The sequence below is a fragment of the Lepidochelys olivacea genome, assembly GCF_965140295.1.
Source record: "Lepidochelys olivacea isolate rLepOli2 genome assembly, chromosome: 23".
Classification (NCBI taxonomy): domain Eukaryota; kingdom Metazoa; phylum Chordata; order Testudines; family Cheloniidae; genus Lepidochelys; species Lepidochelys olivacea.
Genome location: NC_140433.1, coordinates 6728142 through 6869895, shown reverse-complemented (window position 1 = coordinate 6869895; position 141754 = coordinate 6728142). Strand labels below are relative to the sequence as shown.

Genomic DNA, 141754 nt, shown 5'->3' with positions numbered 1-141754 from the left:
CTGCACCCAGCCTCCAGCACTGAGCCCCGCCCTCACTGCACCGAGCCCCGCCCTGCACTGTACCCAGCCTCCGGCACAGAGCCCCGCCCGCACTGCACCCGGCCTCTAGCACCGAGCCCCGCCTCCACTGCACCCAGCCCCGCCCGCACTGCACCCAGCCTCCGGCACCGAGCCCCGCCCGCACTGCACCGAGCCCCGCCCCTCGGGAGCGCACCCGCCCGCAGCGCAGCGGCTCGCGCCCGACACGGAGCCACGTCCCCAGCGCCGTTCCCTCTCACCCCCCTCCCCCTCACCCCACACAGCGCATGCGCCATCTCCATGTGCAGCATCTGGAACAGCAGCGAGTCAGCCATAGCCGCAGTCGCGACTTCCGGGATTGGACACCACGTGACTGATCATGTGACCTGGACTCCGTCCGCGCCGTTCCTGTTCCGCCTCCGCGACGGCGCGTAGCGAAGAGAAGCGGGTGGGGGCTGGGCAGGTGGCTCGGAGTGTGGGGGCTGTTTGAGGGACTTTGGGGGGAGTGTGGGGTGAGCACGGGCGCTCTAGCGGGATGGGTGGGATGAGCCCTGGGGGGAGGGTTGGGGTGAGTGGGGGCGCTCTGGGGAGGGGAGTGGGGGGCGCTCTGGGGGGAGGGTTGGGGTGAGTGGGGGGAGAGTTGGGGTGAGTGGGGGGCGCTCTGGGGAGGGGAGTGGGGGGCGCTCTGAGGGGGTGAGTGGGGGGAGAGTTGGGGTGAGTGGGGGGCGCTCTGGGGAGGGGAGTGGGGGGCGCTCTGGGGGGAGGGTTGGGGGTAGTGGGGGTGCTCGGGGGAGGGGAGTGAGGGGCGCTCTGGGGGGAGGGTTGGGGTGAGTGGGGGGCGCTCTGGGGGGAGGGTTGGGGTGAGTGGGGGGTGCTCTGGGGAGGGGAGTGGGGGGCGCTCTGAGGGGGTGAGTGGGGGGAGAGTTGGGGTGAGTGGGGGGAGCTCTGGGGAGGGGAGTGGGGGGCGCTCTGGGGGGAGGGTTGGGGGTAGTGGGGGTGCTCGGGGGAGGGGAGTGAGGGGCGCTCTGGGGGGAGGGTTGGGGTGAGTGGGGGCGCTCTGGGGAGGGGAGTGGGGGGCGCTCTGGGGGGAGGGTTGGGGGTAGTGGGGGTGCTCGGGGGGAGGGGGAGTGAGGGGCGCTCTGGGGGGAGGGTTGGGGTGAGTGGGGGCGCTCTGGGGAGGGGTGGGGGAGTGGGGATGCTCTTGTGGGAGGGGTGCTCTGGATGTGGAGAGAAGTGTGGGGGTGCTCTAAGAGTAGGGGTGGAGGAGTAGGGGGGTGGGTTGGAGGGTTGGGGTAGGGCACTGTAGGGGGAGCAGGGTGCTTTCTGGGAGAGGGGCTGGGGAAGAGGCTTTGGGGGAGAGGTGGAAGGGATGTCTATGGGAAGTGAGGGGGGGTGTCTCCCTGAGAAATGAATGACGGGCTTCCGGGACTTTGCCCATGGCCATATTCTGTCCTGTAGTGATGTCCGTCATGCCATGGACTGGTGGTCTCTATTTTGTTACTGTGTTGCCCCCCACTTGGGGTCATTCACCTCCTCTCTCCTGGCTGGGTACCTGCCATCCAGCGGTTGTTGGGCTGGTTGTTGCTGGCATGTAGCACTTCAGCTAACGGCCCACATAGCTGCTCCCTCCTGGAACTTCACAACCACTTGCCAGCTTCTTCCGGGCTCCTGGGACCCATCCACCTTCTGAGCTGTCCCAGGCTCTTCTCCATTGTCACAGTTTCCCCTCTGTTGCTGTGACTGAGCTGCTTTTGTTTCTTTAGGTGGCTGAAGCCCAAGGATGGCAGCGCCCCAGTACAAAGCAGTGGTTCAAGGGGAAGCATCTGAGACTGATTCAGATGAAGAAGTTTATCTGTCGTCCGTTCCTCAGGCCTCCTTCCCCAGCCTCTCTGGTGTGAAAGTCCTCGGGGAAGCATCTGAGACAGATGACGAAGAAGAAGGGAGCCCAAGTGAGCACAAAGTCAAGTCTAAGCTAGTTGACCTGGACCTGCCTCCCCTGATTGTCATCAGGAAGGAGGAGCCAAGGTCTTCTATGGGAATAGAAGAGAAACCTGCCCTTCGTCTCCAGCACGAGGGGCGCTATAGCACCTTGCTGCAGCAGAAGCTGATTGAGAGCAATGCCCGCTTGTACTACGACGTCAGCAGCACCATCAAGCACGTGTATCAAATGGCCACCAAGGAACTCAGCACCATCACTGCACAGCTTAGCAACTCACAGAGCGCCATCATCAATGCCTCGCACAATATCCGCCTCGTTCTGGATGACTTGCAAGCTGTGGCTGACAAAATGGACATTGTCACCAGCTGCAACCTGCTGCCTGATATCCAGATGGAGCTGCCTCCTGCATAACCTATCCCTTCTCTTGGAACTAGGGGACCTGAGCTACTCTGTTCTGTTGGCAGCTTGGAGTGATGGGCTGGTTGGTTACTGATGGGCACTGGCTTGTCAGAATGAGGGGATGTGGAATATCAAATGGAGCTGCTTTAGCCCTGAAGGGTCTTTGTAGTTTTGATGATGACAATACTACCCAGCTAGTCCCAAGCGAATTAATGACCAAGATCTCAGGAAACACTGCTCCCAACATTCACAAAGGTCTCATGCAACTGCTGCTTAATAGAACTGCTGTTAACATTATCATGTGGCTGGAGCTAATCCCAAGAAATAAGTGCAGTGGATGCTCTGTAAGGTTTGTGCTTTAGGGTAACACTTTCAGAGTTGTATGTCCAGCACGTGTCTGAAGGCCAAGGACAGTGCCTGTCCTGTAGCTGATGTAAGTAAAAAGCTCTAAAAATGGAATCTGTGGGTTCTTTTTTCTGGTCAGCAAAACTACTAAGGGGACTAACTGTCATGTGGATATGTCCCCTAACATAGAGCAGTTGTCAGATGGTCATTTCTAGTCATCCTTCCCCAGTACGGAATTTAAAGCCGTGATTTCTCAATGAAAGGTTTCTCAGCCTGTTCCCTGGTGTTTTATCATTTGGGAAACTAATACAGACCCAGATGTGCTGACAAATACCCTGTCAGCTCGAGTTCTGCCATTTTCTTCTCTCTCGCCTACTTCTAGGAGGGGTCACACAGGGCGGTGTCCTTGGCCTTCTCGTCTTTTCCCTCTACACTGTTTCTTTGTCATCTCCTCCACTCACCTGGCTTCAATGACCATCTTTACGCTGATGACTCAGCCCTACTTGTCCAGTCCTACATCACCATCTGTCTCTGTATCCTCCTTGGTCATGCCTTCCTTTAGCATAGTGGTGAGTCTCCCTGCCTGTTATCCGGGAGACAGGGTTCAATTTCCTGACAGAGAGGCTTCACTTGATTATGTGACGTGGTAGCCTGCAATACCAGAGGACTGGATGTGATGACCCAGGAGGTGCCTTACAGTCCTGTGTATCTTCCTCCTGGATGTCTTGCTGCTCTCCTAGGCCTAGATCCCCAGTGGTATTCAGACTCCTTAACTTCCATTGATTGCAATGGAAATTAGGACCCTAATTTCCCTTTGAGGGTTTGGGCCCTAGCAACCAAAGTCTCCTCTTTCCCTTTGTCTGTCACTGTTCAGAACACCACCATCAGGCCTGCTACCTGGGTGTCCTCTGTAACTTTTCCCACACCTCACACACCCAGGTAGTGACTAAATCATGCTGCAGCTTCCTCTGTAACAGCTTGACTTTAATCTCTGTCCATCCTGTTCACTCTTTCCTCTGGGCCCTCACCATCTCCTAACTTGGCTCCTATGGCATCCCTGAAACCCACATTGTTCTCCTGGCTGTTCATTCATCGATTATAAGGCAAGATGTGACCATTATGATCATCTAGTCTGGCCTGTGTCATGCAGATCAGAGAACTGCATCCACTGATTTCTGCATCCAGACCACAAACCTTAATCTTAGCAGCGGAGTTTTGAATTATTAGTTCCTTGTATTAGTGTAGTGTGATGCCTGTGTGCCTTAGTCATCCTGGCCTATTACTTTAACCATCTCGAACCCGCTTGAATCCCTCTGCTGGCTCTCACCACTTTTCTGCATGAAATTCAAGCTTCTTGTGCTCACCTTTAGCCTCCCTCTTCCCCCCACTTAGTCCTTGCCTGTTCCTCTGCTTTTGTAACTTACTGATTTTGGTCCCCGTCTCCTCAGGAGTCTCAGCCTCAAATCTCCTTCCCCTTCTGTTCACCTCTCCTCCTTTGCCCTATCTTCCACACCACTCCTTATGCAGGGAACACTTTCCCTTAACTAGTCTGTTTAAAAACAACCCCCGTCCCAGCTTGTCCTTTAGATCCCTTCTTAAGATTCCCTTTTCTTCTGCCTACATAAGAGCTAATTGGCTTAGTAAAGGGAGCCCTTGCACTCAGCTTGGCTGCAGCATGATAACTTTTGAAGACGGCCTCCAGTTCCCTCTGGAATTTCAGAGAATGTTCTAAGTATCCATGGCAGAATCCAGTTGATTTTGATGAAAATCAGAAAACTGGAAAAGCCTGATTTCTGCCAATCTAAACTGTTTGATTCTGTAGGCTCTGGACACATGGGTGAGGCAGTTACTTCCCCCAGGCTTGTGGCAGGGGAGCATCACTCAATACAGGGATGAGGCAGTGACATCAAGGTGAGGTTAGATTTAGGGAACCATAGGGATTCCTCTGCTTGCAGCACCAAATGAGCACACTGTGGGCCTGGTTTTAGTGGAAATCAAGCTGCCAGAAGCCTCTTGCCCCTGCAGTCTGGCCAGCACCCTACCCAGCAGACCCTTGCCCCCAACTCCAGCCAGCTGCGCCCCTGACTTCAGTTGACACCTTTGCACTGGGGAGACGAGTTTCTGGGGCCAAGGGGCCCAGCTGGGTGTACACGTCTGCCTATGTAAGTAACAAGGTGTGACCCTCCAGTTGTTGCAGTTAATGTGTCACCAGGGTTAAGTAGGTGGCAAGTACTGAGGTAAAATGTATCTTTTGTGTCTATGATTACATACAAAAACTACATTAAAAGAATGTTCAGCTGACAAAGTCAAGCACTCAAAAGTTAGGATATACCAGAATTAAGGTTGTTTCTGTCTCCTTGTACATATGTATTTTGATTCCCATCTTTAACTATGTACTCACATAGTATTTTTCCACAGTACTTCTCCCTCCATCAGGGGACTGGCTGGGTGGTACTAGTTGAATGGGTAATCGTTCAGTATTTTATGCAGGCATATGGTTCAGTGAGTGGTCTTTTCTGTATTTACTGCTCATTAGCCAAACACTAAACATCGACTTACTCATTTCCTCATGGGCTCTTCTCTGGTACCCATCATTGAGCATTTGAGTGCTGCTTTAAATTATTTCTCTTCACAAGACCCTGGGAGATATTTACTGTGCCTGACTCACAAGTGAGGAACTGACACACAGAGAATTGCGAAGGGTTTGCTCATTTTGTTTGGGCGCTGAACTTGGGACACTTTCAGTCAGATTTTTTTCAAAATGCTGCTGTTGTCTTGTCCGGGATAATAATCTCAGGCCATGACGTTTGAGAAACAAATTAGCGCCTCTCCGAGGGTCCTCTCTAAGGACTTGGTCCAAGGTGTCAAATCCGAAGAGCATCACTTGCCTTACAATATGGCATTCAGAAGTGTGGGCAGTGTTAAAGCCTGCTCTTGACTGTGACAGAGGAGGCAATTACCTGCAATATGCTGGACAAACCTTGTTGAATTAAGTTTAAGTATTTTAGGAATTCCTTGTATTAAAAATGCAAATATTTGTGTTCATAGAATATCAGGGTTAGAAGGGACCTCAGGAGGTCATCTAGTCCAATCCCCCTGTTCAAAGCAGGACCAATCTCCAATTTTTGCCCAAGATCCCTAAATGACCCCCTCAAGGTTTGAACTCACAAGGCTGGGTTTAGCAAGCCAATGCTCAAACCACTGAGCGTTGTGTGTAACTTCTGTGAGGGGGAGGCAGGTCTAAAGAAAACTGTGGGAAGCGTTATGAGCCTCAGGGGACACATTTAAAACAATGGGCCAGACAAGATTAAACTTCTAGTGAGTGGCTTTCCTCAGAAATATGTGGGAGAATGGGAATGCAAATTACCCACCTCTGGTTCCATCCTTCTGAAACTGCACCCCGAGGAGAAACGCATTGTCTGCTGATCACACGTTACATGAGGACAAGTTCAGCAGCCCAAACTGGATAAAAGAGTGACTCAAGTTCCTGGGGTTGCTTGTTCTGAGCTAACAGCTGTTATGAACTTGTTACCACAGAAAAACCCCAGGCTGGTGGAGGGTGGGGGTTGGGTTTGAAACACTGTTTACTGGCTGGAGCCCTTAGTGGAGTTCAGATTTTAATATTTTCTCTGTAACACTTTTACCTTAAGAAGAGGTATACTTGCTTAGAAAGGACTGTGTTGTAGCATAACTCTGGCAATTGCATCATTTATAGCTCCGAGGGGAAAAGCAGACCAGAGGTGCTTAGGCGGTCTGACTTTGCTGGGGAATTCACAGTGTAGGCAGGGAACACTGCAGCCTGGAAATAGCCAAGTCAGGAGGGAGAGAGCATTAGGAGTCTTAGTGACAATGTAGAATTCAGGCCTGTAACTTTGCCTGAGATATAATTTTGGGTCTTGTTTGCCCGGTTGATTTTTGATATTCTTATATCTTATACTAATGTGTGCAAACAAAGGACAAAGACTCTGTGTATGTTGCTTCTGCCTAGCCAGTTGGGTTTGTTAGTATAATGGGAACAGGTTAGAACAGTTAAAGTGTTACTGGGCCCTGAACACCTTCCTGATCCCCTGCATCTCATTCGTCCTAAGGGGATCCGCCATGGCAAAGGTACCCCTCAACAAGGCAGACAAGATCATCCAGCAGCTGGTGAAGAAGTGGTTATTCCTTCCCCAGAGAGCCAGCAATGAGCTGATCTATATCACCCACAGGCATGGCGGTGCCAATGTCCCCTGCATGGATGTCCTGTGTGACATCGCGGTGATCACCCACGCCTTCCGCCTGCTGATGTGTCCTGACGCCATGGTAAGGAGCATCACAGCAAAAGCCTTCCATGACGCAACACAAAAGCGGATCGGTAGAGCCCTCTCCAACCAAGACACCGCCAGCTTCGTGAGTGGTTCCCTGGATAGCGAATTTGGCCGAGACGGGGGCGACATCGCTTCACTGTGGTCCCGCGCCCGCAATGCCACGCGCCGCCTGGGGAAGCGCATCGGCCCCTGCTGGGAGTGGTGTGAGGAGCGCCAGGAGCTGGGAGTCCTGGTGCCGCAGATCAGGTCTGAGGACAACACCATCGTCACCCCGAGCGCCAGGGGCCTGCTGGAGAGGACCCTGAAGGCAGCCATCCACTCGCTGTACATAGAAGCCCTGAAGCGTAAGCCGGACCAGGGAAAAGCCTTCGACCTGACCAGTAAGTGGGATACCAGCAACCACTTCCTCGCCGGGGGTGGCTTCACCCGTTTCGCCGACTGGCGGTTCATCCACCGCGCCCGGCTCAACTGCGTCCCGCTCAACGGAGCCGTCCGCCACGGGAACCGAGACAAGTGTCGCAGGAAGTGCGGCTACTCCAACGAGACCCTGCCCCACGTCCTGTGCAGCTGCAAGCCCCACTCCAGAGCCTGGCAGCTGCTCCACAACGCCATCCAGAATCACCTGGTGAAAGCCATCGCACCGCGCCTGGGGGAGGTCGCTGTGGACTGTGACATCCCCGGTACTGACAGCCCGCTGCGACCCGACGTGGTTGTCACTGACGAGGCCCAGAAAAAGATCATCCTCGTCGACATCACGGTCCCCTTCGAGAACAGGACCCTGGCCTTCCGAGAAGCCCGAGCTCGGAAACTGGAAAAATACGCCCCTCTGGCCAACACCCTCAGAGCGAAGGGCTACGAGGTGCAGCTGGACGCCCTGATTGTCGGAGCCCTGGGCGCTTGGGACCCCTGCAACGAGCGTGTGCTGCGGACCTGCGGGATCGGTAGACGCTACGCACGGCTCATGCGGTGCCTCATGGTCTCGGACACCATCCGATGGTCCAGGGACATCTACATCGAGCACATCACCGGCCACCGACGGTACCAGGAGGAGTGAGGCGGTACGACATTGTGCACCTTTTGTGGGAAAGAGACTGAGAGGCTTTCCCCATTGGACCGTATGAACTGGAACCATAAACCCACTGAACATTAAATCCCACCAAATGAGGGGAGACCCATCCCCACCATCGAATGCACTCACTATACTCCGCACCTGAACATAGCCGTTATGTAGATAACTTACCCCCATATCTCAGTGTCTGTACTCTGACCAGTTAAACTTTTACCCCTAGTTGGGGAGATTGCAGATTATTATGTAATCCTTACTCCACCAGCTCCTAAATCGAATTTCGCACCCCTTGATAATCTGTACCTTATCCCCTGACAACCAGAAACTTCGATGCTTGAACTCTGTACCGTTTCTTATTTCAACATTATCTTAATAAAAGCGCACACTTTAAGATTGCCTCAACTCTTATCTCAAGGCAAGGTCAAGCACCTAGTCGGGAGGGGCAAGGGAGGATTGGGGGGAAGGTATAAAACACGAAAAGGCCAAAGAAATGCCTGTCCCTGACCATAGCACAACCTCACCCCTCCCATGGGATATAAAAGAGGTGGGACAAAAACCCCAGACTCACAACCCCCAAAATGGAACATGACCATAAATTGTAAGTGGTGGGACTGGGGGTGTGCATTTCAGGTATAACTATGCCCTCTAAGGAGTGGGAAGAAGGGGACACTGGGAAACAAGGCTCTGCGGCATCAGAGTTATAGTCATGCTTGCTGGAAACTATCCCCAGTACACATTGCTTTGCCTGCACTTCAGACTTCTGGCCTTTTGCTTTCCGTCTATGTGACAAGAACCAGGGGAGCGGGGGTGAAGGGAAAGCCCCAAACAATATTCCAAGGCACCTCTCTCCCTCTGTGGAGCCTGGGTGCCTAACTCAAGCTTTGTGGATCACAGTATGTTCCTTTGATGCTCAGCATTGCAAAACCTAAATGCTCTTGCAGATCTAGGCCAAGATCCCTGCCAGATTAAATGCACAGGCTGCACAAAGCTCAGGGAAAGAATCAGAATAGCACAGTGAATGAGAATGACAAGCTTCATTTGTTGTAGAATTTGTGTACAGAATGAGGCTGGGGATTGCAGGAGGAGAAGGGATGGTCCGCTGGCTAAAGCAATCAAATGCAACGCTGGAGAACTGGCTTCTACCTTTGTGTCAGCCACAGAGTGAAGTCACTCAAAGCCAACTTTTTCACGTATGGCCACTAATTAGTATGTTCATTTTGAGGGTGCTCCTCTTGAGACACTTGGGGATTGAGTTCCAGAAGTGCTGAGAACTCAGCTGCAACTCAAGTCAGTTACAAGTCAACCTTCAAAAAATCAATGCAATTTATAGGAGGCTCAAAGGATCAGAGAGCGAGGCAATGAATTGACTTTTTGATGGATGTAATCACATGTTGGTGATGGGTTTCAGGTAACTGATGATCACACCAAAGCTGGAAGATTGGAGTCACAGGTAGGGACAATATATGAGGAAAATATTCTCTATCAAGGAAAATATCTGAAATAGGTGGTAGAAAGATAAAAGATCCTCTGATCAATATCAAAGGATGTCGGTGCATGCCCCTAGTCCCACCCCTTACAATTTATGGTCATGTTGCCGTTTCGGAGGGTCCTGAATCTGGGGACTTTGGTACCATCCCTTTTGTATCCCATGGGAAGGGTAGGGACTGAGGTTGTGCTTCAGTCAGGGACAGGCATTTCTTTGGCTTTTAGTGTTTCTTTTGCCTCCCCCCTTGCCCCTCCTAACTGGTTGCTTGACCTTGGCTTGAGAGAGGAGCCAGGTAGCCTTTCAGGGTATGCTCATATGTTAAAAAAATTATATAATACATAGGTTGGGAAAAGAATGTCTGTACATCTGGGTGTAGTGCTTAGTCAATACAAAGTTAAGTTTTTTTTTTAAAGTAATGTGATACATAGAGTACATAATCAGCAATAACCCAAATTTAGGTGAATAGATTTAACAATGCAGTTTAGATATTAGAATCTGAATACATGGGTACATCACTCATGAAAAGTTGTACAGAGATTTGGTTGTGGAAAGCAAAATATATTAATGAGGGGAGATTGTTCCTCAGTAATTGAGAATTAGGTTGGTTGTCCATTTAGAAAATACAATCAATGAGGAAAGTATTTGTTACTTTCCTGACTACGCTTCTCATTGGCACTCCAGCTCATCCCACCTGGTATTGCCGATGTCCAGTGATGTGTTCTATGCAGATGTCTCTTGATCACCTGATGGCATCCAACCCCAGGAGTTGCTGCATCAGCCGAGTGTAGCATTGAGCGATTCTGCATTCTCTCAGCACTCACTCATTACTGGGGACCCATGAACCCAAGGCTCCGATGATCAGCAAGTGTGTCTGGACTTGGTAACCGTTAGCTCTCAAGGTTTTGACCCGAGGGGCATATTTCTCTACCTTTCGAGCTCAGGCATCGTGGAAGGCCGGGGTCCTATTCTCGAATGGCACTGTGACATGAACCATGATGATCTTATTCTGGTCCTCGTTGGTGATGACAATGTCTGGTCGCAGTTGGCTGTCAGTTCCAGGGATGGCAGAGTTTATGGCAACCTTCCCCATGGGTGGCAGGATGGCTCTGGCCAGGCGATCTTGGATGGCGTTGTGTTGCAGCTGCCAAGCTCTCGAATGGGGCTTGCAGCTACACAGGAGGTGGGGTAGTGTCTCGTTGGCATAGCCGCACTTCCTGTGTCGCTTGTCCCGATTCCCGTGGCGGATGGCTCCATTCAGTGGGATGCAGTTGATCCGGGCCCTGTGGATGAACCTCTAGTTGGCAAATCGGGTGAAGCTGCCCCCAGGGAGGAAGCGGTTGCTGACATCCCACTTGCACGTCACCTCGAATGCCTTGTCCTGGTCTGGTTTCTGTTTTTGGTTTTCCACATATTGGCAGTGGATGGCATCCTTCAGGGTCTTCTTTAGCATGGTTCTAGCTCTCAGACTGATGATAGTGTGATTTGTATTCTTCACCTGCGGCACCAGGACTCCCAGCTCCTGGCGTTCCTTGTACCATGTCCAGTGGCAGCTGATATGCTTCTCCAGTCGTCACGTAGCGTTGCGGGCACAAGTCCAGAGTGAAGCAAAGTCTCCCCTCTCTCTTCCAAATTCGCCTTCCAGTGAGCTGCTTAGGTAGGTGGTGACATCTTGGTTGGAGGGGGTCCTGGCGATTTGCTTCTTCACAGAGAGTGCTCTGCAGGATGCCGTCATGTTCCTCACCGTGGTATCCGGTGGAAAGCGTGAGTGGTCACGGCAATGTCACACAGATCACCCCTTTGAGGGATGTTGGCACCGCCCTGCCTGTGCGAGATGTACACCGGTTCATTGCTGGCCCTCTGGGGAAGAAATGTCCACTGGTGTTACTCCCATTCTGTCCAGGAACACTTTAGCTCCATTCCTTATCTTTTCTTATTATACTAACAAACCCATCTGGCTGGGCAGAAGCAACACACCGGTGTCTTTGTTCACACACAGATTAGTAAGGATATGAGAGAATCAAAAGTCAAACCCAAAATTCTATCCCAGGTTAACAAACAGGCCTATATACAAACAACAAAAGCCACCCAAGCTAGCCAATGGGAGATGCTGATGACAAGTGTATGCTCAGCCCCTCCTCTCTGAGAGGTAGGGGCCTCTGTCTGGTCTGCAGGGAGACTCCTATCTCTGCTTAGCCATCCATGAATGGGAACCTGCCACCTTGGCCAGGCAGCTTAGGTACCCAGGGCATTTCTTGTGGCAATGAGTTAGGGACTGGCTTGCTCCACACAAAAACAGCCAGAGGAAGAGCTACCTCTATTAGCCCAGGGGTTAGTGCCTGCCCCTGGGATGTGGGAGACTCAGGTTTGAGCCCCCTTTCTGCCCTGTTCAAATCTTCCCTCTCAGGAGACAGCTCTAACCACTGATCTGTGAGATAGTTTGATGGGGGTTTGCCTCAGTCTCTCCTGTTCCACTGTGGCTCAGTAAATGAAAGAGTGACTGGAGTAAAGGGACAGAATCCTGGCTCCCCCCAGGTGAATGCCCTAACCCCTGGGCTACAGAGAACAGTCTCTTGGGCCCAATGTTTAAGTTTTGATTACTGTGGGAACAGTTATTGAGCCAAAAAAAGAGAGACTGAGGCAGCTTCCCATCAGAATACCCTAGTGGTTAGAAAATTCACCTGAGAGGTGGCAGACCACTGTTCAAATCCTCTCTCCCCCTGATACCAGTCAGCTCTGTGTTCTTGGGGAACCAGCGTGCAGTATCCAGCCTGTCTGACTCATGAAAGACACACCTCCACCAGCCTCTGCTTAAACCATAACCTATCAGAGAAAAAAAAACTTGCGAAGAGCAGTGAAGGGCAGATGGGAGACATACTTAGACCCCTCCTGACAAGGGTGACAAGATTAAGACATCCCCATTAGCATACAGAATGAAGAACAGAGACAACTCCCTTAGCCTCATCTGCATGAAAGATGGGACAGGGATTAGCATAAAGAATGAAGAACAGAGAACCACACTGAACTCTGGGACCAGAAAAGCAGGGATGCACTGCATCATGGGAATCTACTCCAGATGTCAATGAACCTATGCTTGCACACACCCAGCTCAGCAATTATCAGACCAATTTAGTAATAAATCCTTGATTGATATCCAAAATACTGAAGCAGCCTAGTTGCATTGTGAGCTCCCTGAAAGAAATCACCACCCATAGCTAAGAGTGATCAGCTCCTATTGTCTAGCCTAAAGAAAACCCTTGAATCATCAGTTTACCCATAAACAAATCCCTTGAACCATTGTATTTTCTCTACAAAACCCCCTACCTATGCCCAAATAAGGGTTCTGATGCTTAGATCCAAACTATGCATCAGTTCCACTGGGACTCCATCATCTCCTGACTGATCGTGCTGGGGGCTCTGCCCGTCTCCTGCCCTCAGGACCCTGAGCTACCACCATCACCTGGGAGCCCTGACCAGTTTAAGCTTCAGGGAGTGGTGACATCCCCTTCTTTCTCTCTCTGTTTTCTTTTCTACCTCAGGTATTCACCTTTGATAATGTATGTTATGTTGGTTTAGGCTGTCCTTGGGTAGATATCACTATTGGTCAATAAATAACTTTTATGGTTAAGCTGGTTGCTTCTCTCTCCCTCTGAACTTTACTCTTTTGTGTTTTTGGCTTCCCACATTTACTCTGCAGCTTCTTTTACCTCCGCTAAAGATCCCTGTAGTGCCCAAAAATACCGTGGGGTTTGCTCATCAAGTGGGTTACGACCCGTACAAGTGTGAGGTGAAAGTGGGACAGGGACGTGTTAAACCTCTGGCACATAAGGGGGGGGCAGCTGAAAGTGCTGCTCAGCCCAATCTATTGAGACCAGGGCCACATAAGGGTGACAGCTTGAAGGTGCTGCTTAACCCAGCCCATTGAGGACAGGGACAGATAAGGGGATCAGCTTGAGAGTGCTGATTGACCTGGTCCGCTCAGACGTGGGTGTGCATGTGTGCTCCTCTAGTTCTAGGGCTGGAGAAACCCAGTCCTGGGGAACCGAGGTCCGGCAGGCGAGCTCCATGGGGAGGGGACTTGCAGAAGGAAGGAGTAGAGCTCCATATGAACACACAAGTGACATAAGCAGCACATTAATAGAATTACAGAACCCCCACCCCCAGAACAGTAACCCTAATAAATGAGCATACCCCAAAGTAGTGGGCATATCTGGTAACACCCCTCTGGCGGAGAGGGGAATTGAACCCTACCCACAGCCCAGGTGAGGGCTCTAACCACTGGGATAAAAATTATAAGGTGGGCACTGGCATCATCACCACCACCACCTTATCCTCCGGACAGGCTCAGGCCCTGTGTGTGACTTAGGCAACCAAACACTGGTCTTCCCCTGGTTTGTGACTCACTCTGGGGCTTAGGGCAGAGGTAGGCGTCGGGATGCCTAGAGTGAGGCAGCAGTATGCATGCCATGGGGCAGAAATAGAGGGCTCTTTGACCCTGAAAACTTAGACCCTGAGTGAGTTCAGGTGCCTACAGGATTCAGCAGGAGTTGTGGATTGCAGGGGAGCCAAAACTGGGACATGGTAGATTCCAAGGCCAAGGAGTGACCATTGTGATCATCTAGTCCAACCTCCTGTATCCCATAGGATGTCCCCCAAACAATTCCTAGAGCAGATCTTTTAGAAAAACTGCCAATCTTCACTTAAAAGTGTTCAGTGATGGATAATCCACCACAGCCCTTGGTAAATTGTTCCAATGGTGAATTACTCTCACCATTTAAAAATGTAGCCTTGTGTCCTGTTTGGGGCTCAGGTACCTAAGTACCTTTGTGGCTTTGGGCCTTGTGGGAAATATAGTATGTGATCCTCCAATTAAAGATTGTATCTCACACACACGGCATTTACTAAAATTTGAGTGCTTGACTTTGTAAGTCTAGTGTTCATTTTAAATGTAACATCCTGAAATTTAAAAAAAGCCAATTGAAAAAAAAATTCCATCATGTGGAACCACATTGACCTTCTGCATGGAGCATCAGCAGGGTTGTGTCCTTTTGGACCCACTGCAGACCTCTACTACCTTAGCTAACAGAGTAACTAGTGGCAGCAGGAGGCCATTATCCTTTAGGTAAGGGATAAAACATGCTTTCAGAGTAACAGCCATGTTAGTCTGTATTCGCAAAAAGAAAAGGAGTACTTGTGGCACCTTAGAGACTAACCAATTTATTTGAGCATGAGCTTTCGTGAGCTACAGCTCACTTCATCGGATGAAGTGAGCTGTAGCTCACAAAAGCTCATGCTCAAATAAAAGTGAGCTGTAGCTCACGAAAGCTCATGCTCAAATAAATTGGTTAGTCTCTAAGGTGCCACAAGTACTCCTTTGCTTTTTGCGAAAACATGCTTTAGCGGCAAGTTTCCCAGCTATTTGCTGAATGCAGAAGAATATCGCGACTCAGGAATGATGGGCACATAAGTGAGTCACAAACCAGGGGAAGACCAGTGTTTGGTTGCCTAAGTCACACACAGGTTCTGGAGGAGGGCGATATGATTGCATGGGGAAGCGGGGAAGAAGGACACTCCACTATGGATCCAGCCTTTGGAAAGACACAGGAAAGGGTGAGCTAAAGGAGTTGTGAACCATGCAGCAGCTCCCAGGTGATACAAGGTATGATTGTTCCCAGGACTGTGAGTCACCTTGTTACTCCCTGCCTCCAGTGGTCGCTTGGTGTCAGCTCCCTGACACTACAGCCCTTTGGCTACTCAAGCACTCTCACTGGGCTATGCCAGCCCCTCCTTCGCCTTGTATGTTAATAATCAGTGTGCCTCAAACCCTTTGAATTGTTCTCTCTGATATCCAGCCCCAACACTGGCTACTCACAGAAATTCCAGATCCTCTGACCTCAGAGGAGCATTGTGCCCCCATGTACCAGTTTTATCTTAAACCACCACTCCCGTAAACCACACAGCACTTATGATAAACTTTGTTTTATTAAGTAAGAATAAAGATTTAACTAGAAACAAGAGCGAGTGATGGAAACAAATTGTTACAGTACAAAAAGTCATAAGTGTAAACCCACGTTTGTGTTTTATCAGTGGTTAACTTTCCTACATAATACAGTAGATTTCCCCCCAAATTCAGTCTTTTGCAGAGCTGGCTGGTTTCAGACAAATCAGGATCTGAGCATTTATGAAAGCCTCTGGCTCCTCAAGGGGTTTCCTCAGTGAATGGATACAGAATGTCTTTCCCTGCACTCTATTATACTGAAAAAGAGTCTTTTGTTTCTATTCAAAGCCAGGGCAAAGCTCTGTTTTAATGTTCTTTTACCTCTAAGAGGTTTCAATTGTTTGTCTTTGCCTCTGATGGTTTCCCATTCAAGGTCATAGTCATGGGCCCTAAGTATCATAGGCCAGGGGAGGCTAAGCCTCTCCAAACAGCCCAGCGTGGCCCTGCCTGGGGCTAGGGTGGCCTGTGGCTGGGATTTAGGCTGGCTGAGACCACTGCTTGCACCACCCACCTGGTGCTCTGGGGTCGTGCTGCCTGCCCAGTGCTCCAGAGTTGGGACAGGGGAGCTGGTGGCCGCAGTGGGAGGGCTCTGAGGGGGAGGGGGAAGGCCTCAGGCAGAAGAGACAGGGCCAGGGGCTAGCCTCCCTGTAGCCAGACAGCCAGCCCCCCCTCTCAGACCAGCATTGCTGGGAACACAAGGGAGCCAAAACAACAGGGCACTTAACATCAATTCCAGCACAGCCTTTGAAGCTGTGAGAAGCACAGGTGTGCTGCTACAATGTGCCTCTGGGAACATATACAAAGATTAGGCTCCCAGCAGACAGAGAGGCTGTGACAGACATGGCTCTTAGCCCCTACTAAATAGCGTGATGCACACACCCCAACATCCTAGGTGGGAAAATATTTACCCTAATAAAAGGAATGTCCAGTAGTCGAAACTTATTGTTTCTCTCCCTTGCAAGTGTAAACTACTCTTGCGAGAGCTGGCGTCACCCAGACAGACCAGCCTCAATTTGGCATAAGAAAGAAGAAAGAGAATAAAGGAGTACAGAGGTATAAGTAAGGGACCTACAGCACCATGATTTTTGAGTGCTTTTCACTATCTATCTGCTGGTCAGATAAGTGACAGCCTCCCAAGGCTTCTGCAGCTAAGAGGGTCCCTACGCCTTGTCCCTTATTCGTCTTTCCGCGGAATTGAGTGACCGATCCTGGCTTGGCACCGCTGGAATCGAGAGATGCAAGGAGGGTAAGAAGCACCCACACCTGATCTCCTATCTTTAGTGTACACATATTTTGAAATAGAGCTCTATACTTTGTTTTCTTTCTTTGGGATTGTGGCTTCAGTTTTGTAACTTCTTTGTGTGTGTAACATCTCTACATTTAAATAAGTAGGCACTAGCAATTTTGTAACCACATGATTAGAATCTAGTTTAATAAATTTTGGTAACCATTTGTGCATAAGCCTGACTTGTTTTCTCTGGTTTACTGTAAAGCAGCCAACACAATTAAAGAACCTCAGCCGTTTTGGCTCTAAAGCCTGGCCATTAGGTGAGAGTACTAAGAGCCTAGCGTTGAGTTGTGCCGCCTCCACGGGGCAAACTCTTGGGGCACCTGTCAGTCAATCCTGGCTGCCCACTGCGAAGGAGCTCTGAGCTCTAGCAGTTAAAGTCACGGGTGTTTAGGACCTTGGGGCATCTGGGCTGCCCGCCACAAAGGGACAGTGCGTCCTAGCGGTTAAAGTCACGGATGGTATAAAACGGGCATAGTTGGCACCTCACCAAACATCCTTGGCCATCAGCTAACACTCCCCCAATGGGTTCACACGCTGCCCATGGTCATAGTATTGTGCAAGGCTAAATGGTTGAACTTTGCATTGCATCATCCGCCAGACAGGCCAAGTGACAACTGCCCATTGCCTGACTGGCCCATTACTTAGACATCCTGGTGACTAATCTTTACTTTTTACTCTAAGCCCACAAAGCACACATCCAGTATAAATACATTATCCCTTAAATATTACTGTGATGTTGCACTCTATATGATTTTATGATGAGTGTAAATATAATGTAATTAAAATATGTTTCATGCAAAAAGTCCCTTGTAAGGTATCATTACAAAGCTTATAATCTACTGAGTGTGGTCATCCTATTTGTATAAATGTATCACTCTTGTATCTGAAACTAGAAATATGAAATATAACTCTGAGGGCCTATTGTAATTGTGCAAAGTGTGGGCCATTAATGGTGGTTTGGAATCTTGATGGCTCCCATCAGCCAGGACAATTGACTGTGGATGGCTCTGTTTGCACGCAGACCTTCCTGTGAGTCAGGCTGGAAGGAATGAAGGCTTGGTCTTACAGCGACATATGACCATGTCACCTGGTACTGAAATCCATCTTAAACCTGGTGCTTTTCCATTGGAGGGGGTGGGGGGGACCCAGAGAGACAAAAGAATTCCCACCTTGTGCCAAAGCTATATAAGGGGGTGGAACAGAACAAAGGGAGGAGCCATCATGAGAAATCCCCTACCTACCACCTGAGCTGGAACAAGGGCTTTACCGGGGAAAGGACTGTGCCCAGACTAGGAAGGCATCCAGTCTGTGAAAGAAACTTATTGAAACATCTCTAAGGCTGAGATTTTATCTGTATTCAGTTTTTATTACTATACTAGACTTAGACTTGCCTGTTTTATTTTTTCTTGGTAATTCACTTTGTTCTGTCTGTTACTACTTGGAACCACTTAAATCCTACTTTCTGCATTTAATAAAATCACTTTTTACTTATTAATTAACCTAGAGTATGTATTAATACTTGGGAGGGCAAACAGCTGTGCATCTCTCTCTATCAGTGTTATAGAGGGTGAAGAATTTATGAGTTTACCCCGTATAAGCTTTATACAGGATAAAACTGATTTATTTAGGGTTTGGACCCCATTGGGAGTTGGGCATCTTAGTGTTAAAGACAGGAATACTTCTGTAAGTTGCTTTCAATTAAGCCTACAGCTGTTAGGGGACATGGTTCAGACCTGGGTCTGGGTTTGCAGCAGGCTAGCAGGTCTGGTTCAAACCAGGCACGGCACTGAAGACCTATGCTGCCAGGGCAGGAAAGCAGGAGGAGAAGGAGTCTTGGCACATCAGGTGGCAGCTCCCAGGGAGTTTCTGTTATCCAAACCGTCACAATTACTTATACATACAACTCCCAATTATTATGAATCTTGACAAGTAAAGAGTACTTTGTAGGTCACCCTACACGTTACACTTTATGGATAAATATCCTGCAAGATATAGGGAGGAGGGATAGCTCAGTGGTTTGAGCATTGGCCTGCTAAACCCAGGGTTGTGAGTTCAATCCTTGAGGGGGCCATTTAGGGATCTAGGGCAAAAATTGGGGATTGGTCCTGCTTTGAGCAGGGGGTTGGATTAGATGACCTCCTGAGGTCCCTTCCAACCCTGATCTTCTATGATTCTATATGATTCCATGAAGATGTGTTTGGTGTGTAAGTTCCCCCCACACACACCCACCAGGGATGTGAGTCACATCAGCTCAGGTGTAAAATCCCTGAAACCTGGTGCTGTGACCAAGGGTGCAAGCTCATGGCCTGCCCTCAGTGGGAAAGCAGAGGCAGAGCTGACCCTGCAGCCAAATGTGGGGAAACACAGGAAGGAAAGCAGGACTCCCAAACATCTTTGTCCAGCCCAGGGGTGAGAGAAGCCCCAGTGAAGGATAAAGCAGCCAGAAAGCTGGTGCTGGTAACAGACACCTTGTCAGAAGGGTCCTGCCAATGTGCGGGAGCATCCTGCCTCACCAGAGCCCCAGAAATATGACCAACCTTGGAGGGGGACAAACCTCCACTGATTACCCTTTGGTTGGGGTAGGGAGTGACACCCCAGGCTGCAACCAAGATGGCTGACACATGGAAGAATGTGGATTCACTGCCTGGCAGATGAGCAGGAGAAGGTAGTGGCCAGACCCCAACCCAGTTTCAAACCTGAAGGTGCTGAGGTGACAGGAAAGCCCGGAGGTACATGAAAACTCCAAAGCTGCTCCCTGCTAGTGTCATCTAACAGCCAAGACCTTAGGGAGGAGCAGCAGCAGAGAAGCCAGCAAACAGAGCTGAAAACAGGGGAGTTTGAGTGGAAGTTTGTAAGGAGACTTTGGGGGAGGGTGTGGGGGGTGTTCTGGTTTTGTGTGATTTCTTTTCCCCTGGACAGGAGCTGAGGTGGGAAGTCTATGTCAGATATAGAGGCTCCAGAGGTAGTGACCCAAGGAACGGAAGAGACCATGAAGATGACTGGATGTAGAAGCTGTGGGATGTACGTTATCTGGGTGTGGGTACCTGAAAAGAGTTTCGTTTGTCTGAAGTGCTGGAGCTGACGGAAGAGAAGATGAAAAGTTTGGAGTTGCAGGGTGCAACTCCAGACTTTACTTGCAGGTAGAAACTATGGTTGAGTTTCAAAGGGGATTTGAGCAAACGATGGAGGGAAAGCAAGAGGAGGCCGAAGGGAAAACTCAAAACTCGCAGGTGCAAGTGAGACTGGAAAACTGTGAGGGTAGACTGCTGGATGAGGAAAGTCGCCAGCGGAAGCATGTGACTACGAGAACCAGGCAGAGGAAAAAAGACTGGCTAGTGAAGGAGAAATTGAGCTCAGAAATAGGGCTGCTGAGTTAGAAAATGAAGAAGGGGCACAGCAGGCAGTAATAGAAGGTGGGAGGGCAAGGAAGAAGAGTAGACGGGCTAGTCCTACAAGAAGAGGGGAAGAGTCAGTGAAGATTGCCAGAGTTCAGAGCCCCAAGAGGATAGAGAATGACTCACAGAAGATAGGAAGGGGGAACAAAAGAGAAGGACAAACAAGAAGAGGAATAATCAGAGTATCAAACCAACACCAGAAAGAGGCAGGACTACATGACTGGGGAGAGGACTCTCTACCAAGAAGAGCACACAGACCAGTCAGAGCTGATCTGGAGAACACCAGGGTATGCTGTCCGCTGGGAGCTAATATATGGGATGCAAACATAAGGCTGAAGAAGATCCTAATGGGAGCAGCAAATAATCCACTGATTGTCCTTCATCTAGGAACAAATGATACGGCTCGATTTTTGTTGGAATGCACCAAGGGAGACTGTGCCAGGCTGGGGAAGATGATTAAATAAATGGAGGCTCTGGTGACTTTCAGAGGGATTCTATCTGTCCCTGGAGGAGGAGAGTGAAGGCCAGACAAGATTATGACAATCAACAGATGGCTCAGGCAGTGGTGCTATAAGGAGGGCTTTGGGATGTTCGACCACTGGCAGCCATTCACGGACAGAGAACTGTTCTCATGGGAGAGACTCCATCTGAGTAGGGAGGGAAATAGACTTCTTCTGGGATGGAAGTTGGCACAACTGATTAAAAGAGTTTTAAACTAGGAATTCGGGAGAGATACTCATAATCTCCAAGGTTGAGTCTAATATCATGTGTCTCCCTTAACATGGAGTCACAGACAGTCCCCTTGGGCATGCCACTCTATCTTGAAACCCAGGAAGCTTGACACTGTGATAGATGTTTCAGATGGTCACTTTACATAAAAAAAACCCTCAACAATATGCAGGTTACTCCAAGTCCCAAAGGACCAGTCTCTTAGCCCAGGTCAATAGCACTTCAGATCTCATACCAAAGACAAGGCCTGTAGCCAATCCTGTTATAAACGAATTAAAGATTTATTACTATGAAAAGAAATTAGAGTTATTTATAAGGTTAAAACTGGAAACACACACACAAATGAGTTACCGTCTTAGATTTTAAAAGGTAATATAAGCTTCTACAATAAGCAGTTCTATGTCTTTTAGGGCTGACCCATGTGAAGCAGCAGGGGGATTTGTGACATACCAGGGCACAATCCAGACTAGTAGGGGACTGTGACACCCCTACCCTGCAACCTTGGGTGCCTTAGTTACAATGCCTCACTGAAGTAGCTCCCACCTGGGCCCCGCACAAACAGGTGCAAGCCACACCCTCATTGTGTGTGTGTGTGTGTGTGTGTGTAACTGCAGCCTGCCAGCTACACCCTGGCTCTCATCAGCCTTGATTATACTGCAGGGTGAATCCAACACACCCCCAATCCCAGATCTTCCCCAGAAATGTAGGTCCCATACTGCCCAGCGCTCTCCTAGACAATACAAATATATTAAGTCCTTTAAGATAATAGTATGCCATCTTAAACCCTCAAATAGTTACACAGACACTTCAATTTAAATATACCAAATTAGATAAAACAGTAAAACAAAATTATTAATTACAAACAGATTTTTAGTAAGAATAAATAATGAGGCATAAAAGTCAGAAATGATTACAAGAAAAATAAAGACAAAATGTTTACTAGTGCCTTACTTAAACTATATTATATTCCAGCAAATTTCTCACCACATGCTTCCAGCAAGATTACTGACCAAACTCTTCAGGTCAGGACCCCACCCATATGATGGACAGGGAGAGAGAGGGGTGTCTGCCCATTCTTTTATAGTCCTGTCCCCCCTTTGAGAAGCATTTCCAGCTGGGAGCAAGGCAACAGGCAGTTTGATGAAAAAAGGAAACTCCATTTGTATCTTCCTAAAAAGTGGATTTTGTCCCTGCCAAAGAAAGGCTACTTAGCAGGTAAAGGCTGAGGCATCAGCTTGCCCTTTGTCTCAGAGGAACTGTTTAGGAAACATAGGTCAGTCATGATTTCAGCTTATGTTTATAATTTTACATATAATGTTGCTATGGGCATTTTACCATAATATTATTGGTCTGCAAGTTTTCATGTATCTCTATCCTGATATAATGTAGTAGCAAACATTTACATTGTGTATACGCTTGTAACTAAATAACCCATCAAAGGAGAAAGAAGGCTTGTAGAATGTAAATGAAAAACTCTAAGAGAAAAGACCTAATTTCAAAGTGAGTGGTCATTGTATGTGATGATTTGATGTCTAAGACTCTAATGCATTCCTCACTCTGTCATCAAAGGAAAAGCTCATGTGGGTAATGACCTTGTCAGCTTGTTTTCTGTGAGAAGAAGCTACATGTATGGATTCAGGGGAAAATCCTTCACCTCTACACTGTTTGAACTCTTACAGGGAAGTGTACCAAATGCAAAGCAGAGATCCCCAGAACAATCTGGGAAGCCTGAAAAGACTTTTGGGAAACTGACAGTTTATTACATCACTGCCACCATTTGTAATTACAAACTGTGAGTCACCTGGACATATATTTTACCTGCTTTAATCTGTCAGTAACTCACTTCCTTGTCTTAGCTAATAAACCTTTAGTTAGTTAACTTTAGAATTGGCTACCAGCATTGTCTTTGGTACAAGATCTAGAGTACTAACTGACCTGGGATAAGTGACTGGTCTCTTGGGACTTGGAGCAACCTAATGTGGTGTGATTTTTGGTTTAAGTGACCTTTTATCACAAAGTCCAGTTTGTCTGGGTAGCAAGATAGACTGGAGATTCTAAGGGGACTGTCTGTGACTCCATGGTAAGGCTGGCTAGCAAGGTGTCTGCTCTGTTTTCTGACAGTCTGCCCTGACATAGGCACTCACAGTTGTGAGTCACTCCAGACAGCTCCCACTGTGGATCAGATGAGTCTGAGCCCATGAAATTACAATGGGACATGTACATCAGTGCCTGGGGTTACAGGGGGTTCTCGGGGAAAAATTTCCTAATGGCGGACAGAACTGTCCCTAGGGACCCTGGGCAGCCCGGGGCCAGCAGCCCGGAGCCCCTGGACTTCCAAGAGCTAAGCAGATCAAAGCAAGCATCTCTATCACACTGAGATTTAAACTTCAAGACTCCTTATACGAAATAGAAAAGGAGGTGGATATTTTTTTGCTGTTTTTAAAATGAAATAGGCAGCTAGTATTGGTTTTAAATTATTATGAAGAACAAGTCTGAGCTTTGTTGTAATGTGCGTTGTTTGCCTGGACTGCTCAGGACCTGAATGCGTGTGTTGGAGGAACCCTTTGAGTTGGCTTCTTAAATCCCTTCCTGCTGTTTCACATCTGATACTCCCTGATGACACGTAGGAGCCAGAGGCGCCAGTACGGGGGGGCGACGAGGGTCGCGTGTCGCCCCTGCGTCGGCATGCCCCCCCGGGGGTCCCTCCCCCTTTTTTTCTGGCAGTCCCCATGCCCCCCCCCCAGTTTTCCAGCGGTGCCCCCCCCCCAGACCCCAGGGTGTGCAGGGGCTTCGCCCTGCACCCTTTTTTTCTACTGGCGCCTCTGATAGGAGCCTTGTCTTATAACAGGCTTAATCAAAAGTGATACAAGCCACAAAAGTGAGGTCTTGGAAGATCTTAGCTGTTTTCATAATGTAATAAAAATACTGTCATGATAAATAATAATTAATAAATAGTGTGCAATAAGCATCTCATAAAAACACATTTTATATTTCCAAGATCACTGCTTTTATAATTTATGCTGAAGTATGAGGGAGAAAATCCCTGGGAATATTCATTTTTAGGAAGGGGTTCATGAGACTTCACATTTTAGTGAAAGGGGTTCGTGGGTTGTTAAAGTTTGGGAACCACTGTGCTCGGGCACGCTGTGCCCCAGAGGAGCTGACCGTGTGATCATTTTCCTCTGAAAATTCAATCACGCAGTTCACTCTTTGAGTGAGCTACAGGCTGCTTTCCAGGCTGGGCAGGTGATGGCTGAGCCGCTCAGTCCCAGACAAACTCCAAGTCCTCCACCCTTGGGTAGTATACTCATTTATGCCTGGTCTGCCTACAAATGTTGCATCTCAGGTCTTTGGGCTCCCTTGGTGGGGGTCTACCAGGACTGGCTGCCTTCCACCCCACTCACTTTGGGTTTACCCAAATCTCACTGCTCCAGAGCCTCCACTAATTTTCCTTCCCAGGACCTAAGCCTGGACCAGTCGCCTTGAGTCTCTGTTCATAGCCGGACCCACTGTCCACAAGCTGAAGGCCGGTGTACGTGAATCCTTACATGCTCGCTCCGCTGACCACGGTTTACGCTCAGGAAACCTATTCCACAGAATTGCTCTGAGTCTAAACCCATCAGGTCATACAAAGATTCCAGGATAGTGACACTGGCCCATTTCACCACTTGTGCGACAACTTCTCCACCATGGTGCCAACCTCCCATCTACCTCGCCCCTCCCTTAGTTTGCACCCCAGGACACCCTTTCTTCTGGGCCTCAGGTAACACGAGGAACCAGTCTCTTTTGACCTGTTCCCAGCACCAACCCGTCCCATCCAGTGGGCTACGAACCGCAGGTGCGTGGGCCCCCAGTTAAGGGAGCCAGACTACACCGCCCGTGTGCAGGGGAGATTTTAGTTCCCCTCACAGACCTTCCCAAAGGGGCTGAGGGAGGCACCTGTGTCTCCAGGATCAGGGAGGCCGATTTTTGGGTGCACTTGCCCCGCGCCCCCGCGGGAGGCAGGGCCCAGGAACAAACTGTAACGCCTGGATAGGAGAGAAACTCCTTGTAGCCAGCGGCTGCAGCGGTGGGGCTGGAAGGTGCAGGGAGCGGCCGCGGCCCGCCCCGGGGAAGGCTTAGCCAATGGCCCGGGAGCCGAGGCGGCTGGGCGGGGAGCCCGGAGCGCGCTGGCTCCCGTAGCAGCCGCGGGACGATGGACGGCGGCGCTGCGGGGCTGCCGGCCGGGGGGCTGCCCGCGCTGGGCGCCCTGGTCGCGCTCGGGCTGCTGCTGCGGGCCGCCTGGGCGCTGGGCCAAGCGGTGTGGACCCCCCTGCTGGCGGCGCGCGGGAGGGGCGCGGAGCTCGCCAGCTTCGGAGCCTGGGCGGGTGAGCTGGGCCCGCGGGGCCTGGGGAGGGTCTGGCCGGCCCGCCCCCCCAGTGATGGCGGGCGGGGGGCGGCGGGGCTGGGCTGACGGCTCGGAGGGGGGAGGCTGCGCGGGCCGTTCCCCCCCCCCCGCCCGGGGGCTTGGCAGGGCTGGGCTGATGGCTCCCCCCCCCCCCGGGGGCTGCCTGGGGTAGGGGTGGGACTGAGGGGGCTTGTACACACTGGCATTTATGGCGACATAATTTGAAGACGCCGCCCCCTGGGCGAGCTACGTTACCCCGACCCCAGCGCCTGTGTGGCCAGAGCTGTGCCGCGGGAGGTGGTTTTAATATGCCGGGGGGGGGGAGCTCTCTCCATCTTCACCAGCTGCGCCATTAGCTTCTCATGTACTCTGGCCTTGAGTTTCCCGGCTCTGGAGCTGGGGGAGGTGCTGATTGCTGCTGGCCGGGCAGGTTCCTGCTCGCAGGGCTTCAGGCATGAGGCAAACAGGTGCCCCGTCAGTTCTTGTTGAACCCCAGGACCGATGCCACCAGGCACACGAACCAGCTGGAAGCCCCAGCGGGCTGGGGGGATGGCCAAGGTCAGGGGCTCCATGACCCAGCCAAACGGCCTGGGGGATGCTGGCCCAGTGGAGAGGCCAGTGTCCGGGGCATGGGGTAGAAAATATCCGGAGGAAACATTTCCCATCTTGCTGAGGTCAGAAACTAGACTCCTGCAGCCTCCAGTTAACGGAGCTCTTTGTCCTTCTGGGGGCTATAAAACGAGGTCCAGGCCCTTTACTAGACCTTAAGGCAACAGACTGGGAGCCAGGGTCTCAGGTTTCCCCCACAGCTGTATTGCCAAACCATCCTACTGCAGCTGATAACTGGGAAAAAAAAGAGCATTTTTGCTTCCTCAGCAAAATAAGCTGTAGCCAAAAAGCACATTTATGTTGATATAACTGCATCTAACGTAAGGCTTTTGCTGGTATATCAAGGTCACTCTACATTCTCAGCCCTAGCCGACATTTCTTTGCTGCAAAAGTTTCTAGTGTAGCCCTAGCCTCAGTGTTGCCAAAACTTCTCATGTGGGGTGTTTTTCTCAGAGTCTCAGCTCCTGGAATCCTGTAATCACAGGAGAATCTCCACTCTCCTCAAATTCAAAAGTAGTTTCTAGCCCTTGTGGTTACAGAGAAAAGCTTGGAAAAATAGCCTAAAGCCTGGAGACCAGAAGTCAAAGTGAGAGAGAACCCAAAATTCATCATGGCTGATAAATCACCAGCTTTTTTTATAAAATGCTTTATTTTTTTGGGGGGGGGGGCCTTACTCATGATCTTTGAGGGCCTCGGGCTGGTGGTATTGCAGACTTGCTGTAGAACTTGGCCCTGCCTGTAGCCTCCGAGGTATGTTGCTGCTGTTGTCCGCATTGTGGGTACCGCCAGTTCAAGGACTGGAGCCCCATTGCGCTCGGCACTATACACAGAGCTGATCCCCAAGAGCTTCCAATCAATAGTTCTTCTGTTGCCCAGAGAAACTATGTAGACTAGACCTGGATTTCCTGTGTCATAACAAGCAGGAGAGTGTCTACCTGTGTGGAGTCCCTTTCTGATTGTCTCTACACATCGGGAAGGGGCACAGAGCCTCTGCACCCTGGTCAGGCTCCCTGGGAGGCTCTTTATCTCATTGGCCCAATGAGGCATGTTCGGGTTGTTCATTCACTTCATTCCTGGAAGCCCCTGGGAAGGGAGTGAGACTGGCAGCCAACTTGCCAAGCAACATTCCTTAGGGGCAGGGGGCTAGAACCAGCACCTCAGGCTGCCAGACATGCTGCTCAGCAGGGCACAGGGGCTCCCCGCTGTCTGCTGTACTCTGAATGCTGGGCTCTAGACACAGAACCTGAGGTGTGGAGCCTCATTCTCCATGGCCCCTTGGGTCACCAGTAACACTGTGCAAAGTGGGTGAGTGGGGTGGAGAACGGAGACCAGTAGAACCAGGGAGAGTCCCCACCAGACCACACTAGGCTCCCTGCCAAGGGGGAGAGGGACACCGCCACTGATATCCTCTCTGGGGGGTTTGGGGGAAGGAAGGCTCATACTGGGGGGACCCACACATGGAGTGCTCTGCTGGGGTGGACAGGGGCTGAGTGTTCCTGCCTCATGGAAGCAACCTAGCCTGCCAGAAGGCAGGAAGTAGTGGGCCAGGAAGGGGGAGGTTCCAGTCTGCCCCCTACCAACATTAGGTGGGTAGGCCTGACACTGTCTGCCCAGGTAGGTATGGGACTGTAGTTCAGGGATTATAGGGCTGTAGGGGGCTCACATGGGGGTGAGCTAGAGCTCCAGATTGCCTAGTTGGGCCCTGTCTGAATGCTCCACTGGGCTGTCGCTCAGTAGAGCTTGGGCCTATTCTCCCCAAACTGGGCTCTGCTCCTCCCTTCTGGCCGGTGGGCTCCACAGGTCAGATGGGTGGAGGAGCTGGGGCAGGGGCAAATCAGTGGCGGTGACTCTGTGAAGTACCACCGGTTTGTGGCAGCAGAGTGAAAAGTCACTGCAGCTCTATGTCGTTAGGGTTGAAAGACACTTACCGTTTAAAACCAGTGGGGTGTTGCCAATGACCTCAGCAAGGGTTGTCCTAGGGATTGGAACTCCCCCAGGTTCTCAGTATTTTGGGGTGATCATGAAGTACCCCAGACGCTGTCTCACCAGAACCTATAGAGAGGGACTCTCCCTCCCTGCTCTGGGATTGAGGGGCCTAGTATTGATCCAGACCCTAGATAGGGTGTCCCCCTCCCTGCCCCATGGAGCTTGCACCAAACCATGCTGGGGAGTGTGTGCAAGGCATGCAAATTCCCCAAGGGAGCAGTTCTCAGCTACTGGCCTAAGGAGGCATTTACAGCCTGTACCTCTCTCCTCTTGCAGTGGTGACTGGAGCTACATCTGGGATTGGAAGAGCCTATGCCCACGAGGTAATAACCAGTGCTACTTTGGATCAGCTTGGCACAAGGGTGAAGCTGACCCAGGAATAGCTGTGAGGCAAACTGAGTAGATTTAGGGCTTCCCAGATTCTCCTGAGTTCCCACCTTAATTGTTTTCCAGCTCGCCAAGAGAGGCCTCAATGTGGTCCTGATCAGCCGCTCTCTGCAGAAACTGAAGCAGGTGGCAGCTGAGATAGGTGAGTAAGACAGGCTGGGCAGGCTCCTGCTTGTGAGTGGGGTCTCTGCGAACACCTGTGTGGATGCCAGGGGAGTTGGGCACCTAGGCAGTTAGAGTGGGACTCTTATTTGGTGTCACCTTGTAGCTGCATTGTTACCAATGCACAGTATTAGAGCTTGGGGTGAGTGAAGGGGTGGAAGGTGGGGTCTGGCTTGTGCCGTTAACCCAGACCCTGCTGCCTTCCCTCCTACCACTCCCAGGGGTTCTATTGCCACTAGACCAGGCCTTATGCTCCCGCCCGCAGCTCAATTGGTGCAAGCCCAGGCTCCCTCCCTTTCCCTCTCTCAGGGACCTGTTGCAGCTAGCCTAGATCCACACACACACACCCCATTTCCTCTCTGCCCAGAGGCTCTGTCACCCTGAACTCAGAGCCTACCTGCTCCCCAGCCCTGCCTTCTCCTCTGTTTTCTCCCCAGCCCCTCCCCAGGGTTCTAATCTTGCTCTGACTTTGCTTTCCAGAAGAGCAGCATGGCCAAAGCACCAGAGTTATTGAAGCTGATTTCACCCAGGGGCCAGAGATCTATGACTCAATCCAAACCGCCCTGCAGGGCCTGGAGATTGGCATTCTAGGTAAATTGGCTCTTGGGTTTTGTTCTGTTTGTCTTTGCAGCTGCCCTGGCCTGAAACATACCTTGGCCAGAAGCAGTGGGCCTGTGGCTGGAGCTTTCCCAGGGAGATGGCAGATGTCATGCTCTCCGTTCCAGTGTCTGTGCAGTTCCCAGTGGACTGCGCCCAAGTTGGGCTCAGAAATAACCTGGCCAAACACTTGATTTCCATTGAGCTAATGGGTCTGATGTAAACCTAACAGATGAACAAATTTTCCTGTAGTGTCTTCTGGGACTGGAGGCTGCCTTGGACACACGTGCACCTAACAGTGTCTTCTAGCTACACTCCAGGCAGGCACCCCTAACTAGTCTAGAGCCATGTGCTTGCTGCAGTAGGCTGTCTTCTTCATCCACTCCCACTTGCATTTCCTTCAGTCTCCAGCGTCTTCTGTCTCCCCCATCACATGCACTAAAATCCAAATGGACGCCACTGGTGGCTGCTTCTCCTCACGCCCTTTACTCTCTGAGGGGATGTCTGTGCTTCGAACTGGAGGTGTAAGTCTCAGCTCGAGGAGCTATGCCCATGCTGGCTCTGAGCTAGTGCGCTGAAGATAGTGTGTAGCTGTGGTAGTGTGAGCGGCGGGAGGGGCAAGCTACCCTAACACCTATGGTTTTGTGTGGTGTATGGTTTTGTAGGGCGGCTAGCTTCTACCACCGTGGCTACACCCTATTTTTAGCATGGTAGCTCAATCAGAGCTAGTGCTGGTATGTCTCCCTCAGCTGGGAATTATACCCCCAGCTCCAAGTGCAGATGTACACTATAGCAAAGATCCCAAACATGCCCCCCCATTTTTGGGAATAGTTGGATCCAAACCTCCCTGCTTGGGCCTGTCTGAACCTGGTTCTTTGGGTCCTAGCGACAGACTTGTATTGTTTCTAAAGTGCCAAGTGTTTCTACTATATGATGCTCATAATTCAGAACAGCTGGGCCTGATGCGTTATTCTTTTAACAGTGAACAACGTTGGCATGACCTATGCAGCAGAACCAGTGAATTTCCTGGATATCCCCAACATTGAGAAGGTTTGTCTTCTTCAAAAATTCTTGCTAGGCTGGTTTCCTGTCTTGCCGATGATCTGGTCTCCCTGGGAACCAGGGAGTAAAGCTGGGTCTGTGCTAAGTGGTACCAATGTTTTTTTAGTGCAATCATAGAATCATAGAATATCAAGGTTGGAAGGGACCTCAGGAGGTCATCTAGTCCAACCCCCTGCTGAAAGCAGGACCAATCCCCAACTAAATCATCCCATCCTTTGTCAAGCTTGACCTTAAAAATATCGAAGGAAGGAGATTCCACCACCTCCCTAGGTAATGCATTCCAGTGTTTCACCACCCTCCTAGTGAAAAAGTTTTTCCTAATATCCAACCTAAATCTCTCCCACTGCAACTTGAGACCATTACTCCTTGTTCTGTTATCTGCTACCACTGAGAACAGTCTAGAGCCATCCTCTTTGGAACCCCCTTTCAGGTAGTTGAAAGCAGCTATCAAATCCCCTCTCGTTCTTCTCTTCCACAGACTAAACAATCCCAGTTCCCTCAGTCTCTCCTCATAAGTCATATGTTCCAGTCCCCTAATCATTTTTGTTGCCCTCCGCTGGACTCTTTCCAATTTTTCCACATCCTTCTTGTAGTGTGGGGCCCAAAACTGGACACAGTACTCCAGATGAGGCCTCACCAATGTCGAATAGAGGGGAACGATCACGTCCCTCGATCTGCTGGCAATGCCCCTACATATACATCCCAAAATGCCATTGGCCTTCTTGGTAACAACGGCACACTGTTGACTCATATCCAGCTTGTCATCCACCGTAACCCCTAGGTCCTTTTCTGCAGAACTGCTGCCAAGCCATTCTGTCCCTAGTCTGTAGCGGTGCATGGGATTCTTCCATCCTAAGTGCAGGACTCTGCACTTGTCCTTGTTGAACCTCATCAGATTTCTTTTGGCCCAATCCTCCAATTTGTCTAGGTCCCTCTGTATCCTATCCCTACCCTCCAGCATATTTACTACTCCTACCAGTTTAGTGTCATCTGCAAACTTGCTGAGGGTGCAATCCACACCATCCTCCAGATCATTTATGAAGATATTGAACAAAACCGGCCCCAGGACTGACCCTTGGGGCACTCCACTTGATACCAGCTGCTAACTAGACATGGAGCCATTGATCACTACCCGTTGAGCCCGACAATCTAGCCAACTTTCTATCTACCTTATAGTCCATTCATCCAGCCCATACTTCTTTAACTTGCTGGCAAGAATACTGTGGGAGACCGTGTCAAAAGCTTTGCTAAAGTCAAGGAACAACACGTCCACCGCTTTCCCCTCATCCACAGAGCCAGCTATCTTGTCATAGAAGGCAATTAGATTAGTCAGGCATGACTTGCCCTTGGTGAATCCATGCTGACTGTTCCTGATCACTTTCCTCTCCTCTAAGTGCCTCAGAATTGATTCCTTGAGGACCTGCTCCATGATTTTTCCAGGGACTGAGGTGAGACTGACTGGCCTGTAGTTCCCAGGATCCTCCTTCTTCCCTTTTTTAAAGATGGGCAATACATTAGCCTTTTTCCAGTCGTCCGGGACTTTCCCGGATCGCCATGACTTTTCAAAGAGAATGGCCAATGGCTCTGCAATCACATCCGCCAACTCCTTTAGCACTCTCGGATGCAGTGCATCCAGCCCCATGGACTTGTGCTCGTCTAGCTTTTCTAAATAGTCCCAAACCACTTCTTTCTCCACAGAGGGCTGGTCACCTCCTCCCCGTGCTGTGCTGCCCAGTGCAGTAGTCTGGGAGCTGACCTTATTCGTGAAGACAGAGGCAAAAAAAGCATTGAGTACATTAGCTTTTTCCACATCCTCTGTCACTCGGTTGCCTCCCTCATTCAGTAAGGGGCCCACACTTTCCTTGACTTTCTTCTTGTTGCTAACATACCTGAAGAAACCGTTCTTGTTACTTATAACATCTCTTGCTAGCTGCACCTCCAGGTGTGATTTGGCCTTCCTGATTTCACTCCTGCATGCCCTAGCAATATTTTTATACTCTTCCCTGGTCATTTGTCCAATCTTCCACTTCTTGTAAGCTTTTTTTTTGTGTTTAAGATCAGCAAGGATTTCACTGTTAAGCCAAGCTGGTCGCCTGCCATATTTACTATTCTTTCTGCACATCGGGATGGTTTGTCTCTGTAACCTCAATAAGGATTCTTTAAAATACAGCCAGCTCTCCTGGACTCCTTTCCCCCTCATGTTATTCTCCCAGGGGATCCTGCCCATCAGTTCTCTGAGGGAGTCAAAGTCTGCTTTTCTGAAGTCCAGGGTCTGTATTCTGCTGCTCTCCTTTCTTCCTTGTGTCAGGATCCTGAACTTGACCATCTCATGGTCACTGCCTCCCAGGTACCCATCCACTTTAGCTTCCCCTACTAATTCTTCCCGGTTTGTGAGCAGCAGGTCAAGAAGAGCTCTGCCCCTACTTGGTTCCTCCAGCACTTGCACCATGAAGTTGTCCCCTACACTTTCCAAAAACTTCCTGGATTGTCAGTGCACCGCTGTATTGCTCTCCCAGCAGATATCAGGGTGATTGAAGTCTCCCACGAGAATCAGGGCCTGCAATCTAGTAACTTCTGTGAGTTGCTGGAAGAAAGCCTCGTCCACCTCATCCCCCTGGTCCAGTGGTCTATAGCAGACTCCCACCACGACATCACCCTTGTTGTTCTCACTTCTGAACTTAATCCAGAGACACTCAGGTTTTTCTGCAGTTTCATATCTATCGAGGATGTAGAAGTGTGGTGTTCACAAATGTGCTAAAAGTCTAGTACAGCCAAGGGAATGTCGACTTTGAAAACATGTTAAGCGAGTTGAGTTAAAAGACTGGCCTACGGAATTGGGGGAGCTGTCACCCACTCCCTGACATCTCCCTCTTCCCACTTGCCTGGCTCAGGTGGATCTCAGTGCAGGGGAAAGAGAGTGCCCAGGGAATGGGCAGAGTTATTGTGACTGGGCTTTTCTTATGTGAAGAATTAGGTGACAGGTAAACATAGGGCATGTCTCCCTGGGGCATGCTGCTCAGCCTCTATTTCACATCATCTTTGGAGCCCAGTGTAACAAAGTCTCAAAGGCAATACTGAATTTCACCACAGAGTCCCCTTGTGGCTTTCATGTTATTTGACAATAAAATCTCTTTATCCCTTCACCTCTGTATCAAGGTGAGTCCCTTTGGACCCTTACCGTGGCTCACACTGTCCGTGCTGGTCCCACTCCACACCCTTAGCGACTGTCCTTTTGCCACTCTGTACAGAGAGACCCACCTCAGATCTACCCCGGTTCTTGGCCTCACACAGGAAGTACATAGAGCGCTGCTTATATAGTCCCCACGGGCAATCACCTATCTGTCTCTCCAGAGCTTAAACTCTCAGAGATTATTTCCCAGAGTTCCCCACGCATCTCTCCCCCCCACACTTTGGGGCTCTGGGCTTCAGTGACAGGATGGGGGTCTCAGGACTTGGGGGGCTGCAGGGGCTCTGGGCTTCGGGGGAGGGGGGACACCAGGGCTTCTGCAGGTTTAAAAAATATTTACCAGAGCTTCCCTCCAGACGGCTCCAGCTGAATTTAAGCCCTATGTCTCTCTTAGGGTTTTGTACTGCTGTCCATCACCATAGTATCTGAGTGTCTTCCACTTAAAAGCAATAGCAAAGTCCCTAGTGGATTTCATGGAGTCTCTGGCGCTTCTGCAGAACTGCCAATCTGAAGAGACCAATGGTCATGAGGATAGGGCATGCAAATCATGAGAATTTAAAGACCTCATCAAACCATAGTTTTTTAGTCTGCACTTTGACTTCATAACTTCCTCTGCTATTCTGCCCGTGTGTGTGTGAGAATTTCAGTTGACTTGACTGCACACAGAAGTGCATCCCTCTCCTTGGCTCCTCAGATGGAGCTGCACTCATGCTCTCCCCACCTCTGAGACAGGCGAACTGCCAGCCGTTTCTTATTAGATCTTGACTCCCCCCCACCCTTGGCTCACTGACCTGGGGGTTGTCTCCTTCCCTGGACCCGGCAACACCACTTCCCCAACTACCCTCTCCACTGCCTCGTTGCCCCCTGAGGGCTTCTCCTCTCCCAAGTAGAAGTGTCCTGGAGTTGGCTCCCAATTAGAGAAGTCTCAAGGCAGTGGGAGGCAGGGCCCTGTACTACCCGCCCCGGATCCTCTCTGTGCTCTCGGACCATACGTGAAGGCAGGGCTAAGTAGCAGGGCAGGTCTGTGTGCTCCCCACTAAGGCTGTCACCCACAGCTCTGCCCAGCCCTGAAAACTCTATGGGACTGGAGACAGGTTTCATTGTTAGTCTCTAAGGTGCCACAAGTACTCCTCATGTGTTTTTTATGGGACTGGAGGAGCTTCTTGCATCTTCACAACAGCTTCTCCTGCAGACACAAAATCCTGTGACTTTCAATTGGTTTGTGAGAATAGGCAACACTGGCCTTCCCCTGGATGCTTGGCGGGGAATCCTCTCCCTACTGCACCACTGCCATTTGATTCCCTCCATCTCCCATCTCTGTCCTCTGTACCCCCTTCAGCCTTTCGCCTGCCTCCACATCCTCTTGCGCCCCAACCAACTAAACCTGCCTCCTGCTCCCGTCAGTGCCCTGCTCTCCCTCATTCTCCCCAACCCTCGACAGTGCCCTGTCTAGCTCCCTGGGCCATAGAGTGGCAGCAATTTTGTCTGTGGGCCTGGCTTCAATCTCCTTGAGAACAGTGGGAGACGGCTTTTGAAAATGCCCCTAGGTGCTTATCTGCGTCTTCAGGTGCCAAAATACCTAACTGCCTAAGTAACTGTCGGATCTGATCACCCTTCCCCGTTTCCCGCCTAAGCTGTGTTAAACCTGCTGCTGTCTCTTTCTCTCTTTAGAGGGTGAGCTCTGTGGGACAGGGGCTGTCTCGATGTGTCGGTATAGTGGCTGGGGCTCTGAGTGCAACCCACCACAATAACCACGAGCATGTATATTGACAGAGATGTGTGCGCTAACCCATCCATGAGGGGTGGCATTCTCAGTGCTGTCCGTGACAATGGGGAAGGAGAGGTCATTATGTCTTTTCCTTTCACTCCCTCTCTCTTTAGACTCTGTCGGATATTGTGAATTGCAACATGCTCTCAGTGGCAAAGGTAAGTGAAATAGAGCTGGCAACCCTAGGCAGCTTCGGTGGCTTTCTCCTGTTTCTTTTACATGGGGCATGACATGAGGAACCGATAAACTCCTGGGAAACCGCAGGGGGTTACCCATACAAAATTCTCTGTTACTCACACACTCTAGGGGCACCCACTTTTACCCAGTTCCTAGGGCTCAGGCATAACCCTGTGGGTTTGCAGGAACTTTTACCAGTGAAAGAGCCTTACACAGTAATATCCTTATCCTCTATTTATTAACAATCACCAAAAACAGACTGCACAGGCTACACATACAGTGCTCACCGCTCCCAGTAAGACACATGAACTTTTCTTGATGGTCAGTCAGGATCAGGTCTGTCATAAATATAAAGGGAAGGGTAAACACCTTTAAAATCCCTCCTGGCCAGAAGAAAAATCCTTTCACCTGTAAAGGGTTAAGAAGCTAGGATAACCTCGCTGGCACCTGACCAAAATGACCAATGAGGAGACAAGATACTTTCAAAAGCTGGCAGGAGGGAGAAAAACAAAGGGTCTGTGTCTGTCTGGGTGATGCTTTTGCTGGGGACAAAACAGGAATGGAGTCTTAGAACTTAGTAAGTAATCTAGCTAGGTATGTGTTAGATTATGATTTCTTTACATGGCTGAGAAAATAAGCTGTGCTGAATAGAATGGATATTCCTGTCTGTGTGTCTTTTTGTAACTTAAGGTTTTGCCTAGAGGGATTCTCTATGTTTTGAATCTAATTACCCTGTAAGGTATTTACCATCCTGATCTTACAGAGGTGCTTCTTTTTATTGTTACTTCTATTTAAATTCTTCTTTTCAATAACTGAATGCTTTTTTTCATTGCTCTTAAGATCCAAGAGTTTGGGTCTGTGGTCACCTATGCAAATTGGTGAGGATTTTTATCAAACCTTCCCCAGGAAGTGGGATGCAAGGGTTGGGAGGATTTTGGGGGGAAAGACGTTTCCAAACAACGCTTTCCTAATAAAATAACCCAGATAAATGTTTGGTGGTGGCCGTGGAAGTCCAAGGGCAAAGGGTAAAATAATATTGTACCTTGGGGAAGTTTTAACCTAAGCTGGTAAAAGTAAGCTTAGGAGGTTTTCATGCAGGTCCCCCCATCTGTACCCTAGAGTTCAGAGTGGGGAACGAACCTTGACAAGGTCCGTCTGGGGGACTCTAGTTTCTGCATAGTGTCATTGGTATAGTGTTGAGGTCTGGGAGCTCTGATCTTTGGGGCTGTGTCCTGGAGTTGGTTCCCCAAGAACTTCCTTTTGGACCCCAGTTCATATAGTGAAATTTGAGTCCTTTTTAGCTATACCTTAACCAATCATTATACTAAAATTTTACTAACCAATCCTAACATAGTGTAACAAAATTCTCTAACCAGTCCTACCCCACCACCTTAATTCATTTACACCTAGCAAAATTAATTATGCAATAGACAGAAACAATCAAAGAACCAGACAGAGACCATACAGACAAACAATAGGGAAGTGGGGACCATAGTGACAAAACAATAAAGAAATGAGGATTTCCCAACCACAACTATTGATAAGTGATTGCTTGCCAGACAGGATGCTGTCAAACTAAGTTTTCTTTAACCATTTTAAACTGTTTCTTTATCTGGTGATAGTGGGGGCCATTAGGATGGGGTCTCCTTATTAACAGCCTGATATTACATTAAAACAATGTAATAATTTAGATGGAACGTGAGGATGCAACTTCCTGCTTCTCAGCTAATGGCTGCTGTTCGGCTGCCCTTTTAATCTGGCTGCAGACAAAGGCCTTAGGCTTTAGGCCTTACAATGTGGCTGCAGACAAAGGCCTTATCCTTACAAGGGGAGAGAGAGCAGTTCCAGTGTTGGGTAGAGAAGGGCTGGAGGGTGAAAGGAAAGAGGAGTGTGAGAATGGGCAGTGGGAGTGCTAATGGGAGAGGGACGGGGACATAGGGACAGCACCTATTGCTGAGGGAAAGAGGGTGCCGAGGGGATGATTTGGGAGCATGAGGCTGGACATGTCAGGGGCATGTGGCTGGTGAGGGGAGGGCAGGGGTGAGGACTGTCTCTGCCTCTGTGGTCTCTGGCTGATGAGGGGAGGACAGGCCCTGCCACTGCGGGGCGTAGCTGGCAGCGGCAGGGCAGGCGGGATGAGGGTTGTCACATGTGGCTGGTGAAGGGAGGACAATCTGGGGGATGGGAGGCAGATTCTGCCATTGCAGGGCATGGCTGCTAAGGGAGGGCAGGAGCTGATGATGGCCCCTGTCATGGACAGGGCATTGCTGGCAGGCTGTGCGGCACGTCCTGTCTCATGTCTCACCGACGTCTCTTGTTGCAGATGACCAGGATTGTCCTGCCCCAGATGCTCAGCAGGTACAAGCAGCAGGAAAGCACATGGCTCCCCCGCTGTCGAGCCACAGTGAACTGGGCCTACTTGACAGTGGCTGCAGCGTGGTGCCCCCTTTGTGCCTCGGGGTGGCATCTGCCTTTAGCTGCACCTGTCCCGCACTGATCAGGAGCCTTCCTGGGCCATGAGCTCTTCCTCTCCCTCTCCCCTGCTCCAAGTGATGGGTTCTCCCTTCTCCTCCCTGTCCCCTCAGCCTGGATGGTGGGCAGGGCCTGGGCAACCTCTCCCCTGCTCCTGAGCTCTAGACGATCATTCCAGCCCTAGTCAGCCCATCCACATTCTCCTCTCCCTCAGTTCAAAAGGAACTCTCTTCTCCCCGCCAAACAGGTAGGCGGAGTCTGGCCGCAAACTCCAGCATAGAATCCTGTGCCCCCACTTTGTAATGGGGTGATGGGTTCTCCCCTCCCGCCCCCCCCCAGGGGCATGGGCTGGGCCTGGGCAATGAGCACACCTCTCTCCTTTTTCCTGGGTGCTCTCTGGGGCCATCCTCACACGGAGCTATCTCTCTTCATGGCAGGAAGAAGGGGGTCGTCATTAACTTGTCCTCTGAAGTGGGTCGTCACCCCCATCCAGTGGCCACGGTGTACAGTGCTACGAAGGTAAGGAAAGTTACATCCTGTGCCCCCTGTTCCTAGCACTCTTTCCTCTCCCATAGAATCATAGAAGATTAGGTTGGAAAAGACCTCAGGAGGTCATCTAGTCCAACCCCCTGCTCGAAGCAGCACGAGCACGGACTAAATCATCCTTAAAAACCTCTCAGGATGCACATTCCACCGCCTCCCTAGGTCACCCATTCCAGTGCTTCACCCCCCTCCCAGTGAAATAGTTTATCCTAATATCCATCCTAGACCTCCCCCACTGCAACTTGAGACCATTGCTCCTTGTTCTGTCATCTGCCACCACAGAGAACAGCCGAGCTCCATCAGCTCAACGGGTAGTGATCAATGGCTCAATGTCTAGTTGGCAGCCGGTATCAAGCGGAGTGTCCCAGGGGTCTGTCCTGGGGCCGGTTTTGTTCAACATCTTCATCAATGATCTGGATGATGGGATTAATAGCACCCTCAACAAGTTCGCAGATGACACTAGGCTGGGGGGAGAGGTAGATATGCTGGAGGGTAGGGATAGGGTCCAGAGTGACCTAGACAAATTGGAGGATTGGGCCAAAAGAAATCTGATGAGGTTCAACAAGGACAAGTGCAGAGCCCTGCACTTAGGACGGAAGAATCCCATGCACTGCTACAGGCTGGGGTCCGACTGGCTAAGCAGCAGTTCTGCAGAAAAGGACCTGGGATTACAGTGGATGAGAAGCTGGATATGAGTCAGCAGTGTGCCCTCGTTGCCAAGAAGGTCAACGGCATATTGGGATGTATTAGTAGGAGAATTGCCAGCCCTAGTACTGACTGACACTGCCGGGGACCAAGAGTTATGTAGTCCTCCTGGCACCATCGCTTTTCTTACACCAGAACTCTGATGTCAGAGAATCTCCTCCGCCATCCTCGCCAGTACTGTGCTCCCCATCTTGGCACCAGCAACTATCAGTGTCAACCTGATTGTTTGGCTGCTAGAGCTATCAAGTGATTAAAAAAATTAATCGTGATTAATCGCACTGTCAAACAGTAATAGAATACCATTTATTTAAATAGGTATGGATGTTTTCTACATTTTCAAATATACTGATTTCAATTACAACACAGAAGACAAAGGGTACAGTGCTCACTTTATAGTTATTTTTGATTACCAGTGTTTGCACTGTAAAAAAACAAAAGAAATGGTATTTTTTCAGTTCAGCTAATACAAGTACTGTAGTGCAATCACTTTATCATGAAAGTTGAACTTACAAATGTAGAATTATGCACCAAAAAACCAGCACTCAAAAATGAAAATGTAAAATTTTATGGCCTGCAAGTCCACTGAGTCCTACTTCTTGTTCAGCCAATCGCTTAGACAAACAAATGTGTTCTTCTTCCTTGCACCTGAAAATCCTGTCTAGGTATAGGGGGTGGGGTTGGAAAACACCCTCCCTTGGTCTCCATAAGCTACAAAGCAGCTCTCCTGTTACAGCCGTGTGCTTGCCCTACTAAGGGCACCCAGCGCTGTCTCACACCAGCTCCCCATGAGAGCCAGAGCAACGGCCCTTGTCCCAGCCACCCGTCCTTTCAGGATCTGCTCTTGAAGTTTCTTAGCTCCCTTGTGAGCGTTCATTGTGACGTGTCCCCCTCCCCCCGCCACGCTACCCTTTCCCCTCTCCTGCTCCATTGCAGTCCTGTGGCTTGATTTCCATTTTCTCTCCATTGCAGAGATTTGTAGATTTCTTCTCGAGAGGCTTGGAGGCCGAGTATCACTCCCAGGGTATCCTAGTGCAGGTACAGAGCAATGAGACCTTCTCCCCTGCGGACGCAAGGGCAAGGAGCACTCTGGAGTTTGGGGCCAGCAGTTGCGGGAGGTGTCTGGGGTTGCAGCTCTCTGTGCTTGCCATGATCCACTGCTCCATCTGAAGGCAGCACTTTCCACTGCCAGCTGCTGGCATTCAACAGCTCCCTGTAAGGGGAGGGGAAGGCATTCTCCATTACTCTCTGTGGGGGGAAGGAAGGAGGAGGGGAAAGAGGATTCTCTGTATGGGAGTTACTGGGTGCAGGGCACTTATGAAAATCTGGCCATGCTGTGAGGGAGACAGACAAAAGCTTATAGCCTGTTCTCTGCCCCTCTTCAGGTCAGAGGGGATTTGCTGTGTTGTGTCAGAAGCCCACTCTCTATTCCTGATCCCTTTCTCCCTCCTTGGACCATGAGTTAGCATGCTCACCCATTGGGGAAAATAGCCATCTTGCATGGCTCTAAAGTTACCCCTCCAACCGGGAGCGACCAAGCTGAGCTGTGACTAGCATCGTCCCTTCCTCTGTGGCTGCAACAGTCAGACTGAGGTGGGAAACTCTCATGACTTCATAGTGAAGGTGATTGGGCCTTCACTGCCAGCCTTGTGAGGGATCAACTCTGGTGTCCGACTAGTAGGCAGACTGAGCCTAGAGATTGTGCCAGAATGCAAGAGAACAGGCAATAACTCTCTCCACTCTGTCTCCCCCCTCTAGAGTGTCCTGCCTCTCTTTGTTTCCACAAACATGACCAACAACATCATACCCAACTGCTATATAAAGACAGCAGAAGACTTCACTCGTGAGGCCTTGAACACTGTGGGCATCAGTAGCAGGACATCTGGCTGCCTTTCCCACTCTGTGCAGGTCAGTCTGGCAGATGGGGGCATTGGAGAATGAGGGGGAGTGTCTGGTCTGGCTGCCTCTCCCACTCTGTGCAGGTCAGTCTGGCAGGTGGGACATGAAGGCGGGGAGGCAGCAGCTCAGGGAGTGAAGCTTCTGACAGCAGCCACTAAATGTTAAAAATGGATGAATAAGCCAAATAAAATTCAGCTATAAAAGCTAGAAGGGAATAGTGAGAACGAGGATTCCTCTTCCAGGCTCTGTGCTGAGGAACTAAGGCCCACCTCTCCCAGGAACCAGACCAATGTTCCCTCTAATATTTTACATCCATGTGCGGAATGAATTTTGTTATGTGCAGTACCAATATTGAGGTAATGTGTGGATGTGCGCCACCAGGACAAACAAAAAAGCAAGATATAATATATATTTTTAAACAGTTCATAGGTATGGAAGAAAGAATATTAAAACAAGGGATAATTAACAAGCTGCTTAAGATGTTTATTTAATATGAAATCAAGTAAAAAGAATATTAACACTGCCCTTGGAGTACATGTATGTAACCACTCAAGCTAGTAAACACACCAAAATGTGGCCTACTGAAAACAGCTATATAACTAAAACAAAGTCTTGGCCATTAAGTGAAAGCATAAAAAATATGGACCAGAGGCCCAGTTTAATAACCTCCTCCTACCATAGACCACTGAATCTTCAGGGAAAGCTGCCCTCGACAAAACAAAGCATCTCCCAAAACAGTAGCATGCTATGGACTTTTGCAGTTCACAAAACTATCCCTCTTGCATGCATATTATCTGCACACTGAGCTCAGCTTGAAGATGCTAAACAAATCTATGAATCAAGTAGAAATAGTCATGTTCTCATTGCAAATATTAATACAATATTTTCTGATACTGGAAAGGAGAGTAAAAGGCATTCCCTCAGGCTTCTACAATTTCTATGAAAAAAGAAAAGGAGTACTCTTTGCGAATACAGACTAACACGGCTGCTACTCTGAAACCTACAATTTCTATGGGATGTCAACTCTTAATTTAATACTTCACACACAGAACAGTAAAAATAAGTAATAAAGCAACACAGAGAGCAAACAAAACCACAAACAAACAAGTGACAGCACTGAAAATATGAAGGGAAGTAAAACATCAAGTGGTTGGTTATGGGGATTTTAAATGTGTTGTCAAAGTCAGATTCAGGACTCGCATAGTTTGTCAGACCACTCTATTAGCAAAGCGCTTTGCTAATGCACCCAGATGTGAGCCCCTCTCTGAGGTTCAAGGTAACTTATTTATACAGCTAAGCCAAAGCCAATTTAACATAAGAGGCAAAAGAAAGAGAAACTGACAAATATCTTATTTGCATACTAATGTTTACCAATCTCCTAGCTCAGTAGGAGCTCTAAGTTAATTAGTTTGAGGACCCCTTGTCTCACACTCCTTAATGTTTCTCTTCCTGACAACTATATTTCAACCAACCCTTCAAGTAGCATTTCTTTAATGAATTATAATTTCAATATAATTCATTCTACTTTCACAATGCCTCCTTTTGGTCAAGCTACGCAATGACCAACAATAACTCGGTTCCACATATCAATCGTTCTTTCTCTCTTTGTTCATCAGTGATATTTAAAATCATCAAATTAGCACTCTGGTTTGGGGCAGCTATCTGTGTAGCATGCCTGACACAATTTTGGATACAACAGGAAAGTAACTGAAAACATATAAAAATTATTAGGATTCCAAACAGGAGAGTTAGGGCTCCCTAAAACAACCAGTTTCCTATGCAAGAGAAATTGAAAAGGTTACTTAGCCACTTCCATAAAGAACTTGGCTCTTCGTGGGGAAGATATGCGATTTGTTCTAAGTGGCTAGCACGATCTATTACCTCATTGGTGTTGTCTGGTATATACACACAGCAGTCTTTTCCAATGAAAGCACAAGTCCCTCCTTTTGCCGCCAGCACTATGTCCAATGCCTGATGGTTTTGGAGGGCCATCTGTAGGATTGCCCCTGTTTCTTTGGCCAGGGTTCTTAAACTTTCTCCGGTTTCATTTGCCATTATTTCAACTACTGCTTGTAACCTTAGGAGCCTTTTTGTATGGTGTATTACTTCCCCTAATGGTATGAAGGAACTGCCAATGGCCTCTTCCCAGGTTAAGGGTCTTATGTTATTTACGTGCCGTTGGGCATCTGTTAAGCCCCTTCTTTTTCGCCTGAAATTGCGGAGGCGTTCTCGAGGGAAGGTTCCTAGCGCTCGGAATTGTGGGAAGAGTCGGGCGGGATAACAGATTCCTGACCAATTAGCTGGTAGTGCGGTATAAGCTCTGGTCCCACACACCCAGTGAAGGCCTATTAAGGCCAGAAAGGGTCGGTTGCACCCATTTGTCATATAGGTGTTTGCAAAGGAGGAGGAGTATCCCCCAAAGGGTACAGGGTAATTCTCCTTACGAGGAGTGGTGTTATTTGCATGACATTGAAAGATTGTATTGTTTTCACTAAGGTTACTGTAGGGGGAACATGAGATTGATTTCTCTGTTTGATCCCAGGTTGAGAAAAAATTCATATCTCCATACCCGGCCCGCCACTTTTTAGTTTTGTTTGAATAATCACATACACCATTGGCCACAATATGCTGAAGGCAACGGCTTTTCCCCTGATTCAGCCCTGTCCCATTACACACCCAACACCAATGACCTTTTCCCTCCACCACACTTATCCATTTAGTTGCATTTATTCCCACCGCTTCCCAAGTGTCATTGCTGATCCATATTTTGTTAAACGGACGAGGCCCTCCAGTGAGGTCTGGGGACTTGAGTGGGATAGCCAGGACAGGAACACCAGTTTGAGAGTGGGCTGGGATGTGGCTGCAGACCCAGCAATTATAAATATTAAGGGTCTGAGCTATCCACACCTGCTGCTGGATAAAAGAATTGTCATCGTGGTCTCCCCAGACTGTAAGATACCAGCAGCCGAGGAACAGGCAGAGACGCATGTTAGAGGCAAGGCTCTTCTCGTTCTGACAACCTCAACTGAGGGAACCGCAGTCACGATTTTATGCTCACTAGGCAGTAGGTGCTAGGCTCGCTACTGCTTTTTTTTGTGTTTGTTTTGTTTTGTTCGTCGTCTGCTTCTGGCAATGCTTACGAGAGCGTAGATTGTAAGGTGTTGCAGACTGTTCCTCTACGTCGTCTTTTGGAGTCAAAATTGACTCTGCGTTGTCCTGAGGTGACGATTGGTTCTCTGGGGATGGTGCCTTCTTACACTGTGAAGCATGTATCCACGCTGCGATGCCAGATAGTTTAACAGCAGTCTGTGTAGTAAGCAGTACCTGATGAGGACCCTTCCACCGGGGCTCCAAGGCGTGCTTTCGATGATGGCGCTATACGTAGACCCAATCACCTGGCTCGAGGTTGTGGCAAGCATTGGAGGTGGGTTCCGTGGGCCAGGCGGCTCGAACCTGTGAATGGAAGTGACTTACAGCTTGCATTAGTCCCTTGCAATACTGAAGGAGCGCACTGTGAGTCAAGTTCAAATCTGGAACGGGAGTAATGGTAGTCATAGCTCGCATAGGGCATCCCATAACAATTTCAAAGGGACTTAATTTATGCCTTTGGGATGGAGTGGATCTCATGTCCATAAGGGCTACTGGCCAGCTTAATCCTGTAGAGTCAAAAATTTTAGCAAGCTTATTGTTAAGTGCACCATTTCGTCTTTCAACTGCACCTGCTCTCTGTGGGTGGTAGGGACAGTGCAACAGGTGTTTGATGTGCAATATACAGTCCAGGTGTTGAACAAGTTGTCCAGTAAAATGTGTACCCCGATCACTGGACAGAGGAGCAGGAATTCCCTTGGCAGGCATAATATGATGTAACAAACATTTGGCAACAGACAGTGAGTCAGCCTTGTGACAAGGAGAGGCTTCAATCCAACCGGAGAATAAACATACCGTAACCCATATCAATTCATAGTGTTGACACTTAGGCATTTGTGCAGGAACGGTGCTTGAGGCAGGCCCCGGAACCCCTGGGCCACTTTTACAGGTTTACCTGTAAATATTATGGCTTTGGCAAATGGTACAGGCTGCACAGTGGCGGGCTGTAAAAGAGCTAAAATGGGGGGGCCCACCATCCTGTCTTTGTTACAGCAGAGACCATCCCCTCCTTTCCGACATGCGAAACACCGTGTAGCTGGGCGGCCAGAGATGGGTAAAGTGAAAAGGGGGCTACAAAGGCGCCAGTAGGCGAGTGCCAAAAGGAATCAGGATGTAGAGAGCAACCTTGGGCAACCCAGGATTCTTTCTCGGTTTCTGGGGCAGAGTCTTGGAGCAGGGTGAGGTCAGTGAGGGACCAGGAGGGTAAGAGGAGAGCGGAGAACAAGGGAATCAGACATTTCGACTAGGCGCCCTGCAGCAGTCACAGCACGCAGGCAGGGGGCTAAGCCTTGGGCAACAGGGTCTAAAGTGGCAGAGAAATAAGCCCCTGGGCAGTTCTTTTCTCCGTGTATCTGAGTGAGAACTCCAAGTGCACACCCAGATTGTTTGTTGCAGAAAAGGGTAAAAGGCTTAGAATAGTCAGGCAGCCCTAAGGCAGGGGCAGAAGCCAAACCCTGTTTGAGGGAAACAAAGGCAGAATTGGCCTCAGGGGGCCACGGCATGGGGTCAGGCACAGAGAATCGAGTGAGTTCCTGGAGAGGTTTTGCAAGGGAGGCATATTGGGGAATCCATTGTCTGCAAAATCCAGCCATGCCTAAAAACTTCTGGACCTGGCTTGGGGAGCAGGGTCGGGGAAAGCTAAGGATAGCTTGGATGCGGGTGGGAGAAAGTGCATGGGAACCCCGGGAGAGGAGAAAGCTGAGGTATGTGACAGAAGCTTGACAGAGTTGTAGTTCAGAGCGAGAAGTTTTGTGACCCTTATTTGCTAGGGCAGTAAGGAGCACTAAAGAGTCAGTTTCAGAGGCAGACAATGAAGGGGAACAGAGGAGTAGATCGTCTACATATTGGACTAGTGTGGACTTGGACAGGAAAACAAGGTCAGCAAGGTCTTGGGCTAATGCTTGGGAAAAATATGATGGGCTTTCAATATACCCCTGGGGCAGTGTGGTCCATGTGTACTGTTGCCCCTTGTAAGAAAAGGCAAACAGGAACTGGGAGTCAGGGTGAACCAGGACAAAAAAGAAAGCAGAGCACAAATCAACAACAGTAAAATGAGTTGCATCTGGTGGGATAGAAGCCAGAATCTTTGAGAGAGGCAAGTTTTGATTCTGTCCACCTATGATTTGCCTCTTCCCACCACTGCATGAAACAATCAACCTCTCCTTTTGCCAATTTAGTTTTAGGTTGGCTGAGTTTGTCTTTTAAGATGTCTACTCGGTCTTTGTCCCAAGATCCTAAGAGTGGCCACTGAATTTTGGGATTCTCCTGAGTTAGCCTTTTGCATTCCCATACACATCTTCCCCCCCCCTCTCCCTCCAAGGTCAGCCTTTTGAAGCCATCCCCCACCCACGTCATGAGGTTTTCTGTTCATTAAAATACAACAATGCTAGCAACAAGACAAACACCACAGACAAACAACACAAAACAGGTTTTCTGTTCATTAAAATACAACAATGCTAGCAACAAGACAAACACCACAGACAAACAACACAAAACATAGATCCATGGTATTCTGAAAAAAGAAAAGGAGTACTTGTGGCACCTTGGAGACTAACCAATTTATTTGAGCATGAGCTTTCGTGAGCTACAGATGAAGTGAGCTGTAGCTCATGAAAGCTTATGCTCAAATAAATTGGTTAGTCTCTAAGGTGCCACAAGTACTCCTTTTCTTTTTGCAAATACAGACTAATGCGGCTGTTACTCTGAAACATGGTATTCTGAGTTATTCTTCCACTGGTGCCAGCTTGCTTGTAGAGTCTAAAAACAAAAGAAAAAATTTCCACCCCCCTGGTGGGGACAGATTATTGCTTAATAATAATACCACTTTCTTTTACAAATTTCCTTGCTAATTGCAGGCAAAACAGAGGAATTGCCCCCACATTTTCCTGCGGGCCGGGTTTCAATGGCTTTTATCTTTTAAGGGTTATGGGGAAATTATCCCACTGTTTAGTTATTAAATCCCTGAGTTTTCCTTCTTATACAGCAGACCAAGTTTATAATGTTTTTCCTGCTGTGTTAAGCTTTAAGTTTTATTTACAGGTAATAACTGAGAAGCATCATTACCATACGACCTTAAAGGGTTTTTCCAAAAATCATACACACTATACGTTGTTACAGGGATACGTATTATCATTAAATTTATTAAAATTATCTTTTTATCCCATGCCTTTTATTTAGACAATTTGTTTGCTGACCAGGTGTGTCCTTTATCTGCAGCTCCTTTGTGCTGCTAGTTCTTTCCTTCCTTTATCATTTAGGTCATTTGCATTTTCACAGACGCTTCCTGCTTTTGGATTTAAAGCCATCAGCAGCTCAGAGACTCTGTCTTAAAAGGGACACAATCAACTTTCACCAGAGTTTTGATTACTTTTAACTTCTGCTTCCAAAACACACAGCAATCTGAAAAAGAAAACCCAACCTATTGTGGCTCCCTTTGGAGCCCTAACAGCATTTTAATTAAGTAGCATGGTATGTTTGCATTTCTTTTGCCCCTTCTACAATATACCCTGCACATGTTCTGGGGCAAATCACATTCCTTCCATAGTTTAACTTCTATAACATTATCCAGATCCATTTTTTACATAAGGTGTCACTATTTCTTTTTTTTGCTTACAGAGTTTTCATGTACCTTTATCAAAGTGACAGTCTGATTACTCAGAGCCATTTTAAGACTCAGTGTTTCTAACATTGCTTCTTTTTGTTTTAGAGTAAGGTTTCAGAGTAACAGCCGTGTTAGTCTGTATTCACAAAAAGAAAAGGAGTACTTGTGGCACCTTAGAGACTAACCAATTTATTAGAGCATAAGCTTTCGTGAGCTACAGCTCACTTCATCAGATGCATATCGTGGAAACTGCAGCAGACTTTATATATACACAGAGAATATGAAACAATACCTCCTCCCACCCCACTGTCCTGCTGGTAATAGCTTATCTAAAGTGATCATCAGGTGGGCCATTTCCAGCACAAATCCAGGTTTTCTCACCCTCCACCCCCCCACACAAATTCACTCTCCTGCTGGTGATAGCCCATCCAAAGTGACAACTCTTTACACAATGTGCATGACAATCAAGTTGGGCTATTTCCTGCACAAATGCAGGTTTTCTCACATCCCCCCCACCCCCATACACACACAAACTCACTCTCCTGCTGGTAATAGCTCATCCAAACTGACCACTCTTCAAGTTTAAATCCAAGTTAAACCAGAACATCTGGGGGGGGGGGTAGGAAAAAACAAGAGCAAACAGGCTACCTTGCATAATGACTTAGCCACTCCCAGTCTCTATTTAAGCCTAAATTAATAGTATCCAATTTGCAAATGAATTCCAATTCAGCAGTTTCTCGCTGGAGTCTGGATTTGAAGTTTTTTTGTTTTAAGATAGCGACCTTCATGTCTGTGATTGCGTGACCAGAGAGATTGAAGTGTTCTCCGACTGGTTTATGAATGTTATAATTCTTGACATCTGATTTGTGTCCATTTATTCTTTTACGTAGAGACTGTCCAGTTTGACCAATGTACATGGCAGAGGGGCATTGCTGGCACATGATGGCATATATCACATTGGTGGATGTGCAGGTGAACGAGCCTCTGATAGTGTGGCTGATGTTATTAGGCCCTGTGATGGTGTCCCCTGAATAGATATGTGGGCACAATTGGCAACGGGCTTTGTTGCAAGGATAGGTTCCTGGGTTAGTGGTTCTGTTGTGTGGTATGTGGTTGTTGGTGAGTATTTGCTTCAGGTTGCGGGGCTGTCTGTAGGCAAGGACTGGCCTGTCTCCCAAGATTTGTGAGAGTGTTGGGTCATCCTTTAGGATAGGTTGTAGATCCTTAATAATGCGTTGGAGGGGTTTTAGTTGGGGGCTGAAGGTGACGGCTAGTGGCGTTCTGTTATTTTCTTTGTTAGGCCTGTCCTGTAGTAGGTAACTTCTGGGAACTCTTCTGGCTCTATCAATCTGTTTCTTTACTTCTGCAGGTGGGTATTGTAGTTGTAAGAAAGCTTGACAGAGATCTTGTAGGTGTTTGTCTCTGTCTGAGGGGTTGGAGCAAATGCGGTTGTATCGCAGAGCTTGGCTGTAGACGATGGATCGTGTGGTGTGGTCAGGGTGAAAGCTGGAGGCATGCAGGTAGGAATAGCGGTCAGTAGGTTTCCGGTATAGGGTGGTGTTTATGTGACCATTGTTTATTAGCACTGTAGTGTCCAGGAAGTGGATCTCTTGTGTGGACTGGACCAGGCTGAGGTTGGTGGTGGGATGGAAATTGTTGAAATCATGGTGGAATTCCTCAAGGGCTTCTTTTCCATGGGTCCAGATGATGAAGATGTCATCAATATAGCGCAAGTAGAGTAGGGGCTTTAGGGGACGAGAGCTGAGGAAGCGTTGTTCTAAATCAGCTATAAAAATGTTGGCATACTGTGGGGCCATGCGGGTACCCATAGCAGTGCCGCTGATTCGAAGGTATACATTGTCCCCAAATGTGAAGTAGTTATGGGTAAGGACAAAGTCACAAAGTTCAGCCACCAGGTTAGCCGTGACATTATCGGGGATAGTGTTCTTGACGGCTTGTAGTCCATCTTTGTGTGGAATGTTGGTGTAGAGGGCTTCTACATCCATAGTGGCCAGGATGGTGTTATCAGGAAGATCACCGATGGATTGAAGTTTCCTCAGGAAGTCAGTGGTGTCTCAAAGGTAGCTGGGAGTGCTGGTAGCGTAGGGCCTGAGGAGGGAGTCTACATAGCCAGACAATCCTGCTGTCAGGGTGCCAAGGCCTGAGATGATGGGGCGCCCAGGATTTCCAGGTTTATGGATCTTGGGTAGTAGATAGAATATCCCAGGTCGGGGTTCCAGGGGTGTGTCTGTGCGGATTTGATCTTGTGCTTTTTCAGGAAGTTCCTTGAGCAAATGCTGTAGTTGCTTTTGGTAACTCTCAGTGGGATCAGAGGGTAATGGCTTGTAGAAACTCGTGTTGGAGAGCTGCCGAGCAGCCTCTTGTTCATATTCCGACCTATTCATGATGACAACAGCACCTCCTTTGTCAGCCTTTTTGATTATGATGTCAGAGTTGTTTCTGAGGCTGTAGATGGCATTGCGTTCCACATGGCTGAGGTTATGGGGCAAGTGATGCTGCTTTTCCACAATTTCAGCCCGCGCACGTCTGCGGAAGCACTCTATGTAGAAGTCCAGTTTGCTGTTTCGACCTTCAGGAGGAGTCCACCTAGAATCCCTCTTTCTGTAATGTTGGTAGGGAGACCTCTGTGGATTAGTATGCTGTTCAGAGGTATTTTGGAAATATTCCTTGAGTCGGAGTCATCGAAAATAGGATTCTAGGTCACCACAGAACTGTATCATGTTCGTGGGGGTGGAAGGGCAGAAAGAGAGGCCCCGAGATAGAACAGCTGCTTCTGTTGGGCTGAGAGTATAGTTGGATAGGTTAACAATATTGCTAGGTGGGTTGAGGGAACCATTGCTGTGGCCCCTTGTAGCATGTAGTAGTTTAGAAAGTTTAGTGTCCTTTTTCTTTTGTAGAGAAGCAAAGTGTGCGTTGTAAATGGCTTCACCCCTGCTGTTGCTTCAGAAGGGCACTGTCTTTTTTTATTTTTTTTCTACAACTCTCATCTGCTATTTTGCTACAAAAACAAACAAACAAAAAGAATCCAGAATTTTTTTTTCTATTCTCCTGATTTTGACTGCCCTGCTGCAGCCACAACTTAAAAACATTTTAAATTTTGTAAAGCATTGAGTTACCTTTTAAGGGTTAAATGCCAAATCCCAAAGCCAAACAACACTAATTACCTGTGTCTAGCAAAAAGGTCTGTCAGTTTTGCAACTTTGAATTAAAGAGTCAAATGGATTTTTAGTGGCATTATTTAAAACAAAAACAAAACCAACTGGTCCTTAGAACTTCACATATTTACACACACAGAGACAGATACATACACATTTTCTTTCCCTTAACATCCCTTCCACACTGCTCTGTTTTTTTTTTTTACATCTTACATTCCCTTTATACATTTGAGGCAGTTAAGTTCCAATAGAACACCCTTACATCCTTTAGTGATTTTGATTACATTACCCAATAGTCAAACAATTTTGATCAGATTCTCTCGCTGCCTGCTGCCTGCAGCAGTCCCTTATAGATCATTTCTGTGGGAAAAGGGCCCATTTTCCCTCAGAATAGCTGTAAAGGCTTCTGGGGACAGAAGTGTAGTGCTGGTAGTAGTCACTCTACCTGACCCCCTTAGCCTAGACCATTTTTTCAGAAATTTACAGGAGTCCGGACTCTTCCTAAAATACATAAACTGAGCCGGCGTTCCTTTAGGGAACTGTCCCGACTTAGACGTCTGGTTACCCATACAGGAGGATTTTACACACCAGTCACGCAAGAAGGAAAGTCGGGTTCGTCAGAGCGATGCCCGGTGCAACACACAAAAGGACCCCACAGGCTACTGCCTCAATCGCCCTTGCTTTCACACCAAGGGTTTTACCCAAGGCGCGGTGCAGCTGCGATTGTGCAGATTTCACTCATTCAGACCGTGGGGACAGGAACCCTTTGGTCAGCCGATCCCCAGACGGAGACGGCACCCAGACTCAAACACACCACAGGGAGGACGGATAGACACAGAGACAAGACAGTCCTCAGTCCGGACAAAACACAGAAATAATTACCTGACCAGATTCCTGATGTCAGATTCCGGGATCCCTACCAGAACAGAGTGGGAACCAACAGATTCGATGGCGTAGACTTCACTGTGGTCATGCACCCTTCCGTTCTGGCGGAGGACCGCTTGGGCCAAATGCCCAGGTGCCGGCTTGCCACGGCCGTCCTAAGAACAGTCAGGAGTCACACGGCCCCAGTGAAGATGGTTGCCATCTCGGTGGAACCTCCAAATTGTCAAAGTCAGATTCAGAACTCACATAGTTTGTCAGACCACTATGTTTATTAGCAAAGCGCTTTGCTAATGCACCCAGATGTGAGCCCCTCTCTGAGGTTCAAGGTAACTTATTTATACAGCTAAGCCAAAGCCAATTTAACATAAGAGACAAAAGAAAGAGAAACTGACAAATATACATACATATCTTATTTGCATACTAACGTTTACCAATCTCCTAGCTCAGTAGGAGCTCTAAGTTAATTAGTTTGAGGACCCCTTGTCTCACACTCCTTAATGCTTCTCTTCCTGACAACTATATTTCAACCAACCCTTCAAGTAGCATTTCTTTAATGAATTATAATTTCAATATAATTCATTCTACTTTCACAGTGTTTAGGAGGAGCCACACTGTGCAAGTGCAACAGAGCCCTGTAGAAACAGGCAAAGTTCTCCTGGTTTCACACTGTGTGTGTCATCGACTCAAAACCTTAGAGTAAACTCATTACATTTTTACAAGCTCCTTAAGTAAACAAAGCACATTAACACAGGGCTTCGGAGGTTGCAGATAGATCCCTGCTTCAGAGCCAGCAAGTAAGATCTTCATCCTACAAAGCACCTAACATCAAACCCCTAGTGCTTGCTACTTATGAGTCAATGGGAGTACTCTGAAGAGCCAGAACTATATCGGATAGCAGAGATCTGGCCTTAATGGTTTCCAGTACCTTTCCCCAAATAAATTTTAAAACTTAATGGAAATCAGTTCTCTGGAATCCAAATGATTTCCATTGTTTTAGAATTTGTTTGGGGAGAGGCATCTCTCCGGGCCACTGCAGCCCCAGAGCTGCAGCTGGGACATGACAGGTTAGAAAATACAAGAGTGATACTGCAAATCAAACTTTAAAGCTATAATACATCTTCCCAGACAAAGCTAAATCCAAACATTTTAAGCAGCTGGTGGAGGTAGCATTCATTTTAGGAACTACATTAATTAACCTCCATACCAGTTAAGCAATTCTGAAAAGCCATCCAAACCAAAAGCTAGGCATAAATAATACATTGCGTCTCTCCCTGGCTGTCACACGCAGCCCAGCTGGAGCTGGGATGCCCTAAATTTAGTCCTGACCCCACCCACCCCCTATTTCCCCCCACGTACCCCGTATTTCCCCCCATCACATCACCTTCCATGTCCTCTCCAGGGTCCAGGTCCACCTAATTAGTGGAGCCATGTGGATAAGTCCCAGAGAGATGCAGCCTTAACCGTTTTGCCACCCAGGGCAGAAAACGTTGGTCCATACACTCCTGAGGAGGAAAAGAAAATGTAGAGTGACACAGCGGTCTGGCGCCGCTGGAAGCTGGTGCCCAGGGTAACCGTCCTGCTTGTCCACCCCTAGAACTGGTCCGGGGCCCAGCTCCCTGAACCTTGTAAAAAAACCAGGAGTACTTGTGGCACCTTAGAGACTAACACATTTATTAGAGCATAAGCTTTCGTGGGCTACAGCCCACTTCATCGAATGCATTGAATGGAACATATAGTAAGAATATATATATATATATATACACACACATACATACAGAGAAGGTGGAATTTGCCATACAAACAGTTTGTATGGCAAATTCCACCTTCCCTGTATGTGTGTATATATATATCTTCTTATTATATGTTCCATTCAATGCATCCAATGAAGTGGGCTGTAGCCCACGAAAGCTTATGCTCTAATAAATGTGTTAATCTCTAAGGTGCCACAGGTACTCCTGGTTTTTTTTTGTGGATACAGACTAACACGGCTGCTACTTTGAACCCTGTAATGTTGCCAATCCCAGGAGTTCAGAAATCATGAGTCAGGACCGAAAAATCCACAACACCAACTTAAAATTCTGATACTTAGAAAAAAAAACTTTTGTTTATTTCTGACTTCTAGTTTCTGAGCCTTTAGGTCACACTTTGAACCATGTTTTCTGGCTTCTATCCACAGCCTGAAACTCGTTTGTTTTGTTTTGTTTGAGATGAAATATTGCAAGATTAATGATAAATCACAAGAGTTGTCAATGCTGGCCTGGGCCTGCACTGAGGAGCTGGGCCCTGCACCCCTGTGGAAGATGAGGGGGCCCTGTGGTGAGGACCCCGTCCCCCACCCTCTGGGGTTCATGTCTCTGAGCTGAAGAGCTAGGCCCCTTGCTGCTTGTGAGGATCATTTGCTGCAGTCATGTTACCGTCCCTGTTGTTTTCAGCACAGCTGCTGGGAAACCTGAGTCTCTCTGATGTCACGTTTGGGGAACAGGAAGAAAATGTCCGGGCCCCAGTTAGAGACACATGGTTTTTGCTGTGATCAGTACCGCTGCCTGAGCACCCTAGGGAGTTGGGCTGTGTTCTGATTCTCACACAGCTCATTTGTCCAAGGCTCCTTGCAGGATACTGAGTGACAATACACAGCCCGCTAGACAGCACACCAGCAACTGTGACGAGCGTCACCAGCAGCTTACATCTCCTCTTCAGCCTTTCCGTTTCTCCCCTCCAGTTGTCCACAACAGCGCTTGACGAGACACTTCAGTGCAAGAGGGGTAACTCTGTCCATGCCCCGTTTGACCAAGACCATGCTTGGGGTTTAGACTCTAGATTCACCTTTTGCTGATTAATCATATGTCTCTTTACAGGTGGTAGCAATTTAAATGGCTTGTCCCTTCTTTGCTCATTTCAGAGCTTCATTCATGAGCTGCTGTGTCCTGAGTGGTTTCGTCTCTCCCCCCTTGGGCTTCAATGCACTCTGGCCCTGTGGAGGAAGTTGAAGATCCGGATGCCCTCACTGAAACAAGAGTAGGCAAGAACTCACAGGCCCAAATGATGCAGCACTAACCACTGGAAGAAATTACCAAGGGAAGTGGTGGAGTCTCCATCTCTTGAAGTCTTTGAGTCTACTCTGGATGTTTTTCTGGGAGATGTTTTAGGCTCAATACAGGGGTAAAAGAGTGAAATTCTATGGCCTGTGATATGGCAGAGTCAGGCTACATGATCTAATGTTCCCTCCTGGCCTTAAAATCTGTGAATCTATCATTCTAAAGCATGACTTTGTTGGGAACACTGGGGCATGGCCACTAGGTAACTCGAGGGGATGGAAGACCACGAGTGTCGATGAAGCCCCCTCTCACTAGGCCCAAGTGTCCTTGCCCCCCCCCCCCCCGCCTGGAGGCACTCGCAGCAGCTCTGCGTACTAGGCCCAAGTGTCCTTGGCCCCCCAGCCTGGAGGCACTCCCAGCAGTTATGCTGAGGATCTGCAACAATATGTTGCAGAGTCAGACTGCCTGAAACTAAACAAGGCCAAACAGGGCAGATATGGAAAAACAATGCTGAATAAAGCAGCTTTATGTAGAGTTTAACAAATGATACAAAAAACAAGGGAACTAGCTGGTAACGGGATCGGCTGGCTATATGGATACTTAGGGCAGCTTGCTATTGGATAAGTGTGCTGAAGAAAGGATGTATAAAAGCCTGTGTAACTTCCTGCTCGGTGTGCAGGATTTGAGAGTCTATTCTCCCTGTACCTTGTTTGCAGCTGCAAATAAACTTTTCTGCTTCTCCACACCGTTGTGATTCTTGGGTGACGCACACCGGGTAACGAACCCCTGTTGTTGTTTTGCCTCTCGGCACTGGGTGCTGGCAACAACTTGAAGGGGGAGCAGGAAGCCAAGAGGATGTAGGGTGTTCAGAACAGGCCTAAAATGTCAGCCTGAGAACCAGATTCTACAGACCTTATTCTGGCCCAGAACCAACTGGCTTCAGTGGGAAATTTTGTCCTATTAAGCTCTGCAGGATTTGGCCCTGAGTCTTGTTATATATCATGTTGCATGAAATAGACAAATGCCTTTTCCTGCTGTCATGTCCAGTTTGTACCATCCCCGCCCCCATCGCCTGCGTGCCTGCCAACCGTCCCTGCCAGACAGGCAGAGAACTGCAGCTCTCTGAGATAGGAGCTAGAGGAGACATAAATAAGAAATCCCTGTTGTTCCTCTATCAAGAACCACCCAAAGTGCTTTAAAGTGAGTACATGGGACTCGCTCCATCTACCACCAGCTCCTTAGAAAGACTGTGAGGGGTAACTTATTGGGCAGAATGCGGTTCCTCAGCCTGGAATGAAAGCAATGCTACTCTCAGGAAAACAGATGGGATCACTGGTGACCAGGTGAGCTCATGATTTCTGCTTCACTTCTCATCTGAGACATGACTGTGGAGCAGGACTGCACTCCCTTGTATGACATGGAGACTCTGCTGCAGTGCTGACTAAAGGCTTGTGTATCTGGGAAGGGTTTTCAACATTCTTGGGTTACTATTATTGGCCAGGCAGGGGATGGAGCAATGACCTCATCTGAGTGGGTCGACACTGCAGCTGGGACCATGCCTCCCAATTCAAATAGACAGACTCACCCTACCAAGACTCAAGCTAGCAAGCTCAAAATAGCAGTGTGTGGACATTGTGGTTCTGGCGGAACCCACCCTTCCACTGGGCTCGAGCTCAGCTGGCTAGTCTGAGCTGCAGCATCCGCATGCAAGCCCTGCTGGCATGAGTCTGTCTACCTAGGCTGGGAGGCTTATTCCCAGTTGCAGTTTAGACATACCCTCAGAGACCTGTGTCAACAGGGTGGGACATATTAGTCTGCCCTAGGCAGCTACCTGTACTGGCCTCAGCCTTCTCCTGCATCCAAAAGAAAGGCTAGAAAAAGGACCACCAGTTTGCAAAGGTTTCTCCCTAGTCATTGCATTGAGATAGACACAGTCATCAGCACACCTCTCTGCTCAGTCTGTGCTCTGAGAGATAAACTGTTGGCAGCGTCTTGTGTCCAAGAGGAGATGTTATTGTTCCTGAGACACCTGAGATACCAGTAACAGATTTTTGACTCTAATAAAAAAAGAAAAAGAAATTCCTGCTGCAGCTGATGGAAGGGGGCATATTGTATGTAGGTCACACTACTCCTTTCTTCTGTCCAACAGTGCCGGCTATCCAATGGGATAATCTGGTCAGCTCCTCTCACTCCAGTGATGGATCTCTTCCACCCTTTCCCATAGTGTCAGAGACTCAATTAATTACAAGATGCCCTGATTTCTAAGGCTTGTAGAGTGACTTGTGCATGTTATCTTCACAGCCTCCCTGTTCCTCCCTAGCTATGGGGTTTATGTCCTCATCTATAAGATCTAGTTCCTTTGTGTCTGTTTCCCCATCTATTGTCACCTGCTTTCTTCTTCAAAGAAAAGCATTTCCACGTTCCCTGAGAGGAAAGGGTTCTTTCACTCTCAACAATTGCCATAGATTTGCCAGACTTCCTACAGACATGGCGTCTTTTCTTGAGTGGTGGGATTTTCTGTGTGAACATGCTTATCACAGCCTTCTCTAGCGAGGCCTGTTCTTGACGTCTGAGGTCAGGGTCTCATCCGCTACAACGTGGCCATGAACTTTGTAGACCTGACCCTCTCCGCACTCTCTAGAGGGAATCATGGGGGATGGGGGGTTGTCTGTAACGAACTCAAGAACAAAGATGTCTGGGTATTTTTCCGACATAGATTCTTAGGTTCCAAGTCCAGAAGCAGTGGCAGATTAATGCACAGGGCCAATGCACAGAGGCCCTGGCTAATATGGGGGCCCCCGCAGGAGTGTCGGAACCTGCATAGAAGTTGGGAGGGGACATCAATGCTGGAACAGTGGCCTTGTCACTGGCTTTTCCTTTTCCCCCTGAGACAACCTTCCCCCACTGCCCTGCAGCCAGGCCAGAAGCTGGAGCCAGGCAGAGATAAGAGCTGCCCAGGGACCCTGGGCCACTGTAGGGAGATCTGGACCCTTCATCTGCCCTGGGCAGCGTGTGGTGCCCAAGAGCAGCCCCCCAGCCCGTGTCTCCACCCCCTGGGGCATGCCACTGCTGGTGGGACACAGGGATGGGGGCTCCAGTCCTGCCTCCTGCCCTGGGTCCTACAGCCACACACGTGGGGAGAGGAGACCCTGCCCTGGCCTGGGAGGTGGCAGGTAGCCCTGGGAAGGTCGCAGTGAGGAACTGGACAGAGAGGGCTTCTCCGGCACAGCTCCCCCTGCTACTGGACCAGTCTCAGTGGCTGCTGCACTCTGCCCACACTCACTCAGTGCCTGTGCCCCGCTCCCCCTGCCAGGCTGCCCCCACCGGTCCCTCCTCCTCCTCCTTGGTAAACAGGTAGCAGAATGAGGTCTCTGCCCATGGGGACAGGATGCCTTCCGGGGAAAGGAGGCACTTCTGTCCCCTTGTGAGAGGTTTGAAGTAAAGGCAGCATTATGGAAGGCTGCTAGTCATCTTTCAAGCTTGGTGCTACTCCGGCAAAGGGAACTGGAGGATTGTCAATTAGGGTATGTCTACACTACGAAATTAGATCGAATTTATAGAAGTCGGTTTTTTAGAAATCGGTTTTATATATTCGAGTGTGTGTGTCCCCACAGAAAATGCTCTAAGTGCATTAACTCGGTGGAGCGCTTCCACAGTACCGAGGCAAGCGTCGACTTCCGGAGCGTTGCACTGTGGGTAGCTATCCCACAGTTCCCGCAGTCTCCGCTGCCCATTGGAATTCTGGGTTGAGATCCCAATGCCTGATGGGGCTAAAACATTGTTGCGGGTGGTTCTGGGTACATATCGTCAGGCCCCCGTTCCCTCCCTCCCCCCGTGAAAGCAAGGGCAGACAATCATTTCGCGCCTTTTTTCCTGAGTTACCTGTGCAGACGCCATACCACGGCAAGCATGGAGCCCGCTCAGGTAACCGTCACCCTATGTCTCCTGGGTGCTGGCAGACGCGGTACGGCATTGCTACACAGTAGCAGCAACCCTTTGCCTTGTGGCAGCAGACGGTACAGTACGACCGGTAGCCGTCATCGTCATGTCCGAGGTGCTCCTGGTCGCCTCTGTGAGGTCGATCAGGAGCGCCTGGGCAGACATGGGCGCAGGGACTAAATTTGGAGTGACTTGAGCAGGTCATTCTCTTTAGTCCTGCAGTCAGTCTTATTGAACCGTCTTATGGTGAGCGGGCAGGCGATACGGACTGCTAGCAGTCGTACTGTATCATCTTCTGCCGAGCAGCCATGAGATGTGGATGACATGCAGTCCTTCTGCACTGTCTGCTGCCAGCCAAAGATGTAAAAGATAGATGGAGTGGATCAAAACAAGAAATAGACCAGATTTGTTTTGTACTCATTTGCTTCCCCCCCTCCCCTGTCTAGCGGACTCATTCTTCTAGATCACACTGCAGTCACTCACAGAGAAGGTGCAGCGAGGTAAATCTAGCCATGTATCAATCAGAGGCCAGGCTAACCTTCTTGTTCCAATAAGGACAATAACTTAGGTGCACCATTTCTTATTGGAACCCTCCGTGAAGTCCTGCCTGAAATACTCCTTGATGTAAAGCCACCCCCTTTGTTGATTTTAGCTCCCTGAAGCCAACCCTGTAAGCCGTGTCGTCAGTCGCCCCTCCCTCCATCAGAGCAACGGCAGACAATCGTTCCGCGCCTTTTTTCTGTGCGGACGCCATACCAAGGCAAGCATGGAGGCCGCTGAGCTCATTTTGGCAATTAGTAGCACATTAACCACCACACGCATTATCCAGCAGTATATGCAGCACCAGAACATGGCAACGTGATACCGGGCGAGGAGGCGATGTCAGCGCGGTCCCGTGAGTGATCAGGACATGGACACAGATTTCTCTGAAAGCATGGGCCCTGACAATGCATGCATCATGGTGCTAATGGGGCAGGTTCATGCTGTGGAACGCCGATTCAGGGCTCGGGAAACAAGCACAGACTGGTGGGACCGCATAGTGTTGCAGGTCTGGGACGATTCACAGTGGCTGCGAAACTTTCGCATGCGTAGGGGCACTTTCATGGAACTTTGTGACTTGCTTTCCCCTGCCCTGAAGCGCATGAATACCAAGATGAGAGCAGCCCTCACAGTTGAGAAGCGAGTGGCGATAGCCCTGTGGAAGCTTGCAATGCCAGACAGCTACCGGTCAGTTGGGAATCAATTTGGAGTGGGCAAATCTACTGTGGGGGCTGCTGTGATGCAAGTAGCCCACGCAATCAAAGATCTGCTGATATCAAGGGTAGTGACCCTGGGAAATGTGCAGGTCATAGTGGATGGCTTTGCTGCAATGGGATTCCCTAACTGTGGTGGGGCTATAGACGGAACCCATATCCCTATCTTGGCACCGGAGCACCAAGCCGCCGAGTACATAAACCGCAAGGGGTACTTTTCGATAGTGCTGCAAGCTCTGGTGGATCACAAGGGACGTTTCACCAACATCAACGTGGGATGGCCGGGAAAGGTGCATGATGCTCGCATCTTCAGGAACTCTGGTCTGTTTCAAAAGCTGCAGGAAGGGACTTTATTCCCAGACCAGAAAATAACTGTTGGGGATGTTGAAATGCCTATCTGTATCCTTGGGGACCCAGCCTACCCCTTAATGCCATGGCTCATGAAGCCGTACACAGGCAGCCTGGACAGTAGTCAGGAGCTGTTCAACTACAGGCTGAGCAAGTGCAGAATGGTGGTAGAATGTGCATTTGGACGTTTAAAGGCGCGCTGGCGCAGTTTACTGACTCGCTTAGACCTCAGCGAAACCAATATTCCCACTGTTATTACTGCTTGCTGTGTGCTCCACAATATCTGTGAGAGTAAGGGGGAGATGTTTATGGCGGGGTGGGAGGTTGAGGCAAATCGCCTAGCTGCTGGTTACGCGCAGCCAGACACCAGGGCGGTTAGAAGAGCACAGGAGGGCGCGGTACGCAGCAGAGAAGCTTTGAAAACCAGTTTCATGACTGGCCAGGCTACAGTGTGAAAGTTCTGTTTGTTTCTCCTTGATGAAACCCCCCGCCCCTTGGTTCACTCTACTTCCCTGTAAGCTAACCACCCGCCCCTCCTCCCTTCAATCACCGCTTGCAGAGGCAATAAAGTCATTGTTGCTTCACATTCATGCATTCTTTATTCATTCATCACACAAATAGGGGGATGACTACCAAGGTAGCCCAGGAGGGGTGGTGGAGGAGGGAAGGAAAATGCCACACAGCACTTTAAGCACAGCACTTTAAAAGTTTACAACTTTAAAATTTATTGAATGACAGCCTTCTTTTTTTTGGGCAATCCTCTGTGGTGGAGTGGCTGGTTGGCCGGAGGCCCCCACACCACGTTCTTGGGCGTCTGGGTGTGGAGGCTATGGAACTTGGGGAGGAGGGTGGTTGGTTACAGAGGGGCAGCAGTGGCAGTCTGTGCTCCAGCTGCCTTTGCTGCAGCTCAACCATACACTGGAGCATACTGGTTTGGTCCTGCAGCAGCCTCAGCATTGAATCCTGCCTCCTCTCATCACGCTGCCGTCACATTTGAGCTTCAGCCCTGTCTTCAGCCCGCCACTTACTCTCTTCAGCCCACCACTTACTCTCTTCAGCCCTCCACCTCTCCTCCCGGTCATTTTGTGCTTTCCTGCACTCTGACATTATTTGCCTCCACGCATTCATCTGTGCTCTGTCAGTGTGGGAGGACAGCATGAGCTCGGAGAACATTTCATCGTGAGTGCGTTTTTTTTTCTTTCTAAGTTTCACTAGCCTCTGGGAAGGAGAAGATCCTGTGATCATTGAAACACATGCAGCTGGTGGAGAAAAAAAAAGGGACAGCGGTATTTAAAAAGACACATTTTATAAAACAGTGGCTACACTCTTTCAGGGTAAACCTTGCTGTTAACATTACATACATAGCACATGTGCTTTCGTTACAAGGTCGCATTTTGCCTCCTCCCACCGCGTGACTACCCCCTCAACCTTCCCCCCTCCCTGTGGCTAACAGCGGGGAATATTTCTGTTTAGCCACAGGCAAACAGCCCAGCAGGAATGGGCTCCTCTGAGTGTCCCCTGAAGAAAAGCACTCTATTTCAACCAGGTGACCATGAATTATATCTCACTCTCCTGAGGATAACACAGAGAGATAAAGAACGGATTTTGGTTGAATGCCAGCAAACATACACTGCAATGCTTTGTTCTACAATGATTCCCGAGTACGTGTTACTGGCCTGGAGTGGTAAAGTGTCCTATCATGAAGGACGAAATAAGGCTGCCCTCCCCAGAAACCTTTTGCAAAGGCTTTAGGACTACATCTAGGAGAACCGCAAATGCCAGGGCAAAGTAATCCTTTCACATGCTTGCTTTTAAACCATGTATAGCATTTTAAAAGGTACACTCACCAGAGGTCCCTTCTCTGCCTGCTGGGTCCAGGAGGCAGCCTTGGGTGGGTTCGGGGGGTACTGGCTCCAGGTCTAGGGTGAGAAACAGTTCCTGGCTGTCGGGATAACCGGTTTCTCCGCTTGCTTGCTGTGAGCTATCTACAACCTCCTCCTCATCATCCTCTTCTTCGTCCCCAAAACCTACTTCCGTATTGCCTTCATCTCCGTTGAAGGAGTCAAACAACACGGCTGGGGTAGTGGTGGCTGAACCCCCTAAAATGGCATGCAGCTCATCATAGAAGCGGCATGTTTGGGGCTCTGACCCAGAGCGGCTGTTTGCCTCTCTGGTTTTCTGGTAGGCTTGCCTCAGCTCCTTCAGTTTCACGCGGCACTGCTTCGGGTCCCTGTTATGGCCTCTGTCCTTCATGCCCTGGGAGATTTTGACAAAGGTTTTGGCATTTCGAAAACTGGAATGGAGTTCTGATAGCATGGATTCCTCTCCCCAAACAGCGATCAGATCCCGTACCTCCCGTTCGGTCCATGCTGGAGCTCTTTTGCGATTCTGGGACTCCATCATGGTCACCTGTGCTGATGAGCTCTGCATGGTCACCTGCAGCTTGCCACGCTGGCCAAACAGGAAATGAGATTCAAAAGTTCGCGGTTCTTTTCCTGTCTACCTGGCCAGTGCATCTGAGTTGAGAGTGCTGTCCAGAGCGGTCATAATGGAGCACTCTGGGATAGCTCCCGGAGGCCAATACCATCGAATTGTGTCCACAGTACCCCAAATTCGAGCCGGCAACGTCGATTTAAGCGCTAATCCACTTGTCAGGGGTGGAGTAAGGAAATCGATTTTAAGAGCCCTTTAAGTCGAAATAAAGGGCTTCATTGTGTGGACGGGTGCAGGTTTAAATCGATTTAACGCTGCTAAATTCGACCTAAAGTCCTAGTGTAGACCAGGGCTTAGAGTTAGGGGTGGTTAAAGGTAATTTGGCACAACAGGGTTTGGAGTCAGAAGCAGAGTTAACAGACCACCTTAAAAGACAGGAGCTGCGACTTGGTTGCAGGGGAGTACAGGAAAAAAGGTTTCAAAGTGAAAATGGGAGAGTGAGCAGGTTAATACATGGAGTTGCTCCAAATGGTTAACGACACCAGGTAATGGCACTTTTGCAATTCACTTGACATGCAGACAAAAGCAGCAGACACGGGGGGGGGGCAAATTCAGGGTTTGCAGGAGCCGATAACAACCCCCACTTTTCTCCCAGAGCCAGGATAAAAACCTAGGGGAAAGGGTTCCCAACTGTTTTACCCTAGGGAGCCCTATCCTTCGCTCCAAGCTAACCATAACCTTTTCTTCTCCTCCTCAGTTTGCTAAATTTGCTGCTTTTAGCCTGTACTTTCAAATAGCTTCACAGGGCTAATTGGTTGCTTTCCACCCTACCCACCCCCACCCCCCTTCGCACTTTTGTTTTTCTGAAGTTTTAATGGAGGGTACTTTGGATACTTATAGGAAATGTTTTTCTGGATAGAGCATGACGGAGCTCTGACATAGTCCACTGAAATTTTAAGAGTAAAAGATCCATAGGTGACCATGGAGACAAATGTTTTCCTGCCTTTGTGAACAATCCCACGGTAAAGACAGCACAGGGGAAGGCAGCTGTGTTGTGGGGATTGTACTTGGCAGCGAAGTTGTTACAGACAAAATGCACCACGTTAAAGAACTGAATGCATAAGTACGTGATTTAAAGAGAGTGAAGGGTTAAATGTAGCTTTGGCAGAAATTAAAACTACAGCGTTTGGAGGGAAGCAAATAGCTGGGAGTTGTGGAAGTGTTAGACGGTAACAGTTGTGGTGTGTTCCAGAGTAGCAGCCGTGTTAGTCTGTATCCACAAAAAGAACAGGAGGACTTGTGGCACCTTAGAGACTAACAAATTTATTTGCGTTGTGGTGTGGGGATTACAGTGGACAAGAAGCTGGATATAAGTCATCAGTGTGCCCTCGTTGCCAAGAAGGCCAACAGCATATGGGGCTGTACTAGTAGGAACATTGCCAGCAGATCAAGGGAAGTGATTATTCCCCTCTATTCAGCACTGGTGAGGCCACAGCTAGAGTATTGCGTCCAGTTTTGGTCCCACCACTACAGAAGGGATGTGGACAAATTGGAGAGAGTCCAGCGGAGAGCAACAAAAATGATTAGGGGGCTGGGACACATGACTTATGAGGAGAGACTGTCCCCTCTATTACCTAACTAGCCAGAAGCTGAGATGGAGATGGAGATGGAGCCCAGGGACAACTTTCTGGTCGGAATCCCAAAACCCTCCTCATTGACAGCCGCTGGCTGGGATAGGATGGGGTGTCTTCCCTGGGCCTCACTGGTGGATGCCCCTTCATATCCTACAGCAGCCTCAAGCTCCTGTACTGGAGTCTGGTATGTTTTTTCCCAGATTGGAGGGTGTTGTTTCCTGTTCAACAAATTAGGGAATTCTAACCAACAAACCCCAGGGGTCTGTTGCCTGGATCTAGGCCTCTAAGTAAACAAATCGCAGCAAGTTTGTCACACCTTGTCCCCCTCCCTTTCTGCACCCTGTGTATTACCTGCCTCCTCCCACCTCTAGACCAACCCCTCCCCCATCCAAGAAGTGCCCACACCCTGTGTACTTACTGCCCTTCTCCCTCCAACAGGAACCCACCAGCAACACCCTGATAATCCCTACTTCCACTGGCTTCACAGCAGCCATTTAACTTCCCCGGTCTCTGGAAGGATGGAATGATCTGGAGCAAACATGGATGTTATGCCGCAGCCTTTTAGGGTAAAAAGGGCAACTGGGGACATGTCAGAACAGGAAATAATTTCACATCACAATTCCCCCCAGGCTCTTTCCCTGCACACTGGTGTTCTAGACTGTCAGGCAAATAACAGAAAAATTCAAAAGACAGTTAGTAATGGGGGTGGGAGGGACGACAATATCTGTTAGAAAAGGAATTCAACCAAACACAAAGTGTCCAATAAGCTCTCGGAATGTACTGGGGACACTTGTTTCTTTCAGAAGATGGAAGAAGTAACTGGAGGATGGCCATTTTACACCTGATTCTGACTAAGAAGAAGAAACGCAGACACAGGTAACTAACCGCTTTCATGTTCTCTCCACAGGTACCATTGCGGAGAGTGGAACAGATGATATGTCTGGGGGGAGAAAGCAGAAGGAGACTCCGCTGGTTGGAAGGCATGAGATGCACTGTCCTGAGATGAGGGGTTCCATGACTACCACTCCCAAGAGAAGGAGGCGGGTGGTGGTGGTCGGGGACTCTCTCCTCCAGGGGACTGAGTTATCTATCTGCCGCCCTGACCGGGAAAACCGAGAAGTCTGCTGCTTGCCAGGAGCTAAGATTCGCGATGTGACGGAGAGACTGCCGAGACTCATCAAGCCCTCGGATCGCTACCCCTTCCTGCTTCTCCACGTGGGCACCAATGCTACTGCCAAGAATGACCTTGAGCGGATCACTGCAGACTACGTGGCTCTGGGAAGAAGGATAAAGGAGTTTGAGGCACAAGTGGTGTTCTCGTCCATCCTCCCCGTGGAAGGAAAAGGCCGGGGCAGGGACTGTCGAATCGTGGAAGTCAATGAATGGCTACGCAGGTGGTGTCGGAGAGAAGGCTTTGCATTCTTTGACCATGGGATGGTGTTCCAAGAAGGAGGAGTGCTAGGCAGAGACGAGCTCCACCTAACGAAGAAAGGGAAGAGAATCTTTGCGAGCAGGCTGGCTAATCTAGTGAGGAGGGCTTTGAACTAGGTTCACCGGGGGAAGGAGACCAAAGCCTTGAGGTAAGTGGGAAAGCGGGATACCGGGAGGAAGCACAGGCAGGAACATCTGTGAGGGGAGGGCTCCTGATTCATACTGAGAATGAGGGGCGATCAGCAGGTTATCTCAAGTGCTTATATACGAATGCACAAAGCCTTGGAAACAAGCAGGGAGAACTGGAGGTCCTGGTGAAGGCAAGGAATTATGATGTAATTGGAATAACAGAGACTTGGTGGGATAACTCACATGACTGGAGTACTGTCATGGATGGTTATAAACTGTTCAGGAAGGGCAGGCAGGGCAGAAAAGGTGGGGGAGTAGCACTGTATGTAAAGGAGCAGTATGACTGCTCAGAGCTCCGGTACGATACTGCAGAAAAACCTGAGTGTCTCTGGATTAAGTTTAGAAGTGTGAGCAACAAGAGTGATGTCGTGGTGGGAGTCTGCTATAGACCACCGGACCAGGGGGATGAGGTGGATGAGGCTTTCTTCCAGCAACTCGCAGAAGCTACTAGATCGCACACCCTGGTTCTCATGGGTGACTTTAATTTTCCTGATATCTGCTGGGAGAGCAGTACAGCGGTGCATAGACAATCCAGGAAGTTTTTGGAAAGCGTAGGGGACAATTTCCTAGTGCAAGTGCTAGACGAGCCAACTAGGGGGGGAGCTTTTCTTGACCTGCTGCTCACAAACAGGGAAGAATTAGTGGGGGAAGCAAAAGTGGATGGGAATCTGGGAGGCAGTGACCATGAGTTGGTTGAGTTCAGGATCCTGACACAGGGAAGAAAGGTAAGCAGCAGGATATGGACCCTGGACTTCAGGAAAGCAGACTTCGACTCCCTCAGGGAATGGATAGGTAGGATCCCCTGGGGGACTAACATGAAGGGGAAAGGAGTCCAGGAGAGCTGGCTGTATTTCAAGGAATCCCTGTTGAGGTTACAGGGACAAACCATCCCAATGAGTCGAAAGAATAGTAAATATAGCAGGCGACCACCTTGGCTTAACGGTGAAATCCTAGCAGACCTTAAACATAAAAAAGAAGCTTACAAAAAGTGGAAGGTTGGACATATGACCAAGGAAGAGTATAAAAATATTGCTTGGGCATGTAGGAATGAAATCAGGAGGGCCAAATCGCACCTGGAGCTGCAGCTAGCAAGAGATGTCAAGAGTAACAAGAAGGGTTTCTTCAGGTATGTTGGCAACAAGAAGAAAGCCAAGGAAAGTGTGGGCCCCTTACTGAATGAGGGAGGCAACCTAGTGACAGGATGTGGAAAAAGCTAATGTACTCAATGCTTTTTTTGCCTCTGTCTTCACTAAAAAGGACAGCTCCCAGACTGCTGCGATGGGCATCAGAACATGGGGAGTAGATGGCCAGCCCTCTGTGGAGAAAGAGGTGGTTAGGGACTATTTAGAAAAGCTGGACGTGCACAAGTTCATGGGGCCGGATGAGTTGTATGCGAGAGTGCTAAAGGAATTGGCGGCTGTGATTGCAGAGCCATTGGCTATTATCTTTGCAAACTCGTGGCGAACGGGGGAAGTCCCAGATGACTGGAAAAAGGCTAATGTAGTGCCAATCTTTAAAAAAGGGAAGAAGGAGGATCCTGGGAACTACAGGCCAGTCAGCCTCACCTCAGTCCCTGGAAAAATCATGGAGCAGGTCCTCAAAGAATCAATCCTGAAGCACTTACATGAGAAGAAAGTGATCAGGAACAGTCAGCATGGATTCACCAAGGGAGGGTCATGCCTGACTAATCTAATCGCCTTCTATGATGAGATTACTGGTTCTGTGGATGAAGGGAAAGCAGTGGATGTATTGTTTCTTGACTTTAGCAAAGCTTTTGACACGGTCTCCCACAGTATTCTTGTCAGCAAGTTAAAGAAGTATGGGCTGGATGAATGCACTATAAGGTGGGTAGAAAGTTGGCTAGATTGTCGGGCTTAACGGGTAGTGATCAATGGCTCCATGTCTAGTTGGCAGCCGGTGTCAAGTGGAGTGCCCCAGGGGTCGGTCCTGGGGCCGGTTTTGTTCAATATCTTCATAAATGATCTGGAGGATGGTGTGGATTGCACTCTCAGCAAATTTGCGGATGATACTAAACTGGGAGGAGTGGTAGATACGCTGGAGGGGAGGGATAGGATACAGAGGGACCTAGACAAATTGGAGGATTGGGCCAAAAGAAATCTGATGAGGTTCAATAAGGATAAGTGCAGGGTCCTGCACTTAGGACGGAAGAACCCAATGCACAGCTACAGACTAGGGACCGAATGGCTCGGCAGCAGTTCTGCGGAAAAGGACCTAGGGGTGACAGTGGACGAGAAGCTGGATATGAGTCAGCAGTGTGCCCTTGTTGCCAAGAAGGCCAATGGCATTTTGGGATGTATAAGTAGGGGCATAGCGAGCAGATCGAGGGACGTGATCGTTCCCCTCTATTCGACATTGGTGAGGCCTCATCTGGAGTACTGTGTCCAGTTTTGGGCCCCACACTACAAGAAGGATGTGGATAAATTGGAGAGAGTCCAGCAAAGGGCAACAAAAATGATTAGGGGTCTGGAACACATGACTTATGAGGAGAGGCTGAGGGAACTGGGATTGTTTAGTCTGCAGAAGAGAAGAATGAGGGGGGATTTGATAGCTGCTTTCAACTACCTGAAAGGGGGTTCCAAAGAGGATGGTTCTAGACTATTCTCAGTGGTAGAAGAGGAGAGGACAAGGAGTAATGGTCTCAAGTTGCAGTGGGGGAGGTTTAGGTTGGATATTAGGAAAAACTTTTTCACTAGGAGGGTGGTGAAACACTGGAATGCGTTACCTAGGGAGGTGGTAGAATCTCCTTCCTTAGATGTTTTTAAGGTCAGGCTTGACAAAGCCCTGGCTGGGATGATTTAATTGGGGATTGGTCCTGCTTTGAGCAGGGGGTTGGACCAGATGACCTTCTGAGGTCCCTTCCAACCCTGATATTCTATAATTCTATGAATTAGTTAGGAAACTGAAGGCAGAGAGCAATGTGAGCAAAAGTCATCTTGAAGTGATGATTTCATTATTCCATGAGAAGGATGAATGAGAGAAGCACAAGGAGATTAGGATAATGGACTTCAAAAAGGCAGACTTCAACAAACTCGAAAAACTGGTAGGTGAGGTCCCACGGGAATAAAATCTAAAGTGAAAATTAGAGTCCAGGAGAGCTGGCAGTTTCTTTGAGACAATATTAAAGGAGCTACACCAAACTATCACAATGTGAAGGAAAGCTAGAAAGAATAGTAAGCGGGCAATACAGCTCTACCGGGAGCTCTTTAATGACCAGAAACTAAAAAGGAATCCTAAAGAAGTGGAATCATGGACAAATTGCTACGGATGAGAACAAAAGAGTAGCACAAGCATGTGGGGACAAAATCAGAAAGATTAAGTCACAAAATGAGTTACGCCAAGCAAGTGACATAAAAGCAATAAGATAAGGATTCTATAAATATATTACAAACAGGTGAAGGAAAGTGTAGGTCTTCTACTTACCAGGGAAGGCAAGATAATAACAGAGGACATCAAGAAGACTAAGGTGTTTAATGCCTTTTTTACATTCAGCAAAAAAGTTTAATTCTGAGCAGATACTTAAAACAATGATTCTTAACCAAGAGGGGGAAGGAACAGAAACCATAACGGGGAAATAACAGGTTAAAAATATTTAGATAAGTTAGATGTATTAAAGTCAGCAGGGCCTAATGGAGTACGTGAGGAATTAGCTGAAGCAATCTTGGAACAGTTAACAATTATCTTTGACAACTCCTGGAGAATGCTGAGGTCCCAAAAGACTGGCAAACATAATACCTATCTATAAAAGGGGAACAACAAGGACCTGGAGAATAAAGACCAGTCATGACTTACTTAGATACCTGTGTGACGGGTTGGTTCACAGAAACCCGTTTTGGGACTTCCACCTGATGTGCTCAGACTACCTCTGAGCCTGTTTTCCCTGTCAGTTTGGGACTTCAGTGCCCTGCCTGGTTTGAGCCAGACATGCTAGCGTGCTACAAACACAGACCCAGGTCTGAACTACGTCCCGCAAAAGCTGCAGGCTTAACTGAAAACAGTTTAAGAAGTGTTCCTGTCTTTAACACTCAGATGCCCAACTCCCAATGGGGTCCAAACCCTAAATAAATCAGCTTTACCCTGCATAAAGCTTATACGGGGTAAACTCATAAATTCTTCGTCCTCTATAACACTGATAGAGAGATATGCACAGCTGTTTGGCCCCCCAAGTATTAATACATACTCTAGGTTAATTAATAAGTAAAAAGTGATTTTATTAAATATAAAAAGTAGGATTTACATGGTTCCAAGTAATAACAGACAGAACAAAGTGAATTACCAAGCAAAATAAAACAAAACACGCAAGTCTAAGCCTAGTACAGTAAGAAAACTAAATACAGATAAAATCTCACCCTCAGAGATGTTTCAATAAGCTTCCATCACAGACTGGACACCTTCCTAGTCTGGTTTCAGAGTAGCAGCCGTGTTAGTCTGTATTCGCAAAAAGAAAAGGAGGACTTGTGGCACCTTAGAGACTAACCAATTTATTAGAGCATAAGCTTTCGTGAGCGTCTGGGCACTATCCTTTCCCCTGGTACAGTCTTTGTTACAGCTCAGTTGTTAGTTAGGGGATTTCTCATGACTGCAGCCCCCTTTGTTCTGTTCCACCCCCTTATATAGCTTTTGCACAAGGTGGGAATCCTTTGTCCCTCTCTGGGTTCCCACCCCTCCTTCTAAATGGAAAAGCACCAGGTTAAAGATGGATTAGGGTTCAGGTGACATGAGCACATGTTACTGTAAGACTTCATTACCCACTTGCCAGCACACAGGTATACAGGAAGACTTACAAGTAAACAGAGCCATCTACAGTCAATTGTCCTAGTTGGTGAGAGCCATCAAGATTCCAAACCACCATTAATGATCCACACTTTGCATAATTACAATAGGCCCTCAGAGTTATATTTCATATTTCTAGTTTCAGATTCAAGAATGATACATGTATACAAATAGGATGACCACACTCAGTAGATTATAAACTTACAAGAGACCTTTTGTAGCAAGCATATTCCAGTTACATTATATTCACACTCATTAGCATACTTTCATAAAATCATATAGAGTGCAGCATCATAAGCTGGAGAGAAAAAAATATTAAATAATCAATTTATAAGCACCTAGGATAGTAAAGTTATAGCCAGCATGGATTATTAACTAAAAATCCTGCCAAACCAATCTAATTTCCCGCTTTCACAGGCATCTGGATTTATGGATCTGGAGGACATTGTACACATGACATATCTTGCAAAAAGAAAAGGAGTACTTGTGGCACCTTAGAGACTAACAAATTTATTTGAGCATATCTTGATTTTAGTAAGGCTTTCGACAAGTCCCTCATAAGCAAACTAGGGAAATGTGTGTATATGTGTAACCCCCAAGGAGATTACTTCGATTCCTGGGGCTCTGTCTGCCGGCCGCTCAAGGAGAGGCATGCTGTCCCTGGTAGGGAGGGGGAGCCAAGGCAGACTCAGAGTCCGCCCGGCAACCAAGAGGGAGTGAGAGGCCCTCCCAGGGGGCTCAGAAAAGGGGAGAAGCCATTTTTGAGTCTGATCTGGAGCCAACCAGGACAAAGGCAGGACTGGCTGTGTGGGGAGCTGGCGAATCCCAGGTCTGCACGGAGGGTTCCCCTTGAGAACTGGCCTCTAGGGACCTGACAGCAAGATCCCTCAGCTGGGCTTTTCCTTCTGCACTGATGACTCCCAGTTTGTAGAGTTTTGCTGGGAAAGTTCCCCAGCCAGGCTGAGTTCGCCCTCCAGCTCCCTAGGTGAGACCAGCCACCACATGATCAGCTCTGCTCTGGCTGCTAGTCCAGGGTTGCTGCCTGCTGCGAGTGTGTCTGGACGCTGGGCTAGGAGACTAGTTTGGATTTTAGTACAGTTGTGTAATCTGCACTTTGAGCCCTGCACCCCTGTGTGGTGAGGGGAAATCCTGAGACCAAAAGCAGCCTGACTCCTGACTGAAGAGGATCCCTGCCAACAGAGATCAGCCCCTCTGCAGTGACCGAGGAGTCAAGAGTCTGAACCTGAGGATCGTTCATGGAGTTTGTGAGTGCACCATCTTTTAGTTAGTCAGGGAAATTGTTTTGGGGACCCCCTACTCCCTGAACTGTGTCCTTAAGCCAGGGAGTAAGGGTTTGGGGATTTTATAACCTGCTGCATATTAAACCTGGGAGGGACTTATCACCTCCTCCCACTTGTGAGTCCTTTGGGCTGTACTGATCCCAGTCAGCCACACTGCTAAACCACTGCAGAGAAGATATCGTGGTCATAGGTCATCAAGGGCCCTAACAAAGTACGCGTACCAACGGAACACTGATCTTACATTTGTTACATCAGGTCACGTGACTGGGGAAAGTCACAGGTATTATCAGCATGGGCACTGGTGACCCTAAGAATAGTGTTTTATGTTTCTTGGGAGTCTCCAACTATCTGGCAAGTAAGTGGGGGTTACCCTGTGGTTAGAATTTTCCTCCCAAGCTGCCCTGGTGACCCTGCCAGGAAGGAGTGAGGAGGGTGGAGGCACTGCCAAATAAATTCATAGGGAAAAATAAAGAAGATACTGAGTGGGTGGCGGGATCCAGAAGAACCCAGACCTGTCCATCAAAACCGGTAAGCATATTGGCATTAAAGAAGGTAACCGGGTGGAGAGGGAGCACTACATATGTAAGGACTACAAGGGATGTACAATTTCTTGAAAGACTGTATTCAAAGAGAGGATGTATCTAGCGGGGTTCCAAAGGAGCCAGTCCTGCATCTGGTACTAGCCAATATTTTCATTCATGACTTAGATAATGGAGTGGAGAGTAAGCTTATTAAATTAGAAGATGACACCAAGCTGGGAGGAGTTGCAAGCACATAGGATAACAGAATTAGAATTCAGATTGTCCTTTATAAATTAGAGAATTGATCTGAAAGAACAAGATGAAATTCAATAGAGACAAGTGCAAAGTACTACAGTTCGGGAAGGAAAATCAAATGCACAACTACAAAATGGGGACTAACTGGCTAGGGGGCAGCCCTACTCAAAATGATCTGGGGGGTTATAGTGAGTCACAAATTGAATCTGAGTCAGTCATGTGACTTGGTTGTGAAAAAGGCTAGTTTGGTACAGGAATAGGTTACTAAGGGAGGTTGTGGAATGGCCATCACTGGAGTTTTTAAGGGCGGGATGGACAGACACCGCAGTGGTGGGGGCTGGATTAGATCATCTCTCAAGGTTCATTCCAGCCCTACAGTTCTATGACTCTGTTCTGAGGAAATGTTTGGCCACTTTATTACAGCATTGACCCAGCCCCTCCCACTAGCACTAAACCAGAGAGATATTTTAAAACCCTCCCAGTAACAAAGAAACCAAATTGAGATAGGTTTCAGAGTAACAGCCGTGTTAGTCTGTATTCGCAAAAAGAAAAGGAGGACTTGTGGCACCTTAGAGACTAACCAATTTATTTGCTCATGAAAGCTTATGCTCAAATAAATTGGTTTGTCTCTAAGGTGCCACAAGTCCTCCTTTTCTTTTTGCAAATTGAGATAAGAGTAGAACAAAAGAAGTGACTTTGGGGGATTCCCCCTGACATTGTCCCCAGGGCAGAACACTCCCACAGCAGGGGGTACAGGGAGAGTCAGAAACTGGCTTTTCCTCTCCCTGTACCTCATCTCATTCACAGGAAAGTGAATCTGCCCAGGAGTGCCGCAGAGCCTGAGCAGCCAGAGCCAGCGAGTCCCGTGGCCGAGCAATGGCAGCCATCAGAAAGAAGCTGGTGATTGTGGGAGATGGTGCCTGTGGCAAGACCTGCCTGCTGATCATGTTCAGCAAGGACCAGTTCCCTGAGGTCTACATGCCAACAGTCTGAGAACTACACTGCTGATATCGAAGTAGATGGAAAGCAGGTGGAACTAGCCCTTTGTGACACAAAAAATAAAAATGCACAATAAGTATGTGTGGGCAGGTTAGAGATCTGGGAATCTCTCCCCACAATTATTTCTCCCACTGCCTCTTTCAGTCTCTCTCTCCTTATGTCTCCCTTCCCCTGTCCCGTCCCCCCCCCGGCCAACAGACAGCCATTCCTAGGTGTTCGCTCTCCTAGGGCTGGACAGGCTCCTGCAGTTCCTAAGGGGAGGAGAGATGTGCGGGTGAGAGGGGCTGTTTGTGCAGAGTCACTTTCATGCCCATCCCCAGCACATTTCCTGAGGTCTTTATCAGTCACCTGGAGTCTCCTGATGATTGGGAGAATGGGTTGACAGCAATGGAGTGTGCCTTGCACCTGGAGAAGAATGTGAACCAGTCACTCCTTGATCTGCACAAGCTGGCAACTGACAAGAATGACCCTCATTTGTGTGACTTCATTGAAACTCAGATGGAGCCTATGGAGCTAATTACAGCTGGAGACTGGGCACAGAGGAAGCTTCACTCAAATTCAATCTCAATCCCAGAAACCACCGGGGAATGACAGAAGATCATAGAATATCAGGGTTGGAAGAGACCTCAGGAGCTAATCTAGTCCAACCCCCTGCTCAAAGCAGGACCAATCCCCAACTAAATCATCCCAGCCAGGGCTTTTTCAAGCCGGGCCTTAAAAACCTCGAAGGATGGAGATTCCACCACCTCCCTAAGTAACCCCTTCCAGTGCTTCACCACCCTCCTAGTGAAATAGTGTTTCCTAATATCCAACCTGGACCTCCCCCACTGCAACTTGAGACCATTACTCCTCGTTCTGTCATCTGCTACCACTGAGAACAGCCGAGCTCCATCCTCTTTGGAACCCACCTTCAGGTAGTTGAAGGGAGCAGCAGCTGCTCACAGATCACAATGGAGGTGGCAGCTCCCAGGAACCTCAACCCCAACATGTTAGGATTCATAAGGAATGGGATGGAGAATAACACAAAACCTGTGTGTATAAATCAAAGGGGCAGCCTCTAATATCCTGGGACCACCATGGCTACTACTGCACTGCACACAGGATATTTTATATCAATTTCTGAGAACTGGGGAGGAAAGGGGCAAAAAAGAAATATTTGATAATGTGATAGAAAACAAAGATCTGAAGGGATTTTATATCCACATTAAATATGTGAGAACATTGGGACAATTTGACAGGACTGTCCACAGAAGTTCAATAAACAGACAGTCATAGTGCACCACCAGTCAGAGGGGCAGGAAGGAGCCCTTTGGGGAGCTGCTTTAAGAGGGTACGTGAGGGTGGTATGGAGCAGGAAGGCTCCCCGGCAATGGAGAGGGGGTCACAGCAGGGGTGGACAGGTGATGATTTAGGTGGGGATTGGTCCTGCTTTGAGCAGGGGGTTGGACGAGACACCTCCCGAGGTCCCTTCCAACCCTAATCTTCTGTGACTGGCAGCTGGGGCAAGCTGCACTGGGCACCGGACGGGGGCCGTGGCCCAGACTGTGTGGCCAGGAGCTGGGCAGTCTCCACTGGGGCCACTTTCTCCTCCCGTGCCCTTCCAGGCCTGGTGGCCGGCAGAGAGCGGATCGCCCACCCCAGACGCAGACGCAGCCCGATCGCAGGGCTCTGCAAGCTGCGCCCATTGACCCCCTTCTCAGGGGGGTACCTGCTTCCCCCCGAAACAAGGAGAATCTGCGGCAGGGGAAACAGGCGGGAAAACATCCCAAATCGGAGGAGATTTTAAAGGGATATTGGAGAATTAGGGAGAAAACGGGGCAAAGAGGGAGGAGGCCAGTGACAGGGTCAATAAGTGCCCGGGTGGGCCCGTCCCCCTCCCTGCCAGGCACCTGGCTGCGCCCCCCCCCCGGGACACCGGAGTTTGCTGTTTAAATGGGGGCTCAGGGCGGGGTGAGCGGCTCCGAGAGGCGCCTGCCAGAGCGGGGGAGGGGGTCTCTACGAGGGGACTGGGGGGGGGGGAGGTTGGCGGGGGGGCGGGGCCAGGGTGGCCCCGGGGTACGCTGGGAAGTGTAGTTCCTGACGGTCGTCGGAGCGGCGGTGACGGGGCCGAGCGCGGCCCTCGCGCGCGCATGGAGCGGCTGCGCAGCGTCCGCCCGCCTCCCGGGGCACGCTGGGAAGCGTAGTTCTCGCCCTCTCTCACGCCGGCCTCCTGTGGGCGGGGTGGCCGCTGGCCGGGTGCGCGCGCGCGCTGCTGCCGGGCCCCGCGGACCGTTCGTCCCCGTGGCTGGCGCGCGCCCGGGGCTGACGGAGCCAAGAGGGGGCCCCCACCGCCCCTCCCCCTCCCCCCGGGCCCGGGGGAGTCTCTCCGGCTGGACCCGCCCCGGGCTCCGCCGCCCCCGCCCGGAGCCGCAGGCACCAGGTGCCGGAGAGACTCGGGGGGGGCCGGGCGGGCGGGACAGCGGCGCTGCACGAAGGGCCCGGGGGGGGCCGCAGGTCTCGCAGCCCCTGGGGACGCGCCGGGGCCGGAGGGGCCTGGACCGCGGTGGGGGCAGAGGTGGCGGGGCCCAGGGGGTTCCCCTGTGTGTGCGTCGGGGGGGGGGCAGGCTGGAGATGGGGGGGGTTGGAACCCCCCCGTGGCGGATGGGGGGGCGCTGTTGAGCCCCCCTTTGGTTTGGCCACGTGTCTCTCCAGCAGGGATACAATTCTCCCCGCTTGTCAGTGCGGGGTGTAAAATCCAGGCAGGTGTCTCCCCTTTCGCTCCAGGGACTGACCCTTCCTCTAGGCTCCGGCTCAGATCCCCCCCCCCCCCTTTCTCTTCAATTCTCCAGGGTCCATTTAAAATCTCCTCGGAGGTGGGATATTTCCCCACCCGTGGGCCCTGCTGCAAATTGTCCTTTGTTAGGTGGGAAACTGAGTCATTCCCCAAACGGGAAGGGGGCTAGCGGGGGCAGCTCGCAGAGTCCCGAGACGCGGCCGCCTCTGGGGTGGCCGTTCTGTACCAACAACAGGGCCTGGCAGGTTTCAGAGTAGCAGCCGTGTTAATCTGTGTTCGCAAAAAGAAAAGGAGGACCTGTGGCACCTTAGAGAAAGCTTATGCTCAAATAAATTGGTTAGTCTCTGAGGTGCCACAAGGCCTGGAAGGGCATAGGAGGAGACAGTGTCCCCAGTGGAGACTGTCCAGCTCCAGGTCACACAGCCCCAGATACTGCCCTCCCCACACCCCCCACGCACACACCCGCACTACGTGCAAAGCAGCTCCCCCCCAGCTACCAGTCACCTGCACACCCCTGCTGTGGCCCCCCTCCATTGCCTGCTCCGTACCACCCTCACGTACCCTCTTAACGCAACTCCCCAAAGGGCTCCCTGCTGCCCATGTGACTGGTGGTGCACTATGACTGTCTGTCTGTTGAACTTCTGTGGACAGTCCTGTCAAATTGTCCCAATGTTCTCACATATTTAATATGGATATAAAATCCCTTCAGATCTTCATTGTTTTTTATCATATTATCAAATATTTCTTTTTTGCCCATTTCCTCCCCAGTTCTCAGAGATTAATATAAAATATCCTGTGTGCAGTGCTGTAGTAGCCATGGTGGTCCCAGTATATTGGAGGTTGTCCCCTTGATTTGTATACAAATGTTTGGTGTTCTTCTCCATCTCGTTCCTTAGGAATCCTAACGTGGTGTTAGCTTTTTTTGGCAGCAGCTGTGCGTTGAGCAGAATTTTGTTATTGGATTAATTTTTTAAATCTCTTGACATCCCTAATATTTATAGAATCCTTATCTTATTGTCTTTTGTCACTTACTTGGCGTAACTCATTTTGTGACTTAAACATTCTGATTTTGTCCCCACGTGCTTGTGCTATACTCTTTTGTACTCATCCATAGCAATTTATCTGTGATTTCACTTGTTTAGGATTCCTTTTTATTTTCTGGTCATTAAAGAGCTCCTGGTAGAGCCATATTGCCCGCTTACTATTCTTTCTAGCTTTCCTTCACTTTGTGATAATTTGCCATTGCTCTTTTAATATTGTCTCCCAGAAACTGCCAGCTCTCCTGGACTCTAATTTTCACCTCAGATTTTATTGCCATGGGACCTCACCTACCAGTTTTCCAAGTGTGTTGGAGTCTGCCTTTTTGAAGTCTGTTGTCCTTATTTTGCTACTCATAGAATTTTTGCTACTCCTACAATCATGAAATCTATCATTTCATGATCACTTTTGCCCGTATTGCTTTCCACCTTCCATTTCCTAACTAATTCCTTCTTGTTAGTCAGAATCAGGTGTAAAATGGCCATCCTCTGGTTACTACTTCCATCTTCTGAAAGAAACAGGTGTCCCCAATACATTCCAAGAACTTATTGGACACTTAACATTTAACTGGGAATTGGTCCTGCTTTGAGCAGGGGGTTGGACTAGATGACCTTCTGGGGTCCCTTCCAACCCTGATATTCTATGATTCTATGACTTTGTGTTTGATTGAATTCTTTTTCTAACACATGCCCTCCCCTGCTCTTCCCCTGCCCCGTTACTAAGTATCCTTTCAATTTTTCTGTTATTTACCTGGGTCTAGGACATCAGTATGCAGGGAAAGAGCCTGGGGGGAATTGTGATGTGAATTTATTTCCTGTTCTGACATGTCTTCTATCGCCCTTTTTGCCGTAACAGGCTGCAGCGTAACATTCATGTTTTGCTCCCAGATCATTCCATCCTTCCAGGGAAGGGAAATGGCTGCAATGGAGCCAGTTGAGGTACGGATTATCAGAGAGTTGTTGGTGGGTTCCTGTTGGAGGGAGAAGGGCAATAAATACATAGGAAGTGGACACTTCTCGGGGGTTGATCTGGAGGTGGGAGGTTTTAGGGAAATACACAGGGTGGAGAAAGTGGGGGGACAGGGTGTGACAAACTTGCTGTGATTTGTTTACTGTGAGGCCTAGATCCGAGCAGCAGAGCCCTGGGGTTTGTGGGTGGAAATTCCGTAATTTATCAAACAGGAAACAACCCCTGGGAAGTGGGCTGGGAAAACGTACCAGCCTCCACGTGCTATAGCCTGAACCTTCGCTGCTGTGAGATAAGAAGGGGCACCCCACAGTGAGGTCCAAGGAAGACACCTCAGCCCCTCCCCTCCAGATGCTGGTAATGGAGAGGGTGTTGGGATTCCCACTAGGAAATTGTCCCTGGGCCCTGCTGCAGGCTCCATCTCCTATACCAGCTTCTAACTAGTTAGGTGAGCGATGAGAATGGGAAGACCACTGCCTCTTCTCTCTGCTAGAAGGGCTCTCTCTTTCTCCCATCACCCTGATGCTTCCTGGCTGCTCTGAGGGTGTGAGGATGGGACTCTGCTCACTGCCTGCCTCCCAGAGCTTCCATGTGATTAGACCTCCTCTCCTGTCAAGAGTGATGTTGTCACTAGGTAGCAGGTACTGAGTAGCAGGTTCTTGCTCTTTTAGGGACCAGTGACCTTCGAGGAGGTGGCTGTGTATTTCACCAAGGAAGAGTGGGCTCTGCTTTACCCCGCTCAGAGAGCCCTCTACAGAGACGTTATGCAGGAGAACTATGAGAATGTGACCTCGCTGGGTAAGGATTCCCATCCCCTTGGTTATTAGAAGGGGAAAATGAGGAATTAAGGTTCACAACACCCCACAATGCAACCTCAACTGTGCCCTGTTTCAGCAACACCTCAAGAGACCAATGATAAATACTAGCACTCTATCCTCCGCACTACAGAGCACAGGAGTATAGCATAAAGTCTAATACCTTCTCTTTGCTAAGGCAAAACTTGGAGTTTGGTCCAGTGTAGAAAGCAAAAGCTACATACCACTGGCCTGCACTCAAACACTGAGCCTACTGCACACAATCCATCTCAGACTTCCATAATGTTACCACCCCTTTGTTCTTGCACTGAGGATTCCTTCTGAGTCACTTACCCCTCACGGAGACCACTTGCATGTATGCCACCAGACTGCTGACAATTGTCGTGACAAGAACACACCCTTGTGCACCTTTATTGGCCTACCTACAATACTCCTCACTGAAGTGAGGAATACCTCTTCCTTCAAGTTTCACATGCACCTCTCTTCATATCAGAATCACAGCTCTGCCAAGTTGTTCCAACTATTCCCTAAAATGGGTGAACTTGAGTGCTTGTTTAGCACATCTGTCACCCAGTGGCCCCACTGATTGTCAGGGTTCCTGCTTCTGATGTACTTAAAAAAAAAAACAAAGCAACCTGGTGTTAGTTTGTGACTTCTAAATGAGGATATTGATATGATAGGCATCACAGAAACTTGGTGAAATGATTATAATAAATGAGACAAGATATGAACGATATAGGAATTGGAATGACATAGGATATGACAAAGTAGGTTGTGCTGGTGGCAGAGTGGCACTATATTACTCCTGGAGGAATTCTGCGAATTTTATTTGTCAAAATAACGCAATATAATCATGCTGTTTCAATTATATAGGTAATTTAAACTACAATAAAATGGATAGAGAATGGGAGTGGGGAGTATGGGAGGAACTCCCCAAGCCTCCTTGCCTAACAGTAATGTAGCTAGGTTTGACTCTATTTCTGGTTATGGCTGCATATATTTGTTGGCTAATATGCTCAGTGTTACATCGCAGGCAACTGAAGAGCAAGTGGGGCTGGGGAATCAGACTCACAATTTGTCTTGGCTACTGACCATCTCCAGAAACATCAGTGGCAAGGAGTTCATGCAGCACATTTTTTTTAGTCCAAAAATTTAGGCTCGTTCTAATCACGGAAGCCCCCTAAGCATTTATAAGGCCACACAGTCCTTTCCAGCGCTCTGGCACTGTAAAGGCACCTTCAAACTTTTACCTGTTTTATACTCCTAGGGGAATTCACAAAGACAATAGGAACAATGTACTAAGCAGGCAGGCTGCTACATTCTTCTCTGCCTGAGGGGACAGAGTCTGCCCCATACCTAACTCCTCAGAAATACCCTGAAGCCCTGCCCCTCCATGCCGAACACACCCCAATAGCAAGCAGGAGGGACAGAGTGTCTCTCACATGCACGACTGCCCAGCTCCTCCCCCTCCTGCCCCCTGGTGGTGGTTTATGTCTCTACCAGCTGCTCCGGGTGCCTGAACCAACCTGCCTGCGCTGCCGTGAGGGGTGCCTGGCCACTCTTGCGGCTTCCTTTTGCTTCCCTGTCAGAAGTAGTTTTTCTGCGGGGAAGCAAAGAAATCTGCAGGGGACATGAATTCTGCATATGCACAATGACACAAAATTCCCCCAGGAGTAACTGTGAAAGAAACCGTGTCAAATATAGAAAAAATTTTAAGTGAATCTAACTGTGCTATAGAATCTCTACTGATAGAAATTCCATGCTTGAATAATGAGAGTATAGCAGTAGGAATATGATATTGACCACCTGACCAGGATGGTGATGGTGATTATGAAATGCTCAGAAAGATTAGAGAGGCTGTTAAAATAGAAAACTCAATCATAATAATTGGGGGTTTCAACTATCCCCATATTTACTGTGTAGATGTCACCTCAGGATGGGATGCAGAGGTTAAGTTTTTAGAAACCATTAATGGCTACTTATTGGAGCAGCTAGTCCTGGAACCCACAAGGGGAGAGGGAATTCTTGATTTAGTCCTAAGTGATAGACAGGATCTGGTCCAAGAAGTGAACCACTTGGTAATAGAGACCATAATGTAATTACATTTAACATCATTGTGAGGGGGGAGAGTACCAACAACTCCACCACTATAGCATTTAACTTCAGAAAGAGAAACTACACAAAAGTGAGAAAGCTAGTTACATGGAAACATTTTTAAAATCCCATAATAGAGGCTCAAAATAAATGTGTACCCCCAAATGGGGACAAAAAGAACAGTAAGAGGACTAAGAAAATACCACCATGGCTAAAGAGTAAATAAGGCAGTTAGAGGTGAAAAAAGGCATCCTTTAAACATTGGAAGTCAAACTGAGGAAAATAAAAGGAGCAAAAATTCTGGCAAGTCAAGTGTGAAAGTATAATTAGCAGGCCAAAAACATAATTTGAGAAGCAACTACAAAAAGTCACTAAAACTAACACCAATTTTTTTTTATTTTTTTTTAAAGTACATCAGAAGCCTGACAAACAATCAGTGGGGCTATTTGGTCATTGACATACTAAACAAGCGCACAAGGAAGCCAAGGCCATTGCAGAGAAGCTAAATTAATCCTCTGCATCAGTCTTCGTTGCAGAGGATGTGAGGGACTTTCCTAAACCTGAGCCATTCTTTTTAGCTGGTGAATCTGAGGAACTGTCCCAGACTGAGGTGTCGATAGAGGAGGTTTTGGAACAAATGGATAATTTCAACATGAATAAGTCACGAGGACTAGATGGTATTCGCCCAGTAGTACTGAAATACTTTTCATACATGGAAAGTGCAGAACTACTGACTGTGATATGTAACCTACCACTTAAACCGGCCTCTATACCAGACTGGGGATAGCTAATATAATACTAATTTTTAAAAAAGGCTCCCAAGGGGATCCTGGCAGTTTGAGGCTGGGAAGGCTAACTTCGGTACCGAGCAAATTGGCTGAAAACTATGGTAAAGAACAGAATTCTCAGACACATAAATAAACACGATTTGTTGGGGAAGAGTCTACTTGGCTTTTGTAAAGAGAAATCATGCCTTATCTATTAGAATTCACTGAGGGAGTCAACATACATATGGACAAGAGTGATCCAGTGGATACAGTAGAACCTCAAACATATGAACACCAGAGTTACAGACTTACCAGTCAACCAGACACCCTGTGGAGCCAGAAGTCCTCAATCAGGCAGCAGTGCAGACAAACCCCACAGGGGTTGGGGCTGCAGTGGGAGGAGAGGGGTGTCAGGGTCCTGGATAGGGCGAGGGCTCAGGGCTTCTGACCCTCAGAGGCTCAGGGCTTTAGACTGGGAGGGAGTGTTGGGGTGCAGGAGGGGTGCGGCAGTGCACTCAGGGCAGGGGGGTGGGGTGCGGCTGCAGGAGGGGTGTGGCAGGGGACTCAGGGCAGGGGGGTTGTGTGACGCAGCAGGGAGGGGGGAGTGTTGACCTGGGAATGTGGCAGGGGAGTTTCACTGGGGATGGGAGACCTGAGAGCCTGTCACCTGAGCCAGGAGGGGGAGGGAGAGGTAACACCTCTGCCTGGGAAACTGGACAAAGGCTGTAGGAGAGAGCCTGCTGGGGGGTGTGGGGGGTTGTTTTCAGTTTGGTGCTGGGTGGTGGAACATAGGGAACCCCAGGGCTGGGGACTAAGCTCCCTGCCCCCCAGAAGGACTTGACTGAGGGGTCCTGGTTGTACCCACAAGCTCTGTTTTAGACTGTGTTCCTATTGTCCAGTAAACCTTCTGTTTTACTGGCTGGCTGAGAGTCACAGTGAATCCCAGGAAGAGGGGTGCAGGCCCCAGACTCCCCCACACTCCGTGACAGTTCGGCTGCAGGAGGGGTGTGGGGTGCAGCAGGGGGCTCAGGGCAGGGGGTTCGGCTGCAGGAGGAGTTCGGGGGGCGGGTCCAGCCCAGCGCGCACCAGGGGCAGGGCAGGCTCCCTGCCTGCCTGCCCTGCCCCCTTGCCGCTCTGGGAAGCAGCCGGGACCTACAGGGGAACGGGGAACCGCAGCCAATGGGAGCTTCGTGGGAGGTACCTGGAGGAGCGGCCAGGGCAACAAACACCCCTGTGCCCCCCTCCCCCAGGTCCTGGCTGCTTCCCAGAGCGGCACAGGGGCAGGTCAGGCAGGGAGAGAGCCTGCCCTGCCCCTGGTGCACGCCGGGCTGGAGCCATTCTAGGTAAATGCTGGAGGGGCGGGGCTGCCGCGGGGAGCTGGCGGGCCACAGAAAATAACCCATGTGTTTGAGACCCCTGTACTAATGTCTAACCTAAATCTCCCTTTATGCAATTCAAGCCCTTTACTTCTTGTCCTGTCCTCAGTGGATAAGGAGAACAATTTAGCACCCTCCTCTTTATAACAGCCTTTTATGTTGCAGCCTTGCAGACTGTTATGTCCCCCCACCCAATCTTCTCTTCTCCAAACTAAAAAAAAACCCTTGGTTTTCTCAGTCTTTTCTCATAGGTCATGTTTTCTGTACTTTTAATCATTTTTGGTTTTTGCTCTCCTCTGGACTTCGACCAATATGTCTACATCTTTCCTGAAGTGTGGTGCCCAGAACTGTATACATTATTCCAGTTGAGGCCTTATCAGTGCTGAATAGAGTGGAAGAATGACTTCTCGGATCTTGCTTACAACACTCCTGCTTATACATGCCAGAATGATATTCACATTTTTTGCAACAATATTAAATTGTTTAGTCCTATTTAGTTTGTGATCCATTACAACCCTGTGACATTCCCCTCTGGTGTTATCTGGACCGGTGATCTGCTAGGTCACTCCAATCCTCGACTCTGGGAGAGAGCCTTACCCTGCTCTGCTGTGAGAACCCCAACTCCTGGGCTGTTCACACAAAGCCTCTAGCATGTAAGCTGCTCCTTAGATTGTGCAACCGAATGACACTAGCCAACATCTCCGGTCCCAGACACAACCCTAGGAACCTCCGTCTTGCAGTGTCTAGTTATGCCCACTGCATGCTGCAAGCTATCTGAGTTTGTCAATTTAACAAAGAAATGAATATGTACCAGGCTTGTTATCCCAAGGAGAGTCTCTGACAGGCTTCAAACCAAATGCCCTGCTTCAGGTAGAATAAACAGATATATTAACTATAAATATAGATTTTAAGTGATTATAAGTCAAAACATAAGTCAGATTTGGTCAAATTGAAAAAAAAAAAAAAAAAAGCAAAACACGTTCCTGGCTGGCTGATCTTAACACTTTCAATGCCCTTACAAACTTAGATGCTTCTCACCACAGCCTGGCTGGTTGCTCTTCAGCCAGGTTCTCCCCTTTGATCAGTGCTTCAGTCACTTGGGGGTGATGGATGAAGATGGAGGTGGAAGAGAGAGGAAGAGCATGGCAAACATCTCTCCCTTTTATCGTGTCCTTTCTTCCCTCTTGGCTTTGCCCCCACCCTTCAGAGTCAGGTGACCATTACCTCATTGCAGTCCGAAACTGACCAAAGGAGGTGGGGGTGACTCACTCGAGAGTCCAGCAGATCCTTTGTTGTTGCCTAGGCCAGTGTCCTTTATTCCTATGAGGCTGGGCTGAGTTTGTCTCATACATCCCCTGATGAGGTGTGAATTGCCTCTCTGCTCTTGGAGAGTTTTTGTCTGGGCTTGCTTTAAGCCACGAGGATACATTTTCAGCCTCATAACTATATACATATGAAATTATAACCTATAACATTACTATAACATCACTATAACAAGAATGCTCAGTACCTCATGAGCCTTCCAAAGACACCTGATGTGACAAACTTTGCATTGGATACCACGCTATCATTTTACAAGGATGAACATGTGGGTGCTGGGAGTTTCCTCTGAGGTGCAGAGCATCACAACCCCCCAGATTCTTTTCTGCAGTACTCCTCCTTAAACAGTCCTTTCCCATTTTATATTTGTATAATTGATTATTCCTTCCTAAGTGTACTACTTTGAATTTGTCCTTCTAGCATTTCATGCTATTTATTTCAGGCCATTTTTCCAGTTTGTCAGGATCATTTTGAACTCTAATACTGTCTGCCAAAGCGTTTGCAGCCTCTCCCAGCTTGGGTTTGTCTGCAAACTTTATGTGTACCCTCCATGCCATTATTGGAGCCATTTATAAACATAATGAGTAGAACTGGATCCCAGACAGATTCCCTGAGGGACCCCACTTGATATGCCCTTCGACAGCTACTCTGACTATGGTTTTCCAACCAGTTGTGCACCCACCTTATTGAAGGTCTTCTAGGCTATATTTCCCTAATTTGTTTATGGAAAAAGTATTAAAAGTCAAGATATATCACATCTAGTGCTCCCTGCATCCACAAGGCTTGTTACCCTGTCAAAGACAGATGTTAGGTTGGTTTGATATGATTTATTCTTGACAAATCTATGGTGACAGGTACTTCACCTTATTTCTTCAAGATGCTTACAAATTGATTGAGTGATTATTTGGTCTAGTATCTTTCCAGTTACTAAAATTAAGCTGACTGGTGTATAATTCTGTGGGCTGTCCTTATTTCCTTTTTATAGATAAGTACTATATTTGCCCTTTTCCAGTTCTCTGGGATATCTCCCATTCTACATGAGTTCTCAAAGATAATTGCCAATGACTCAGGGTTCTCTTCAGCCAGTTCCCTAAGTATTCTTGGATGTATTTAATCAGGTCCTGCTGACCTGAAGACATCTTCCAAGATTGTTAATAATGACTCAGAGGTCTCTTCAGCCAGGTCCTTAATGAGCTTATTATGGAGCAAGGGATATTTAGGTTAGATATTAGGAAAAAGTTTCTAACTCTAAGGATAGTTTACTGTGGAATAAGCTTCTAAGGAAAGAAGTGGATTCCCTGTCATTGGAAATTTTAAAAACCAAGTTGGACAAACACCTGTGAGGGATCTAGATTCACTGGGTCCTGTCACAGCACGGGGTTGGACTTGATGACTTCTTGAGCTCCCTTCCAGCCCTACATTTCTGTTGTTTTTTGCTTTCTCCCATGCTGCTCATTGGAGGAGCACCCCATAAACATCCCCAGAGCGACCTCATTATCCTCCTTCCCATCCCTCTGTACAGCTCCTCTGTTCTAGGACACCTACAAACTCATGATGATGGTTAGGGTACTGGTGTCCAGAGACCACTGTCTATCAAGGTGACAAATGTCTTATTGTATCCTTTGCTCCCCATGTCACTATTCAGGGTCATTGTACCTGTATTCCCCCTCTGTGGTCCAGCAAGGGCACCCACTCTCAGGCTGTCTAGCAGTCACCTCTCTGGGGTAGAAACCCACATGTCTCTCCCTCCTGACTGGGGTATTTCCAGGCGGCACATCTCCCTGCCCACACTGTGAATTCCCCAACAAGGCAGATCCCCTCAGCAAGCCCGCTTTCCCTTCCTTCCTCAGGGGCTTTGAGCAGCGTACCTAAGTTACCGCACAGACCGTTCCCAGAAAACTGATAAAATCAGGGTAAAAGCATTACAGAGAGATCATATTAAAAACAATATAAGAACCTAAATGCATGATAATAAGCTTACCAGAGATCACCCCAAACCCACCAAGGGCTAAAGTAGGTGAACAGACCTTCAAACTCCACCAAGAGTTTTTTACCCTGTGGTCACAAGCTAACAGTTGTTAGCTCAGAAGAAGCTTGCCCATGCATCTGTGAGTCACTCTTCTATCCATTTTGGGCCTCTGAACTTGTCTTCATGTAACAGGTGATCAGCAGGCAATGGTTTCTCCTCATGGTGCAGCTTCCATAGGGTTTGCTGTGGAGGTGAGAAGTTGACTTCTCCTCCCCCAAGTGTTTTCTAGGAATCCCACTTAAATTTTGTCTAGCACATTTTTTTCAGAGTCCTTTGAAGTTCATAACACCTCCTAGGATTTATGTTAGCCAGATATTACATACCATCTGTAACGGGGTCAGCGCCCACTTCTCGTGAGCACCTCCTTTTCTCTGGTCGATATGCCTGCAATCACAGTCTCTTTTCAGGGTGGCACCCAGCTCTTGCAAGCGCAAGCCCACCCCAGAATGGTTCTCTCGGCAGGTCTTCAGCAACTCAGCTTTCCGGCCGAGCCACATGCACTGCCCCCCCTTCCAGGGTATACAGTCCCTGGTATGGGGCCGTAGCTCTAAAAGGCTTCTCCCAGAGGCACTGCCTTCTTCATCTACCCAGCTGGGGCCCATTTTGGTACCCGCAGCTGGTGGTGTTTCAGCAGGCCTCCCTAGACTCAGTCTTCAGCCAGACTAGCAGGGCTCATCTCGGGACCCTCGCTGGCCTGCACAGGTTCTGTGCCCAGTTTCCCTGGGCTTCAGCCTGCCCACACTGACTGGAGTCTTCCCTTTCTGGGATATGGAGGTACCTGCTCTGGGTTTTAGGAGCCCCTTTGATCATGAGTGTCTGGCAATGTGTGTTCCCAGTAGACATGGGCACAATTAAATTCCTCATAAGAAGAGTGTCCTGCACCTTTGAGCACCTGGGGAACTGGCCCCAGGATTTTACTCATTTAATATGGTCTGGAGTTAAAATAACAGAACTTTCTGAGTGGGTGACAAATGTCCTATGAATTCACCTGATCTCACTTGTCTTCTTTCCCCTGGGCAGGGTTTCCAGTTTCCAAACCTGATGTAATCTCCCAACTGGATCGAGGGGAAGAGCCATGGGCCTCAGATCTCCAGGGATCAGAGGAAAGAGAGATCCTGAGCAGCACCTGCACAGGTGAGCAATCATTAAACCAACTCAGAAACTGTCAGTACCTGAAGGAAAAGCTGGGATTCGCAACAAAGACCTTGTGAGGTCTCTGAATTCAGGATTGTCCCCACCAGGTGTCGTATTCTCAGGGCAGATATTGCTCATGGTTTCCTACCCATCCTACCTCCTGGCAGTAGCCCTGTAACGATGCTGGTTCTGGTGGGACCCAACTGAGAGTGCCGATTCAGGACAAACTGCTTAAAGCAGGGCAGTTACAACCCAAAGCAGGGCAGTTACAACCCAAGGCTTTTTCCACCTCTGAGGCAAACCAAACCAGCCAGACAAAGAGGACTTTGGTTTTAACCCACTGGCTAACCACAAGTCACACAAGCAATTCCCTTAGACACTCCAGTTTCCCAGTATCACCACCAGTGCCACTCGTTATGGGGACAAATGGTTATGAAAACCAATACCCCAGTAAAAGAAAAAAGGTTCTCTCGATCCCACAGCACCAAGCCCCAGACCCAGGTCAATATGCAAATCAGATCTTACCCACAAATCACGCTATTGCCAATCCTTTAGAATCTAAAATCTAAAGGTTTATTCATAAAAGGAAAAAGATATAGATGAGAGCTAGAATTGGTTAAATGGAATCAATGACATACAGTCATGGCAAAGTTCTTGGTTCAGGCTTGTAACAGTGATCGAATAAACTGCAGGTTCAAATCAAGTCTCTGGAGTGCATCCACAGCTGGGATGGGTCTTTCAGTCTTTGGTTCAAAGCTTCAGTGTAGCAAAGGTCCTCCAGAGGTATGAAGCAGGATTGAAGACAAGATGGAGATGAGGCATCGGCCTTTTATAGTCTTTTCCAGGTGTAAGAACATCTCTTTGTTCTTACTGTGGAAAATTACAGCAAAATGGAGTTTGGAGTCACATGGGCAAGTCCCTGCATACCTTGCTGACACAAGGTGTATCTGCCTTCTCTCAGTGGGTCAGTTGTATAGCTGATGGTCCTTAATGGGCCATCAAGCAGGCTAGGCAGAGCTGACACCAACTTGTCTGGGGTGTCACTCAGAAGCATAGCATAAGTTTGAAATACAGACAGTATAGAGCCAATATTCATAACTTTAACTACAAAAATGATACACACATATAGACAGCATAATCATAACCAGCAAACCATAACCTTGTCTTAGACACCTTATTTGACCCCCTTTATACAAGATTTGGTGCCACTACAGGACCTTGGTTGCAACAATGATCTACACGATCCCAGATTATGTCAATAACGTCACAAGCCCCTTCCCTGAACTCGCTTCTCCCTGAGTGTTTGGATGCAAACTGGATGCAGAATTGATCCCCTCTTCTCTCCTCTTTAAGGATTTTTTTTCCATCTGCAGCTGCTTTTTTAATTTGTTCTCCCCTTATCAATTCCTGTTTCTGAGGTTTTTCTTTCTCTGTCCCAGCAGGTGATGGGATGGTGAGTGAGACCATGAAGCAGAATCCTCAGCAGGAAGATGATGAGCAAGTGGAGCCAACTGGGGCGTTACTGCAAAGATGCAAAGGGAGTGTATCCAGGAGTTGTGAGCAGGGAAAAGCCTGTGAAAGTCAGCACATTCCAGAGAAGTGGCAGGGAAACCAGCCAATGCAGAAATTTGGTAAATCTGTTAATTATCACGGAACTCACAAAGGCCTCAAGGAAACCACAGCCCAGCAGAGAATATGCATGGGAGAAAAAAATAACACATGCACTGAGTGTGGGGAAAAGTTCAGTAGGCACTCACACCTTATTAGCCATCAGAGAATCCATATTCGAGAGCAACCCTATGCATACTGTGAGTGCGGGAAAACCTTCGCTCAGAGCTCAGCCCTTATTAAACATCACAAAGTCCACACAGGGGAGAAACCCTATGAATGCTTTGAGTGTGGGAAAATCTTCACTCGGAGCTCAACCCTCATTGCACATCAGAGAATCCACACAGGGGAGAAACCCTATAAATGCTGTGAATGTGGGAAAACCTTCACTCTTAGCTCAACCTTGATTGCACATGAGAGAATCCACACAAGGGAGAAACCCTATGAATGCTGTGAGTGTGGGAAAACCTTCACTCAGCGCTCAAACCTTATTACACATAAGAGGATCCATACAGGGGAGAAACCCTATGAATGTTGTGAATGCAAGAAAACCTTCACTCAAAGGGCATCCCTTATTAGCCATCAGAGAATCCATACAGGGGAAAAACCCTATGAATGCTGGGAGTGCGGGAAAACCTTCATTGTGATCTCAAATCTTATTAAACATCAGAAAAACCACACAGGGGAGAAACCCTACGAATGCAGTGAGTGTGGGAAAACCTTCGCTTGGAGCTCAAACCTTAGTTCACATCAGAGAATCCATACAGAAGAGAAACCATATAAATGTAGTGAATGCGGGAAAACCTTCACTCAGATCTCACACCTTATTACACATCAGAGAATCCATACGGGGGAGAAACCCTATGAATGCCATGAGTGCGGGAAAACCTTCACTCGGAGTTCAATCCTTATTATACATCACAGAATCCATACAGGGGAGAAACCCTACGAGTGCTATGAGTGCGGGAAAACCTTCACTCAGAGCTCAACCCTTATTACACATCAGAAAATCCACATGAGAAAGAAACCCTATGAATGATGACAGACAGGGTTCAGAGTAGCAGCCATGTTAGTCTGTATCCGCAAAAAGAACAGGAGGACTTGTGGCACCTTAGAGACTAACACATTTATTTCAGCATAAGCTTTCGTGGGCTAAACCCCACTTCATCGGATGCATGCAGTGGAAAATATAGTAGGAAGATAGATAGATATATACACACACAGAGAACATGAAACAATGGGTGTTATCATACACACTATAACGAGAGTGATCAGTTAAGCTATTACCAGCAGGAGAGAAAAAAAACCTTTTGTAGTGATAATCAAGATGGGCCATTTCCAGCAGCTGACAAGAATGTGTGAGGAATTGGGGGGGGCGGAGGGGGAATAAACATGAGGAAATAGTTTTAGTTTGTGTAATGACACATCCAGTCCCAGTCTTTATTCAAGCCTAATTTAATGGTGTCCAGTTTGCAAATTAATTCCAGTTCAGCAGTCCAACAAGAGACTGATCACTCTCGTTATAGTGTGTATAACTGTATTTTCCACTGCATGCATCCGATGAAGTGGGTTTTAGCCCATGAAAGCTTATGCTCAAATAAATGTGTTAGTCTCTAAGGTGCCACAAGTCCTCCTGTTCTTCCTATGAATGATGTGAGGCAGGAAAACCTTCACTCAAGAGCTTAAATCTTAATACACATCAGAAAATTCACAAAGGGGAGTACCCCTAGGAATGCTGTGAGTGCAGGAAAACCTTTGCTCATGGCTCACACCTTAGTGGGCATCAAAGGATCCACAAAGGAGAGATCCTATGAATTCTCTGAATGTGGGAAATTCTGTCAGAGTTCAGCCCTTATTTATTATCAGACAAGCTGCAAGGGAGATAAATACCATAAAAACCTTGATTAGGGCTGAGAAAAGATTTTATTTTCCTTTTGCTAATTCCTTCATAATGAACTTCAAGGCAGCATTTGTGTCATCGTGGTCTCTCAGCTCCACCAGCTGAGTTGTCTGCTTTTCCCTTTTGCACTCACCCTTCCTTGGGGTCAATCTCAGAATTTTTTCTTTTTCACCAACTCCTTTGTCCTATGTCATGGAAGTGTGTGTCCCTCCAACAGGACTGTCCATCAGCCCCAGGTGGGGAAGTGGGAGGCACTTCAACTAGGTGCATAGAAGTTAAATCTACCTGGGCCCTGACTGCACTGGTTAGCTATCTTGATGTAAAAACAAAACTATTTTTTCAAGAAAGAAAATAGCCCATGTATAGTGGCCAGGGAAATTTAGCAAATTTCCTCAAGACCTGACATAACTTCCGTAACTTCTCCTAGTCTAAACATATTTGGAGCATCATATTCATACTTTTCCTCCCACTCTAAACTGATTGTTAGTCACCAGGTTCCCCCACTAGGGACAAATTGTCTCATTCCCAGTTGTTCTCACAATGCACTGGCTTGTGCTGAATAGCAGTTGGGTTTTGTATCATTTTTCTTATTTTAAATATAACAAGGAGCAGGATTAGGGATAGGAAAATACGTTTTTTCAACTTCTGTGACACCTGAAGTGGTGAGTTGGAGGGATTCCCACATTCAGAATTAGCTCAACAGTATTTCCTCTGTTTGAACCATGTAGAATTTATCTTCTACACATGCTACAACTCTACCTCTCAATGTATCATTTGTGTCAGTGTTCTCAGTCCTCTGCTTGGGACTCACACTTTGTTTTCTTTGATCTTAAAACCTAGTAAATTAGGTCTTGAAATGAAGTTGGCAGAGACCTGGAAAGGGAATTTGAATGGATCTCAAACACAGTGCCATCATTTGGAGTTTAAATCCCAGTTTCCAACTGTTAGCAAAGGAGTTTTCCTACTAAGATGGGGTGGTTTACAGATGGGAAGGTTGGCTGGGTTTTTGTTTTGTTCTGTTTTTGTTTTTTCATTACAATGATTCTAGAACTTTTGTAAATAATACAACTCAACACTAATGAGTGAAGCAGGTTTGAATGGATCAGAGGAGAATCTCTTGTCTTGGTTTTGAGTCAACACATTCAACACATGCTCTGGAATTTCTAGTTCTATGAAACTGGATGTACCATATCTCTCTGTGATGTGGGTTTTTCTTCTTTTTTGAGTGCCATTTGGTCACATAACAGGATATTAATTTGATTCGTCAGACTGTGGCTCTGATTTATTGGGGACTTTGAGAAAATGACTGTTTTAGCAAGTAGCCATTTCTCAGTTTATTTTTGCTTTTTCCCTGCCCCCCCACCCCCCATGATGACATGGAGAAACTTCAAGTGCAGTTCAGTCAACAGGAGAGAATACTCCGAGTTATTGGACATATCACCAACTGTTTTTAAATCTCCAGTCTGAAATGGTGAACAACAGCGTGCCCCAAATTATACAACTAATGAAAGTAACTGAATACAGTCACAGTGCTGTTCAATTGTTTAGGTCAATATTGTCTCAGATGATCTGGGTACAGGATTCTTCAGTAAGTGATTAGGAACTAGGCAAAAGGCTCGTATATGTGTTTCCCAAGGCAATTGTGATGAAGGGTCTTGTGACAGACTTGTTCACACCCTGCACACTATTACAGGATTTTTTGTATAAGGCATGTCTTGTGAGGTACCATTTAAAAATCCATAATTTGCTGATCAATAGTATGGAAAAGTACACATAGCAGCATTGTATGTAACATAATAAACAAGCTGAAATCATGACTAAAAGTATGTTTGGCAGATAAATCTGAGGAATGGCCAAAAGCAGTTCCTCAGAGACCAAGGGCAAATGACACCTCAGCCAAGTGTAAACAAGGCTGATGGACCATTACCTGCTAAGTGGCCATTCTTTGGCAGGAAAGGGGGCCAGAGCAAAAATACCTGCATTTTAGGCCTTGTCTGCACTACAGAGTTTTGTCAACAAAATTAGGCCGCTTTAATTAAAGCGCTTTAATTAAACTGCTGTTGCGTGTTCACACTATGCTTCTTGTGTTGGCAGAGCGCATCCACACTAGTAGGTCTTGCACTGACACAGAAAGCAGTGCAGCAGGAGACAGGCTGCTTTGGGAAGGGCTTGCAATGCCTTATGGAGCAAGTATAGCGTCACATGATGCAGGTTTCTCAATCCCATTGTTCCATGGGCATCCTACTAGATTACCAGCCGCTTTTCAATGGAAGTGTGTGTTGGGGGGGGGAGAGACAAAGACAGAGTGTGTTTTGAGGGAGAGTGAGTATGTTGGCATCCTGTTTCTTTAAGTTCAGACAGCAACTAGTCCTGAGGTAGGACACCCTACCCCTGCCTCTGCACAGCAGAGCAGTCCCACCCACAGCAGCAGCCTACCTGCCGCTGTGTTCCTAGTGTGGGGGAGAGCAGGAGGATTCCACGTTAATGATTTGCTCTTTGCTGCCGGAACAGAGCAGCATGCTCAGCTGTCAGAACTTCCTAGAGCTTTGAAAGGGGAGCGGCACATGCCTGTAGGGCAGCCGAATTCAAAACAGTGAGCAGAGTGGTCACAGCGGGCATTCTGGGATACTGGGGGATGCCAGTTATGGCGACATAATGAATTGCAGTATATATACTGATGCTTTGTCACTTCAACTTTTCAGGAAGAGGCTCTGTCTCTCTCATCTAAGTGGTTTTGTTTTGCCACAAAAAGTAGCATTGTAGCGTGTGCAGTCCCGCTGTTCTGTTGGCAAAAGCAGCCTTTTGCTGACAAAACTGTGTAGTGTAGACAAGGCCTTAGCAAAGAAACAGCATGTTCTTGTCCACACAGACTGCCTGTAGGCTTGCTCCCAGCTGGAAATGCTTCTCAAAGGGGGAACAGGACTATAAAAAGAAGGGGCAGACACCCCTCAAAACACTTCCCTCTCTCTCCCTGTCCATTGCATTCTCTGCCACTGAGAAGACAAAATGACACAGCTGTCGAGCTTTGGGGGAGGGGTCCTGGCCTAAAGAGTTTGGTCAGTGAGACCGCTGAAGCATGTAGGTGAGAAAATTTTGCTTTGAAACTAAAAATTTCTTAAGTATGTGTTAGTGAGCATTTATCTTTATTTTTCTTGTAACCATTTTTGACTTTTATGCCTCATTACCTGTACTTAATAAATCTGTGTCTTTGTACTTAATAAACTTCTTTTCTGTTTAATACAAGCCAGTGCATTTAAACTGAAGTTTCTGAATAACTAAGGCTATGTTTATGTCACGGAGGTCATGGAAGTCACAGAATCCATAACTTCCAAAGACCTCCATGACATTCTCTGCTTCAGCCCCAGGGGCTGCAGCACTCTGGAGCTGGCAACCAGCGGGGCCCTGACAGGGTTCCAGCCACAGCAGTGACGGGGGGACCCTGCAAGGTTCCAGCGACAGGTGACAGACTCCTGAGGGAGCCCTCCTCAGGGTTCCAGCAAGGGGTGACAGCCTCGTGCGGGGTGAGGGGGACACCTCGGGCGAGTGGCTGGGGGTGTCCCATTTTCTCTTTGGGAAATATGGTTACCCTGCAGCTCTCAGCCGCCCTGGGCAGAGGCCATGGACGGAGGGGGATCCCCACAGCTCCCAGCAGCAAAAGTCACAGACAGGTCACGGCGTCTTTGAATTTTGTTTATTGTCCGTGACCTGTCTGTGACTCTTACTAAAAATAATCATGACAAAATCTTAGCCTTACAAATAAACCATTGAAATAAATTGGCATATTATTCTCTTAAAGGTTTATTGGACGTCAAATATGTTGTACTGTCCAGGAGAGGGCTGGGCAGTACAGGACATACATTTATGGGGGAAGATCTGGGACTGGTCATGTGTTGGGGGTCACCCTACAGTATAACCAAGGCTGAGGCAAGGCAGAGTGTAACCCAAGTGCGGCTGGCAGGCTGCAGTTACACACACACATTCAGGGTGTGTCTTGCATGCTGGAAGGCTGTTTGTGAGTGGCCCAGGTGGGAGCTACTTCAGCAAGGCATTGTAAGGCACCCAAGGTTGCAGAGCAGGGGTGAGAGAGCTACTCATTAGGCTGGATTGTACTCTGGTATGTCACAGCTCTGCAGGACGTTACTCCTGAAGTCATCTCCTAGCTAAGCCTGTGGTTTGGGAAATGCTGTCCCTAACTATGGCGACGTGGAGGAAATAGAAGTGTGTTTTTGTTGAAGTAGGAACTGCAAATGTGTGTGAAATATAATCAGTGTTGAAGTTGAGAGACCTGCCGGACATAATCAAAAAGGCTGACAAAGGAGGTGCTGATGTCATCATGAATAGGTCGGAATATGAACAAGAGGCTGCTCGGCAGCTCTCCAACACGAGTTTCTACAAGCCATTACCCTCTGATCCCACTGAGAGTTACCAAAAGCAACTACAGCATTTGCTCAAGAAACTTCCTGAAAAAGCACAAGATCAAATCCGCACAGACACACCCCTGGAACCCCGACCTGGGATATTATATCTACTACCCAAGATCCATAAACCTGGAAATCCTGGGCGCCCCATCATCTCAGGCCTTGGCACCCTGACAGCAGGATTGTCTGGCTATGTAGACTCCCTCCTCAGGCCCTACGCTACCAGCACTCCCAGCTACCTTCGAGACACCACTGACTTCCTAAGGAAACTTCAATCCATCGGTGATCTTCCTGATAACACCATCCTGGCCACTATGGATGTAGAAGCCCTCTACACCAACATTCCACACAAAGATGGACTACAAGCCGTCAGGAACACTATCCCCGATAATGTCACGGCTAACCTGGTGGCTGAACTTTGTGACTTTGTGCTTACCCATAACTATTTCACATTTGGGGACAATGTATACCTTCAGATCAGCGGCACTGCTATGGGTACCCGCATGGCCCCACAGTATGCCAACATTTTTATGGCTGATTTAGAACAACGCTTCCTCAGCTCTCGTCCCCTAAAGCCCCTACTCTACTTGCGCTATATTGATGACATCTTCATCATCTGGACCCATGGAAAAGAAGCCCTTGAGGAATTCCACCATGATTTCAACAATTTCCATCCCACCACCAACCTCAGCCTGGTCCAGTCCACACAAGAGATCCACTTCCTGGACACTACAGTGCTAATAAACAATGGTCACATAAACACCACCCTATACCGGAAACCTACTGACCACTATTCCTACCTGCATGCCTCCAGCTTTCACCCTGACCACACCACACGATCCATCGTCTACAGCCAAGCTCTGCGATACAACCGCATTTGCTCCAACCCCTCAGACAGAGACAAACACCTACAAGATCTCTGTCAAGCTTTCTTACAACTACAATACCCACCTGCTGAAGTAAAGAAACAGATTGATAGAGCCAGAAGAGTTCCCAGAAGTTACCTACTACAGGACAGGCCTAACAAAGAAAATAACAGAACGCCACTAGCCGTCACCTTCAGCCCCCAACTAAAACCCCTCCAACGCATTATTAAGGATCTACAACCTATCCTGAAGGATGACCCAACACTCTCACAAATCTTGGGAGACTGGCCAGTCCTTGCCTACAGACAGCCCTGCAACCTGAAGCAAATACTCACCAACAACCACATACCACACAACAGAACCACTAACCCAGGAACTTATCCTTGCAACAAAGCCCGTTGCCAACTGTGCCCACATATCTATTCAGGGGACACCATCACAGGGCCTAATAACATCAGCCACACTATCAGAGGCTCGTTCACCTGCACATCCACCAATGTGATATATGCCATCATGTGCCAGCAATGCCCCTCTGCCATGTACATTGGTCAAACTGGACAGTCTCTACGTAAAAGAATAAATGGACACAAATCAGATGTCAAGAATTATAACATTCATAAACCAGTCGGAGAACATTTCAATCTCTCTGGTCACGCAATCACAGACATGAAGGTCGCTATCTTACAACAAAAAAACTTCAAATCCAGACTCCAGCGAGAAACTGCTGAATTGGAATTCATTTGCGAATTGGATACTATTAATTTAGGCTTAAATAGAGACTGGGAGTGGCTAAGTCATTATGCAAGGTAGCCTATTTCCTCTTGTTTTTTCCTACCCGCCCCCCAGATGTTCTGGTTTAACTTGGATTTAAACTTGGAGAGTGGTCAGTTTCGATGAGCTATTACCAGCAGGAGAGTGAGTTTGTGTGTGTATGGGGGTGGGGGGGATGTGAGAAAACCTGGATTTGTGCTGGAAATGGCCCACCTTAATTATGCACATTGTAGGGAGAATGGTCACTTTGGATGAGCTATTACCAGCAGGATAGTGAGTTTGTGTGTGTGGTTTTTGGGAGGGGGGTGAGGGGGTGAGAGAACCTGGATTTGTGCAGGAAATGGCCCAACTTTATTATCATGCACATTATGTAAAGAGTTGTCACTTTGGATGGGCTATCACCAGCAGGAGAGTGAATTTGTGTGGGGGGGTGGAGGGTGAGAAAACCTGGATTTGTGCTGGAAATGGCCCACCTGATGATCACTTTAGATAAGCTATTACCAGCAGAACAGTGGGGTGGGAGGAGGTATTTTTTCATATTCTCTGTGTATAAATAAAGTCTGCTGCAGTTTCCACGGCATGCATCCGATGAAGTGAGCTGTAGCTCACAAAAGCTCATGCTCAAATAAATTGGTTAGTCTCTAAGGTGCCACAAGTACTCCTTTTATTTTTGTTTAGAAACCCCATCTGAGGTAGCCAACAGAGATTGTGACATAGGCTTATGTCTAGTTCTTAACTGACACCTGTGTTACCAGTTTAAAGAAATAAACTGGCCATGTTTGCAGAAGCTATTGCTGACTAGCACTGCTGAGATTTTGGGTGGTTTGTTAAAAGAATATACTCCAGGGAAGTGTACATTTAGCACGGTGAAGGGTTTGGCAAGAACTCAGATAGAAATAGCAGGCACTCACCTGTTGGTTTTCACCTCAGAGAAGGAAGCTATGGAGAGCTATGGTCCATAGAATCATAGAATATCAGGTTTGGAAGGGACCTCAGGAGGTCATCTAGTCCAACCCCCTGCTCAAAGCAGGACCAATCCCCAACTAAATCATCCCAGCCAGGGCTTTGTCAAGCCTGACCTTAAAAACCTCTAAGGAAGGAGATTCCCCCAACTCCCTAGGTAACCCATTCCAGTGCTTCACCACCCTCCTAGTGAAATAGTTTTTCCTAATATTCAACCTAAACCTTCCCCACTGCAACTTGAGACCATAGATTCTTGTTCTGTCATCTGGTATCACTGAGAATAGTCTAGATCCATCCTCTTTGGAACCCCCTTTTAGGAAGTTGAAAGCAGCTATCAAATCCCCCCCTCATTCTTCTCTTCTGCAGACTAAACAATCCCAGTTCCCTCAACCTCTCCTCGTAAGTCATGTGTTGCAGTCCCCTAATCATTTTTGTTGCCCTTCGCTGGACTCTTTCCAATTTTTTCACATCCTTCTTGTAGTGTGGGGCCCAAAACTGGACACAGTACTCCAGATGAGGCCTCACCAGTGTCGAATAGAGGGGAACGATCACGTCCCTCCATCTGCTGGCAATGCCCCTACTTATACATCCCAAAATGCCATTGGCCTTCTTGGCAACAAGGGCACGCTGTTGACTCATATCCAGCTTCTCGTTCGCTGTAACCCCAGGTCCTTTTCTGCAGAACTGCTGCCGAGCCATTCGGTCTCTAGTCTGTAAGGATTCTTCCGTCCTAAGTGCAGGACTCTGCCCTTGTCCTTGTTGAACCTCATCAGATTTCTGTTGGCCCAATCCTCCAATTTGTCTAGGTCCCTCTGTATCCTATCCCTACCTTCCACCATATCTACCACTCCTATCAGTTTAGTGTCATCTGCTAACTTGCTGAGGGTGCAATCCACGCCAACCTCCAGATCGTTTATGAAGATATTGAAGAAAATCGGCCCCAGGATCGACCCTTGGGGCACTCTGCTTGATCCGGCTGCCAACTAGAAATGGAGCCATTGATCACTACCCGTTGAGCCCGACGATCTAGCCAGCTTTCTATCCACCTTATAGTCCGTTCATCCAGCCCATACTTCTTTAACTTGCTGGCAAGAATACTGTGGGAGACTGTATTAAAAGCTTTGCTAAAGTCCAGATAAAACACGTCCACTGTTTCCCCCTGTTTTTACACTGTTTTAAAACGGGTTTTAGATTACCACTCCCTGCTTCAGTGGCATTGATTACAGCCCCAAAGGATACCAGGGTTAGATGGGAAACAATTGTTCTTTACCATTTGGCACCAAAGTGTCATGAGGAAAAGAGAGAAACAGCTGGTGCCTGTTAGGATATAGATATTCAGGCCTGTCTGTAAAGGCCTATACTCTAAGAATTTAGGTGTATTCTTATCACTTAGCTAGTTATAGAGGTATAAAAGAAAGAATCAAAATCACTGTCTGCCGGTGTAAGGTCCTTTTCTTACTGTGACAGTCTGAGGCCCTGTTCTTAGGCTAAGGCCTTTGGCTACACAGCAGAGGCAGCCATAAGCTGGGAAGCGAACGGTCACGTCCTCACATTCCAAACTAGTCACACTGAAATAAGGTGCTATTGGGCTGTTAGGAATACACTCCTGTCCTGATAATGCCTATTGCCGCCAGAGAAAGGGAAGTGCCTAGAAGATGAAAAAGGAAACTTCGTTTGATAGCATCCTGTCTGGCAAGAACTCACTTATCAATAGCTGGGATGTGAAATCCTCACTTCTGTGTTTGTTCTATCACTGTAGTCCCCATTTCCCTATTGTTTGTCTGTATAATCTCTGTCTGGTTCTGTGATTGTTTCTGTCTGCTGTATAATTAATTTTACTGGGTGTAAACTAATTAAGGTGGTGGGATATAATTGGTTAAATAATCATGTTACAATATGTTAGAATTGGTTAGTTAAATTTCAGTAAAATGATTGGTTAAGGTATAGCTAAGCAGAAGTCGAGTTTTACTATATAGTCTGCAGTCAACCAGGAAGTGAGTGGGTGGGTGGGGGAATGGGAACAGGGAATGGGGGTGGGGAAATTGGAATCATGTTTTACTAAGGGGGGGGAATGGGAACAGGGACACAGGTGTAAGGCTCTGTGGTGTCAGAGCTGGGAAGGGGGACACTAAGGAAGGAAACTGGAATCATGCTTGCTGGAAGTTCACCCCGATAAACATCGAATTGTTTGCACCTTTGGACTTCGGGTATTGTTGCTCTCTGTTCATGCGAGAAGGACCAGGGAAGTAAGTGGGTGAAGGAATAAGCCCCCTAACAGTGCCTTCACAGGACATTCCTTGCCTATGGATGCCAGTCTGGCTGCCTGGCTGGACAAAAAGGACATTTGTGGTGTGTGTGTTATGTTGGATCATATTAAAGAAGTTCTGTATTAAAATCACAAATGAGTTTGATTCCCCATAGTTTAAATTCCAGGGTATTACTAATTAAGAGGTCTTTTGGTTTTTGGTCTCTTGTTTTTACTGTTTCTCTCCCCCTCTGTGTGAAACTTGCAAGCTGCTAATTGTGTTAGTACATCCTAAGACAGAGTCTGTTCTCAAAGCAATTCTTTGTAACAACAACTACTCACACAGAGAGAGACTCAAAGCGATACTTTGTAACAACAGAAACAGCACCCAGAGACTCCCCGCCCTTTTGTTATATTTATCTTGCTTTGTTAACAATTGTGATTAAAATAGAGATAGGGGATGTATGTGATGGATGCTTGGTGTGGATAATAAATGAATGATCAGGGAGGTGCCAGCCTAAGAATCCAGTGTCGATCGGCCTAAGAAGGCGTCAAGTGGAAACAACCAGTGGACCCCCGGAGGGCAGACTGGAATCCACCCAACAGCCTCAAGGATGGGAGAACCGAAGAACTAGATAACATCTGGCAGCCCAGAGCCCTCAGGAATGTGCTATCTGCTGATTGATTCAGCAACAGCATGATGAAGCAATTCCCATAGCCTGGCATAGGAATAAATTCCTATAAAAATGGACTCTAGAAAGTGAGAACTTTGGGGTCTGATTCTGCAAACCAACTTCCAGCAGCATCGGATGAGCATCTGACAAGCCCCTGCTCCCTCCTCATGTCCAGGCCACCTGGCCAGTGCCTTGGCACGAGCAACTCTAAGGCTGGTAACTATAATAACAACCTTGCAGAACCTGTGTGTGTATGAATGAATAAATATGCGATTGAATGGAATGTTATAGCTATAACTAACTGCTTACTATGAGTCTTTCTGTATTCACAATAAATGTGCCATTTTGCCATATCCCATTTAATAAGATCCTGCTGGTTTGTATTTTATTGGTATAACATGTAAATGATGGTAACCACACTTTCACCCTTTGTCAATGGGACACTCCACATCCCAGGGGAGTGCCCTGTAGCTCCATATTCATGCGTATAAAGCAGGCCATGTGAGGTATCGTGGGGAAAGTTATGATCTGCTGAAACCCACTGTTCCATTTAAATATATTATTAATGCGCATGAAGTTATGAGAATTGTGTTGTATGAGTCACTAAAATAAACTGTGTGTTTGGGAAGCGCCTACATACTAGCTCCCCAAAAGACAGTAACCAGGGAGCTAACCAACGCCTGGGCGGGTGTCAAACAAACCATCATCCAGCAAGGGAGCTACAATGCAATGACTCACTTACACAAGGCCACACCAAGGGAATTGCTCAACCTTGCCTGGTGACTCAGCAAAGCCCACCAGACATGCCTGGACTCATGTTGTTCAAGCACATGGGACTAAGGGTATAAAAGAGAACACAAGGGCCCCATGCCTGGCCTTTCTCCTGCCCCCACCTATGCTGCAAGCAACAAGGATGCTCAGAAGACTGAAGACTCCAACAGAGGAGACAGGCCCAGGCTTCAAGGGTGAAACCTGTGGACTATGAACTGCAATATGCAGTGGGGTGAGAAAAACTGCTTAATGTAGATGTTGTCCAGTCTAGTAGGGCTGAGAGTTTAGACTGCGTGCTTATATTTTATTTTATTTTGGTAACTAACTCTGACTTTTTGCCTGTTATTTATAATCACTTAAAATCTCTCTTTTGTAGTCAATACACTTATTTTACTGTTTAACTTTACCAGTGAGGTTGCCTGACGTGTGTGGTAAACCTGCTCAGGTTCACAAAGGCTGGGGTAGATCCACTTTCCACTGATGAAGTGGGGAACCAAGTAATAAACGTGCACTGCTTGTCTTGAGTGCCTGCCACACACTGAGTGCAGCAGCTTGGAAGGGAGGGAACATCGCACCCACTGCACAGAGCAGGAATGGGTGAGTTCTATGTGACTCTGTAAGGTGGATGAGCTAATGTCTTGCATTGGACAACTGTTGGTGAGCAAGACAAGCTTTCCATAAGCCCTCCCTCTTTTAAAAATGATGGGACCCTGGCCCCCAGCCCCCCCTGTTCTGGCAGCCCTTCGCTGAGTTGCTCCAACAGCAGCACAGCAGCAGGAGCCGTCCCACAGCTGGGGCAGGTCTAGGACCCAGACATCAAGCAAAAGTGCAGAGGCAGACAAATGCCGTAGACAATGAAGTGGCACAAAGTCCAAAGAAGGAGAAAATGAACTCGGGGATGCTAGAATAAGCAAAGTTTCTCATTAAAACTCATTAAAATTGATTTCCTACTGACAGCCAGGTATGTGATGCTACATTCTAGCAATCACTGCAACAGCAAGTGACAAGTCCCTATTTGGAAATAAATCTCTTACTTCTTCTTCTATGTGTTTATTCTCCTAGCCCTTCCACACACATTCTCCCTTTCTCTGAGGCTCCATTTTCCCAGATGCCATTGAAAATGTGCCTTCAAATAATTGAAAGCAGCGGAAAAGACAAATCCCCCAGCACTGGAGAACAGACAAGCAAAAACCAGAGATATCTAATGCAGCCCCCACCCCCACCCCCCTCTCCTCCCTGGAGTTTTATCCTGCTACAGTCACTGCAGCTCTGATCATCCTCTGTCGCACAGAAGCACCAGCCAATAGAAAAGGTGTGAATGTAAGCAAAACGTGTTGTTTGACCAACAGGATTCCACAAAATGCCATCACACACTGGCTCTAAAATAAGAGGAAGAACAACAATTTGCTTAGCAATAACTGATCAGTGAAGAGTGAGAAGGTGGTGGTGGCATGAGAGAGGAGGAAATCACCAGATCATAGGTCAGGGAGAACAACGGCAGAAGCACTGTGGCGTGTAGCAAGGACGGGAGGAAGATACACACAACCACACACTCGCTACTACTGTTTCTTGTGAGGCTATAAATCAGAATTACGGGCAAAATAAATGCTGAGAGCCTGTGTCGTTTTAAGAATTGTATAATAATGTACAGTACAAAAGGTCCCCAAATCACTCAACTATACTACATGTTAACCTCTGTCAGGCAACATGGTTTAGCAGCACTATTAACATGTAAGTCTACTTTTAAACACCCCGGTAGGGTTAAAATATCTGTTAACTTTCCTACAGTACAGCACATTTCTCCACAAGCTTACACCAACCAGTTTACAGTCATTGCCTGTATTGCTTCATATGGAAACATTCAGACGCAGATACACGGTGACATTATATTTGTCCAATCAGCAGCATCCATTGTATTTTATAAAGCAGCCCAGTGCAAATAACGTATTGCTACTCACAATAATAAAAATAAAACCAGCTACCATCTTACCTTAAACATCAGCGAAGTAAACTCCGGCACCTGGACTTGGCACCATAAGCGTCAATGATCTGCTCAGGGTTAACGTCGCTGGTAAGGTCACTCTCTGTATGCAGTAAACACAAAGCTGACAGTCTCTCTTGACCCATTGTGGATCATCCCCAGCGCATGGCAGGAAACAACGTCTCACATCCAGCTGTGCCAGCAGGTCAGGGCCAATTTCAACCGTTTTGTAAAATGTGGATAAAATGTTGTTGAAGCAGTTGCCTGCAGGCTCTCCAGTGTGATCTCTGGCAAACCCATCCTGAACCAACTGCAGTTCTGCGCGAGCGAGTGTGGAGTGTGGATTGAAAGGGCCCTTGCATATTGACAGAGCAGCCCAGCAATGCCACATCTGGATCACATGTTAGCCCTGCATCTGTGCTTTCAGCTATTTCCATGGATTGGGACAAAAACCTGCGATTACGTTCACCTAACAGTGTGTCCAACACAGGAAAATACAGCTGTCGGCCCCATTTTTCTTTAGCGCTCTTGTCATAAATATAAAGGGAAGGGTAATTACCTTTAAAATCCATCCTGGCCAGAGGAAAAATCCTTTCACCTGTAAAGGGTTAAGAAGCTAAAGGTAACCTCGCTGGCACCTGACCAAAATGACCAATGAGGAGACAAGATTCAAAAGCTGGGAGGAGGGAGAAAAACAAAGGGTCTGTGCCTGTCTGGGTGATGCTTTTGCCGGGGACAGAACAGGAATGGAGTCTTAGAACTTAGTAAGTAATCTAGCTAGGTATGTGTTAGATTATGATTTCTTTAAATGGCTGAGAAAATAGCTGTGCTGAATAGAATAAATATTCCTGTCTGTATGTCTTTTTTGTAACTTAAGGTTTTGCCTAGAGGGATTCTCTATGTTTTGAATCTAATTACCCTGTAAGGTATTTACCATCCTGATTTTACAGAGGTGCTTCTTTTTTACTTCTATTAAAAGTCTTCTTGTAAGGAAACTGAATGCTTTTTCATTGTTCTAAGATCCAAGGGCTTGGGTCTGTGGTCACCTATGCAAATTGGTGAGGATTTTTACCAAACTTCCGCAGGAAGTGTGGTGCAAGGGTTGGGATGATTTTGGGGGGAAAGATGTTTCCAAACGACGTTTTCTCAGGAACCCAGATAAAGTTTGGTGGTGGCAGTGGAAGTCCAATGGCAAAGGGTAAAATAGTTTGTACCTTGGGGAAGTTTTAACCTAAGCTGGTAAAAGTAAGCTTAGGAGGTTTTCATGCACGTCCCCACATCTGTACCCTAGAGTTCAGAGTGGGGAAGGAACCTTGACAGCTCTCCTTTTCGTTTGGCTGGTAGTCTCATTGTCTGAGTGTGCTTGTAACAACTGAACAGTCAAGGAAGGCTGGTTTTTTCATGGGTCGTTTATAACCATACTTTTCATCTACATCGGGCTGACAGGGACACCATGCAGCTCACAGAACTTCTGGGCTTCCTCCCAAACATCATCCCACTTAGTGCTGGTTTGCATACTAATGCGTTGACAGTTCTCTGACGTACACTGCAGGCCTGGGAAAGTGTCATGTCTTGTGGTTGCAGGGCTTTGTGTACTGCGTGACTCATACTAAGAGCGTGCTAAAAAAGGACTAAGCTCACAAAAATCTATTTTCTGCGCATTCTTCTACAAACCTGATGCTTCAATAAATCTTCGGCAGGGAGGCACTGACAGTCCCAACAAACGGCTAAGAAGTGCTCTCATGTAGTTTTTTACAGCAGATACATTTTTCCATCTGCATGCCCATCTTGTGTTACTTAAAGTACACAATCCCAGTTTCACTCCAAGGGTCTTCTGGGCCTCCAAGTAAGCATGGTGCGTGCCACGCTGTGAAAAGAAGGTAAACAAGCCCACTAGAGTGTAAGAATATCCTGCTGCTGTTTACTTTGCAAGCCTCAACTAAAGCCACAGTTGATTTATGAGCCATGTGGTGTGTATATATAGCAGTGGGTTGATCTTGCAGGATTTTTTGTCGTACACCACTTACATGACCTGCCATAACAGCAGGACCATCGTAACACTGTGCTACGACTGGCAAGTCTGCAATCCCCGAATCTTGTAAGAACTGCTTAACGTTGCAATAGATGGCATTAGCATCCTCTTGCTTAGAGCAATCAACAGATCCTAGAAATTGTTCCTTTATTTCCAGTTTTTCTGTGTATCTCACACAGCCTGTCATTTCTCCCTGTTTAAAACTACATGCTTTTGGCAACAAGAACAGTAACTAACCCATTCTCCTGTGTTTTCGGAACGATTGTGCTTTTCACAATCTCAGTAGCAATTTGTAAAAGCTCGTTGTGAGTCCCATGGCTGATGAGACTGAAAGAACCCCTCTTTATTTTTTTTGGCAAATGTTTCATCAGACTTTGAAAACAAATTGCATAATTCCAGAAAGTTTTCATGGTTTGCTGATTCTCTCTCATCACAATGCAATTTCTTGTTTAGCCAGGTAAAGCAGTATGTCGGTGATTTTTGCAGCCTACTCTCTGTTTTCATGTAACACCGTCTTTTGAAAATTTGACAATTGTGTAACTTGAGAGACCGCTTCTTCTGACTCTTTGAAAAAAATGCCACCGTTCAGAACACAGCTTGTGTATGGCAGATCGTACTTTTCTGAAGCTTTTTTCTTATATTTTCCCATCCCTTACTCCAGTGTATGCAGGGTCTTTCAAACCACTGGAAAACTGTCTGCAAGGAAAGTAGAAAACTGCATCTGCCTGCTTACTGTATTCTAAAAATGAAAATGTCTTGCAATACTCTGATGTAAATGAATGACTCTGCTGACCAAAACCAGTTTTTGGATACTCAGGTAGAGGTTCTGATGGCCCTATTGCAGTTGTACCAAGGTCCAAAACAGGAGATTTAGCAAGGTTGTTGCTGTCAGAAACCACAGTACTCTTAGTATAGATGTAGTTTGGGGTGCAGGGAGGGGCATAGCCCCCCCAAACAGAGGCAAGGCATGGGGGAGGAGGGTCGCATGCCAATCCCCCCTGCCATTTCTGTGAGCACTGAGCTGTCCTGCAAGGCTTTCTCTGCTCGTCCTGAGGGGGAGGAGAAGGAGGCTTTGTCATTCCCATACTGCACCCCCCACATCCTCCCTGGCACGTTTCGGCTTGCAGGACGGAGCAAGATGGAGCAGCTTTTCCCCTGCTCTCAGCTGGGGAACAGCTGATTGTGGCAGGTGGGAGGCGCTGGAAGGGAGCGGGAGGAGTTGATCGGCAGAGCCACTGGTGGGGTGGGGGGGTGGGGTTGGGGGAGCTGGCTGCCAGTGAGTGATAAGCACCCACTAATTTCTTTTCTGCACCTATGCCTGCAGCATGAACCCCCTGAGCCCAAGTCAGCTGGCATGGGTCACCTGTGGGTTTTCCTTTGCTATGCAGACTGAAGGAGAGTGAGCGCTCTCTGATGTGCGTTGTTCACCCACAGGTGATAGGGGTTTTTTGTCTTTTATCACTTTTTTGCATGAGTTCATTCAAGGGTGTAGTGATTGTCTGGGTTCACCCACATAGTTGTTATAGGGCCAAAAAGCTGTGGAAAAAGTTGAAGTACTCAAATGCTTTTTTTGCCTCAGTCTTCACAGACAAAGTCAGCCCCCAAACTGCTGCACTGGGCAGCACAGTAAGAACATAAGAAAGGCCAAACTGGGTCAGATCAAAGGTCCATCCAGCCCAGTATCCTGTCTACTGACAGTGGCCAATGCCAGGTGTCCCAGAGGGAGTGAACCTAACAGGTAATGATCTAGTGATCTCTCTCCTGCCATCCATCTCCACCCTCTGACAAACAGAGGCTAGGGGCACCATTCCTTACCCATCCTGGCTAATAGCCATTAATGGACTTAGCCTCCATGAATTTATCCAGTTCTCTTTTAAACCCTGTTATAGTCCTAGCCTTCATAACCTCCTCAGGCAAGGAGTTCCACAGGTTGACTGTGCATTGAGTGAAGAAGAACTTCCTTTTATTTGTTTTAAACCAGCTCCCATTAATTTCATTTGGTGGCCCCTAGTTCTTATATTATGGGAACAAGTAAATAACTTTTCTTTATTCACTTTCTTCCCACCACTCATGATTTTATATACCTCTATCATATCCCCCCTTAGTTTCCTCTTTTCCAAGCTGACAAGTCCTAGACTCTTTAATCTCTTCTCATATGGGACCCGTTCCAAACCCCTAATCATTTTAGTTGCCCTTTTCTGAACCTTTTCTAATGCCAATATATCTTTTTTGAGATGAGGGGACCATATCTGTATGCAGTATTCAAGATGTGGGAGCACCATAGATTTTTATAAGGGCCATAAGATATTCTCCATCTTATTCTCTATCCCTTTTTTAATGATTCCTAACATCCCCTTTGCTTTTTTGACTATCCACCATGACTCCAAGATCTTTCTCCTGATTAGTTGTAGCTAAATTAGCCCCCATCATATTGTATGTACAGTTGGGGTTATTTTTTCCAATGTGCATTACTTTACATTTATCCACATTAAATTTCATTTGCCATTTTGTTGCCCAATCACTGAGTTTTGTGAGATCTTTTTGAAGTTCTTCACAGTCTGCTTTGGTCTGAACTATCTTGAGCAGTTTAGTATCATCTGCAAACTTTGCCACCTCCCTGTTTACCCCTTTCACCAGATCATTTATGCATAAGTTGAATAGGATTGCTCCTAGGACTGAGCCTTGGGGAACACCACTATGTACCCCTCTCCATTCTGAAAATTTACCATTTATTCTTACCCTTTGTTCCCTGTCTTTTAATCAATTCTCAATCCATGAAAGGATCTTCCCTCTTATCCCATGACAACTTAATTTACGTAAGAGCCTTTGGTTACCTAAGAGCCTTGTCAAAGGCTTTCGGGAAATCTAAGTACACTATGTCCACTGGATCCCCCTTGTCCACATATTTGTTGACCCCCTCAAAGAACTTTAATAAATTAGTAAGACATGATCTCCCTTTACAGAAGCCATGTTGACTTTTGCGCAACAATTTATGTTCTTCTATGTGTCTGACAATTTTATTCTTTACTATTGTTTCAACTAATTTGCCCGGTACTGACGTTAGACTGACCGGTCTGTAATTGCCGGGATCACCTCTCTAGCCCTTCTTAAATATTGGCATTACATTAGCTATCTTCCAGTCACTGGGTACAGTAGCTGATTTAAAGGACAGGTTACAAACCATAGTTCACAGTTCTGCAATTTCACATTTGAGTTCTTTCAGGACTCTTGGGTGAATGCCATCTGGTCCCAGTGACTGGTTACTGTTAAGTTTCTCAATTAATTCCAAAACCTCCTCTACTGACACGTCAATCTGTGACAATTCCTCAGATTTGTCACCTACAAAATACAGCTTAGGTTTGGGAATCTCCCTAACATCCTCAGTCATGAAGACTGAAGGAAAGAATTCATTTAGTTTCTCTGCGATGACTTTATCGTCTTTAAGTGCTCCTTTTGTATCTCGATCGTCCAGGGGCCCCACTGGTTGTTTAGCAGGCTTCCTGCTACTGATGTACTTAAAAAACATTTTGTTATTACCTTTTGAGTTTTTGGCTAGCTGTTCTTCAAACTCCTTTTTGGCTTTTCTTATTATATTTTTACATTTAATTTGGCAGTGTTTATGCTCCTTTCTATTTACCTCACTAGGATTTGACCTCCACTTCTTAAAAGATGCCTTTTTATCTCTCACTGCTTCTTTTACGTGGCTGTTACATTTTTAGTTCTTTTACTGTGTTTTTTAATTTGGGGTATACATTTAAGTTGAGCCTCTATAAGGGTGTCTTTGAAAAGTGTCCATGCAGCTTGCAGGGATTTCACTCTAGTCACTGTACCTTTTAATTTCTGTTTAACTAACCTCCTCATTTCTGCATAGTTCCCCTTTCTGAAATTAAATGCCACAGTGTTGGGCTGTTGAGGTGTCCTTCCCACCGCAGGAATATTAAATGTTATTATATTATGGTCACTATTTCCAAGTGGTCCTGTTATAGTTACTTCTTGGACCAGATCCTGCGCTCCACTCAGGACTAGATCGAGAGTTGCCTCTCCCCTTGTGGGTTTCTGTACCAGCTGCTCCAAGAAGCAGTCATTTAAAGTATGGAGAAATTTTGTCTCTGCATTTCGTCCTGAGGTGACATGTACCCAGTCAATATGGAGATAATTGAAATCCCCCACTATTATTGAGTCTTTTATGTTGATAGCCTCTCTAATCTCCCTTAGCATTTCATCATCACTATCACTGTCCTGGTCAGGTGGTCAGTAATAGATCCCTACTGTCATATTCTTATTAGAGCATGGAATTACTATCCATAGAGATTCTATGGAACATGTGGATTCATTTAAGATTTTTATTTCATTTGATTCTATATTTTCTTTCACATATAATGCCACTCCCCTCCTCCCCCTCCCCGCATGACCTGTTCTGTCCTTCCGATAGATTTTGTACTCCGGAATGATTGTGTCCCATTGATTGTCCTCACTCCACCAGGTTTCTGCGATGCCTATTATATCAATATCCTCCTTTAACACGAGGCACTCTAGTTCACCCATCTTATTATTTAGACTTCTAGCATTTGTGTACAAGCACTTTAAAAACTTGTCATGGTTTATCTGTCTGCCCTTTTCTGATGTGTCAGATTCTTTATGTGAATGTTTCTCATCTGATCTGGCCCATACTTTGTCCTCTTCCATCCTCTCCTCCTGACTAAAACCTAGAGAATCTCTATCAATTGACTCTCCTCTGAGAGAAGTCTCTGTCTGATCCACATGCACCTCTGCAGCTTCCCCCCCATCTCCAGCAGCATCGATTATCAGTATGAAAGGTTTTCTCCCCCCCCCCCCCCGCTCTCCTGCTGGTAATAGCTCATCTTAAGTGATCACTCTCCTTACAGTGTGTATGATAACACCCATTTTTTTCATGTTCTGCTTGTATATAAATCTCCTCACTGTATTTTCCACTGATTGCATGCGATGAAGTGAGCTGTAGCTCACGAAAGCTTATGCTCAAATAAATTGGTTAGTCTCTAAGGTGCCATAAGTCCTCCTTTTCCTTTTGATACAGTCTCCCACAGTATTCTTGCCAGGAAGTTAAAGAAGTATGGATTGGATGAATGGACTATAAGGTGGATAGAAAGCTGGCTAAATCGTCGGGCTCAACGGGTAGTGATCAACGGCTCCATGTCTAGTTGGCAACTGGTATCAAGCGGAGTCTGACCTGGGGCCAGTTTTGTTCACCATCTTTATTAATGATCTGGATGATGGGATGAATTGCACCCTCAGCAAGTTTGCAGAGGACTCTAAGATGTGGGGAGAGGTAGATATACTGGAGGGTAGGGATAGGGTCCAGAGTGACCTAGGCAAATCGGAGGACTGGGCCAAAAAAAAATCTGATGAGGTTCAACAAGGACAAGTGCAGAGTCCTGCACTTAGGAAGGAAGAATCCCAGGCACTGCTACAGGCTGGGGACCGACTGGCTAAGCGGCAGTTCTGCAGAAAAGGACCTTGGGATTACAGTGGACAAGTAGCTGGATATGAGTCAGCAGTGTGCCTTTGTTGCCAAAAAGACTAATGGCACATTGGGCTGCATTAGTAGGAGCATTGCCAGCAGACCAAGGAAAATGATTATTCCCCTCTATTCAGCACTGGTGAGGCCACACATGGAGTATTGTGTCCAGTTTTGGGCCCTCCACTACAGAAGGGATGTGGACAAATTGGAGAAAGTCCAGTGGAGGGCAACAAAAATTATTAGGGGGCTGGGGCACATGACTTACAAGGAGAAGCTGAGGGAACTGGGGTTATTTAACCTGCAGAAGAGAAGAGTGAGGGGGGATTTGATAGCAGCCTTCAGCTACCTGAAGGTGGGTTCCAAAGAGGCTGGAGCTCGGCTGTTCTCAGTGGTGGCAGATGACAGAACAAGGAGCAATGGTCTAAAGTTGCAGTGGGGGAGGTCTAGGTTGGACATTAGGAAAAACTATTTCACAAGGAGGGTGGTGAAGCACTGGAATGGGTTACCTAGAGAGGTGGTGGAATCTCTATCCTTAGAGGATTTTAAGGCGCAGCTTGACAAAGCCCTGGCTGGGATGATTTAGGTGGGGTCGGTCCTGCTTTGAGCAGAGGGTTGGACTAGATGACTTCCTGTGGTCTCTTCCAACCCTAATCTTCTATGATTCAATTATCTCAAAACATTTATATGTATCTAAAGTTAAGAAATGGTTTTGCGGGATCAGCATCCAGGTTTCTGGGGGGGCCCACCTTCAATATAGCTGCCGCGGAACTTAGCTGTCAGATCCTTGCCCAAAGAAAGCTTCCTCGGACTGTTCTTTCACCTAATCTTTATTAGCTAACTTCAAATAATGCACATAACCTCTAGTGACCCCTAATGGGTCACCAATTCTCCTGCTTTCAGCAAAACTACTCATTATCTCTTATCATCAAAACATTTTTATTCATAACTAAACTTACATCTTGATGGTGTCAGAGGTGCTCAAGACCAAGTTCGGTCGTCCAAACATTCCTGCTATTCTTACAATAGTCACTTCTTATCCTGTCCTCTCATTCTGATAGCAAAACAGAAAACATGCAGTTACTTGGCCTTGCCTCTCAGGGCCTAAGATTTTCCTAGCTATGTCATGTTTTTTTTGAGCTGGGAGTGGCTAATCATACAAAATTGCTGACTGCAGTTTGGTCAAATTCTGGGGTAACACACAGGAATATCAAATTCCAGGGTAACACTCCAGCTCTCTGAAGTCCCCTTGTTCTCTCCTGGGAGGGCTCATAGGGGACACTCTGAAGAGAGGAACCAGCCAGTCGGAGCAGAAGCAGCAAAATAAGAGATTTCTGGTGATTCAGACCCTTTTTTGACTGGGCTTCCTCTGCCCTGTGCTGAGGGCTTGTTTGAGCCCTCAGTCCTTCTACCTCTTTCAACTCCCTCCCAATCTCTTCACCTCCCCGTCACGTGTCTTACCCTGTTCTCCACACCCCTTCCCCCCTCATCCCATCCGTTCAATGTCCCTGTCCCTCGCCTTTAGCTGGTCACATTGTAATTCAACCCAGCAAAAAGAAAAAACAGGGACATTAACATGCCAGTTGCTGCCCTCACGTTGTTTGCTCTGCTGGTACGGTCTACCCTTCCTCTGCCCGGCCTGGCTGGCTTGTCAGCTCTTCAAGCCTAGGGCTGTTCGGCGTTTGTACCGCACTTAGAACAACAGGGACACAGTCTGTGTGACTGGGGCTGCGAGGGCTACGGTTATATAGACATTGTAGCAATTAATGAATTGCTCCCCTGCACGGTTTGCTACTTTGCCGTTACGAGCACTCCCAAGTTTAAACTCCAAAAACATGTATGAAAATTATCAATTTTTAAAGAGCGAATGTAAAAAAAAATGTCACTGCTTCCAGTCTCCTTCTGCAGCTCCGTACGTCACTTCAGATGGGGATCAGCTGCCTTGTCCGGGCCTAGGGATGCACTGTGGCTTGAGAACACAGCCCTGGAGTGGGGGTGTGGAGATGGACCATCCTGTGTGGCTCAGTAAAGCCCCTCAGCCTCTACAGTCTAGATTTGAAAACACTTTGGAAGGCTCCCCCAATTATGAGGTAACTGTTGTTCCCTGTACCCCTCCCTATCTTGGGTATCCCTTTTGCCATGATCTGGCCATGCGTCTTCCCTTTTCTTAACACCAGCTCCTACTCCCTGGCCCTGACTTTGCCCCCCGTCTCCCAGGCCTCCACCTGTTTGACACACCTGCATAGTAAGCTTGCCTCCCCTACACAAATTCTGCCCAACCCTCCCTTCTGATTTGCCCCTTTTCACAGCCCCATTTTCAGCAAGGAGCAGATTCTGCTGGCAGCAAGGGCTGAGGGAGGCCAGTGGCTTCAGCAGCTGCTATTGAGCCGGCTTCCCATCTGCAAACAATCCCAGATCAGTAGGAAGAAAACCTAGCCGAGGCTTTGCCAATAGACAGAAATGGATTTATACTCCAAACGCTCACATTGCATTTGGGATCCATTCAAATTCCCCTCCCAGATCTGTGACACTTTCATCTCCAGCCCTAAATTAGTATATTTTAAGACCAAAGAAATCAAAGTGTGCTTCCCAAGCACAGAGAGCTGAGAACGCTGCATCACATGACACTTGGGGAGGTGTAGAACGTGGAGAAGATAAACCCCAAGTAGCTCAGCAAGAAGGCAACACTGCTGGGGTGACGAGGAAGGTGGGAATCCCCATCATCTTCAGGTGTCCCAGCGGCTGAAAAAACACTTTTCCCCCTCCTTCTGCTCTTTATTACATTTAAATATATTTACATGAAAAAAAATGGTACACGAATAACTGCTCCTCAGCAGAACCCAGTGCAATGTGAGAAGACCTGAGAATGAGACAATCTGTCCGCAGTCAGGGAACTGGGTAACTAACAATCACTTTTCCCTAGAAAGAAGAGTATAAATGTGATGCTGCAAGTTTGTTTAGACTAGGAAAAGTGATGGAGGTTATGTCAAGTCACCAAGAAACATAGTGGATTAGCCCAGTGACTGTATGTGGACTATATTTTTATTGCAATAGTTGTGTTTTACATCAGAATAGCTAACGCTAGCTAGCTCACTCCATGGAAAATCGTAATGGGGACAAAGCCCAGGTAGATTTAACCTCAGTGTAGCTAGTTGAGGTCACCCCTGTTTTCCCAACCTGGAGCTGATGGATATTCCTGTTGGAGGGGGACACATTGCCATGACCTAGGAGTTGATAAAAAGGACCATGGGATTCACCTTAACGAAGGGTGAGCTGCCAAAGGGAAAAGAGGGCAATTCAATGGAGGAAGTTGAGAGACCACGGTGATACAAATGCTGCAAACAGCCTTCATGTTCACAATGTGGGAATCAGCAAAAGTACAAAAAGGTGAAAAAAACCCTTTTCTCTGTCTTAGACAATTTTAAAAAGAACAGTACTTGTGGCACCTTAGAGGCTAACAAATTTATTAGAGCATAAGCTTTCGTGAGCTACAGCTCACTTCATCAGATGCATCCACTGAATGCATCCGATGAAGTGAGCTGTAGCTCACGAAAGCTTATGCTCTAATAAATTTGTTGGTCTCTAAGGTGCCACAAGTCCTCCTTTTCTTTTTATGGATACAGACTAACAAGGCTGCTACTCTGAAATTAGAGGTTTCAGAGTAGCAGCCGTGTTAGTCTGTATCCGCAAAAAGAAAAGGAGGACTTGTGGCACCTTAGAGACTAACAAATTTATTTGAGCATAAGCTTTCGTGAGCTACAGCTCACTTCATCGGATGCATTCAGTGGATGCATCTGATGAAGTGAGCTGTAGCTCACGAAAGCTTATGCTCTAATAAATTTGTTAGTCTCTAAGGTGCCACAAGTCCTCCTTTTCTTTTTTCTGAAATTAGACAATTTTGTTATGGTGTTTCTCTCCATTGCAGCTTCTCTGCTGGTAAATAAGGGCTGAGCTCTGATGGACGCATTTCCCACACTCAGAGCATTCCTAGGGCCTCTCTCTTGTGTGGATCCTTTGATGTTTAATAAGGTGTGAGCTCTGACTGAAGGTTTTTCCACAGTCACAGCATACATAGGGTCTCTCTCCTGTGTGGATCCTCTGATGTGCAATAAGGTGTGAACTCAGAGTGAAGGTTTTCCCACACTCGCAGCACTCATAGGGTCTCTCCCCTGTGTGGATCCTCTGATGTTTAATAAGGTCTGAGCAGTAAATGAAGTTTTTCCCACAGTCACAGCATCTGTAAGGTCTTTCTCCTGTATGGATCCTTTGATGTGTAACAAGGGCTGAGCTCTGACTGAAGTTTGTCCCGCAGTCAGAGCATTCATAGGGCCTCTCTCCTGTGTGGATCCTCTGATGTGTAATAAGGGCAGAACTCTGGGTGAAGTTTTCCCCACACTTGCAGCACTCATAGGGTTTCTCCCCTGTGTGGATTCTGTGATGTTTAATAAGGTCTGACTGGGAACTGAAGTTTTTCCCACAGTCACAGCATCTGTAGGGTCTCTCTCCTGTATGGATCCTCTGATGTACAACGAGGGCTGAGCTATGATTGAAGGTTTTCCCACACTCACAGCATTCATAGGGTCTCTCCCCTGTATGGATTCTTTGATGTGTAATAAGGTTTGATCTCTCCTTGAAGCTTTTTCCGCACTGATGGCATTCATAGGGGCACTCTTCTGTGTGGATTCTCTGATGTGTAAGAAGGTGTGAGCGCTGAGTGAAGCTTTTCCGACACTGACAGCATGCATAGGGTCTCTCTCCAGTATGGATTCTCTTATGCCTAATAAGGTGTGAGTGGCTGTGGAAGTTTTTCCCACACTCAGAGCATGTGTTATTTCTCTCTCCCACAGGGATGCTCTGCTGGGCTTTGGTTTCCTTGAGCCCCTTCTGAGTTCCCTCATAATTAATAGATTTACCAACTTTCTCCCTTGACTGGTTTTCCTGCCACTTCTCTGACTTGTGCTGACACTCACAGGCTTTTCCCTGCTCATGATTCTGGGACACATTCCCTTTGGATCTGACCGCATGTGGTTGCATTTGCTCAGCCTCTTCCTGCTGAGGATTCTGCTCCTTCTTCTCACTCACCATCTTGCCACCTGCTGGGACAGAAGAAAAGAGACACCTCTGAAAAAGTGAAGGAAACATGGAGAACAAAAATAACAGCCAGAGAGATGGTGGAACATATTAGGGACTGCATTCCCACAAACTCTTCCCCACAGGGTAGCGAGGAGGGGATCAATTCTGTCTCCATATCCCACCCACACATTCCAGGGAAGAGGGGGAATGGAGGGAGCTATTGCCAGGGGTCAGTCAGGAAGGGTAGAGAGTCATGAGCAATATGTAGTGAGATGATATGATGCCTGCTAGGAACAATCCTGAACTTAGAGGGTTCACAAGGGCTTTGCAGGAAAGCCCAGCTGTTCCCTGCTGGCCCTGGCAGGTGTTCAGCTGGTTCTCCTCACTTTGGCAAGTGGCTCCCAGGATCTCTCTTTCCTCAGAGCCCTGGAGATCTAGAACCCACGGCTCTTCCCCTCGTTCCAGATGGGTGATCATATCAGGTTTGGAAGCTGCAAACCCTGCTCAATGGAAAGAGAAATGAATTCATGTGAATTCATGGGACATTTGTCACCAAAAAAAGTTCCATTATTTTAACCCCAGCCCATTTTAACGGAGTAAAATCCCAGGACACCCTACTTATGAGGGATTTAACTAACCCCACCTCCACTCACTGGAGGGGGGGGACAGGGGATGGGACGACACGACACACAGCCAGATATTCAGCATCAAAGGGGCTCCTGAAACCCAGAGAAGGTGACTCCGTTTCCCAGGAAGGGAAGACTCCAGCCAGAGGAGAAGTCCCCCTGGACCTACTTCTCACTGACACAGAGAGGCCCAGATGCACTGCAGGAGCGGGAAAGACACGAGGCCTGACACTTGAGCAGGGGCAGTCAGAGACATCAGGTAGGGGACAGAGGTGCAGTTAGCACTCTCACTTGCTACGACACCCATTCTCCAGTCCTCCCCACTGCCTTGCACCCAAGCAGCACCCACTCTTTTTCTCTTCTCCCCTCCCATTGAGCAGAGCCCTCCTCACTCCCAGGTCTCCCAAATGTTCTGCCCCCAACCATGTTCCACAACCCCCATTCCCCCGCACTGTCCCAAATGTTCCTTGCTCCTGACTCCCCAGGGCTCCTGCCAAACAAGCGTCCCTTCCCTTCCCTCCCTCCTGTTGCTGGTGCATCCACTCCTTGGCACCTACTCTCCCCGTACTCCATCCAGCACCAACCCTTCCAGCTCCTTGAGCTCCATTTCGTCCAGCCCTCCCCACATCCCAACTCCCTACAGCAGCTGCTCCATCGCATCCCCACCCCATCCCGCTGCCCCCAGCCCTCCCGACTCACAGGAGCTCTTTGCCCCAAACCTTCCCCTCCCTGGTTCTTCTATTATGCTAAGTTTCTAAGGAGTATCTTAGAAATATGAGTGGGTATGTATTACTGTGGGATTGGCTGTAACATCTTTGGGGACTTTTTGAATTTATGTGCTAGGCCCCTGGCTCCCAACCTTTCCAGACTACTGTACCCCTTTCAGGAGCCTGATTTGTCTTGTGTAGCCCAGGTTTCACCTCACTTAAAAACTACTTGCTTACAAAATCAGGCATAAAAATGCAAAGGGTCACAGCACACTATTTCTGAAAAATGGCTTACTTCTCATTTTTACCATATAATTCTAAAATACATCAACTGGAATATAAATATTGTACTCACATTTCAGTGTATAGTATATAGAGCAGTATAAACAAGTCATTGTCTGTATGAAATTTTAGTCTGTACTGACTTCGCTAGTGCTTTTTCTGTAGTCTGTTGTAAAACTAGGCAAATGTCTAGACGAGTTGATGTACCCCCTGGAAAACCTCTGTGTACCCCCAGGGGTCTGTGTATGCCTGGTTGAGAACCACTGTGCTAGGCAAGCAAAGTTAAGTGGGATTCCTAGGAAATACTTGCGGGGTGGGGAAAGCAACTTCTCACCTTCAGACTAAACCTTTTCAAGCTGTACCCTGAGGAGAAACCCATTGCCGGCTGAGCACCTGGTACATGAAGCCAAGTTCAGAGGCCCAAACTGGAGAAAAGGTGGCTCTCAGAGGCCTGGTGGTGCTTGTTCTGAGCTAAGAACTCTTATGTGACCACAGAAAAAAAACCTTTGAGGCATTTGAAGGTCTGTTCAAATGCCAGAACCTTTGATGGAGTTGGGTGAACTCTGGTAAGCTTATTGGCCTGTGTGCTAGTTCTTTTCTTGTTTTTAGTATGTTTTCTCTGTAATGCTTTACCTTAAGAATAAATGCTGGCTTGGAAAGGGCTGTGTGGTACCTTAACCGGGGGCAGTTACGCTGTTCATAGCCTCTGCGAAAGGAAGGCAAAGAAGGCCTGCTGAAGAAGTCTACTTTGCTGGGGAATTTACATTGTAGGCAGGGAGTTAAGCAGCCTGGAAGTACCCCAGTCTGGAGGGAGAGAGATGTGGGTCTCTGCCCAAGAAAGGTGATGGCAGGGGAGCCTGAGATTGGGTGTCCTTGCTGGACCATAAAGGGGGAATACAGGTGCAGTTATCCTGAATAGAGATGGGGAAGCACAAGGAACCAATGAGACAACATTGGTCATCATGAGAGGCAGCACCCCAGCACCCCAACAGTTCTCACGTGTTTGAAGGCTTCATGGAAAAGAGGAGTTGTACAGAGGGATAGGAAAGAGGATAATGAGGTAACTATGGATGTTTATGGAGTTCCTCCAAGGAGGAAGGGGCAACCTGGGAGAAAGCACAGAATCATAGAAATGTAGGGATGGAAGGAACCCCAAGAAATCATCAAGTCCAGCCCTCTGAGATGTGACAGGACCAATTCAACCTACACCATTTGGCACCGGTATTTGTCCAACCTGTTTTTAGAAATCTTCAGCGATGGGCAACCTGCAACCTCCCTTGTGTCAGAGAGAGAGAGCCTGGATCACTGGGCTTGGCGCCAAGATCTGAGACCTGAACCAGAGGCTGTGAACCAAAGTCAGGCCACGTAGTAAAGCAGATGCTTCCAAGTTCACTGTCCGATACATGCACTGGGCGACATTGTTGCTAGTGCACTAGGCACTAGATATTTACGTAAATATATTCCAGCTAGTACAGCTACATCCCAATCTAGTAAAAGAGGAGGTGGTTTGACAGAATAATGAATAGGGATGTTTTGTCCAAGATACTAGGAACAAAGGGAGGTAACAAAGCAGATGTCATGGAACATGTAAGATGGTATGTAAGTTGTTTATTCTCAGTCTATAAATGTAGGGGTACCTTGACTTAACCCTTTGTCCAGCCTTGAGAGCTGAGTCCTTGCCACTGGACACTCATGTGTTACTGTACCCATAGACGTTGATCCGAGAAGCTAATATTGTGTCTTGAGGGCAGTAGAACTGGTGGATCGCCTTCACCACCGAACCAAGTCTGTGGTCTTTCTGGGTAACATTTATCGAGATCTACTGCTTCCCTTCATCCACTAGGCCAGTAACCTTGTCAAAGAAGGAAATTAGGTTGGTTTGCTACAATTTGTTCTTGACAAATCTATGCTGGCTATAACTTACCACATTACTATCCTCTAGGTATTTACAAGTTGATTGTTTAATAATTTGTTCCAGTATCTTTCCAGGTACCAAAGTTAGGCTGCCTAATAGTTTATAATTCTCTGAGACCTTTTTGTTTCCCTTTTTAAAGAAGACAAGTGTTATGTTTGCCCTCACCCATCCTCCAGAAGTTCCCAGTGGTAACTGCTAAGGGTTCCATAATTGATTCAGCTTAAGTACCCTAGTGTGAATTTCTTCAGGCCCTGCCGACTTGAACCCATCAAACTTATCTAAGGCTATCTCTACACTGGCAACTGAACGACAAAACTTTTGTCTTTCAGAGGTGTTAAACACACATACCCACACGCTCCGAAAGACAAAAGTTTTGCCGATGACAAGCACAGTGAGAACAATGCTTTGTCGGGGGTTGAAGTTTTTTGTCGGCAGGGGAGCTGACAAACACAGCTACACTGTGTGACTTTTAGCAGTATGGCTGTAGCAACACCGCCGTGTCGCTAAAAGCTGCGTAGTGTAGACATAGCTTTAAGAATTCTTTAACCTGTTTGTTCCCTATTTTGGTTTTCATTCCTTCCCCCTTGTTGTTAGTATTAATTGTGTTGAGTATTTGGTCACCGTTAACCTTTCTAATAAAGACTGAAGTAAAATAAGCATTAAACACCTCAGCTTTCTTGATGTCATCAGTTATTAGCCCTTCTTCCCTGCAAAGTAGAGGACCTACACTTTCCTTCATCTCTCTCTTGCTCCCAAAGTTTTGAACAAATATCTTCTTATTGCCTTTTATGTCCCTTGCTAGGGTCCCCCCACAAATCCACTCTCCTCAGACGTTCTTGTTAAACCCTGGATTTGTGCTGGAAATGGCCCACCTTGATTATCATACACATTGTAAGGAGAGTGATCACTTTAGATCAGCTATTACCAACGGAAGAGTGGGTTTGTGGGGTGGGGGTGGGGAGAAAACCTGGATTTGTGCTGGAAATGGCCCAACTTGATTATCATACACATTGTAAGGAGAGTGATCACTTTAGATAAGCTATTACCAGCAGGAAAGTGGGGTGGGGGGAGAGAAAACCTTTTGTAGTGGTAAACACCCATTTTTTCATGGTTTGTGTGTATAAAAAGATCTTCTGTACTTTCCACAGTATGCATCTGATGAAGCGAGCTGTAGCTCACAAAAGCTTATGCTCAAATAAATTGGTTAGTCTCTAAGGTGCCAAGAGTACTCCTTTTCTTTTTGTGAATACAGACTAACACGGCTGTAACTCTGAAACCTATCACCCTATTATAATTTTCCATGTCCACAAAGGAGCATGTTTTAAGATTTCACAAGTGGGTGATGAAGGCTGGCACCACAGGCTAATCGGAGGAGGGAATTGACACCTCAGTACCAAATGGGAGATGATTTGCAAGGAAGGGATAGGCCATGAAGGGCTTTGACAGGGAAGATAAAAAGTTATGGTTTTACAAGGTCTTATATACAGTCTTTATACAGTCTCTGCCCCCATTATATCTACACTGCTTCAGGGAGCAAGCCAATCAGCCTGGCTTCACAGATGTTTGTTCGTGATGCTAATCTTAGCACGTTAAAAAAATCTGTGTAGACATTTCTTTGACACAGTGACTCAGGCTGAAGCTCAGGCTCTCAAGCCCCCCCTTGGCTTGAGTGACTGAGCTCCAGCCCAATCGACAACATCTACACAGTTACGTTTAGCCCACTGCTGCAAGTCTATGGACCCAGGCTGGGAGGCAGTGTAGACATACCTATAGTGTGCTACACCTTAAGCATAGCTTTGCACAAGGGTGATCCCCACAGCTCCACAACTCTGAGACAGACTCTTCTCCAGGAAGTGCAAATGATTTCAGACTCCTGCTAAACACTGTCCCTGTTGGGTGCTGCAACCACTAAGTATTTGCAGCAGTGCAATACAGGCTTTTCAGAACAAGATTAGACACTGATTAGGCAACTTGAATACAGCATTTGAAGATCCATAGGTTAGTCTGGTAAAACAAAACTGAACTCGAAGTTCATTTGCAAGAGTCACCTGCCCGGCTTTCCCAAAGCCTCCTCTATTTCATCTTTCTCTCTGTCTCCCTCTCTTGGTCTTTTTGCCCTGGCCAGCAGCAAGCTTTTTGTCTGTTTGTAACCTAGTCCTAAATTGCAATTCCATTGTGTTTCCATGTTCTGCTTCCCTTGGGTCACAGTCATTACAAGTTAATATCTAGTCTTGGGTCTTCCACTCTCTCTCCAAGGTGCTCCATTCATATGTGGACAATTATTGATAGTGTATCCATGCCAATATAAAAAAGCCCATGTTACTTCAACAGCCACTGTTTCCCTGTCCCATGAGAGGAATAAACCCATTCACACCCAGTGGGTAAAAAGGCGAAGTGGGAGGAGAAGCTGGCATATTTTTCATTAAAAAAAATACTAATTGAATCCTCACATTCTCCAGAGGGAGACAAGGATGTAGCAAAGGGATAGGATAAAGAATCATAAAATCTTGGTCTTGTAGGGGTAGAAAGCATCTCAAGCAGTCATTTAGTCCACCCTTCAGCCCTAAAGCAGGAACAAGTATACCTAGACCATCCCTGAGAGATGTTTATTTTACCTATTCTCAAAAAGAACTAATTACAAATTACAGGGACTACCTCGCTTGGTAACCCTGTGAATCCCCCTCAGACGTTGGGAAGGGAATGAGGAGAGTTCTCCTAAGGCTCCACTGGAGGAGAGATTAGAGAGGTAGGAGGAGAGTCAGGAGAGGCTAACTGAAGATCAGCTTTCAAGAACAGGACCATGGTCAGTGGCTGACAGGTAGAGGAGGATGAGGATGGAGTACTGGCTCTGAGATTTGCCTAGCTAACATTTATTAGAGACCTTGGCAAAAGCAGTCTCAGTGGGAGTGCCCCAAATCTCTCTCTCTCTCCCTGAAACCTTCCCTCCCCAGCCCCACAGGACCCTCCCTGCTCCCTAGAGCAGCCACCCCCCAATCCCTTCCCCCTCCCATGCTTCGATCCCCAGCGTTTCCCACTCCCATGTCCAATGGATCTTCTACCCAACCTTCCTCTAGAACAGCACCACTGCTGGGCCCTCCACCCCCTTTGCCCCGTTCCCACTCTCCACTCTCCCACTCGCACCGTTCCCAGAAGTGCCTCCCCCTGACTCCCTCCATCCGCCTCCTTCCACTGTACCCGACCATCCCTGATTCCCTCTCGTTACAATGTGCGGCTCTCAGCCCTCCCTGCCTTGTGGCACCTCAGCACCATCCTCCCCCCCCATCATCTTCTCTTCTCCCACTGTTCTCTGCTTTCACTTGACTCAAGGACTCCTCTGAAAGAACCTCACACAGTCTCCTGTCTACAGAGGGAAGCACCTGCCTGTAACACCAGGGCCGGCTCTAGGTTTTTTGCCGCCCCAAGCTCAGGTGGGGCGGAGGCTCGCAGGCAGTGCTGGAAGCGGAGGGAGTGATGTTACCTTCTCTCAGTGCCTGCAGGGGCTGTCCCCCCCCCCCCGCCCGGCCGCGCAGAGAAGCCCAGAGATAAGGGGTGGCCCAAGGCAGCGCAGCAGCAACCAGTGCGCAGATGAGGGGGGTGCAGCCCCGTCTTCCCGGCAGGACTCGCCCTCTCCTCCCCAGGGAGCGGCTGGGCCCTGGCTTGCTTTGCTGGTGCCGAGAGCCGGGCCTGTGTAACACCTGCCACGAATGTGCAAGTGTTCCCAGCAGAGTTAAGGTTAAGGCTCAGCATTACTTTCTGGTTAAAGGTCAGCTATTCTAATCTTTCTGAAATTTACATTCTTACTCATATTGTCTTGAAACACACTGCTCATCATTGGGGGGCAGGGCAGGGCGAGTGGTCCAAAGATGGGGTTATTTGATCAAGCAGTACCTGAGATACAGCCCCCATAAAAGCAGCTTTTTTACAAAAATCACTTTGCTCTTATAAACACCTCCTTGCAGACTTTAGGCTCAAACCACAGTTCGAACGGTCCCCTGACTAATCGCAGTCACTTGGCATTTATCTCAGCTGGTCCCTGGCCCCCACTGCCTCTTTGGGGAAGCAGCACTGAAAACGTTCAATATTGTAGAGTTTGAAACTTAAGATTGGCACAAGCCAAACTGACGAGTCAAAGAGATTGAAACGCACGTGTGCAGCAAGACTGAGGCTCTGAACAGCCAGAGCAATCGGCTCTCACACTAATGCGTGCGCTCAAGAGGACATGCTGTGGCCACTGAACCCGAACTCCACCAGTGCATTTGAATCGGAGCCCCGTCACTGACAGCTTTCAGAGAAATGCGTGTGGTGGATTTTTCTGACATTCTGCAGGAGTTTCTCTTAGAAATGTTGTCTTGATACCAAGATTTCTGGGTTAAGAGCAATATCCTTAAGGTGCTCTAAAATCCACATGGAGATTTTGGCCAGGTGACCACATACAAGTTTCACTATCCCACCCCTATCCAACATAGTTTTGCTGGCAGCTAGTGGCAGTTATCAGTGGCAAAAAAGTCCATTAAAAACTCAAGGAAATTAAATATCCATAAAGTAGATAAATGCAGAGTTCAGGTTGCCCAGTTACTGCCCCATGCCCTTCCACCATGTTGATGGTAGCTAAATTTAAAACCTCTGAAAACCAGGAACTGAAGAACTGAACTCCACGCCACCCCTGCAATGCAACCTTAACTCTGCCCATACCCCCTAACCCTGGAGCTTAGGTCAGTAAGGGTGATGCATAGGTTAACAAACTACCAAGTGACAGATTTTCCATCTCCTGAAGCCTTCATGCCCTTCTGGAAGATGTTTTAGTCAAACACAAGATATTAAGCTCAACACAACAGTAAGTGGATAAAATTCCATGGCCTGTACAACACAGGAGATCAGACTAGATGACCTAATTGTCCTTCCTGGCCTTAAAATGTATTAATTTATAATCGATATGAGGAAGGACGAAGAGAACATGCCAGTTTCTTGTGTTGTGTTCTACATTTTTGGATACCAGCATTTCTCTGCATGTACTCCAGCTGTGTGCACTGGGTCAGCTGTATGTCAATGGAATGGTGGTAGGATGAGCTGAAGCAGCTTGGCACATCGGCGACTGTGATATAAAGACAGGTGCATGTGAACCTTGACGGAACAGGTGTGCCTCGTTTAAGTGCTGAATACTGTGTAGGTTGTGTCAGTAAGGTGCACGTGGATGTGTCCTTGCCATGGAGTTTGTCAGCAGTCTGGTGGCATACATGCTAGAGGTCTCCAGGGCCTTGTGAGAGGTAAGTGAAGGCGATGACTTAGCAGAAATCCTCAGGGCCAGGGTAAAGGGGTGGTAACATTTTAGAAGTCTGAGCTGGTCTGTGTGCAGTAGGCTCAGTATTTGGGTGCAGCCCACGTGTATGAAGCTTCTGTTTGCTATGCCAGACCTAAACCCAAGTTTTGGCTTAGCAGAGAGAAGGCATTAGATTTTGTGCTATACTGCTCCTGTGCTCTGTTCCCAGAGTGCTCTGTAGCAGAGGAGGGTACAGTGCACACACATATGTCACTGGCCTGTCCAGGTGTTGCTGAACCAGGGCAGAGTTAAGGTTGTATTGTCGGTGTTGTGAACTTTAAATCTTAATTTCCCCTCCTAAGAACCGAGGGGTCAGGAATCCTTACCCAGCGAGGTCACATTCTCATAGTTTTCCTGCATGACGTGTCTGTAGAGGGTTCTCTGCGCGGGGTCCAGCAGAACCCGCTCTTCCCTGGTGACATACACAGCCACCTCCTCGAAGGTCACTGGCCCCTGAAAGAGCAAGAGCCCCCTACTCAGTGCCTGCTGCCTAGTGACAACCCCCCTGTTCATGGGAGAGGAGGGCCAACCAGATGGCAGCTCAGGGAAGCAGACAAACAACACCCACCCCGCCCTGCCAGCCAGGAGGCATCAGGGTGAGGAGAGACAGAGAGAGCCCCTCTTCTGAACAGTAGATAGAGACAACAGGAGTCTTCACATTCATCACACAAATCCTAGCCTGCGGCTAATAGAGGAGATGGGGATCCAGCACGGCCCAGGAACAGCCCCCGGTAGGAATCCCAACACCCTCCCCATTGCCAGCAGCTAGATGGGAGGGGATGGGGCATCTCCCCAATCATCGTTGGTGGGTGTTTCCTTCTTATTTCATACAAGACTCTGGCCGGTAGGTTCAGGCTCCAGCACCTGGAGTCTGGTCACTTTTCCCAGCTCAGTCTGGGCTCCCGGCCAGGGAGGTTAGCCCCCAGCCGCTCCCCTGCCGTTCCCCCTCCCCCGCAGTCTCAGCTCGCCGCATGGGCAGTGCTCTGGGCAGCACGGCAGCATGGCTGGCTCCAGCCAAGCGGCGCGGCTGCCAGTCCGGCTGCTCTGAGCGGCATGGTAAAGGTGCAGGGAGCGAGGGGGTTGGATAAGGGGCAGGGACTCCTGGGGGGCAGTCAGGGGACAGGAAGCAGGGAGGGTTGGATGGGGCGGAGGAGGTCAGGGGATGGGGAACAGGGATTGGATAGGCCTGGGAGTCCTGGGGGGCCTGTCAGGGGGCGGGGGTGTGGATGAGGTCAGGGCAGTCAGGGGACAGGGAGCAGGTGGGGTTGAATAGGGGATGGGGTTGCGGGGGGGGGCAGTTAGGGGTTCTGGGAGGGGGTGGTGAGGGGACGGGGGGGTTGGATGGGTCAGGGGTTCTGAGGGGAGCAGTAAGGGGGCAGGAAGTGGGAGGGGGCGGGGGCCAGGCTGTTTGGGGCGGCACAGTCTTCCCTACCTGGCCCTCCATACAGTTTAGCAACCCCAATGTGGCCCTCGGGCCAAAAAGTTTGCCCACCCCTGATCTCGGGCCCAAGTAAACAAATCCCTTTGTTACATCCTGTCCCCCTCCCCTTCTCCCCACTGTATATTTCCTCCACCTCCCACCTCCAGACCAACCATCCAGAAGCCCCCATCTCCTATATATTTACTGCCCCCCTCCTTCTAACAGGAACCCACCAGCAACTCCCCATAATCCCTACCTGAACTGCCTCTGCTGCAGCCATTTCCCTTCCCTGTCCCAGAGAAGGATGGGATGATCTGGAGCAAAACACGGATGTCACACTGCAGCCTGTGAAGGAAAGAAGGGCAAGTGGAGAGATTTCAGAACAGGTTTTAGTAATTTCACATTACAATTCCCTGCAGCCTCTTTCCCTGCAGACTGATGGTCTAGACGCCCTCGTGCAAATAAGAGAAATAGTCAAAACATAGTTAACTTCCCAGACATGTGCTGGAAAAATTATCCAACCACAGAGTCCCACATGTTCTTGGAATGTTTGTTTCAGAAGATGGAAGAAGCAATCGGGCGGCAGCCATTTTACACTTCGTTCTTACTCACAGAGGGGGATTGGTTATGAAACAGAAGGTGGAAAGCAATTTGGGTGAAAGTGATCATGAAACGATAGATTTCATGACTCTGAAGAAAGGAAGGAATGAGAGCAGTAAAATAAGGACAATGGAACTGGAATAAACAGACTTCAATGTTGCAATAGTAATCCTGCTTAGTGGGAGAGGAACCGCAGGGTCAGACTTTTGGCGTATGTGCTTGGCTGAGGAGCTTGTGCTTGGTGAAGCTACCTTCTGTGGGATTATGACTGAACACCTCTAAGTCACAATCCCCCCTAAACGTAATGATACGGCAGCACCGATAGCCTCCCTCCCTCTCCTCTCGGTGAGGAGAGCCATTCATGTCGGGACCGGAGTGCGGACAGAAGGGAGCTGCCTCTCACCCGTTGCACACTGCATGTTCCTGTAGAACCTGGTGCTAAATCATTCGTAGACGACTTGATGGGTCAGGGTTTTGTGCGTAGCAGGGCAACTACCTCGCTGCGATCTATTGAAAGTCAGCCTTTGACACAAGACTTTGTAAAAAACAAAACAAAAAAAAACAACCCCAAACTCAGAGAAATGGTCAGTAGAGGCCCATTAAAATAAAATCTAAGGCAGGGGAGGGCAAACTACGGCCCACGGGCTGGATCCGGCCCATCAGGGCTTTCAATCCAGCCCATGGGATTGCCAGCCCTGTGGCGCAGTGAGGCTAAGGCAGGCTCCCTGCCTGCCCTGGCCCCGTGCTGCTCCCAGAAGCGGCTGGCACCACGTCCCTGCAGCCCCTGGGGAAGGGGGACAGAGGGCTCCGCGCACTGCCCTTGCCTGCAGGCACCACCCCCTGCAGCTCCCATTGGCCAGGAATGGGGAACCGCGGCCAATGGGAGTTTCAGGGGTAGTACCCACAGGCAAGGGCAGCGTGCGGCGGAGCTGCTGGCCCCACCGACGGACATGCTGGCCACTTCCAAGAGCTGGTAACAGCTGACATCAGGAAGACTAAGGTATTTAATCCCATTTTGCTTCAATATTCACACACAAAAAAGTTTGATTGCGACGAGATACTTAAAACAGTAATTACTAACAATGTGGGGGAAGGAGCAGAAACCCACAATATGGAAAGAACAGATTCAAGAATATTTAGCTAAGTTAGATTCATTAAAGTCATCAGGGCCTGATGAATTTTGTCCTAGGATAGTTGTGAAATTAGCTGAAATGCTTTCAGAAACATTAGCAATAATCTTTGAGAACTTCTGGAGTATGCTGAGGTCCCAAAAGACAGGTAAATATAGTACCTATCGTTTAAAAGGGGGACAAAGACCACTTGCCGCATGAAAGATCAGTCAAGTCTTACTTCAATACCTGGAAAGATACTGGAACCAATTATTAAACCATTAATTTGTAAGCACCTAGAGAACAGTAAGATGAGAAGTAATAACCAGCATGAGAGGAGGAAAGTTGATCATTTAACCCTCTGCAGCAGCCAGAATGGAAAATGACTCAAAGCAACAATTCCTTCCAGCACAGGAGAAGTGGCTGCAACTAAAAAACAGGGGAAATATCCCCAAACCGAAGAGGATTTCTACATGGAAAAAGGCAAAATCTGAGAGCTGAGACCAATGTTCAGTAATTAAAGAGAAAAGTGTGGAAATCTGAAGAATTTTAGATCAATTTTTACAAACTAGAGCAGTGATTTTCAAACTGTGGGTCATGACCCAGTACTGGGTCGCAGAGCTCTGGTCAGCACTGCCGACTGGGCCATTAAAAGTCCCATCAGCAGTGCTGCCCGGCTAAGCCAGGTTAGTTCCTACCAGGTCCAGCTCCTAGGTGGGGGGGCCAGGGGGCTCCGCATGCTGCCCCTGCCCTGAGCACCGGCTCTGCACTCCCATTGGCCAGTTCCCAGCCAATGGGAGCTGGGGGAAGGGGGCTGTGCCTGTGGGCGAGAGCCATGAGGAGCCGGACCTGCTGCTGGCCACTTCCAGGGCGCAGTGCGGTCCGCAGTGCCAGGACAGGCAGGAAGTATGCCTCTGCACCCCAGCTGCACCACTGACCAGGAGCTGCCAGAGGTAAGCCCTTGCCCCAACCCCACGTCTCAATCCCCTGCCCCAGCGCTGAGCCCCCCCAAACCCGGACCCCCCTCCTGCACCCTAAACTCCTCATCCCCAGCCCCACCCCAGAGCCTGCACCCCAGCCCAGAGAGCTGACCCCCTCCCACACCCTGAACCCCTCATTCCCAGCCCCACCCTACAGCCCTCACCCCTGCACCCCAACCCTCTGCCCCAGCCCTGAGCGCTGCCCATACCCCAAACCCCTCATCCCCAGCTCGGTTGTGTCACTGGCATCAACAATTTTCTTCAACTGGGTTACCAGAAAAAAAGTTTGAAAAACTGATCTAGACTAGTGGTTTTAAAACTTGTATTGGTGACCCCTTTCACATAGCAAGCCTCTGAGTGTGACCCCCCCCTTATAAATTAAAAATGTGGGGGGATTAAATGTAATTTAGTGGGGATTGGGGCTGTCAGCCCCATGGAGCTGACAGCTTGCGACCCCCATGTAACTACCTTGCGACCCCCTGAGGGGTCTGTCACAGAGTCCCTGGGCGATGCTCTGGAACTGCTCCCCATGAAGCCAGTCAGGACTCTGGGGAAGTCTCCTCTCTGTGAGCAGGACACACAGCTCACACGGCTTCCACCTTCCTGGGTCTGACCTCGGAGCATTCAGCATCCTCTGCCCCTCCGTGCGCTTCCCACAGCGAGTCCGCCCAGGCAGGGTCCTGGGGAAGCCAGAGGGTCCTGCCCCCCAACTCTGCAGTCAGACGTGACTCTCAGACAGCCAGTAAAACAGAAGGTTTATTAGACGACAGGAACATGGTCTAACACAGAGCTTGTAGGTGCAGAAAACAGGACCCCTCAGCTGGGTCCATTTTGGGGGGCAGTGAGCCAGACAACCACATCTGCTCTTCACTCCACGTCCCAGCCAGCCCCAAACTGAAAACTCCCTCCAGCCCCTCCTCCCCTGGGCTTTGTCCCTTTCCCGGGCCAGGAGGTCACCTGATTCCTTTGTTCTCCAACCCTTTAGCTCTCACCTTGCAGGGGGGAAGGGCCCAGGCCATCAGTTGCCAGGAAACAGGGTGTTGGCCATTCTCTCTGTCCAGACCCCCACAGTGTCCAGGTCTCCCAGCTCCCCCTGCCTCCCAAGGGAATACACATAGGGGTCTCCTTCCTGCCAGGCGTGATTACAAGGAGCTGGAGGTATCACCCTTCTGTCACTTGAGGAAGACAGCAAGCCTTGGGAACATGTATCGGCGGGCTCCAGTATTACAGTGCCTGTATACTTTGGTAAGGAGAAGACTGAGATTAAGCCAGACAAGGCTGCAAAATGATGATTATAACAAAATAAAAAACCCTAAGCGTGTTGAGATCCCATTGAAATTTGCACACGACTCAAAGTCGGATGTAACCATTACCCCGCTGATGCTGTTCCTGCCCTCCCCTCGGCACGCCCGGAATGCTCTGGACTGAGTTGGGATAACCAGTTCCAGTGCAGACTTTGACTGGGATCAGGGTCTCCATTGTGCCACATGTTGCAGAAACCGCCATCAAAACGAAGGCCACAGTTTTCACTTGCACTGTAAAATGCTAACTGAGACGAGGGCCTTCTTTGCGCCAGGCACTATAGAGACCCTAACCGACACTGGGGACCCCATTGTGCCAGGGCCAGCCAATAATGGGATGTGGATTGTTGGATCATAGTAAAGAAGTTCTGTATTAAAATCACAAATGAGTTTGATTCCCCATAGTTTAAATTCCAGGGTATTACTAATTAAGAGGTCTCTTGGGTGTTGGTACTGTTTCTCTCCCTCTGTGTGTGAAACCTGCAAGCTGCTAATTGTGTTAGTACATTCTAAGACAGAGTCTGTTCTCAAAGCAATTCTTTGTAACAACAACTACTCACACAGAGAGAGACTCAAAGCGATACTCTGTAACAACAGAAACAGCACCCAGAGACTCCCCGCCCTTTTGTTGTATTCATCTCGCTTCGTTAACAATTGTGATTAAAATAGAGATAGAGGATGTATGTGGATGGATGCTTGGTGTGGATAATAAATAAAATGATCAGGGAGGTGCCAGCCTAAGAATCCAGTGTCCATCGGCTGAAGAAGGCGTCAAGTGGAAATAACCAGAGGACCCCCGGAGGGCAGACTGGAATCCACCCAACAGCCTCAAGGATGGGAGAACCGAAGAACAAGATAACATCTGGCAGCACGGAGCCGTCAGGAATGTGCTGTCTGCTGATTGATTCAGCAACAGCATGAAGAAGCAATTCCCATAGACTGGCATAGGAAGAAATTCCTATAAAAATGGACTCTAGAAAGTGAGAACTTTGGGGTCTGATTCTGCAAACCAACTTCCAGCAGCATCAGATGACCATCTGACAAGGCCCTGCTCCCTCCTCATGTCCAGGCCACCTGGCCAGTGCCTTGGCATGAGCAACTCTAAGGCTGGTAACTATGATAACAACCTTGCAGAACCTGTGTGTGTGTGAGTGTGTGTGTGTATATGAATGAATATGTGAATAAATATGAAATTGAATGGAATGTTATAGCTATAACTAACTGCTTACTATGATTCTTTCTGTATTCACAATAAATGTGGTATTTTGCCTTTTCCCCTTTAAGTAGATCCTGCTGGTTTTTACTTTATTGGTGTAACATTTTGGTGGAGAATTGTGAAAGGGGGAATACTGGTAAAATACCTCAGTTATTGTAAATATTGGTGTGCACACCGCCAGCTCTATTGAGCTAGGCATTTCTATTGGGTTAACCAGACCTGCTGGCCTCCAGGAAGGTAGCAGGGGGAAAACGCATAGATTAAGCTACGATTACTAAACCTAAGTCCTATTGCTCACTGAGGTAGCAGGGGCAGCAAGAAGGCCTAAGGGCCAGGCTAAGCTACTCGCTGGAATAAGGAGTAGCACGGCAGATGGCTAGCTTTGCTCTTTCCCTTACGTCCTTCACTTCTTTGGATGAAGCTGTGTGTCTGGCACAAATGTACGGCATATCTGAGGTTCCAGCAGCTAGTGACAAAGCTAAATTCTCATTGCCATCAGCCGGAGGTTATTCTGGGCTGCCAGGGCTGCAGGTTTTGGTCCAGGGTCAATCCAGGGGATACAGCTGTTGCACACCTAAATTGGTGAATCCTGCAGCTCATCATTAAACTGCGCTGCCATATTCTGCAAGGTGGCCTCAGGGGCAGAAAATCTGGCAGACCAGAAACCCTGCAGTAGAGAAGGAAAAATCCTCAACAGTCACCACCTACAGGAGCAGGAAACGCTGGGTTTGGTTTTAAACTTCTCACACTCGTCAACCCTTGAGTCACCCCTGTAGCTCTCCTCTCCAATTTATCACAAAACACAAATAAGCGCACAAGCCACCAACCAAACTGGATCAGGTTGTCCTGTCTGATCAAACCATCTATTGCCACCCAAGGCTTAATTTAAAGCCGATTGTTCCATTCACCCAAGAGTTCAACTTTAACCGCGGTTCTTTTTTTTCTAGTTCCAATCAAGTCCTGTGCAACATGTTCATTTTTAACTGATCACTTATTTCTTTCACAATGGCAGCTTGGAAAAGTTGTCAGATCTAAGCCTTTCCTTCCTAATCAATATGAAGAAAAAAAAATCAGAGAAAGAAAATTCCCTGAGGCACATCTTCTGTCCTGCACAACGGAATAGGGAAATACCGATTCCTCACTCTTCCTCATGGTGAGTAACAATCTGTTTGTCCTTGGGATCCTGTCACAGGCACAAGGGTTGAGGATGCAAATGACATATCAAGGCTACATTGGTTTGTACAGTCTTTTGCTCCTTCATTAGCGATCAGGACGCATGAATTACAAACAACCCAGTTTTGACTTTCACCTCATAGGCTATTTCCAGGCTGGCAATTAGAAGTGTCTGTCCTATGGCAGGTCCCACTGTATTCTCCCCTGTCTATGAACTCGTCTTCAGTTTATAGGCCACTGAACCAAGTGAGGGGGAAGGTTCCCAGAGCTCCAGCTCCAGCCCAAACTTGAACGTCTACACTGCAGTTAAACAGCCCCTTACCCTGAGCCCCACAAGCCCGAGTCAGCTGGCTTAGGCCAGCCACTGGTCTGCAACTGCAATCTAGACATACACTTCGTGTCAAAGTAACAGCTTTCCCATCAGGGAATTGTCGAGGACTCGAACCCCAGATGGGCACAGTTCGTTGTCTGACCGGAGAGAGACAGGCAACACCAGGCAACGATCCGAACTCAAAGCTCTTTACTGAAGAGTGCACACGACAATAGAGAGCATCCCGTCTCCAAGCCAGCCTCTGAGTAAAACTCGTGGGTTTTTATAGACAGTCCCGTCGGGTCACAGATTTATTCATAAAGCAGCCCACCCCTCCATGTTAGTTAAAATCCTCTTTCTCTAGTATGCATGCACTTCTACCCCCTTATTGTAGATAACTTTTAGCAAATCGTAATGCTTCACTAACTTTCTTATCGGTATGGGTGTCAACCAGAAGACAAGGAGTTAAAAACAGACATAACTCAAGAACAGGGAGTGGAAAACAGTGCCTCCGTATCTCAACAAACTGTTCCCAGAACTTCTGGTACAAAAATGCAGGCCTCCCCTTTTTTCTTACTCCCTGCAACTTAAACAAGTATTCTTTCATTCTACTTATCTCATTCAGGAACTTTCCCAGCAACCTTTATTTGCCTGACTTTGGTTCGGTTGGCATAACTGCTTCATATTTAATTTTTCTCACCTAACAGAATCAAGCTCCAGTCTCCCATGCGACAGGTGGGAATAGTCACTATGCACATGAAGTAGGAACCGATAGCTACCCCTACCGATAGCTAACCCTGCACAGGGACCGAAGGGAACAGCTTGAGACCCTGAGCAGCTGCTCAGAGACCTGTGGCTGTCAGGAGATCCAGCTAGGTGGGGGTTGTTTGGGTCCTGCCTGAGGCAGGGTTCAACTTGGAGAAGGGGCAGAGTAGGGGAGTCTGTCTCTGATTTACAGGGGGCTTTGTCAGCAGGAAGGCTGTAGGACATTATTTGGGGAGTCAGTGGGGTCTGAGCTGGAGGAGTAGCAGAGGGGGGCATGGTAGAGGTTTTGTCACTTGGTAAAAATGAAACTGCAAAACCTCTCCCTGTGCTCCAGAAAAAGCCTCTCATTTATCCCGGAACCCCTCCCGCCAGGAAAATCTCCACCCCTGCCCCGGCACTCCGAGACCCCCCCACTCCCTTGCAGAGTTTTAACTCTCCTTACTTTTCCTTGGCCTTGTGTAAACCTTTTCCCAATCAAAATGATGAGGGACATTTAAAATGAGAAAAAGAAGCCTTCACCCATAATTTAGGTCTGAATTTTGCTACTGAAATTTCAAGGCAATAATACTCAGCCTGCTATTAGCCAGAATGCAAACCTAGACCTCCCATCCTGTACCTAAAATTTCTACTACTGAACCACCAATGCTCTAGCTATTCTCGTGAGACATTTCCAGCAGCCCAGTGCTGCTGTTATTCCAGGGGAACAATTCTTGACTTCAGGAAACATTTTTCTTAGCCTGGTTCTGTGCATCACTGGTTTCTCTAACAAAGGGCAGGGCAGGGCTATATGATCCAGAAATCCTCCTGGAAAACAAGCTACATCCAGAGAATCCTTTCCCTTTCCCAGGTTGGGGGGGTGGGGGGACCTTTAAAAGTGCTTTCTGTGTTATTGCATAGGGCTAAGTAAATAGAACAAACCCCAAACTCCCCCTGGGCTTTGGGAGCCGGGTTAGCTGTTTGAATTCCGTATTTCAGATGATTTCAAGTCTGCGCATTGTGGTTCTTTACCAGTTTAGCCATGGGATTTTTACTCACACACAGCTATGATGGCTGAGTGATTAAGCCGATAGACTTAAAATCCAGTGGGGTTTCCCTGGGCAGGTTTGAGTTGTGCTCATAATGAGTGCAGTGTTTTAAACCCAGTTTCTAACCAGGGTAATAAATCTATATGAACCCGTGAGACACTCTCAATTCACTCTCCATCCCAAGTAAACCCTGCTCAGCACCGGCCCTATAGATGCCTGGGGTCCTGCCTCACACTGTGTCCCAGAAGTCTTGGGCAAAACGCCCCACAGGGGCAAACATTCTGGGCTCCCGAAGCTTCTACCACCTGCCTAGCAGCCCTGGCTCAGCCCAGACCCTGGCTCCTCTCCATAGAGTGAAAGGAGCTGAGGCAGTGCAGGAGGCTTCCCTAGGGCCACAGGCCTGAAGCTTTGGGAGAGAGAGATTCTCTGAGACATCAGAGTGCTGTAAACCATGCGGGCACCCCCTAAATCAGGGGCCTATTCCAGCCCTGAGACTGAGCTGCCGGGATCCCTCCCAGAGAGCTGGGTGCCCCAGATTCAGGGCTGGCCTTGGTGCCCTGGGCGAACCTGTGTTTCGGTGCCCCTGACCCCATGGGCATGGTGCCCCACCCCCTAACCTGGCACTGTGCCCTCTTCGCCTCTAACCCCTGCACCCCCCTCCTGTGGCCACATGGGGAAACTGACCTGGATGCCTTGAACAGCTGGCACGGCTGCTCACTCCTCCCTTGAACACCTGCTCCTCCATGCCCACCCTAGGGAGCTGGAGGGGGGGGATGAGGAGCAACATCAGGGCTCCCCGCAACCAGGCCACTTTCCCCACCTGGGCTGCGTAAGGGGCAGGCAGGGCAGGAGAGCAGTAGCTGCTGATGCTCGCCTCACAGCCCAGCCCAGGTGGGGAAAAGTGACCTGGATGCACAGAGTGCTCGGTGTTGCTCCTCACTCCCACCCTCACTCCCAGCCCCCTGGGGGGGGCATGGAGGAACATGGGGGGGGCATGGAGGAACATGGATGGAACTGTGCATCACCACTCCCCCCCATGTTCCTCTGCCAGGAGGAAGCAAGGAGAAATCTTGGTGCCCCCCATGTGGCGCTCCCCTGGCAGCTGGGAATGGCTTGATACGCTACACGGGCAGGGCGCACCTCTCCACTGCCACACGGCACCTCCTTGACCACGGCGCTGCTCCCTAAGGCCGGCCCTACCCAGATTACAGCCTGGAAACAGGCATGTGAAACTACCTCCTCTTCTCCCTGCATCACAGCTAGGGGTGGCATGACCTCTCCATGCCTGTGGGCATCATGCCATAGCACTGCGCAGGCATTCATGGCATCAGCACGTCTACCAGCAGCACTGTGCCAGCCGCAAAGCCCCCAGAAGGGCCAGGCTGGGCTGTTTACACTATCACGGCAGTTGGGCAGCCTGTCCAGTTGCAGCCGGGAAACCAGCCTTTGCTACCAGGCAGCTCAAGGCCGGTCTCCATTCTCGGTCCAGCCCAAGGTGCTGTTTCTAACAACACTGGGATTGTTACAAGTGAATCCAATCCCAGTTCATCAGCTCTAGGAACTGGTTTACACTTACGTGTGGCTCTCAGAGAGACAAACAAACCTCTCTGTGGACTGGAGAGGGTCAGGTTCCATCCCTTGACACCATCAATGGGAAGACTAGGAGAACCTGTTGCTTTTCATTGCTGATGAGCGCCATCGTGTGGCCATTTTGTGTCACTGCCTTTTATTAAAAATGGCTTTTTTCATAGAAACATTATTTTCCTCACAGAGCCACAGGAGCAGATTAATCTGCAAAGGGAAGGTGATGCTGAGGCAGTTCTGGAGGGAGAAGGGAACATTTTCAGCATTACTAAATTAATGGGTTGTGCCTTCTATACACACACAGAGAATAATCTTAATTATGGGAGCTACCAACACACTTCACAGAACGAAATAAACTCCGCTATGTGCAAGCAGAAGGGTGAACGTAACTAATTCTAAACACATGTTCTGGGCAACGCATGACAAAGTCACCGCATTGAACAAACTACTTGATATACTGAATGTCCTACATAATGTTTGAAAGGAGTTAAGAAAGATGTGATTGAAAATTAACGTGCTGCGCCTTTTACACACACACACAAACACAGAACATGTGACAGAACAAACTGAATTATTTGAGCTTCCAATATTTCTGCTTTTTCACATCATTTTCGTTATGAAGGTCATTTACATGTTCTTATTTTCTCAGGCCTAAAGATGGGGTAGGAGTAAACTGGAATTGAGGAAATAGAGCAGGGAGGAATTAGACTCATTATCTCTTCGTTGACAACAACCAAACAAAAAACAAACATTGTGAACACAGAGTTGAGGTTTCCCAGTGGTGTCTCTCATCCTTCCAGAACATCAAGTTAAGCAAAACTCAAACTCTGGGAAAGCAGTGAATACAGTATGAAGTAACCCCGTCCCCACTCCCCCGTAACCTTAAATCTGACCACTTGGAGTAATTCCCTGATAGCGCATCTGAAAACAAACAAAAGTTTGGATATAAATTATGGCTACTTTTGCAATATATCTTTAGTAAAAGATCATACCTGCCCCCATCAAGAACAGCTGATTTTATGCTCACTACTTTCAAGTTTCTATGATGCTGGTGTCTGGGGCTGGCATTTACTATTTATTTTTATCCCAGCATAGTTAAAGACCAAACTGTTGCATAAACCTCCTTTATTCCAAGTGCTATGAACAGCCCACTCCCACACCCACTTCAAGAGGGTGGGTGTTTTCCTGGCCCACAGGGAATTTAAAGTAACTTGCCCAAGTCCTTAGGAGAAAACCAAGGGAAATACAAACCCAGCCATTCCTACTCCAATGTTCAGTGTGACCAGAACGTGAGACTTGTGAAGTACATCTTTGTAATTAGCTCTCTGGTACTATATTAATCCTGCAATTAGTTAGCTGCAGATGTAACCAGCTCTACATCTGTTAAAGTTACAGAAACTCTGCAGCCAGTCCTGCAATAGGAGAAGCACATTAACTTTAAACAGCTGCTCTTTCAATGCATCCAAAAGTTACAAAAAACAATGCTCTATGTTAAAGTTGCCTTTTACTCGAACACAATTTATATTGTGTGCATAAAAGATGACAAGGTCTGAAGGTGTAACAGGCCGTTTTGAAAAGCTTTGCTATTTTAGTTTTTAAACAGGCGACTGCCCACCTCCAGTGGAGTTTTCTGCCATGTACGATGATAACTTACTCACCAAAAGTAATACAGACTTGTCCATTCATCCCCATATTCAGGCTGTGACCAGGAAGTTAGCATGAGGCAGAGTCTTGTGAAATTATTGACGTAGGAAAGAATTAAAACTGGGATTAATCCAAGATGAGATTCAGACACAGCCCATGCTGCAGCTGGTGAAGTGACAGGGACACACTCTCTGTACTGTGAGCTCCACAGTAACTGCAGAAGTAGATCCAAGAGAGCAAGCTCATGTAGGAGCTACGGGCAGCTGCCCTTTCAGGGCATCACTCACCTGGCAGGTGTTTTACACAGCACTTCCCCTCTATAAGGGGACTCCCCTGCCCCCAGCAACTTACTCCCCAGAGGGCTGTTTGTCCTGAGAGACCTGCCTTTCTCTGGGATGTCTATGGTAAAAGAGCCACTGAGGGAGGAGTTTTTCCAATAGAAATCTCTTTACTTCTTTCTCACTGCGCTGGTGTAGCCCTGGCTGCTCTGGCTTGGGGGCTGGTTTTAGCCTTGCTTTCAGGTGGGATCTTGAAAAACTTCTGGGGCTCGGAAGCTTTGATCTTTTTGGGGGGCTTTTCTCTGCCGGTTTGGTGCTTGCTCCAGCTACCTATTACTTAGTGCTGTTCCTGGTCCTGGTGGCCTTTCCGGGGCTCCTGGCAGCTCTGGCCAGCTTCTTGGTGCCAAGTTTCCTGTTCAGAGCCACAGGCTTGTTCTTGTGCTTTGTCCTGGGAGTCCAGCTGCTTCCGGCTGAGTGTGAGCCAAGGTGTCCATGACCTTGGCCTGCATCAAGCTTTCGCTCAGAACGCTCCTGAGCCCCAACTGAATGTGGTGCTTATTCTTCTGCACAGCTCAGCCCACGGAGAACAAGGATGGGCAAATGCACATTCACATCGTACCTTTCGTTCATTCAGGACAACAGATTTGATTTCAGCTGATGGACAGGATTGCTAGGTTTTTACATGTTTACACTGGAAATGATTGTGGTGTTTAAATTCATTTCAAGCACCATCATGCAGCAGAACTCCTAAGCAGACTGAAACAGGAGGATGAAACCGTGTGGCATGAATAAAAACCCAAAGGGGGCAGCTGGGAACCACAGCATCCATAGTCTGGCAACACTCTGCCATTGACCTGGACCTTCTTTGGCAATGGCAGGTGGGAGACTGTGATCTTAAGGACAATGAAGGAGAGACCTGCTTCCAGGAGTTCCTGTTCCAATCTGAGACCATGCATGGTTTTGAAACGTTTCTAATACATTGTGTAGGTGTGTGTCAACACCACAGCTTGCACAATCCCCACCCCCACTCTCTCACACCAGAGCACAATGACATTTCTGGGACCACACCCTCCTCCCCAACTGTGACCCCCCCCTTTTGCAGTTTAAGTAACTGATAAAAACCCCTCCCCCATCCTGCCCCTGCTACTGCCCCAGCTGTGCTCCGACACCCCCATCTGCTGACAAAGCTCCCTGGGAGTCCTGAGAGACAGACAGACAGACACACACACACATCCCCCCCCCCATCTGGCCTTTCTCTCAGCTGCAAAACCCCTACAGATCCCAGAGCAACCTCCCTCCCCGCAGGGTCCCCTTTCAGCCACAGGCCCTTTGAGGAACTGCCCTGGCTGATTCCCTCATGGTCTGTGCCAGGACGACCTCCCACTTCTTCCTCATTGGGGTAGCAGTGAGTATCCCTTCCTATCACCTTGGAGACCTGCATTCAATTCCCTGATGAGGAAGCTGCAATTCTGACACACACAAAACTTTGATGCTAACTCAGATCTTCCTACTGATCAGCCCTGAACCAGGTCTCAGGGCAGCAAATGAGTCCAGTGTCTCGGAATGAAATCACAGTAGCCCGTGCTCCCAGCTCTTTTCTCTTACGGGGACATGGTACAACCAAAGTCTGTCACTGTTCAGCGTGTGGGGCATCTCCGTTTCCTTTGCTACTCATGGTGACGAATTTCTCCATTTACAGAATTGCCAACCCCCAAATGTTCCAAAATCATCAGTCAGGCTCTCCAAAATCATGAGACTGGCTTTTAAATCATGAGATTTACATAAAAATAACAGCTTTGGGGTTCTTTTTATTTGCCTTCTGCTTGTTGAGCCTGTAGGGTGCATTCGGATCATAGTTTGAAGTTTTCTCCACAGGCACGAGGGCTAGAAACTTACTTTTACTTTAAGAATGAAGGCTGAAATTATCACATCTTCACTTGACTCCAGGAGCTGAGGTTTTAAGGGAAACAATAATTATCATGAGAGTTGTCAATATGGCCTTTATAAAACGTCTTGCTGGAAGGGGAAAAGGCAAGAGAATAGGTGTTTTCTCTCTATTTATTTCCTCTCAATTTTCTGTTCCTTTTTCTCTTCCAGGGTCATTCCTTCCATTTCAGATTGTCCAGTGACCCCATCCCCACTTAGGGGCAGACGGATCCCATCAACCCAGGTTGAATCCGAGGGGTGAATTGCTGGCAGCGAGGAGATCTGGCAGCTCTTCTGGGACTGCAGATGAGAAATAGCGTGCTGTTCTCTAGATTCTCTCCCAAGGGGCTCTGGGGAGCAGGGTGGGCACATGTGCTGCATTCTGTCCAATAGTCCCCTTTGATCCCAGCCCAGGGACATCTCCAACTACCCATTATCCTCATGCTTCCTTTAGCAGCAGCAAATAAGGGATGTTTCCCATTGCCCAGGAGACCCCAGCTTGGGATTAAAGGCATCTCTGGGTTTTTCCTCTCTCCCTTCCTGGGAATCAAGTTCATGTGTTTACCTCACCCCACACTTCCTTTATGTCTGAATTAATATCTCATTTCTGAGTATCAAG

At 48.0% G+C, this 141754-nt stretch overlaps 6 protein-coding genes and 1 long non-coding RNA gene across 13 annotated transcripts in view; 5 read left to right on the top strand and 2 right to left on the bottom strand.

Annotated features, from left to right (window-relative positions):
• Positions 1–381, bottom strand: part of TRAPPC6A (trafficking protein particle complex subunit 6A) — a 7329-nt gene extending 6948 nt beyond the window's left edge. The window contains exon 1 of the mRNA XM_084612780.1: positions 294–381. Within this exon, the coding sequence (XP_084468906.1) occupies positions 294–353 (60 nt within the window). The 5' untranslated portion in view covers positions 354–381. The remainder of the gene's footprint in view (positions 1–293) is intronic.
• BLOC1S3 (biogenesis of lysosomal organelles complex 1 subunit 3) lies at positions 332–2815 on the top strand. Of its 3 annotated transcripts, none has more exons than XM_084612777.1 (2): positions 332–466; positions 1782–2815. In XM_084612777.1, the coding sequence occupies exon 2, from the start codon at positions 1799–1801 to the stop codon at positions 2366–2368; it is 570 nt and encodes a 189-aa protein (XP_084468903.1). In that variant the 5' UTR covers positions 332–466; positions 1782–1798; the 3' UTR covers positions 2369–2815. The 3 variants fall into 3 exon arrangements, with proteins under 3 accessions (XP_084468903.1, XP_084468904.1, XP_084468905.1); XM_084612778.1 differs by having other exon boundaries at positions 348–481; XM_084612779.1 differs by lacking the exon at positions 332–466 and adding an exon at positions 511–530.
• Positions 2675–8465, top strand: LOC311511857 (uncharacterized protein T26G10.4-like). Its single transcript, XM_084612776.1, has 2 exons — positions 2675–2789; positions 6790–8465. Coding segments are annotated over exons 1-2 (1275 nt in total). The 5' UTR covers positions 2675–2787; the 3' UTR covers positions 8063–8465.
• A 16662-nt stretch (positions 8466–25127) lies between these two features.
• LOC311511607 (very-long-chain 3-oxoacyl-CoA reductase-like) lies at positions 25128–55495 on the top strand. The gene is made up of 11 exons (XM_084612329.1): positions 25128–25337; positions 28229–28275; positions 28406–28481; positions 28982–29092; positions 30081–30148; positions 35229–35273; positions 37616–37650; positions 38202–38283; positions 39982–40047; positions 40768–40917; positions 54617–55495. The coding sequence occupies exons 1-11, from the start codon at positions 25166–25168 to the stop codon at positions 54734–54736; spliced, it is 972 nt and encodes a 323-aa protein (XP_084468455.1). The 5' UTR covers positions 25128–25165; the 3' UTR covers positions 54737–55495.
• Positions 55496–63204: 7709 nt separating this feature from the next.
• LOC311511489 lies at positions 63205–65940 on the top strand. Its single transcript, XR_014709296.1, has 3 exons — positions 63205–63270; positions 64798–64925; positions 65267–65940. It is a non-coding gene; the product is annotated as an uncharacterized lncRNA (long non-coding RNA).
• A 10250-nt stretch (positions 65941–76190) lies between these two features.
• Positions 76191–94871, top strand: LOC311511630 (uncharacterized protein). Its single transcript, XM_084612371.1, has 5 exons — positions 76191–76265; positions 78513–78595; positions 79295–79421; positions 88045–88158; positions 89598–94871. The coding sequence occupies exons 2-5, from the start codon at positions 78530–78532 to the stop codon at positions 90803–90805; spliced, it is 1515 nt and encodes a 504-aa protein (XP_084468497.1). The 5' UTR covers positions 76191–76265; positions 78513–78529; the 3' UTR covers positions 90806–94871.
• A 20863-nt stretch (positions 94872–115734) lies between these two features.
• LOC311511510 (uncharacterized protein) lies at positions 115735–140220 on the bottom strand. Of its 5 annotated transcripts, XM_084612172.1 has the most exons (5): positions 128228–128274; positions 127481–127569; positions 126131–126257; positions 117344–117457; positions 115735–116977 (listed from the first exon to the last, which is right to left on the bottom strand). In XM_084612172.1, exons 1-5 carry the CDS (start codon positions 128241–128243, stop codon positions 115872–115874), a joined length of 1452 nt encoding a protein of 483 aa, XP_084468298.1. In that variant the 5' UTR covers positions 128244–128274; the 3' UTR covers positions 115735–115871. The 5 variants fall into 5 exon arrangements, with proteins under 5 accessions (XP_084468298.1, XP_084468299.1, XP_084468300.1 ...); XM_084612173.1 differs by lacking the exons at positions 117344–117457; positions 128228–128274 and adding an exon at positions 138946–140220 and having other exon boundaries at positions 115735–116980; XM_084612174.1 differs by lacking the exons at positions 117344–117457; positions 128228–128274 and adding an exon at positions 138946–140220.
• Positions 140221–141754: the final 1534 nt, after the last annotated feature.

What these genes read in the sequence shown, in the direction of transcription:
- LOC311511510 (XM_084612172.1), bottom strand. An exon ending in CTGCAGCAGAGGCAGTTCAG is followed by an intron (nt 126,258 to 127,480) that starts GTAGGGATTATG and finishes TTGCTCTTTCAG; the next exon opens with GGGCCAGTGACCTTCGAGGA. An exon ending in CCTGGGAGCCACTTGCCAAA is followed by an intron (nt 116,978 to 117,343) that starts GTGAGGAGAACC and finishes CTGTCCCAGCAG; the next exon opens with GTGGCAAGATGGTGAGTGAG.
- BLOC1S3 (XM_084612777.1), top strand. Translation starts at nt 1,799, where the DNA reads ATGGCAGCGCCCCAGTACAAAGCAGTGGTTCAAGGGGAAGCATCTGAG.
- LOC311511630 (XM_084612371.1), top strand. Translation starts at nt 78,530, where the DNA reads ATGTTTTGCTCCCAGATCATTCCATCCTTCCAGGGAAGGGAAATGGCT. An exon ending in CTGCAATGGAGCCAGTTGAG is followed by an intron (nt 78,596 to 79,294) that starts GTACGGATTATC and finishes TTGCTCTTTTAG; the next exon opens with GGACCAGTGACCTTCGAGGA. An exon ending in CCTGAGCAGCACCTGCACAG is followed by an intron (nt 88,159 to 89,597) that starts GTGAGCAATCAT and finishes TCTCTGTCCCAG; the next exon opens with CAGGTGATGGGATGGTGAGT.
- LOC311511607 (XM_084612329.1), top strand. Translation starts at nt 25,166, where the DNA reads ATGGACGGCGGCGCTGCGGGGCTGCCGGCCGGGGGGCTGCCCGCGCTG. An exon ending in GAAGAGCCTATGCCCACGAG is followed by an intron (nt 28,276 to 28,405) that starts GTAATAACCAGT and finishes ATTGTTTTCCAG; the next exon opens with CTCGCCAAGAGAGGCCTCAA. An exon ending in ACATGCTCTCAGTGGCAAAG is followed by an intron (nt 35,274 to 37,615) that starts GTAAGTGAAATA and finishes CTCTTGTTGCAG; the next exon opens with ATGACCAGGATTGTCCTGCC.